Source organism: Amphiura filiformis, chromosome 19, assembly GCF_039555335.1.
Source record: "Amphiura filiformis chromosome 19, Afil_fr2py, whole genome shotgun sequence".
Taxonomy (NCBI): Eukaryota; Metazoa; Echinodermata; class Ophiuroidea; order Amphilepidida; family Amphiuridae; genus Amphiura; species Amphiura filiformis.
In genome coordinates this window covers 32,917,184-33,039,079 of record NC_092646.1, presented here as the reverse complement: position 1 = coordinate 33,039,079, position 121,896 = coordinate 32,917,184, and the positions used below count along the sequence as shown (strand labels likewise).

General features: G+C 38.2%; 5 protein-coding genes across 7 annotated transcripts; 4 read left to right on the top strand and 1 right to left on the bottom strand.

Moving 5' to 3' along the window:
• The first annotated feature begins 3,341 nt into the window (after window positions 1-3,341).
• LOC140141193 (uncharacterized) lies at window positions 3,342-69,859 on the top strand. 3 transcript variants are annotated; one of them, XM_072162991.1, is made up of 3 exons: window positions 3,342-3,412; window positions 61,454-61,605; window positions 63,038-69,859. In XM_072162991.1, the coding sequence occupies exons 2-3, from the start codon at window positions 61,568-61,570 to the stop codon at window positions 66,618-66,620; spliced, it is 3,621 nt and encodes a 1,206-aa protein (XP_072019092.1). In that variant the 5' UTR covers window positions 3,342-3,412; window positions 61,454-61,567; the 3' UTR covers window positions 66,621-69,859. The 3 variants fall into 3 exon arrangements, with proteins under 3 accessions (XP_072019092.1, XP_072019094.1, XP_072019091.1); XM_072162993.1 differs by lacking the exon at window positions 3,342-3,412 and adding an exon at window positions 53,934-54,042 and having other exon boundaries at window positions 61,502-61,605; XM_072162990.1 differs by lacking the exon at window positions 3,342-3,412 and adding an exon at window positions 53,936-54,042.
• Window positions 31,766-47,031, bottom strand: LOC140140508 (uncharacterized). The gene is made up of 3 exons (XM_072162267.1): window positions 46,969-47,031; window positions 34,284-34,403; window positions 31,766-33,113 (listed from the first exon to the last, which is right to left on the bottom strand). Exons 2-3 carry the CDS (start codon window positions 34,319-34,321, stop codon window positions 31,766-31,768), a joined length of 1,386 nt encoding a protein of 461 aa, XP_072018368.1. The 5' UTR covers window positions 34,322-34,403; window positions 46,969-47,031.
• On the top strand, window positions 35,085-36,773 carry LOC140140507 (uncharacterized). Its single transcript, XM_072162266.1, has one exon. The coding sequence runs from the start codon at window positions 35,085-35,087 to the stop codon at window positions 36,663-36,665; it is 1,581 nt and encodes a 526-aa protein (XP_072018367.1). The 3' UTR covers window positions 36,666-36,773.
• Window positions 69,860-77,301: 7,442 nt separating the features above from the next.
• Window positions 77,302-86,245, top strand: LOC140141194 (arginine-binding periplasmic protein-like). The gene is made up of 8 exons (XM_072162994.1): window positions 77,302-77,653; window positions 79,698-79,767; window positions 80,640-80,692; window positions 80,847-80,975; window positions 82,331-82,527; window positions 83,417-83,494; window positions 84,087-84,300; window positions 85,104-86,245. The coding sequence occupies exons 1-8, from the start codon at window positions 77,416-77,418 to the stop codon at window positions 85,148-85,150; spliced, it is 1,026 nt and encodes a 341-aa protein (XP_072019095.1). The 5' UTR covers window positions 77,302-77,415; the 3' UTR covers window positions 85,151-86,245.
• A 14,966-nt stretch (window positions 86,246-101,211) lies between these two features.
• On the top strand, window positions 101,212-107,693 carry LOC140140506 (uncharacterized). Its single transcript, XM_072162264.1, has 8 exons — window positions 101,212-101,441; window positions 102,120-102,189; window positions 103,271-103,323; window positions 104,145-104,273; window positions 104,580-104,776; window positions 105,364-105,441; window positions 106,878-107,103; window positions 107,610-107,693. Exons 1-8 carry the CDS (start codon window positions 101,258-101,260, stop codon window positions 107,654-107,656), a joined length of 984 nt encoding a protein of 327 aa, XP_072018365.1. The 5' UTR covers window positions 101,212-101,257; the 3' UTR covers window positions 107,657-107,693.
• The last annotated feature ends 14,203 nt before the right edge of the window (window positions 107,694-121,896 follow it).

The window sequence follows — 121,896 nt, the reverse complement described above, 5'->3', positions numbered from 1 at the left end:
CAAAGGCGAAAATGACGTAAGTGCTGATAAAGGAGTCGTTAAAAGGCCCCGACAGCTCCTTGTCCATGGGCCCCTGAGGATCTTGGTGCGCCCTGTCATCCTTGCTTATATTTCTAACACACATTTGCTCATGTCTGGTGCACTCTTTTTTGCTCACAAAACACTTGCCACACTTGCCACAAATAATGCTTGGGTGAGCTATTTTTGTATGTATAGTAAGACCCATTTGGCTCGAAAATGATGCACTGCACTGATGGCATGGAAAATGACTGTGCGGTTGGATGAGTGGAACAAATTTGTTGTTTTTTTCCAGGTTGTCCTTTGTGGCAAAACCCATTGCATCTATAGTTCTTTCTAAATTTGGTTTCGTTCCAAAATGGCTGTTGCAGTGCTCGCATTGAGGGTGCGAATTCCTCTTCCTGGGTATGCTGGTGGCAAGATGTATGGCCACACCGTTTCTAGTATCTGAGATGCATTTGTGGCTGTTAAACCTCACAAGGGAAGGAAATTGCTGCCAACATTTATCACACTCAATGGCTACCAAACTGCTAGCTACTTTATTTCTGTACTCCGTTTCATCTTCACGTGGCTGACTAGTGTCGCTAGCTTCATCTGCATGTATTGTTTTGTGTTCATTTAGGTCATCATTTGTGGCAAACCCCATTCCACATTTCCTGCACATCCATTGGAGAAGTGAATGTTGCCTTTTCTCATGTCTGGCCACATCTGATTTTGCTGCAAGACTCATGTTGCAATGATTACACTTTGGCTGGATACCAGATGCTTGATGAGTTGAACCACTTTGACTGTCAGAGATGCATTTGTGGTCATCAAACACTGAAAGCGTTAAGAAACGCCTTGAACATTTGTCACACTCATATGCTACCGAAATTTGGGAAACGTTCCTTGTTTGTTGCCAATTGTCCTCAGTGGCAAAATCCACAGAATCATGCATCTTTAAATGTCTTTTTAAAGACAAGTTTTCCAAATCCCTTTTACAGTGGTCACATGTAGAATGTGAATTATGAATAAATGTATTTGAATAACTGTGTTCTTTCAGGGGGTCATGTGTGGCAAACCCCTTTGCACATTTGCATTTTGGTTGGACATGAATCGCTTGATGAGTTGAACCACTGTCTGAGATGCATTTGTGGTCATGAAATGCTGAAAGCTTTAAGAAATGTTTCTTGCATTTGTCACATTCAATTGTGCTTTTTGTTTGTTGAAATCCATTTCCTGGAACAACAGAAACAAGGGCTACTTGCTCTGTGTTTTGATTTTGGCACAGTCTGACACCCTTCTGCACTTCAGAGATTCTACTTCTCCATTTCCGATGACTTCTTGTGTGCTTCCTGTACCTCTCAAAATTTGACCACCATCGTAAACAGTGTCTGCATTGGAAGGGTTGAAGTAGCAGAGTATTTTTTGTGATTCTTGATGGAGGTGCTTGTACTCTGTAAAGAAACAGAAAATTAATATTTTAAGTTGGAATTTAGAAAAAAGATTAGGGCGAAAAGAGAGGGATACAACCTAGATGCATGAAGACCACTAAAAGGGTTAAAAGGTAAATTACAACGTTCATTTTTGATTTCAGTCCCAGTAAACTGGACATGGTTATATAAGCATGGTAAGCAGAAACTTCCTCCCGTTGATGAATTGCGGCCTGATCCTAAAAAATACAAGTTGCCCGGTTTGAATTCCTGGTAGGTTACCAGAAGGTCATACGTTTACAAGCCTTGCCGTGGCTTACTTTCCAGACCAACTGTGTATTAAAAGTCCAATGGCACTGGAAATGAATTGATAAATTCAGTCCCTAGCCACAAAATCCAAATACAAGAGGCCACAGTTCAATTACTGGTATGCTAGACCATAAATTCAAAGAGCCCACCATGTCAAACAGCTGTTACATTAAATATTTTGTATAATATTTCACTAGATACCATTGCTACTCACACACAAATGTTTCGAGACCATAAAATTTTCAAAGTGCAAATTTAACACTCCACTTTGACTTGATCCCTAATGACACGGTATCCAGGTTCATTCCTGTAAATTACATAATTTTAGTACCCGGGCACAAAATAACCAGAAAATCCCAGCCTTAACAGTAACCTACCTATTTTGGATACCCTGCATTCTGTATTTGGCTTTCATGTTTGGGTTATTGAATGTTGAATCTACTACGCTACGGGGACTAGCATACCTATTCTTGGTACGTTAGTCAGGCTCACATCACACACTATAGGTGGCGCTATTCGTCCATAGGGAAGTGGAATGTGCCTGTACGGTCCAAAAATGGCTTTACTGTGGGGCTCAATGCCAATGGAAAAAATTACTAAAAATTAATTTTGACAACCAAAACCTAAGTGATGTTGACTTATGTTGGTACTGGCATAATAATGGATTCATACAATGTAAGCTATCACAGTCATAGTGCAATCTATGTTCCACCAAGTGGACGCTCGTTAAAGCGCAAAAGCAATTTGTGTGTAAATCAAAACCATCCAAAACAGCTTTCTTACAGTAAAGAATAGGAGGTCATATCATCTGGGGTCACATACAGTAGTGTACATTGTACATGTACCTGCTGTCACAATTTCACACACACAATTTTGGACAACTTGCACTATTTTTGTCTGTAACTTCAAAAGTATATGCACTAGAAACATGATTGACCCCTTATTGTTTAGGTAATTTGATTCTCTTTCAAAGTGAAGAACTTTCAGCTAAAAATATTGAACTTCAAAATTTTATGAACATACTTCTTGGTGTGACGTGTGTGCAGCCCCCCTCCCCATGCATTGGCATTGCCACACTAGTGCACCCCCCGGTTTGTGAACGGTCCCTTACCCCTGACTCATATTTATTGCCTATTAATATTATTATTAAATATTTTAAATGTAAACTTACTGGTTTAGTTCATAAATCATTGTCTCTTCGTCTCCCGAGTTTGTCGCACTTCGTGCTCTATTATTCTTCTTCCATGAGTTTGTGTTTACACGCAAACAGCTGATAAAAACTAGCCCTGGTAGTGTAAATTGTAACGTGCCTTCCTTGTGCTATTACTTTTTAATATTCAATAAAATATTTCAATTGAACATTATTTTATGGTTAAAATCGCATAACATTAGTGTTCGGATGGATAAATTGTTGATTTACTAGTTTAAAAACAACAAATCTATTCCTTTTGTTTAAAAAAATTAAGTTACCTATTAAAAGAATAAATGTCCACACCGTATTTTTTTTAAATATTAAACTTGGTTGAGCTGGATCTGTGCGTTACTTCATGAGGTAAATCAACCGCAAGCTTGATGACCTTGCCGATATAAAATTTTATATGTGCTGATGTGGTGTTTTTTATATAAGCTTACTTGCTTGGGTCTTGGATAAGAAAACCTGCTGACGTAAAAAGGTTTGAATATGAATTGTTTGATAATTGATCGGTTTTTTTTCTGGAAAAGGAACCAGTTATTGCTTTATAAATATATTTATTTATTATTTATATTCATCTGAATGCTACGTCGCGCCGATCATCCGGGCGATCATCATCATCATCAGACCGCGTCCATTAGACTGCAGAACTCAGTCCTCAGAGTGTGATCGGAAATTAGGTAACATTTGGCCAAAAATTAAAATTGTTATAAATTTGTGCACATTGTGCATAATAATTATCTCAAAACATCATATTTTACTAATCCAAAAGAAAAAGTAAAATTTTGCCGTATGTTCTGCGTAAACGGAGTCTTTAAAGTTAGGTCAACAAAATTACACTGTGACTGTGAGGGACGGACATCACAGTACATATTTAAAATAAAGCTTTAAATAACAAGAAAAGTTCCTGTTGCTTATTTTGTTTTGCAAATTAACAACAATACACTTACTATCAATAATACAATTTAAATGAATAAAAATGTGTCCCTGTTAAGGAAGAAGGTCGTTGAAGTTGGGCGCTATCAAATTTTGTCCGTCCCTCACAAAATTAATCGTAAAAAGTTTTTTCTCGTAAAAGTTCTTGAATAAATTACAATAACACATACCCCATCTATTGACATTGATGCCCAGGTATCCTGATATAAAGTTACACAAATTAGAAACATTTCATTCCAGAGTTACGCAAGCTTAATTACAAAAAGTGTGAGGGACGGACATGCTTTTTTACTAAATTGAAAGAAAACAAGCATGTCCGTCCCTCACACCCAACTTGTCCGTCCCTCACAATCACTTGCTATGGCAATTTACACACACTAAAAATAATCAAAGCAACATTATATTAGTAAACTAATACTGTAAGAGGCCAAGGGACAGATTTTGAGGCAATTTGAAAAAATTCAAGTAATTTCAAAATGGCGTCACATTTTGTCCGTCCCTCACGCAGAAAATGTCCGTCCCTAACGTAAAGTTTATGTTCCGTTTAAAGAACCACTCAAAGTAAATTTCAGCTGTTTCTTGTATTGATATGATAGAGGCAACATTCAAATTACATATTATATGTTACAAGTGTAATTTTGACCAAAAGTTTCAATAGAAAAAAGAAAGATGTAACTATTGCCATGGTTCACCAAATCTATTGATTTCCGTCCCTCACAAGCCAAAATGCGACATTACGACAAAAGTACATGCAACACCTTTAATTCATTTGGCATAGATATTCACCTTATTAAGAGTCAAATATCCATTCAAGTTTAATTGAATGAAAATACTCCTTAACTTCTCAGTGTATCTATTTATCTATTGATTTCCGTCCCTCACGTGAGGGACGGATTCCGATCACACTCCTCAACAGGTCCTCAATGATAGTCAGTCATTTATCTTGTGGTCATTATATGACCGTCCATGCCCATCGCATCGGCTATGGAACGTGGGAAGTAATACTACAACATGATCAGACAAAGGGATAAATTATAACATATAAAATTAATATTTTGTAGGCCTATAAGCATAAGTAGGCATTATTAATATTATAGGATGACAGCCTGAAAAAAAAGGGTGATGTTTCAGAAAGCTTAGACTTAGTAGACTCGCTTGCCAGTCCTATACGCCGTAGGCCTACCTATGTGTATGTATATTAAGGACTGGCTTACGCCATTTTGGATGTCAATGGGAAATACACACTTAACGATTTGCGCCGGTTAGAAACTTGAAAAAAATCTTTAAAATTTCATCAATGTATATAAAAGTGCATGGTACTTGTGCTTGCTAATTTAAGACTCGGTTGAAACAAAATTAAGGATCAAATGCATTTTAGTGTCCAAAAAGGCAAAATTATCGTCAAAGTTCTGCCAAAATCGGCACCCTTGCAAAGGGTTCAGAATTCGAATCGGGAACGAAAATATCCGATCTTTGCGATCAAAAATACAAAATTACAACTTTAAACATACTATTGGCAAAAGACATTATTACTAAACAATATAGAAAATTTGACATCATTGTCTCAAAATATTGAAGAAATTTGCTCACTATAGACATCAAAAAAGTATGCAATCCAATTCCCGTTCACTTCAAACGCGTGGGAAACTGAAAGTGCATAATCCCCACTAGCCTTAGGCATGTAGGGGAGTTTAAGCTGGCATAAAAATTTTTTTAACAATTTTTTTTAACATTTTAACAATTTAATTTTAAAAAAATCGGTTGAAAAATGAGATGGTGTGGGCCAAAAAATGTACATGTAGCCCCACATCATGGCCCTACTAACTTGTTCCTTCCTCAGCTCACCATAGGGCCATGAACGCGGTACCATGTTTTAAAGTTTTTAAAGCATCTCATGTTGCGATGATGACGTCACACTGACGTCATTAAGAATTCAAAACACAGCGACACCAGGCCCGTAGGTAGGTATGTCGGTATGTCCACATTGTTTATTATAGAGGGCGACGTTCAACTCAAAAAGTTTCTACCACAGTAAATGGCTTAACTGTGTAATTCCTATAGGAAAATACAAAATTGTCAAATTTGGACACCAGAAACTTGGAGACGTACGGTAGTCTAAAAAGTGCTGGTACTTTATCCTTGATACAGAAGTCATCATGCATTATTTGCTTTTTTGTACAGTAAGGCATTGTCAATGATGGCCGCAGAAAAATGAAAAATGTTAAAAACAGACATTCGCCCATAACTTTGTTGATATTTGTGCTACAGACATGGTTGACCCCTCATTTTTTAAGATATAAATAATCATCTTTTTAAACAAATTAATTTCCATGTGAAAAAACCTACGGTGCTTGAAAATTTTGTGAGCATGCCTACCGTAGGCGTAGCCAGGATTTATTTTGGGGGTTCAAATTTGGACCTTTTTTGGACTGGGGCGGATTTGGACATTTTGGACCAAAAAGGCATAAAAAACCTCACACCCCCCTGGCTACGGGCCTGACGGCGACGATAATGGTCATCAAGTCTGGTCTTTTACCTCCTCAAATTCAAATCACAAATGTGTTAAAAATTTACAAATTATGAACATGCACCAAATATGTTTTGTTTTTAGTCTCATCTCACATGAGACTTGAAGTGAGTATAAATGTTAAAAAGTAGTATTTTTGTGTACCCTGAAAGGTCTAAGGGAGTGATCGTTATTTACGACAGGGGGGTGGCAATTTTTGGGGGTTTGGAGGGGGCGTGAAATGTTTTGTTGAACCAGGAGGGGGATTGTTAAGTTTAAAATAGAGAAATTTGTGAAAACAAGGGGGGAATATTTGATTTTGTAAACCGCGTCTTTCAGTGTAGATTGCCATGCTCGATTTCTCTCCTCGTGAATATAGGTATTAAACTTCAAACCAAATAATTTTCTTCTTCACACCACATATAAGAAACCCGAATCTGCATGATACAAATGTTAAGTTTTTAACAAAAGGTAGAAACAAAGAATTCAATATCTTGTGAGTCAAGTGGTTAGGCAGGATAATAGTAAACCACATGACCAAAACCAAAACTCAACAGTTGAAATGACCGATTGCCAATGTCAGCAAATACATTTGTTGTTGTCAATTTATACCATGAAAAATGGATCGGATCCATCTCCTATCGACATGTACACTGTATATAAAAATGCGACTTGTAGCTTTTGTCCCACGCATGTTGTCTTTTAAAGGGGTGTGACCTAATCAGAGCCTCGATCCCCCCCCCCCCCCCCATTTATTGAGATTTTGATATCGGAAGAAAGCTCACGTGGGTCATTACTCCAGTATAATTTATTGCCCAAGATATGTTTTGTTTTTAAAAATGGTGTGAACAAACATTGTGATAAATTGTGGTAACCACACTGCCACTGGAAGTGTACATCCTGTGGGCTAGTATGGGCCATTGTTATATATTTTTACTTTTCATATCAAAACGGCCCGGCAAAACGGCTGGAGCAGTATAGCACTTGTTCAGTGTGTATGGGAACATGACAAGCTTTCTCTGATGTTACAAAATCCACCAGTCTTACACTTCGTGCCCGAAGGTTGTTTCGCGGCCGAGCGCACAACTTCCCAGGAACTGGAACCAGTTTTAGAGCAATGCAACTGGTCATGTGTCATGAATTGGGGGCCAAATGCATTACATGCTCAAAATTAGAAAAATAATCACGCTTTTACACAAAAATGATTGTAATTTATCTCATGTTTGTCAGAAACCTACAATTTTTATATCATCATCAAGCTGAAAGTGTAAGGAAGACAATTGTTCAACTTTTAAGTTGATATACAGGGTGCTACAAATATTATATAGGGTGGAAAAGTTACATTTTCGTTCAAAAAGTAAAAAAATTGGTTCCTCTCTTACTCACTAACATAAACACCTGTTCTGCTAAAACCTCTTTAGATGTGCTAATAACATTGTAGGCTCTCAAAAAAAGCAAACTTGTAATGATTAGTTATGTAGTCTAACTGAGATACAGGGTGTTCAAAAGTCGTACATAAATTTTTATGATTTTTATGACATTATCAATCAAAACGTTTTTCCTTCATGTCCTACACAAAAACTAATGGCATATTTGAATTCCTAGAATTTCCTTCTAAAAATATTAACTTTTACAGAAGTAGGGTAACTTCTTCAAGAAATATGACATGCAGAACATTTCGGAGCACAAATGCATGCTTAGTACAGTAACGTATAGGAAAAGCCTAGAACCCATGACACAGAATGCAGTACATTAACAACAGCTTGGAGTAAAATTGGTCAAGTTACTACCTACTAGACATAAATACCAAAACAATGGTACATAATCCATCCTAATACCTTGCTGGGTTATGAAGTTACAGTAAAAATAAATTTGAGAGGCACTGAAAATCATTATTCCCTATACTTTAACACACGCCTCAACCGTAGGCACCTCAACCGTAACCACCCCTGACTTTGCATCGTTTGAATTGCAATATCTCAAAAAGTAAATACAGTGTGAAGTTTTTACTTTCCACAGTTTTAGGTAGATCACAAAATGAGACCATTTCTAGTTCAGTAGCCCTCTACATTCTTGAGATCTGGGCCAAAACGTCCTGAATTTTTTTTTTAAATGTAACACCACCACCTTTTCCTATACCCTAATTCATGACGCACGACCAACGGAAATTTTGAAACATAAATTGCCTGTAAATGTAAATAAAAAACAGAACATGAAACGATTGGACCATGCCCCTTGAAATATTACTTATTGATTTTGATCTTCAATTTTGTATTTCAGCATTTGTTTTGCAGGAACAACAGCATTTAATTTGTTCTGCAGGGAGCAATCTGGCTGGGGGAACAACACTAGTCAACTCCAGACCATGTGAAGTCCCCATACCCAATCATGAAAGCCAAATACAGAATGCAGAGTAGCCAAAATAGGTAGGTTACTGTTAAGGGCTCGGATAGCAATGATTTCATTGTGATATATTCAACTGTTTGAGCATTACAATTATATAAAGGAACATGTGTATAGAATATTAAATCACAAGTCTATACAATGTACATATCGACACACTAAGCCACTTTCTTTATCTCGTCAATAATAGAATATTGATTACAATCAAATTGAATATACTCTCCATTTTGAGTTTGTACTTCACCACTGAGCGATCTAGCGATCGATTTCTAGCCAATCAGATAGGACTCCTTTTCTTGCGTTCGGTGAAATAACAATCACCCGTCGCTCACCAACGGAGTATTAAGTTTATGTTTATACACTGTGTGTATGTAGCTGGGATGAAAAGCGATGATCTATTGAAAATTTTGACCTTTCATATTAATGATATGTGACCGTACAGCTCGGTTGAGCCGTAAATTCCCTAAATTGTATTCCGAGTTACGTTGTAAAATGTGCATGCAGGTCGTATCGTATTCATCGGCATCTCTAGCTGGCGCGACATCTATCAGATTTTGATTGTCGAACACCAATCAATAATCCTATTTTGGAAGAGGATAATGAGCTTCTACCTAAAGATGGCAATAGAATTTTTAATAGCTCTGGTCTTTGTTTGCTTTGGCTAAATCCTGTTCAAGTGGTGGGTTACCAGGCATTGTATTTTGTATAGGTATGTATAACCAACAATTAACAATGAACCTCGTTGACTTGGGGATGATTTGATATGACCGCCAATTATGACTGTTTAATATTTTTTGCCAGCAATGTGGAAAAAGAGACACACGTAGAAACGAAAAAAAGCTACCATTTTGTTGAAGGAGCAAAGTTCAACAAACCATAACCGCTACTGGATATCGTGTGAAGTCAAATAATATACCATTTTAAAGCTTATGATGTAAATTTTCTAAACACAAAATAAAACAATTTTGACGGGGAGGAATTGATTTGGCTCATTCGCCGTGACAGGTCACATATATAGATTTTTTTCCAAAAGACCTAATTTTTTAAAAAGATTTTGTTGTTGATATCAGAAGGACATTCCTGGCTTGAAAAGTGCAATTCGATGTCTGTGGTGCTCTCAGGTCCCACAAAAATATGTGAAAACATCGCTAACTTGAGCCCTTAAGGCTGTGATTTCCTGGTAATTTTGTGCCCAGGTATTTTACGTAATTAATAGGAATGTACCTGGGTAACCTGAGTACAAGTGTCACTAGGGATCAAGTCAGAGTTTATTGCGAAATTTGCACTTTGAAACTTTTATGGTCTCCAAACATTTGTGTGTGAGTAGCAATGATATGATATTTCGTGAAAATATATCTACAAAATATTTAATGTAAATGACAGCTTTATTTGCCATGGTTTGGCTTTTGTACTTATTGTCTAGTTAGTATTTGAACTGTGGTCTCTTGTAATTGGATGTTGCGGCTAATGGGACTCAATCAAAAATTGACTTTGTAGTTTACCTTAGCTTACGTAAAACCAACATCATATTGTTTGTAATATTATAAACGCCCCCAGGGTGTTGCATTTTTCCAAAAGGGGGCGTTTATTGAAGGTGAATTGTCAGTGAAGTGTAAAATCGGGTTAAATTTCCTGATAGTGCTCCTGTAGAAATTACACCTGTAAATGCATCATCAAGCAAGAATCTGGTGAAATTCTACCATAATTAGGCAATGGAATGGATGGAAGTGTGTTTCATAATAGCTTTTGTCCATGCAATTTAGCGATCATCACTGACAAGATTGATATGACTGATCCAAGTTTTCAAGCTTCCTCACACGATATAGCATGGAAATGTTTGCATTTTTGTCAACATAGGTGCTCCTCACGCTCTCTCTCTCTCTCTCTCTCTCTCTCTCTCTCTCTCTCTCTCTCTCTCTCTCTCTCTCTCTCCTCTTGAACTTTCTTCTAAATATTTATTTCCTGTTTCCTTACAGAGTGCAAGCACCTCCATCAAGAATCACCAAAAGTACTCTGCCACTTCAACCCTTCAGATGCAGATACTGTCTACGATGGTGGTCAAATTTTGGGAGGTATAGGAGGCATATAACTAGAAGTCATCACAAACGGAGAAGTAGGATCTCCAAGGTGAGGAGGAGTGTCAGACTGTACCAAAGTCAAAACACAAAGCAAGTAACCCACATACTAGGACTCCCTGTTATTCCAGGAAATGGAATTCAACAAACAAAAAAGAAATATGGGTGTGCCAAATGCAAGAAACGTTTTTTAAAACGTTTAGCATTTGAACTTCACAAATGCATCTCAGACACTCAAAGTGGCTCATCTCATCAAAAGACTCATATCCAGCCAAAATGCAATAATGATACAACATCAGATGTCATCAGACTCAAGAAGAGGCAACATTCTTTCCACAGATGGATGTGCTGTAAATGTACATTGGGTTTTGCCACACATGACATCCTGAAAGCACATGAAATAATTGTGCATAATTCACATTGTACATGCGACCACTGCAAAATGCAATTGGGAAGAAACTCGTGTTTAAAAAGAGATAGTAAGATGGTGCATTCAGTGGATATTGCTACTAAGGGCAATCGGCAGCAAACAACAGAAAAAGTTCCTAAAATTTCTGTAGCATATGAGTGTGACAAATGCAAAAAACGTTTCTTAATGCTTACAGAGTTTGATCAACACAAATGCATCTCAGACACTCAAAATGGTTCAACTCATCAAGGACCTGGTATCCAGTCAAAGTGCAATCATTGCAACATGCGTCTTGCAGCAACATCAGATGTGGCCAGACATGAGAAAAGGCAACTTTCACTTCTCCAATGGATGTGCAGGAAATGTGGAATGGGTTTTGCCACAAATGATGACCTAAATGAACACAAAACAATACATGCAGATGAAGCTAGCGACACTAGTCAGCCACATGAAGATAAAATGGCATACAGAGGTAAAGTGGCTGGCAGTTTGGTAGCCATTGAGTGTGATAAGTGTAAGCTGCAATTCCCTTCACTAGCGAGATTTAGCAGCCACAAATGCATCTCGGATGCCAGAAATGGCGTGGCCATACTCTGTGCCACCAGTACACCCAGGAAAAGGAATTCACACCCTCAATGCGAGCATTGCAACAGACATTTTGGAACTAAACCAAATTTAGAAAGATCTGTAGTTGTAATGGGTTTGACCAGTAAGGACAACCGAGAGAAGAACAAGAAATTTGTTACTCCCATCCAACCACACGGTCATATTTCATGCCACCTGTGCGGTGCATCATTTTGGAGCAAGAGGGGTCTTAATATTCATATAAGTGTAGCTCACCCAGAATGTCCATGCACTATTTGTGGCAAATGTGGCGAGCATTTTATGACCAAAAAACAGTTGGCCAGACATGATCAAATGTGTGGGAGAAATAGAGGGGACAATGAGGATAGTCCAAAATTTCTGTGCAATTTGTGTAACAGGAATTTTGCAAGCAAACAAGAGCTGGATGAACATAACAAGACTCACTTTCAGTGTGGTTCTTGTGGACAGCAATTTATAAGCAGAGAAGCGTGTCTCCTGCATGCTGTAAGTCATAGTATGGTAAAAACAAATTCTAGTCAAGAAGATCTGGATAAATATAGTGGAACTCAACATCACAAAGACACCGAGATGGTGTGCACATACTGTGATAGAAAGTTTGAAGGGAAAATAGCTTTTTCGTTGCACATGAGACGTCATGAGCATGACACTCGGTTTGAATGTATGCAATGCTTAGAGAAGTTCTTGTGTAAAGAAGAGCTGACTCAACATCAGACAAGCCACGTTGATAAGGAAGCGCTGAGTTGTCATCAGTGCAATAAAGCATTTAAATCTCGGCAAGCCTTACAAAAGCATGTAAATGATCATGAACTTGATAAGCAAGAAACCGAAATAATGTGCATGTACTGCGACATGAAGTTCACACGGGAATTTTCTCTTGCACTGCATATGAAACACCATGGTGGTGCGACTCCGTTTGAATGTATGCAGTGCTTAGAGAAGTTCTCGTGTAGAGAAGAACTGACTCAACATCGAACAAGCCATGTTGATAAGAAAGCGCTGAGTTGTTATAAGTGCAATAAAGCATTTCAATCTCGAAAGTACTTACAAACGCATGTAAATAATCATGAACGTAAGAAGCAATGTCACAGGTCAAAGTATAATGATCAGAAAAGAGAAAATAAGACCAAGAAACCGAGAAGGCAAGTACATAAAAATATATTATGTGAGTTGGTGTGCATGTACTGTGACAGACAGATTAAAGGGAATGCTGCTCTTGCTGTTCATACGAAAAGTCATGTTGGTGAGACTCCATATGAATGTTTGCAGTGCAGGGATAAGTTTGCATCTAGAGAAGAGCTGACTCAACATCGGACATGCCATGTTGATGATGAGAACGCTCTGAAATGTCGCCAATGTGATAAAACATTTGAAACTCAGTATGAGGTAACAAAGCACCTGTGTGAGTTGGTGTGCATGTACTGTGACAGAAAGTTCAAAGGGAAAGCCGGCCTTTGTTCTCATATTAGAATTCATGTCGGTGAGACTCCATTTGAATGTATGCAGTGCGGGGATAAGTTTGCATCTAGAGAAGAGATGACTCAACATCGGACAAACCATGTTGATGATAAGATAGCTCTGAAATGTCACCATTGTGTTACAACATTTCCAACTCTGGCTAAGTTACAAAAACATTTGAGCAAATTTACGAAGGGGTATAAACGTAAGACGTATAAATGCGAAAAATGTGAAACAAAACATGATTCAATTTATGAAAGGGATATTCACATGCGAGAAGCTCATACCGGTGAAGAAATATTTAAGTGTACAAACTGTGGAAAGAAGTTCCTACAAGAGAGTGAGCTAAGCCAGCATGTGGAAACAGGGTGTGAAAGTTTGAGATGCGAGGAATGTGATAAGCTTTTCACAAGGAAAAGCTTCTTGAAAAACCACATGATAAGTATACACTCAAAAGAAATGCCTCCCCACCTTCAGTGCAAGTATTGCTTAAAAAGTGCATCAAGTGAAAAACAGTTACAAACGCATATCAAGAGAGTTCATGAGATTTGAGATTCAGAACTTTCAAAATGTGAATTTTGCGGGAAAATTTTTCCCTTGGAGGCTTATTTGACATCCTGATACCCTACAGTACGAATGTACCCAATGTGGGCATAAATCAGCGTCCAGTAGATACCTAGCGTCTCAAGTAACACGGTACCACAGTGGTGGTGAAACAAGTGTGACGCATATGAAGCCCCTGTGTACATACTGTGGCAAGAATGTATTATCTAAAACGACATCTGAAAGTTCATACAGGAGACAAGCCCCATTTATGTCCTTCATGTGGCAAACGTTTTTCCACAGGTTTTGGACTCAAATCGCACATGAAAACCCATGACGGGAAGAAAGAGTATCTGTGTAATTTGTGCGGCAAAGGATTTGTACATCCGTATTCATTGACGTCTCACATGAAGCATAACCACAAAGATGAAAAAAGACTGGATGAGAATAATTAATATGATGTGTATGACTTAAATAACACCCATTTGTGTAAAAGCAGGCACTACAAGAGAGTGAGCTAAGCCAGCATGTGGAAACGGGGTGTGAAAGTTTGAAATGCCAGGAATGTGATAAGCTTTTCAAGAGGAAAATCTTCTTGAAAAACCACATGATAAGTATGCACTCAGAAGAAATGCCTCCTCACCTTCAGTGCAAGTATTGCTTAAAAAGTCTGTCAAGTGAAAGACAGTTACAAAAGTATATCAAGGGAGTTCATGAGATTGGAGATATAAAACTTTCAAAATTTGAATTTTGCGAGAAAATTTTTACCTCAGAGGATTATTTGAGGAAACACATAAGAAACGGGCATCCTGAATCCCTATAGTACAAATGTACCCAATGTTGGTATAAATCAGCTTCCAGTAGACACCTAGCGGCTCACATAACACTCAACCACAGTGGTGGTGAAACAAGTGGGACAAGTGAGAAGCACCTGTGTTCATACTGTGGCAAGTGCTTCCCAAGAATGTATCAGCTAAAAAGGCATCAGAAGCTACATACGGTAAACAAGCCCCATTTATGTCCTTTATGTGGCAGACGTTTTTCCACAGGTTCTGGACTCAAATCGCACATGAAAACCCACGACGGGAAGAAAGAGTATCTGTGTAATTTGTGTGGCAAAGGCTTTGTACATAGGTATTCATTAATGTCACATATGAAAAATAACCACAAAGATGATGAAAACTAGATGAGGCTAATTTCATGTGTATGACCTCTAAATAGCGTCCAATGGAGTTTTCCCGTTGAAATTCACACACAGGGGTGTCGATTTCAAATGGAGTCACCTATTCAGGTAATCCCATTTGAAATTCACACTTGGGAAGATTACAGTTTCACGCTAGGGAAGATTACAGTTTCTGCCAGAGAAGAACGGCAGTTGTTTACATTTTGAGAGCTTACGCCATCACTCTCTTCAATCAGTGGTGTTCTGATTGGCTGATTAAATCGTCTATCATAACAACAGACATGATAATCTGATTGGCCGATTATGCATCAAAACATTGGTTGGTGCAAACAGAACTCCGTATATGTTGATCAATAACAGGGTGCTCGCGTCAATCTGAGCAAGGGACTGCTGTTTCTTCTCTGAAACTGAGTGTAAATAGTCATGTCTTCCATTGTGAATTTACAATCACAATACAGATAAAATCATCATAATCTAAGCCAGAATTTTAGATGGAAATTTTATTTGACATTTTACAAGATTTAATGCACAGGTGCATTGAAAAGGGGCTCTTTGCCAGTTGTCACTTGACAAATTTTATTGGGGGCAATTATTATGGGAGGGTGTTAATTAGAATATGACCCTGGTCAGACAGGTTTTTACGAAGTAAAGATGTTCAGAATATAGTCAGACCATGGTACAGGGAGCGTGTGACCGCAAGCGACTATGGTCAGACTAGCGTCCGATCATCTTCCACCAACAATGCTAGTAATTAGCATCGTTAGCGCCCAAGTTACTATGGTCATATTCATAACCTCATTAATATATGCAGCAAGTGCGATCCAATCACAGATAATAACTTTTGAATACGCGGACGCAAATGTTGGTCATTGAAAAAGTATAATGACAGCGTCTCGTGACGTAACTAAAATATGCTCTACAATGACCGCGATATGTGATGTATTACGCGTTCGAACAATTTACGCATACGCTGCCGCCGTATTTGGACATCGCATGATTGTGTGCTAGTGTGATTGGTCGCTAGTGGTATTTCCTTAATGGGCTATTCGATTTTTTACAGGGAAAACGACAGATTAAGTTAAAATTGTGTTCTGTTTTCAAATTAAAAGAAGAAAATGTGACGTAAATTGAATTAATAAAAGTGAAAAGTGACGGTAATGAATGAGGTTAATGACTTTGCATCAGTTATTTTTCGGGTATTGTGAAATATCTAAACATTGTGCTTTGGACCTCGGAATATCAGTCGGTTCCAAAGCACAATGTTTAGATATTTCACGATACCCTTAAAACAACTGATGCGCAGTCATAAATAGTGAGTACAAACAACCAACCGTGTGACCCACCCAATGCATCATCCGATCATGCATTTCATCGTGAACACTAGCTCTCAGTAACCATTATTCCACTATAGTTTTAGTGAACTATAGTCGTACCATGGTAAAGAAAACGATGGTCGGATGACACAATTATGTACGTCTGACCAGGGTCTATGTTAACATTACGATTTACAGAAACATGTGTATGCCGTTCTTTGTGATACAGTGCTCTCAACACTATGCATGGATCACATGATTGTCCAAAATTGGACCCTCTCTTTAGTGAACTATAGTCGTACCATGGTAAAGAAAACGATGGTCGGATGACACAATTATGTACGTCTGACCAGGGTCTATGTTAACATTACGATTTACAGAAACATGTGTATGCCGTTCTTTGTGATACAGTGCTCTCAACACTATGCATGGATCACATGATTGTCCAAAATTGGACCCTCTCTATATAATTTTGTGCATGTATTATATGACACGATCTGCTCCATGAAAAGTTATTATAATTTTACCTACAAACATCATAATACTGCATACAAGCATACTGATTGGTTCTGAAGTTTTGTGATGTTTATTTTTTTATTTTATTGTTTTTTCCTCCATATTTTTGCCTGTATCTCAATTTCAACTTCGCCTCCTTTGGCCCTCATGGACCAGATCGTGTTACATATAAATTTGTGTTAGTAGCAGAAAGGTTGGTGCAACATTCAGAATTCAAGTTTCCAGATGGACATGTCCACATAGAAATCGAGTTGCCCAACTGATATTGAGTGATAGTAAAACAGCTGTAATACTAAAACCAATGGAAGGTACAAATTCCGGCAACATTATGCAACCCTAATTGGTTTCATGGTTTGTGCAAATCCATGCATGGCGTGAGTTTTCACTTTCCGTCAACATGGTCAACGTCTCCGCGGCACTTGCAATGATTGAACATGTTGAATAAAGTTATTGTAATGTGCCGAAACCAATAGGGATGAAACTTTTGTGCCTTCTATTGGTGTTTGTTTCATATTATTTCTGCATCATTTGCCATCACTGATATCTCAAATTAAAGAAAATATCCTTGTGGTCATGCTTACCGTGATTTTTGAACTTTGGCTATAAGGTGCGGATGATTCATGAACTGCTATTATTAATTGTGCTGACTGCACATATTAATTTGTTTTGATTTTTTACTTTTCTTCATTTGGCTATTTAGACTCAGGCTGGGAAATAAGTGGGGGCCAGGTTCATTGAAAATAGCCCCTGGTTCCCTGTAAAATCCCATGAACCAGGGGCTATATTTTTACAAAGTAGCCCCTGGTCCAACGCTTCTTATTTCCCAGGCTGATTGAGTGAATTATCAAAATGTACACAATAAATTTTCCCATATTAAATAGCCCCTGGTTCATTGAAAATAGCCCCTGGTTCTCTGTAAAACCTCGTGAACCAGGGGCTATTTTAGTAACCCCTGGTCCCAGCCTGTGTTAAATCGTTTTTGAGATATGAATGTTTTATATAGTTTATGACATTATTTGTACCAGTGTATGAAGTAATTTGAGCCCTTGTGCTTAATAATAGCCCATGAAAATTACTGTGTGACTGCCGATATACTATTCGGACCTGCAGGGCCCTTGAAATTTTATTATCAAAGTAAGCAAGATGGACTCAATGCTCAATTTATCAATCCATACATGATTTTGGGCTTTTCTTCATACACCTATAAAGGTGATCTCATTTGAAATTCACACTCCCAGTGTGGAAGCTTAAGGTCATGTCTTCCATAAGGGGTGTATGGATTCCTACTGGAATAGCACGTTAGCACCATTACCTGTTAAGTTGGTCGTTAAAAGTGTCACAAAATGTGGACCAGAGTAACATGATTCCTATTTTGCATTTTGATGTGGTAGTCTTGTCCATAATCACTTGAATCATTTTTATACAGCCTATTTATAGTGTGTGAGAGGGGTCTTAATTACCGTAATACCTCCATATAAATAAGCCTGTTTTCAATATTGATTGCTTTGTGCATTCCGGTATACCATATTTCCTTTAAGGGTGCGGTCACTTACTTTGCACAGTATTTTTTGTGGGGCCTGAGAGCACATCAGACACACCAAATTGCATTTTGGATACGAGGAAATGTCCTGATGATATCAAATAATTTTTAAAAATTAACATTTTTGACATTTAACAGTCCTCAAGTAAATAAAATTTAATGTATGAAGCTGGGAGGAAAAGCCAAGCAGCATAAATGAAACTTTGACCCTTCGTATTGAATAATATGTTGTACACGGGACATCAAAAAAGACCTAAAATCTTAGTTTTTCTTGCAATTTGGTGTCGGGTGTGCTCTCAGGTCCCACAAAAATACTCTGTGCAAAGGTGGGTAACTGAGCCCTTAAAAATGTTTCCGAAATATGATTTTTACTGTCTTATTATAATTGTATATAAAACATTTGTACTTTTGTATACATTTTTCTCTTTAAATATGTATATTTTGTGCTATGACCAGTGCCAAATGTATAATAAATTCATTTATTAAAAACATAAAGCATTTTTGCAATGTTGAATTATTATATATCTCAATTAGTTTGATTTTATAAATCCTGGAATACCGGTAGCTGTTACCAGTGGCATAGCCAAGGGGTGGCATAGCCAAGGGGGTGGGGGCAGTTGCCTCCTCTGTGAAAAGGACAGACATCAAGATATGCTTTCCTGCCATTGGACGTACTCGTAAAATGAATTAGCAGTCTGGAAGCAACTATCAGGACCGTATGCAGGGGGTGCGATGCAATTTGGAAAAGTATACAAAAAGTCTCAGAATTTGCGAGCGGGTTTTTACGCTTTTTTTTTGACAAAAAAGGTCCAAATGTCACTTTTCACAAAAGTGCTGGAAAAGTAGTCTCTTGCGCTCGAATAAAAGGGGTCCCACAGTTAAGCAATGGGAGAACATTGACTTTTTTCACTTTCAACTTCAATTATTATAAAGGGAAAGTCCTATCTTTTTTGGCTCACTCTTAATTGTCTTATGTATATTAAACTTTACTTTCCCCGATTTTCAAGGAAATCTGACGAAGCACCCCGTGTCATTAAAGTAGCGTGTTATAGACGGCCCTCACTTGATAATAGAAAGTCCGATTGACTTAGCTCAAACGGCATTTCCTAGAAATACTTTGCCAGATTCTACTCTCTAAAAAGGAATCTGATTGGTTACAAAATGCTGTCGTACCGTAGGAAGAACCATACCCTCTTCCGTACAGCCATGCTTAGTGTGTTGTGTGGTAATGTAAATGAATGCATTGTGCATTGACCTTGAACGCCTCTTTACACACAGCGTGCACACACTGGAGTCGAGTATAATTTATTTGAAGAGACTTTCATAGGAAAACTTTTCCATATGCGGGAGAAAAGTCCACTTTTTCAAAATCAGCACCCCCCCCCCATGAAATCCTGCGTACTGGGCCCTTACTATAGCCAACATTTGTGAAATTGCCCAACAATTTGGAGGAAAATTTGTAAATTAGGGTTAAATTTGGCCAAAAATGTTAAAATTTGGTGTATCGATGGGTTTAATTTCTATAAAAATTGGTATATTCTCTGCGGCGCACCCACACCCAAACTTGAGTAACCCCCGGGTAGGCTTTCCCATCATTGAATGCACTTGTAAAATGAATTGGCATCCATGTTGCAAGCAACTTTATTGCTTGCAAAATTGGTATATTCTCTGCGGCGCACCCACACCCAAACCAAACTTGAGTACCCCCCGGGTAGGCTTTCCCACCATTGAATGCACTTGTAAAATGAATTGGCATCCATGTTGCAAGCAATTGCAATGAATATGTCTGCGAAGACAGCACCAATGTAGGGTTTTATGTCACTGGATGAACTCGTTTAACTAAATTGGCATCATCTCTTAAAGCAACTAGTGCAATAAATGTTCAGCAAAAGCAGTATTCAAAAAATGAATCAGCATTTCAAGCAACTATACTTCAATAAATATGTCAGCAAAGACAGCATGCATAAAGCAAAATCTATGCATAAAGATACACTCATGATAGAAATGAATTGTTCGCCTTGTTGGCGCAATTCAAAAGGAGTAAGTTAGTGTAAAAGTTTCCAAAACAAAATTCATTTTAGTAATCCGAACTTAAAAAATGCTGAAAAGCTCAAAAAGTTCCGTCAACATTACTAATCAACTTTGTTGGCATGACTTAAAGTTGATGTAAGCCGTTGCGTCAACTTTTTAAGTAAGGCCAAAAAAAAAAAAAGGTTTGTCTCAAAGCTTGCGCGCGCGTATGGCAAGCCAAGGGGTCCAAAAGCGTGGTACTGCTACGCGTAGCTTCTTTCTCGTTACGTGCAGCTTATTAACCAATCAGATTCGCGGTTTTAAACACGTGGAGCTGATGTAAACATCCTCTCTCACAAATATTACATTGTTAATTTTTGTAAATGAAAATATCTGTAGTATATCAGCAAAAATATCTGAACAGAATGATGACTGATTTCAATACAATTTTAGCCTGTCTTGGGGGTAAGGTGTATCGGTGGTGGGAGTCGGGGGTCATAACATTTTTGATGCCGAAATAGTGAGGGCCGCAATTTTATTCAGCGACGCCAACTTTTTGTAAATTTAGGACCCCCCGGTTTTACTCTCTCCATATACACAGTGGCATGTGATATCGCTTTCCCTGCAATATCTTTACACAGCGCTTTACATCAGTAGTACTTGTTGTTGTTTGACCTTCATATCCCCTGCACCGCTAATACAGCCCGAGTATAAAGTTACTTGCTATTAAACACGGTGTAAACTTGGAAACACTAAATAAATATGCTTTGTGTCATTTTACATAGGGCCTTCACTTTGTCTCGTTTTTTGCAGGTTTACATGGTCCAATAATCACAAGATGACTGACATGTGGTAACAAAGGAAGCAGTCACTGCAATTTGATTATGTCCCATATATAATATGATTGGCCATTCAAGACACCCCTGTGAATATACAATAGCGGCCTTTTCAAAATATAATACCTGTTTGCTTGACTGCATTGACAATACCCGGGAACAATACACACAGTATATGGTCAATTCCAGCCAAAGCGGGACAAAATTCTCTCTGGGGGCCATTTTGAAAATGTTTTCCTTTTCAATTCTAGACTTATCAAATGAGACGATCATATCAAGTGAATCATCGGGTGGAAGTGCCATCGGATTGAAAAATGACTTTTCTTGCTAGACCAAATAAAGTGTTAAAAGCGCATATTCATGTTACCCACGAATTCAAGCCTTTTTCACCTGTTGTACGCCATAAAATTTCACTTTCTCTAATATCTTTCAATATTTTATGTGTGACTCATATACACTAGAAATCGATGAAGACTTTGAACGTAAAATAGAATTTTATTACATATATATCTACAAAGAAATATTTTGGTTATTGCAAATTTTAAGAAAGAACCAGGTGTACAGTTAAGATTGTGTCAATTCTTCGAACTCTTTCCAAAGTGGCTGTCATTTAACATTACTGTATTATTTCGAAAGATTAGAATAAATGCTTCATATAAATATAAAGTTAGATTTTGTATCTCGTCGCAGGATGAGGATCTCGGATGGATTCGTGGGTAACAGCGTCTGGATAATAGCAATTCCTATTAAATTTTTTTAATAAAAACTTTTCCGTATGTCAATAATTTAGGCTGCAATGGCACTAAAATGAATTTTAATCAAAATACAAACTACATGGAATATTTAGAATGGATCATTATGGCATTTTGGGTATAAAATTTTTGAGAATAATGAAGTTGCCAAATTCAAATAGACAGAGCAAACAGTTTTATATTATTATTTTAGTAAAATCATTCCATATTTTCATGCAGCAATATTCTATTAAATCGTGTTTGACAGTTGCTATGTACAAAAACACTATCAATACATTGTTAACTGTAATTTAAGTAGGGATTCGTGGGTAACCAAAATGTTCGTGGGTAACACATATTTGAAGGTATGTATTGGTAAGCGGCAAAATAGAAAATATTACAGAAGGTTGGAAACCATCATGCGGTTATTCCTCCATTGTGTTTCAATGATTCCCGTTTCTCTAACCAATTGCATTTACCCAAAAAATGGTAATTTAGGATAATCAATCAAAACTTCATGATACAGCTTCAGTATATCTTCAAGAGGACGCTATTAAACAGGACTGTTTTGGAACCTATTTCGCATGTTTTCAAAATGTTAAGATGCATAAGAAACATATAATTTACGAGTAAATCCTTGGATTCGTGGGTAACGCCGAATTCGTGGGTAAAGCTATAAGTACTATAGTACCGTTTGGGGTTTGCGTTTCTTAGGTGCATAAACTGTAAGTACTGTAAAAATTATAGCATACCCATGGCTTGAATATGTGCTGATTTATACTTAAAATAAACAATCTCCTTGTTTTTCAAGGTTAGCATCTATTCGGGATTCGTGGGTAACAAAAGTTTAAACCGTCGTAGATTCCTTTTTAAAGCGGTGAACGTATTTTTACGATTTACAATTTTAAGCGCTTGTCAAACTAAATTCAGTGTCCAAAGTCATTAAATGTTAATTTAAGTTATGGCAAATATATTTGCTGGACTCGTGGGTAACAGTTGATACGTGGGTAACGGCAAATTTGATTTTGTGGAATTTTATGGGTAAAACGTATTTGCATAAAATAATCACTTGGACCTCAGAATTATAGAACGAAACTTCGTTTCATGATATAGTCATTTATGGCATATTCACTTAACATTTTTCAGAACGATCATTTTATTTTTGATACGCGGGTAACAAAATTATTAGCCAAATTGACTTAATGGCCTCTAGCCTCGAGTCCACAAACTTTGGTGGAATTCAATCGTTTTACATATGATGAGAGATCATGCAAACGTCTTTCTAACGGTAATAATTTCATTTTGATTAAAGGACATTCAATGACATATATGGTGCTTAATCTTTGGATTCGTGGGTAACGCCAATTCATTTAAGCTATAATAACTTGTCCCCTGGTATGACTTGCTAGTAAAGGCCTATATGCACAAAGAGAGCACATTGGACGTGACATGATATGCTCCATCAATAACGTGATTTCCTTTATTAATGACATTTTAAAGTGTAAAGTTAACATAGAGAGAATTTTGTCCCGCTTTCGCTGGAATTGACCATATGCATTGGACAAACTTTTTAACATAAGCATAAGTGATGATGTGACCTCCAGATTTATACATCGTTCGTCTCGCACACTGACAACATTTGATTGAATGGATTGTAGGCTACTGCGCCGTGATTACGGTGAAGGTATATATAACAGGCTCCCTGCCTAACTATGCTAATTTTTTTAATTTTATTTTCTAATTCTATTATGTAATTTATCTAGTTGCTTGTTTTGGGTTAAAAACTCACAAAAATAATTGTTACTTCTTGATTCGATAATACTAGTAATTTGTTTGCATGAAAATAACTTTCTTATCTCAGGAATAGATGTTTATTGATTTTATTGCCAAAGAACTGAATCATTCTTTTCCCAGTGCAGACAGACACAATAGAAATGGGGTGATAATGGTTGTGTTTTCTTCTAATAATGCGGGTCAAACAGTGAATTTCTGTTCACACTACAAATGACCCGGGTCATACCCGGGTTTGACCCGGGTTTTAACCTACTCTTTCCTAGGTTGAAAAAAATTGACCCGGGTCGATTTTTTGAGGTTTTTCCTGTTCACACTTATAACCAACCCGGGTCTAACCCTGGTTGTACCCGGGACCCAGGGCAAAACAGACATAGTGTGAACACGACCTTAGGGAACTGTGTATTTCTCATCTTCTGTGATTTCGCATATGGTCATTTTCACGGTAAAGGGTGTAACTTTGGATTTTTAACACTTTAATCCATAGTGGTCTTATTAAGCTACAGAATTCCACGATTTTTAGCCACATAAGTCATCTAGTTAGCAGCTACCTTGGGTAGCATAATCATCTTTGGGAGTTCCTACGTTCAGTTTTGACAGGCTATAATGTCCATAAGTATGGCCTTTTTGAGGTACGGTAATAAAAATATAACTTAACATTTTTATAAAGTTCTGTGTTTTCTTCAGTTAGTTCATGGATAATTTTTCTTATGCTGAAAGTGTAGTCATATGCTCAGTAAAAACTGCCACATTAGTTTTAATTGTGAACAGCCTGTATTTTTGAGAACCAGACTTCGATATTTGTCGTTTCGGAGGCTTCATTTTCCGTTATCAATTGTTAACAAACTTTGTGGGTATAGCTTTGGTTCATAATTCTTTGTTATTTCTTCATTTCTTCTTGATTCATAACAGTTGATTACTTAACTTGAAATAGGTAACAAAAATTAGCCGATTTGCAAGCTTTTAAATTTTATATAAAATCTTGACTTCATAGAGGCGATTTTCCGTTAACTCTTTTGAAGCCTCCGAAACAAACTGTTCAGCTAGCTTGTGCAAATATAAATAAAAGAGCTCATCCAATCTCTTTATCAAAATGTAGCAAAGTAGATCCTCAAGTCACTTGTTTTTAAACAGTGCAGAACTGCAGATATACATCACCGTTTGATAATGGGACCCAAAACAAACTTTCCGTTAAAACACCTGAAGCCTCCGAAACAAATCGAGCCTCCGAAACAACAATACGATTAATTATCATCTTTACACATCTAAATTGGTGTTTTTTATACTGATATCTGCATTGTAATTGTTACTTGATATGTGCAGAATGTCATAAATTTAAAAAAGTGTTGATATTATGGTTAATGTTTGAAAAATCTACTGATACCCAAGAAAGCCTGTTTCGGAGGCGTCACATGCAAGTTAACACCATACTTAACAAATGGGTGAAAAAATGAAAGTGTGATAAATTTTATATAAAATCTTGACTTCATAGAGGCGATTTTCCGTTAACTCTTTTGAAGCCTCCGAAACAAACTGTTCAGCTATAGCTTGTGCAAATATAAATAAAAGAGCTCATCCAATCTCTTTATCAAAATGTAGCAAAGTAGATCCTCAGGTCACTTGTTTTTAAACAGTGCAGAACTGCAGATATACATCACCGTTTGATAATGGGACCCAAAACAAACTTTCCGTTAAAACACTTGAAGCCTCCGAAACAAATCGAGCCTCCGAAACAACAATACGATTAATTATCATCTTTACACATCTAAATTGGTGTTTTTTATACTGATATCTGCATTGTAATTGTTACTTGATCCGCTGAGTGCACCAAATCCGCGTAACTTACTAGTTTAGTAGCTTACTTCTTTAGTAGTTACACCGCAACTGCCGAGTATCTTACTAAACTAGTATTTTTGGGACTTGCTCTGAAGCGTAACTGGCGAGTAACTACTTCTTTAGTATCTTAGTTAATGGAGCAGAAAATCCAAATCAGCACCTTTAATATCACGTTTTTAACCACGCGGTCTTACGTCGTCAATTGTTATTCAATACTAACAATAGGCTGTGTTACCCCGGTACAAACAAAATACCCGATCAGTGTATTTTTTTTGCGTGCCTTGTGATTTTGTAGTAGGCCTATAGGTTTATTTATTCTGTCACAGAGGGGCATAACCTGCTGGGGGTGGGGACTCAGCCGTGTAGTTTTAGTAAAATTCCTTTCGGGTTCTAAGTAGTTTACATGTTCAGCCGCGTATCAGGGTCAGTTGTAGGAGGGTCAAAGACAAAAAAATCTGGTGGACATCATTTTGGTCATGTGTTCTTGTGATAATTGCTCAAGAAACGCGAAAATCATATTCAATTGTTCACCATTTTACCCCAAAATTAAGGTGATATTTTTTGTTTACTATGCCGATATTCAAGTTTAAATTATTTTTGCCCGAATAAGGGATAAAACTGTGTATTTACCGGGCAATTTTTAATTTTACGCTGGGGGGTGAGATTTTTAGGGGATTGGTTTTAGGGTGTTGACATTTTCTTTTGTGAGGTCGTTTTTGGGGTTTGTTTGTTTGTTTGTGGTTTTTTTTTGGGGGGGTGAGTTAGCAAACCAACTCATTAAAAGGGGTACCGGTACCCCGCAAAGACTAACTTAGTACTCAGTTCAAATGACCATACGTCATAATCAGCCGCAAATATGGGTCTCATTTTGGGACGTTTTGTATAATAATGGCTCCCCATTTATATACAATAAAGGTTTACATTTTTCAAAAACATCACAAATTTCACCAAAATGAAGCGATTGATTTTTTTAATGATAGGCCTATTTGGTAACAATGTCGCGAAATTGTTTTCAATTTGGCCAACATATCTGACAATCTTGCACAGTATTAGGCCTACTATGCCCACGGTTGTCAGATATTTTATTAGTAGGCCTATTCTATGCAAGTATCAACCGGATGGTGTGCACCAGGAGTGGGATAGTGGGGCATGTAATTCCTCAAAATCTATTTGGCACGTGGAGAGATCCTGAAATAAGAGAATTTATGTTAGAGATAAAAGATCATCTTGAGTTTTGCAAACATGTTTCCCCAGACATGAAAATATTTGTATAGATTTGAATTATTACTTAGTATAGCAGAATACAATTGTCATAAAATGTAAGGTACAAAATAAACGCATAAAATAACGGGACTTTATAATAATAATGACTCTATAGTGAAATTTGAATGGTAGGCCTACTATAATTCTGCTATCTACTGAAGATACAAATGGAATCCAACATGCATTTGATAATCACTATGTGACACGTCACAGGGAATGAACATTAATTGACTGATAACTGTTTCTTTGATTGATTGATTGATTGATCGATTAATGCGCGCTTATACGGTACTAATTAACGATGATAAGTTCCAACTGCCTAGTTCCTCCTTTCAAAAATAGATGATATCACCAACATTTCGCGTGATAATATTTTTTCTTAGTGGCAACCTGTATCTCATCGATTTTGATATACCCTTTCCTCCGGTTTTTGCCATTCTAAATATTTGTACTTTTATATAGGCCTACAATTTAGCAGTTATAAGGTGTCCATAGTTCCAGGGTTAAGACCAACCTTACCTTTAAACGTTCCGTCAGTAGCCCTATCGGGTGACCTATACGAAAGGGTTGTGGCGTCGCATACGATACGCTCCACGCGCAGAATACGCTCTATTAAGAAATATCTTATTATTTACTTCCAAAATCTCATCAATATCAATGATTTTCTCCTCAAATCTATGAGTCGATTTGCTTACTCGCCAACTTACTCCTCGAAGGATGAAGAGTACGTTGCCGAGTAAATAACAATAGCTGCGGCTTAACTTTACTAGTCTAGTAACTTACGCACATTTGGAAGTCACGAAACTCGGAGATACTCGCCAACTTACTCCGCAAAAGATGAAGAGTAAGTTGCCGAGTTTATAACAATAGAACTTACTAGTCTAGTAACTTACGCCGATTTGGAAGTCTCAAAATGCGAGATACTCGCCAACTTACTGAACTAGTAGCTTACTCCGAAGTTACGCGGATTTGGTGCACTCAGCGGGATATGTGCAGAATGTCATAAATTTAAAAAAGTGTTGATATTATGGTTAATGTTTGAAAAATCTACTGATACCCAAGAAAGCCTGTTTCGGAGGCGTCACATGCAAGTTAACACCATACTTAACAAATGGGTGAAAAAATGAAAGTGTGATAAATCTACAATATCTGCCGCATAGAATTATTGTTTCAATACACACAAGTAAATAACAGCTTAAATGATCCCAACAGTGTTCTTTAAAAAAAACCTGCTTCTGCAATATTTAGCCATTGTTAACATGAAGCCTCCGAAACAAGCGCAAGCCTCATTTCATGACTTGCTGTGATAATTTACTTTTTGTCACAACTGAAATTCAATACTTATATAAGCAAAGCATGAAAATTGGTAATTGTGATGTTCAAGTTCTGGGCCCAAACTCAAATGTAAATTGTTTATGTTATACTGGTCCACATTTTGTGACACTTTGTAAGACTTCAGGTTCGCAAATGAACAGCAAGCAACAGGCTACTAGTATTCCAGTTGAAATCCTCACACCCCCTATGGAAGATGGGACTTAATCTTCCACACAGGGAGTGTGAATCTCAAATGGGATGGAAATCTACACTCCCTGTGTGTGAGAGCAGCACCCCCCCGAAATTCACTTTGCCTTCCCAATGCCCCCTGCTTCATTCGCTGGTACATTCATATCTCAAAAATGATTTAACGCTAATTAGCCAAATGAAGAAAAGTAGAAATGGATATGTACAATCAGCACAATAAATAAGGTAGCCATAATGATAGCCAAAGTGAAGGTTGATTTCAAAAACCAAGGTGAGCATAAAGTAGGGGGGGCATTTTTCTGGCGGGTAATTTTTTTATTTTTTCAGTTTTGTAGTGTCCCTGGACCTACAATCCCGGTCATAATTGTTCGAACACTTTAACATGGGTACCTCAAATATGCCCCCATTCCCCCTGATCAATGTTGTTGGGTTTTTTTGTTGTCATAAACCCCTACAAACATCCAACATTGATTGGTGGGGCAGGGGGAGGGTTGTAGTAGTAGGAAATGGTTCAGACTTCACGTTAAAGAAAGCTCAATTTTAATATGTCAAGTATATCAGAAATACTGTCTCAAACAGTCCTACTTTGACATAAGTATTCGAACGACTTATGGCCGGGATTGTAGACCTAAAGTAGGGGTGTCATTTTTGGGTAATGTAATCTCGAGCGGGTACCCGCTAGCCTGTCCGAAAATGCCAGCCTTAGCATAAAGACAGCAAGGATATTTTCTTTAATTTGAGAAATTGAGATATCAGTGATGGCAAATGATACAGAAATAACCAAGTTATGAAACAAAAACTGATAGAAGGCACAGAAGTTTCACCTCAATTGGTTTATAGTTTCAACATGTTCAATCATTGCAAGTGCTGCGGAGGCATTCACCATGTTGATGGAAAATGAAAACTCACGACGTACATGATTTGCACAAACCAATAGGATTGCATATTTTGAATTTATATTTTCCATCGGTTTTAGTATTAGTATCAGTCGGACAACTCGATTTCTATGTGGACATGCCCGTCGGGAAACCTGAATTCTGAATATTGAACCAACCTTTCTGCTATCTGGACCGTGAGGGCCAAAGGAGGAAAGTTGAAATTGAGATACAGGCAAAAATATCACAGAACTTCAGAACCAAGTATGTAGTATATGATAGCCCAATGTTTGTATAACATGTATAAGGTAATAATTATAATAACTTTTCATGGAGCACATCGTGTCACATACATGCATGTACAAAATTATATAGAAAGGGTCCAATTTGGACAATCGTATGATTCATTGAGAGCACTGTATCACAAATAAAGGTATTATGTGTACACACATGTTTCTGTTAAGCATATTAAATGTTAACATATTCTACCTAATAAACACCCTGAGAGCCACCTCAAGTGACAACTGGCTAAGAGCCCCATTTTCACTGCACCTGTGCATTACTAGTCATGTAAAATGTCAAATAAAATTACATAAATTCTGGCTTATGATGATTTTGCCTTATAGATATAATGTGTAAATTCACAATGGGTTTTTCCAGTTGAAATCAATACATCTTATTTGGTAGACATGACTTAACCTTCCTCAAATTCAAATGGAATTACCTGAATGGGCAACTTCCTTTGAAATCTACACCCCTGTGTGGGAGATATATTTTTACCTTCCATGGATTTCAACTGGAAAAACCCATTGGATGCTATTTAGAGGAATAGAGGACATGCACATGAAATTAGCCTCATCTAGGACTTATCATCTTTGTGGTTATTTTTCATATGCGACGTTAATGAATACCTATGTACAAATCCTTTGCCACACAAATTACACTGATACTCTTTCTTCCCGTCGTGGGTTTTCAAATGCGATTTGAGTCCAGAACCTGTGTTAAAACGTCTGCCACATAAAGGACATAAATAAGGCTTGTTTACCGTATGTAGCTTCTGATGCCTTTTTAGCTTATACATTCTTGGGAAGCACTTGCCACAGTATGAACACAGGTGCTTCTCATTGGCCCCGCTTGTTTCATCACCACTGTGGTTCCGTGTTATGTGAGCCGCTAGGTGTCTGACGGTAGAAAATGCATGCCCACAATGCCTGCATTTATACTGCAGGGTATCAGGATGCCTGTTTTTTATGTGTTTCCTCAAATAAACCTCTAAGGTAAAATTCTTCCCGCAAAATTCACATTTTGAATGTTCCGAAGCATCAATTTCATGAATGCTCTTGATATGCCTTTGTAAGTCTCTTTCACTTGATAAACTTTTGAAGCAATACTTGCACTGAAAATGGGGAGGCATTTCTTTTGTGTGCACAATTAGCATGTGGTCTTTCAAGAAACTTTTCCTCTTGAAAAACTTATCACATTCCTGGCATTTCAAACTTTCGCACCCTGTTTCCACATGCTGGCTTAGCTCACTCTCTTGTAGGAACTTCTTCCCACAGTTTGTACACTGAAAAATTTCTTCACCGGTATGAGCTTCTCGCATGTGAATATCCCTTTGATACTTTGAATCGACTCTTTTCCCACATTTATCACATTTATTCCTGATCCTCTTACGTTTATACCCCGTCGCAACTTCGCCCAAATGTTTCTGTAACTTAAGCAGAGTAGGAAATGTTTTAACACAATGGCGACATTTCAGATCGTTTTTATCATCACCATGACTTGTCCAATGTTGAGTCAACTCTTCTCTAGATGCAAACTTATCCCTGCACTGCAAACATTCAAATGGAGCCTCACCGACATGAGTTTTCATATGAGTAATAAGACCGGCTTTCCCTTTTATCTTTCTGTCACAGTACATGCACGCCATCTCGTCTTGCTTAATACATTCACAATTATTCTTTATGTGATTTAGTAAGTAAGTTCGAGATTTAAATGCTTTATTGCACTGATGACAACTCAGTGCTTTCTTATCAACATGGCTTGTCCGATGTTGAGTCAGCTCTTCTCTGCTCGAGAACTTCTCTAAGCACTGCATACATTCAAATGGAGTCTCACCACCATGGCGTTTCATATGCACTGCAAGAGACAGTTTCCTTTGCACTTCATGTCGCAGTACATGCACACAATCTCAGTTCCTATTTCCTGACCACATTCATGAATCATTATGTGCTTTTCTAAGGAAGTTTGATATTTATACGTTTTATTGCACTGATGGCAACTCATAATTTTTGGACCACCATCATTGTTCAGGGGCGTAGCAAGCGGATGGACAGGTTGAACGAAGTAGATGGGCTCCAAGGGTTCAGGGGCCCTGAGCAAAGGCGAAAATGACGTAAGTGCTGATAAAGGAGTCGTTAAAGGGCCCCGCACAGCTCCTTGTCCATGGGCCCCTGAGGATCTTGGTACGCCCCTGTCATCCTTGCTTATATTTCTAACACACATTTGCTCATGTCTGGTGCACTCTTTTTGCTCAAAAACACTTGCCACACTTGCCACAAATAATGCTTGGGTGAGCTATTTTGTATGTATAGTAAGACCCATTTGGCTCGAAAATGATGCACTGCACTGATGGCATGGAAAATGACTGTGCGGTTGGATGAGTGGAACAAATTTGTTGTTTTTTCCAGGTTGTCCTTTGTGGCAAAACCCATTGCATCTATAGTTCTTTCTAAATTTGGTTTCGTTCCAAAATGGCTGTTGCAGTGCTCGCATTGAGGGTGCGAATTCCTCTTCCTGGGTATGCTGGTGGCAAGATGTATGGCCACACCGTTTCTAGTATCTGAGATGCATTTGTGGCTGTTAAACCTCACAAGGGAAGGAAATTGCTGCCAACATTTATCACACTCAATGGCTACCAAACTGCTAGCTACTTTATTTCTGTACTCCGTTTCATCTTCACGTGGCTGACTAGTGTCGCTAGCTTCATCTGCATGTATTGTTTTGTGTTCATTTAGGTCATCATTTGTGGCAAACCCCATTCCACATTTCCTGCACATCCATTGGAGAAGTGAATGTTGCCTTTTCTCATGTCTGGCCACATCTGATTTTGCTGCAAGACTCATGTTGCAATGATTACACTTTGGCTGGATACCAGATGCTTGATGAGTTGAACCACTTTGACTGTCAGAGATGCATTTGTGGTCATCAAACACTGAAAGCGTTAAGAAACGCCTTGAGCATTTGTCACACTCATATGCTACCGAAATTTGGGAAACGTTCCTTGTTTGTTGCCAATTGTCCTCAGTGGCAAAATCCACAGAATCATGCATCTTTAAATGTCTTTTTAAAGACAAGTTTTTTCCAAATCCCCTTTTACAGTGGTCACATGTAGAATGTGAATTATGAATAAATGTATTTGAATAACTGTGTTCTTTCAGGGGGTCATGTGTGGCAAACCCCTTTGCACATTTGCATTTTGGTTGGACATGAATCGCTTGATGAGTTGAACCACTGTCTGAGATGCATTTGTGGTCATGAAATGCTGAAAGCTTTAAGAAATGTTTCTTGCATTTGTCACATTCAATTGTGCTTTTTGTTTGTTGAAATCCATTTCCTGGAACAACAGAAACAAGGGCTACTTGCTCTGTGTTTTGATTTTGGCACAGTCTGACACCCTTCTGCACTTCAGAGATTCTACTTCTCCATTTCCGATGACTTCTTGTGTGCTTCCTGTACCTCTCAAAATTTGACCACCATCGTAAACAGTATCTGCATTGGAAGGGTTGAAGTAGCAGAGTATTTTTTGTGATTCTTGATGGAGGTGCTTGTACTCTGTAAGGAAACAGAAAATTAATATTTTAAGTTGGAATTTAGAAAAAAGATTAGGGCGAAAAGAGAGAGATACAACCTAGATGCATGAAGACCACTAAAAGGGTTAAAAGGTAAATTACAACGTTCATTTTTGATTTCAGTCCCAGTAAACTGGACATGGTTATATAAGCATGGTAAGCAGAAACTTCCTCCCGTTGATGAATTGCGGCCTGATCCTAAAAAATACAAGTTGCCCGGTTTGAATTCCTGGTAGGTTACCAGAAGGTCATATGTTTAGGGGTGGTGCAATAATTATGTGTACCCCCGGGGGGGGGTGAATTCTCAAAATGGTCTGCCAAAAATCGTTTGCCCCCCTCTGGCCGTGCTAAAAATCTTTGCCCCCCCTTTCGACGTGCCAAAAACCTTTGCCCCCCCCTTTGATGTGCCAAAAATCTTTGCCCCCCCTTACACATGCAAGATTTTGGGGAACCCAATTTAAAACCTTAAATTGTCTTATCATATAGTGCTGAAAGTAGCTTAGCAGGAAATTTTGCATATTTGAACGTGTTCCTAACGTTTTCCTACGCCTTTTTAGGGCGTAATATAGAAACGGTGCCCAAAATATCTGTGCCAAAAATTGCTTGCCCCCCCCTTTCGACCTGCCAAAAATCGCTTGACCCCCCCCCTTTGACCTGCCAAAAATGCTTGCCCCCCTTTTGGCCTGCCAAAAATCTTTGCCCCCCCTATAATTCACCCCGGGGGTACACATAATTATTGCACCACCCCTTACAAGCCTTGCCCTGGCTTACTTTCCAGACCAACTGTGTATTAAAAATGGAAATGAATTGATAAATTAAGTCCCTAGCCACAAAATCCAAATACAAGAGGCCACAGTTCAATTACTGGTATGCTAGACCATAAATTCAAAGAGCCCACCATGTCAAACAGCTGTTACATTAAATATTTTGTAAGTACCGGTATGTAATATTTCACTAGATACCATTGCTACTCACACACAAATGTTTGGAGACCATAAAAGTTTCAAAGTGCAAATTTCGCACTCCACTCTGACTTGATCACTAGTGACACTGGTATCCAGGTTCATTCCTGTAAAGTACCGTACATAATTTTAGTACCCAGGCACAAAATAACCAGAAAATCCCAGCCTTAAACAATAGTACCGTAACCTACCTATTTTGAATACCCTGCATTCTGTATTTGGCTTTCATGTTTGGGTTATTGAATGTTGAGTCTACAGGGATTTCTCATGGGCTGGTGTTGACTATAGTATTGTTCCCTGCAGAACAAATGCTGAAATACAAAAAATACAGCAAAATTAAAGTCATAATGTACGATCTTTTTTCAGAATTTATCTTTATTTTTTTCTAAACCAATTTTTTGGCATCTTTGTAATACTTACGTGCATGTTCTAACTTAAATCTATGAGCAAAGTTCTAGGCCTGGCATTTTCGGGTAATTTTGTACCCGGGTACCCGCCGCAATTTTCGGGCGGGTAACCGGGTACCCGAAATTGCCAAAAAAAAAAAAAAAAAAAAAAATAAGTTTTTATTTTTTTCGGTTTTAGTGTCTCTGGACCTAGACCTAAATACCAGGATCATTCATGGTTGACCTAAAAAAAAAAAAAAAAAAAAAAAAATTTCAAGATATTTTGTTATTTTTATATGAAAATTGATAATTTGTATTCATGTCATAGTCTATTAATGATTTCAAAATGTATTGAATTTGAATGCATTTTGAAATCATTAATAGACTATGACATGAATACAAATTATCAATTTTCATATTAAAAATAACAAAATATCTTGAATTTTTTTTTTTTTTTTTTTTTTTAGATCAACCATGAATGATCCTAGCATTTAGGTCTAGGTCCAGGGACACTAAAAACAAAAAAAAAAAAAACCTGGGAGGGTATTTCCTACCCGGGTAATGTAATCTCGGGCGGGTACCTCCTGTCATCTCTACATAGCAACAATGGCTGTGAACTTCCTATTGAATTCTCTTCATCAAACTTTCAGTGGATTTACCAATAGTGTCATCTATGAAAATGCCATGTGGAAAATTATACCCAAACTGAAATCAACAACCATTGCCATCAACCCTGAGGTATATGACCAGCTCATGTACGAACTATATGCAAGATATGGAAGTCCAGATGACAGAGGCACTAAAGGACACATATACAGATGTAACATGCCAAATGACAGTAACTTCTCTACGATAACCATTACTTGTTATGCTAACACTCATAATATCTCAGTACAAGGACACCTTCATGAACAGTGGGTAGAGAATGTTCTTCCTGAGATCCAGCTATCACTTGCCACAGAACATGCAGAGGACAGTTTCATCCACAACTCATCTGTATGTGTACAACCTACCACATCAACTCCACACTCTCAATGTACTGCAGCTACTAGTAGCATGCCATGCTTTGAATTAACTTTTGATCAAGTAATCAACACAACAAGGGACATAGCAACACAAACTGATCAAATCTGTGAACAAGTTCAAACTGATCATATACCGACTTGTGTCAGTGTTGGAACTCAAACTCAAACTCCAAGACCAGCTCCAAGGACAGCACCTACGCCAGCTCCCAGGACAGCACCTAAGCCAGCTCCAAGGTTGGCCCCAAAGCCAGCTTCTATGTCAGCACCTGAACCAGCTCCAAGACCTGCTCAAGGATTGAACTTATCTTACCCATCTGAAATGGGCTTACCCAAGGATCCAGTTGTTCCTGATCAAGTCCCTGAATCAGACTCTTCTACTACTGTGACACACATCCCTATGATTCCAACTAGCAACTATTTTAGTGTACTTGATGTTGAGGAAACATCAACAGTGCATGATACAACAGATGAAGAATTTCCACCTATACCTTTGCCATGGAAAGCTGCACCTAAACCATCGCCCAAACCAGTTACATGTACATCTTCTTCTGCAACAAAGGCTTCACCAACGTTAACTGCACCCAAACCTGCAAGAAACGGATTCTCCACCCCCAAACGAACTGTTATCATAATTGGAGATTCAATTCCCAAGTTTATTCAAGGAAGACGTATGTCACGGACTGAACGCGTTATAAATCGCTGCATGCCAGGTTCGGACTTGGCCTACTGGAATAAATTTGGACCTTTATACATTGAACATGACTCTCCAGACATAATAATCATGCATCTAGGAACAAATGACACGAAACAGCTCTCTCCCATTCAATGTGTGAATCGCATTCGCCAACTTGCAAAGACTATGGTAAATGTAAGTGCCAAACCACTTCAGGTTGTCATCTCTGGCATCACAACACAGAGACATCCAGACCAACAAAGATGGATCAAAGAATACAATACAAGGATGAGCGAAATATGTGAACAACTAGGCTGGCAGTTTATCAAAAATGACAATATTCTTTCTTTTCACCTCGGTGATGATGGACTCCACCTTAACAGGATTGGTACTACAATTCTTGCAAAGAACTTCATTTCCATGATTCAAAGTTTGCGTTATATTGTTCTTGAGGATTTTCAAATGGAGACAAACAAAACTGTGAAATAATTTTGACTGTGAACTCAAATAAGAATACTAAAAATTGTGAAAACAAGTGTATCAAAACTGCTACATGTTTAACTAGTATTGAGCACTGTACTGATAATAATTGTTTTGAAGGGTCTAAGCAGGTAGTTATTTGTACTGATGATGAACAAACAAATGTTGTGCATAATGTTCCAAATAATCATTCTCATGTACCAAATATCATTCATAATATTAATTTGTCTAAAGAAACTGATGCCAATTGTATATTTATGCAAAGTAATATTAATAATGTTTCAACAAGTGTTTATGATAATAATAGACACTTGAACTCAAGTGGGTTTGGAAAAAATAAACCCAATCAATACATGTATGGGTCTGCATGTACAGGTAATAAGTCATCTTGTGGTACATGTCATCGTAAAATTGTTAAGAAAAAGAAGATTAATTTTGTAACATGTAGTAATTGCACACTTGACTTTCACATTCTTTGTATTGATAGATCCCAGGTAGATTCATGTAATAACTGGGTCTGTGCTTGCTGTTTCTTTAAAAATTGCAATAATGAAATCTCTTTTGGTGAATGTTTTATTAGGAATTCAAAAAATTTAAATGTGTGTGGCAAATGTGTTTGTAAAATTAAAGACTGTGATTATAAAGTATGTAAAAACTGCGAACTTCACTTTCATGTGAAATGTATTGGAAACAATTCTGATAATACAAGTAACTGGTTTTGTGACAATTGCTTTTTCAGAATAGCCAATGATGAGCTTCCCTTCAAGGATAGATTTATTAATTTTAATTGTTCTTTATCAAAAGGTTTTAAAATAGGTCATGTTAATATTCAAAGTCTTCGCTACAAAGTTGACCATATAAGAATTTTACTTAATGACAACAATTTTGATGTGTTATGTCTTACTGAAACGTGGTTGGATAATAATATTAGTGATAATGAGATTCAAATTGATGGTTATAACATAAGTAGGCTTGACAGAACCCATATGCAACATGGTGGTATGTTATGTTATGTTAAAGATGGTATTATTGTTAAAGAAAATTCCAATTTGCATAATTGTTCATATGAAGTTGAAGCTTTATGGATAGAGCTCAATTTGCCTCATACCAAGCCTATCCTTCTTGGTACTGTTTATAGACCACCAGATTCTAAAGCTGAATACTTGGACAAGTTGGATTCAATCTTTCAAAATATTACCTCCCTTTATGATGATGTTGTTGTAGTAGGAGATTTTAATTTAGACATAAGTAAGAAAAGTAACTCACGTAAAATTAATAATCTTTCTTCACATTGTAATATGCTTCAGCTTATCAATGATTATACTAGGATAACTGAGACAACTAAATCAAAACTAGACTTAATTTTTGTGTCAAAACCTGATAAGGTATATTCATCTGGTGTTCACAGCCTAGGACTTTCTGATCACTCTCTTACATACTTAATTCGTAAAAATAAAAAAGTAAACGTTCCTCCTAAGATCATAAAATCTAGATGTTTTAAGAACTTCAATGAACACAAATTTATTGACACAGTTAAGAAAACTAATTGGGACAAGATACTTATGTGTAATGATGTGGACAATGCCTATAAAAGTTTTCAAGACATGTTTGACCAAGTTTGCAATTTGCATTGTCCTGTGAAAGAAAAAGGATAAAGGGATCACTTCCTGAGTGGATTACAAGTGATTATATAAAGCTTTCTAAAGATAGGGATCATTACTATTCAAAAGCACATAAATCCAATAATCCTGATGATTGGGCAATGGCTAGAAAATTAAGAAATGATGTAAATAAACTTAATAAAACATTGAAGAAGAAATATTGCAATGATGCTATCAATAATAATATTAATGATTCAAAGAAATTATGGGGTACTATAAGGAAATTAATTCCAAAAAATATGTCTTCTGCTACTAATGTTCAAACTAAGGATGGTTTTACTTGTAATGATGCTGAAACAGCCAATCAGTTTAATACTTATTTTACTTCTATTGGTAATACCTTGGCTGATAAGTTTAATAATGATGATTGTAATAATGTTTTGTCTAATACTGGGGATTACATGTATGAAGATTTTCAATTTGATATCATTACTCCAGATTTCGTCTTTGATCAAATTTGTAACTTTGCAAACAATAAGTCTTCAGGTATTGACAACTTCAGCATTAAACTCTTGAAGATAGCTGCACCAGTAATTTGTCACCCCCTTGCTTATATTTGTAACCTATCCATGTTCACATCTACCTTCCCAAGTGAATGGAAGAAAGCAAAGGTTACTCCTATATTCAAGAGTGGCGACAAAAGTGATGTCAGCAACTTTAGGCCCATTTCAGTTCTTCCCTGTATTTCAAAGATTTTGGAACGTGCTGTACATGATCAATTGTATAATTATCTCACATGTAACAATATTTTGAATCCATGTCAATCAGGTTTCAGGAAAAATCACAGTACTAACACTGCTCTTTTAGATGTAACAGATCATATTCTCAATAACATAAACAATGGTAAAGTTACAGGTTCAATTTTCTTAGATTTAAAGAAGGCATTTGACACGGTGAACCATGACCTTCTTATTTCTAAACTTAAATCATATGGTATCAAAGGTAATGCAATTAATTGGTTTCACTCCTATCTTAGTGGTAGATCTCAGGCAGTAAATATAAACTCTACCCTTTCAGATTTTAAGGAAAATGGTATCGGTGTCCCTCAAGGATCAATCTTGGGACCGTTATTATTCAATGTATTTGTTAACTCTCTGCCTGAGCCTGTAAATTCTAACTGTAAGTGTGTAATGTATGCTGATGATACAACTCTTTTACTTAGTTCATCTGATCCCAATATTCTGCAAAATGATCTTAATGCCAACCTGAATAACATTGCTGATTGGTTCCAGGCTAACAATTTAACTCTAAACATAAAGAAAACTAAACTGATGTTATTTGGAACAAGACAGGCTCTTCACAAGTTTAACAATGTTTCTCTTGTCTATGGAAATGAACAAATTGAAAGAGTGGAAAAGTATAAATATTTAGGAGTTACCTTTGATTCACATCTATCATGGAATGAACATGTAAATTATTTATCTTCTAACATATCTAAGCGTATAGGAGTTATTCGTGAGAGTAAAGCAATACCTTCCTTTGAAAACTGTCAAAATGCTTTCATAAGCCCTTGTCTTTCCTCATTTTGACTACTGCAGTTCTGTTTGGTCCAATTTCAGTGCCTGTCACAAAAATGAGCTCCAAATTTTGCATAATAGGCTAGCCCGTGTTTTGCTCTCCGAGACATCAGAACTTCAGTAGACAATATGATGAGGGACCTGGACTGGGTTAAACTTAGCTGTAGATGGGAGCATCAATTACTTATTTTAACTTTTAAATGTCTCACACAAATTGCTCCTGAGTATCTTTCTTCTAATTTTACCTTCACTCATTCTACACATTCTAAATGTACAAGAGGTCAATCTCAAAACAGCTTGGTTGTTCCATTATGGAAAACCTCTTCTGGAAAGAAAACTTTCCTTTACAGATCTTCAGTTGCTTGGAACAAACTTCCTCCCAATGTTCGTATAAATTTTAATTCAATGAGTTTGGGTGAATTCAAAAATGCAATTGGTCTGTAAGTTTTGTATAATAATTTGAGCTCAACATTGCTGCATTTTGTTTTGTATCATGTTTGGTTCTTTCATTCTGTATAATATATATTTCTATCTTGTTATTATCATGTTCATGTATATAGAATTATAATCAGGTCTTCCAGGGAGACCAGTACATTTGTATTGATGGAATTTCCTGAATAAATAACGAATAAATAATACCCGTTTACCCGACCGAAAATGCCAGCCTTAGAGCAAACTGTCAAATTCGTCCTATTTGTAGTAAAACGGGACGATTTTCTGTTAATCGGTCCGACATAAAGTCATTATTTTTTAGATTATGACTTTATGTCGGCCACGATCGCAAACCGTAGTCTCCTACAAAACTAAGCTTAGTTACGCTCCTCCACATGTGGAGGGAGCGTAACCAAACTGGCCGCCAGAGGAGACTAACTCTGAGGCCGCTTTTCGCTGTCCTAATCCAAATAGTGCGTAGATGTTTGAGTGATAGGTGAAGTTTATGATGTTGTTTCTTTGCAAATTCCCAATGTTTTTCGTGTCCAAATGTATTGGGAACTTTCATAATGATTGCATATTATCATTTTAGAAGAAAAAAAGAAAAATCTAAAAATTTAAAAAGATCGTACATTAAGGCTTTAACAAGTAGTAAAGAAATTTAAGAGGCATATGATCCAAACTTTTCATTTTCAGTTTTTTATCTCACATTTTGGCAAAATCCTGCTCAGTGCCATGCCAGATGTGGCTGACATGCGTAGATGAGTATAATATACTGTGTGTAAATTGCCAAATGTTCACAGGGCAGCTATTCCACTTACCTACTTCTGGTCTAATCTTTTCATTTTCTGTTTTCTATAGATATCACATAAATTAGGCAATATCAACTGCTGTGCCAGAAGTGGGTATTAGCCAAGCAAGCTGGATCCAGGGGGGTGCTTTGGTGGCTGCAGCACCCGGGTATGAATCGTAAAAAAAAAAAAAAAAAAAAAAAAAAAAAAAAAGAAAGAAAGAGAGAAAGAAAGGAAGGAAGGAAAAGTGGGAAAAAGTATGCACCAAATCGCACGCAATTGAGTTCAGAAATGCCAAATGTCCCTAGGCAAGGGGACGCTGCCCCCTTCCAACACCCTAGACCCCTAACTTTACAGCAGGCGCAGTTTAGGGGGAGCGGGCCCTCCTCCCACAAAAAGAGGAAATGAGAGAAGAAAAGAGAAAGGGTAAAAGAGGTAAAAAAAAGGAGAAAAAGAGAAGAGAAAAGGGCGAAAAGGAGGAGAGGAAAAAGTTAATTGCACGTATTGAGTATAGGTCCTGGTCCATGCCTAAGACCGTACAGTCGGTTCGATCGGAAGTAGGCCCTATATAGGCCTGCAATTATTTTAGGCATTGCTTGAAGGCGGGTCCTGGTGCCAAAAGCTTGTGAAAATTACTGCAGGTCCGCCGATATTCCGGGGCTATTACATTTTGTCACCAAAGTCACTAGACAACAATATTTGTCCAGGAATGGCTTCATGGACGAGCCGTCATTTCACAAATTTTTTTTTTTCAAAATAAAATTGTACACACTAATAGTGACAAAATGGTCCACCAAATTGCTTCAATTAGGTCTTAATTTTCAGACACCCCCTGCGTAGTGCATAAACAAAGTAGCCATAATAGCTTCTGCTTTCAACATTTGCCCATTTAGGCCCATGAAAGTCAATTCGAGTTTATCGCCCCTTTTTTTTTCCCAGGTTGGTGAGGTGACTTTTTCATTTTTCATTATCTCATCAGATTTCATTATTGACCTAAAATGCGTGTTGATTTAAAGCCACACTCATACATGTTATTTATAAACATGTTTTATATGGGTAGGGACTAGAAAAGTTAGAAAAGAGTCTGGTTTTGCTTCCAAGTTATGAATTTATTTGTTTTACAAACAAAAATATATGTTTCCAATTGCTAAAACTGGTGAAAACACTGATACTTTAAAAATAATGAATCATTTTGGTATTTTTGAAAATTGATGCGGTGTTTTTGGTTTCCAAAAAGTGACGCTGGCGGGGACGACAAACTCGGAATCGACTTTCACACACCTTATGTTTAAAACAATTTATAGGCCTACAACAATTACAGGAAAACTTGTCCACGAAAAGGATTCATGGCCCGTCATTTCACAAATTTTCGGCTTTTTCAAACTAAAATTTTACACACTAATAGTGACAAAATGGTCCACCAAATCGCTTCAAGTAGATCTTCATTTTGTTAAAGTTTCTTACTTCTGAGGGGGGCACATCCCCCTCAGACACCCCCCTGCGGCGCTAGCAAGCGCAACGCGATCCCCGCTTCGCGCACAGTTTTTACATATAAGATTTTTTAGAGCACCCCGGGGGAAGCAGTCCTGGATCCGCCCTTGGTATTAGCTATACACAGTCGACAGTGTCGACATAAAAAAATTCTAAAAAAAACAACAAAAAAACATTTTAATTTTCAAAAAATATTTTTGGCCAGAAAAGCAAGTTATACAAAATGTAGGCCCAAAATGACTTCTTATTCAAGAGCTTTCAAGGTTGGAAACCAGAGAAAAACTGCTACGGTACACTAAAAAAAAAGCCAATTTCAAAGCTGGATAAAGTTGTACATTTTAATTTATACTTTTGTTTCTATTGAACATGCATACATGGATCGAATCCATGGGTTCCTAATCCTACAGTCACCTGAGGGCCGATCTGAGGGCTGATGACACACATTTGATGGGTGTAAGCAATGCATAATAATTCAATGTCATTATGTTTATGATAAAGACTGAAGTCTTGCAGCTGGCAGGAATGATATGGACGCACCCTGATACTAGACTGCGGAACTCAGTCCTCAATGATAGTCAGTCATTTATCTTTTGGTCGTTATATGACTATCATTTGAGGGACTGAGTTGTTATAATATATCTTCCGAGGTGCAATTTCAGACAATAGCTGGGGATTAGTGGGGCAGAGCTAGGTTATCTATTGAATCCTTTCATGACCACTGAAGCATAGTCAAGTCTGCCAAGGACACTCGGCACAAATTGAAAGACCATGTCAACTCTCGACAAAAGAATGCATGCATGTCAGGTCATACGACACCAATTTGATGTTTGTTATGCTCCTCGAAATTAGTACCTTTTACAGTCTATGTCTGCCCTGATACCCCGTCCCCATTAGACTCGCTTGCCAGTCCTATATACGCCGTACCTATGTATATTGAGGACTGGCTTACGCCATTTTGGATGTCAATGGGAAACACACACTTAACGATTTGCGCCGGTTAGAAACTTGAAAAAAAATCTTTTAAATTTCATCAATGTATAAAAAAGTGGTACCAACCGTATTGTGCTTGCTAATTTAAGACTCGGTTGAAACAAAATTAAGGATCGAAAGCATTTTAGTGTCCAAAAGGCAAAATTATCGTCAAAGTTCTGCGAAATCGGCACCCTTGGCATCTGAAGGGTTCAGAATTGAATCGAAGCGAAAATATCCGATCTTTGCGATCAAAAACACAAAATTACAACTTTAAACATACTATTGGCAAAAGACATTATTACCAAACAATACAGAATAGACTAGAGTCAACAGACGCTGAATACAAGCCGCAATTTGACCCCTATAACTTGACCCCTGGGTTACGGATGGGGTCAACTGCTCTTGCACTGTGCTTAGGATGTCATAAGAAATATTCCTGGTGAATTTCAGCTTAATCGGAACTTATACATGGATTTTGATTTTTGAAAATTTTGATTGACCTTTTGACCCCTTTAATGACCTTTGACCTCAATGTAAAAAAAACCTTATGTACACCGACAAAATGCGTTGTTCCAATTTTAATTAAAAAATTCTAACATGTTCAGTTCTTGAGATAAAAATTCTTGAAGTTATTCAGCTAAAAACAGGAAGTGACCCCTTAATGACCTTTTGACCCCCAAAATAAAAAATACCATGCATACATCAGGGAACACTAATTCATGTATGTTGGTTATATTATTCTGGTCTGTTTACATTTTGAGATAAAAATTTTTTGAACATTTTTGGTTTTTGACCGGAAGTAACCCCTTAATGACCTTTTGACCCCAAACCTGTAGGCATCCTAAAGACCCTGGCTAGTAGCAATGCATGTGTGCTAATGGCGACTCTCTGCTATATATTTTGTAAAGACAGTGATTTTTTGAATATTTTTAGCTTTCAGACCGGAAATGACCCCTTAATGACCTTTGACCTCAATTCTTTTTAGGAAGTTTTAAGCACTGCCACATGTTGATTCATATGCATGAGTCACATGATCATTGCATGAAATTTGTGGAAGGAGTAGCATTTTTGTGAAATCACATTTTTGACCATTATAGCTAGGTCAAAGGTCACAGCGAGGTCAAAGTCAAATGGAAGGTTTGGCCTAGCCCAGTGGTCATTTGGGTCAACTTTGGTTGAAATCTGTCAATCCTTTGCGAAGCTAGATGCAGTTGATTGGTTGCCAGAAGAAAGAAGAAACTAGAGTCAACAGACGCTGAATACAAGCCATAATTTGACCCCTATAACTTGACACCTGGGTTACGGATGGGGTCAACTGCTCTTGCACTGTGCTTAGGATGTCATAAGAAATATTCCTGGTGAATTTCAGCTTAATCGGAACTTATACATGGATTTTGATTTTTGAAAATTTTTGATTGACCTTTTGACCCTTTTAATGACCTTTGACCTCAATGTAAAAAAACCCTTATGTACACCGACAAAATGCATTGTTTCAATTTTAATTTAAAAATTCTAACATGTTCAGTTCTTGAGATAAAAATTCTTAAAGTTATTCAGCTAAAAACAGGAAGTGACCCCTTAATGACCTTTGACCCCCAAAATAAAAATACCATGCATACATCAGGTAACACTGATTCATGTATGTTGGTTATATTATTCTGGTCTGTTTACATTTTGAGATAAAAATTTTTGAACACTTTTGGTTTTTGACCGGAAGTAACCCCTTAATGACCTTTGACCCCAAACCTGTAGGCATCCTAAAGACCCTGGCTAGTAGCAATGCATGTGTGCTAATGGCGACTCTCTGCTATATATTTTGTAAAGACAGTGATTTTTTGAATATTTTTAGCTTTCAGACCGGAAATGACCCCTTAATGACCTTTGACCTCAATTCTTTTTAGGAAGTTTTAAGCACTGCCACATGTTGATTCATATGCATGAGTCACATGATCATTGCATGAAATTTGTGGAAGGAGTAGCATTTTTTGTGAAATCACATTTTTGACCATTATAGCTAGGTCAAAGGTCACAGCGAGGTCAAAGTCAAATGGAAGGTTTGGCCTAGCCCAGTGGTCATTTGGGTCAACTTTGGTTGAAATCTGTCAATCCTTTGCGAAGCTAGATGCAGTTGATTGGTTGCCAGAAGAAAGAAAGAAGAACTAGACTTAGCTGTGGTCTAAGACCACGAACACAGCCGTGTTGTGACCCCTTATTGACCTTTGACCCCAAAATATATGAAAGTCCCATAGACATTGGCTAGTGTCAATGTACATTTGCATGTGGCATCACTATGCCATGTTACTTGTGGCAGAAGGGGCATTTTGAAGGTTTTTCGTCTCAGGCCGGAAGTGACCCCTTGATGACCTTTTGACCCAAAATAAAAAAAATACCACATATACACTGGGTAACCACAATTCATATATGAACATACTGTTACTGTCCTTTGTTTTTCTTAGCTAATAAAAAATTTTTGAAGGTATTTCGTTTTATACCGGAAGTGACCCTTAATGACCTTTGACCCCAAATCTGTGAGGACCCCATAGACACTGGGTAATAACTATTCATGTGTGCAAGTGGTGTCACTGTCCTACGTAATTTGTGGGAGAAGAAGCATTTTAAATTTATTTCGTTTTATACCGGAAGTGGCCCTTAATGACCTTTGACACTAAATAAAAAATACCACATATACACAGGGTAACAACAATTTATGTGTGAACATATCTTTACTGTCCTATGTTTTTCTTAGCAAATAAAATTTTTGAAGTTTTTTCGTTTTATACCGGAAGTGACCCCTTAATGACCTTTGACCCCAAATCTGTGAGGACCCCATAGACACTGGATAATAACAATGCATGTGTGCAAGTGGTGTAACTCTCCTACGTAATCTGTGAGAGAAGAAGCATTTTGAGTTGAAATCACGTTTTGACCCCTATGACCCCTGCGTGACCTTTGACCCCACGAGTTTCATATGACATGTAGGGGCATGGTCAATGATGGTTGTGACCAAGTTAGGTCAAAATCAGTGTAAGCATGTAAGTGCTAGAGCAAATGTAGTGGTCGGCAGAAAGAAGAAGAAGAAGAAGAAAGAAGAAGAAAGAACCTGTAAGAAAAAAGACACAGCCGTGACTAACGTCACGGCTGTGTAAAGAAGAAAGAATTGAGAAGAGACAGAACAAGCCGACATCCGTCGTCGGCTTGTAAAAATTTGACATCATTTTCTCAAAACTGAAAGTGCGATAATCGTGACTAGTCCCCATTGCCACTAGTCCGAATAATCAGACCCAGAACAAAATATTAATTTCTGACATGATCTTGTACTGCCACTAAAAGTACGGTGCCCCCCTCCCCCGGGGTTTGTGAACGGTCCCTTAATCCTGACTCATATTTATTGCCTGAGTGCTTTTGAAATAATATTAATTATTATTAAATATTTTAAATGTAAACTTACAGGTTTAGTTCATCATTGTCTCGTCTCCTCTCCCGAGTTTGTTTACACGTACGCAAACAGCTGTCAGATAAAAACCAGCGCTGGTAGTGTAAATTGTAACGTGCCTTCCTTGTGCTACTGCTTTTTAATATTCAATAAAATATTTCAATTGAACAATTTTTATGGTTAAAATCGCATAATATTAGTGTTCGGATAGATCAATTGTTTATTTACTACTTTAAAAACAACAAATCTATTCCTTTTGTTTAAAAAAATTAAGTTACCTATTAAAAGAATAAATGTCCACACCGTAATTTTTAACAATATGAAAGTTGGTTGAGCTGGATCTGTGCGTTTTACTTCATGAGGTAAATCAACCGCAAGCTTGATTAGACTAAATCCGTCAGTCTCCTAACCTATGCGCACGGCCGCTTCTCTGTGCCGGTTCGGAGACTGACAAAAATATAGCGCATAGAGTGTAGCAGTAGAATTTGACCCTACGTCATGAAACGTCACCTCATGAATATGGATTTTTCAAGCATATAAGACCGAAATTCACGTCGGCGATGCACTGGCTCAGTTTATTTTATCTGTCGCTTAGATGTAAATTTCGAATGTAATTTCCCTAAAAAAATAACTTTTACTAATATTTCTTGACTTTCAATGAAGCATGTAGAAACTTTGAGTAAGTGGGCACACCTGGACTCCACTTGGGCATATACAGTGCTCAATTTTACGTATATTTGATAAGGACAAATATCGTAACCGGGGATCAGTACCACTGGCACTCAGCACTATGCATGCATGCTATGCACATAATTAATGTGTATTGAAAACTGCATGATGCCAGGCCTCCTATGCTGAAGTGCACTCGTGCCACTCGAGCTCCTGAAAATGTGAAATGAATGAGCCTGATCGTCACAACATCCACCGCCCTGCACATTCATGGCATCTGCAACCTAACATCATCACATAGAGATCCGCTAGAATCATGGGTGAATACCCGGGACCGGGTGAATACTGAGATTTGTGCCGTTTGTGGTAAGTTTACTCGGTCAGAAGTGTACTTAATTTTGTGTACTGTGTTGAGTGTTGTACTGCTGGTAACTGGCAAGACATGACTGGAGCATGGGAGTGTGCATCGTTCAAAAGCAAATCACTAAAATATCACAATACAATGGCATGCATTGTTGTCTGTCTAGCTAGGCATTCACAATTCAGACTTCAACTGTCAGCTCTTGACAGTCAAACATGCCATGCAACATGCATGCTCAGTGAATTAAAAGACCGGCCTAGGTTAAATGGTAAAAACTAACACCAACATCAACACTAAAGTTTGTTCGGCGTATAAAGGTGGAAATTATTCGGGTTTTGTTACTGCGTGTGTCAATAGAGTCCCAACTCACGCAACTTGCGTAAATTCACATAAGCGTTCGCCAGTCACGCATTACATTCTAGCGTAAGCACTGTGCCCAACAAGCGTGCTTGATGAGTCTTATTTTTCTGCCTTATGCTGGTTTCATACTTTCTGCCACTAGCCGCTGAGCGGAGTGGCATGACGCGTCATCATGCCGTTTGTAATTGTCTGCAAGCCGAGCGGCACACCGCGGAGAGGCAGTGACATGACTCTGAATGGCACTCTTTCCGCGTAGCACCACTCCAACAATTGTATTTTGTTCTGCAGCCGCAGAGCGTACACATACAATGGTGGTCTGTTGGAGGTGGCACACTGAAAGTAGGCCCAACTGATGTGAAACTATCAAACTTGAAGCAAGTAAAAAAAATACTGAGAATTAGGCAAAAGGTTGCCACTGAAATTGTAAAGTACCGTAAAAAATTAATTGTTCTCTAGTCTTGAGTAACAATTCCAAGCCTAATCACAGAACTAACCTCCAAATTGTGTTACGCCAATCAAGCAATTTTTTATGCATATTTCAACAACTTTTGAAATTGGAATGTGTTACGATTTTGAAAGCCAACATGCTGTAATACTGTACATGATTGCATATCAATATTCTTTACTGTTATTGATTTAGCGTTCCTTTTTGTTGTTAAATTTACAGATCAAGAAGATGGATTTCAACTATAACAAGTTTTGCCTGAGACAGCAACAATAGATGAATGATTAGCAAGCAATGGGTGCTGGCATTTTGCTGAACTGAAAATATGAAAAAGACCAATTGTAACATTCACAATCATTGTTTAAGAGAGCGATTTTGTAACTCTTCACATTCCTCCAAGAGTGAAATTCATATCGTATTTTTCCTTACTGATGTTAAAGTGGAAGCCCCACTTTTGGTTCAAGTTCCTTAGGGAATTAGTCAAGGTTAAAATTTATCCATGTAAATTCTGTTCTGTCTGTCATTAAAGTAACAGGTGTAAGTCAGTTCTTCTGTGGTGAACTGACCAAGTGGGGCTTCCTGTTTAACAGTATCGTGCAGGGTTCATCAGTGGCGGCGCCAGGAAATTTTTTTCGGGGGCATTAGGGGGCAAAGTGAATTTCAGGGGGCAAAATCAACAAAGTTTATGCGCATAAAATTACTGTAAAAAGTGGAAATTTTCGTAATTTTGGGTTTTTCTGGGGGGCAACAGGGGGCAAGAGTTCTGACTGGGGGCATTTGCCCCCCCGTGGCACCACCACTGGGGTTCATCAAAAATAAATGAAATAAAAGATTGGGTCAGATTTTTATCCAAGTCCACTTCATCTCAGTCATCTGAGTCAGAGTGATTCCATTTGTATCCAGGTCAGTCAGCCACTTCCGAATTCATTTGTGTCTGAGTCTAGACTCGAATCCAAGTCCAACAAGACTATGGCAGATTTCATGTTCATAATCGGAAGTTAAAGATTTTATATCAAAGATTCCAAAAAAATTGCCACCAATCCCATTGTAGATGTTCAGTCACAAAAACAGGTGTTATATTTCTTGTAACTCTACATCCATACATTGTGAATCACAATACATGTAGAGTCACAAGAATTAAAACACCTTGGGCGGGTGTTGTTTTCTTATGAATATTGATTCCTCTTCATGATTTTGTTGTTTATTATGTAGGGTGTCATTTTGGGTAATTCACTGCCCGGTACCCGGCACATTTTTCGGCGGGTAACGAAATTGCAAAAAAAGTTATTTATTTTTTCAGTTTTGTAGTGTCCCTGGACCTAGACTTAAATGCTAGGATCATTCAAAGATTTTTTGCATGATGTTTTGTGTTTTTAATATGAAAATTGATACTTTGTTTTCATGTCATACTCTATTAATGATATCAAAATGCATTGAATTTGAAAAATGCACAAAACATTGTGCAAAATTTTTTTTGGTCAACCTTGAATGATCCTAGCATTTAGGTCTAGGTCCAGGGACACTACAAAACCAAAAAAAAAAAAAAAAATTCGGGAACCCGGGCAGTGTAATCTCAGGCGGGTACCCATGAGCCTGCCCAAAAATGCCAGCCTTATTATTATGTCAATGCAACTATTGGGTTGATCTGTGTTTGTCATTTCCCAGCTTTTTGGCTGTCCGTGCTTCTTGCCATGTGCATTCTTGTGCATTCACTTTCTTCTGGACACAGATCATTTCCATGTACCGGTATTTAATTTTAAAATAACTTTCATAATGTGTGATTTGATTGTATGAGCAGTAGTTGATTAAGAGCAGGGGCTGGTGGTTATTCTCTTTGTACCAGAGATGTAAGTTTTCGGGAAATTTCCTGGGTTTGTTTTGGTTTGGTTCTTCGGGGCATTTTCATGCCTTTCACAGGAGTTTTTTTGTGGCTTACATCTCTGTCATGTGTCTTTTCCCCCACCAGTCTCAAGTACAGGAAATAAAAAAACAAACAAGAATTAAAACCCCTGTTTTTATCTTTTTCTAAGTTTTTATGATTAAGAAATAAACAATAAAAAGTGTACACTTCACAACCGGATCAAACTGCACCACTAATGATAACAAAGAAAAAGTAGCATTTATTATTAAAAACATGCAAGAAATCATTAATGTTGTGACCAGATTGACTCTTCTCTAATTCTCTTACAATTATCACCACTTCCCTGATCATACAAAGTGACAAAAACAACAACACTCCAACCCCTTCAGATGCTCCTCTTTCAGGGCAACGCTTTAGTAACTCGGGCCCGCCTTAGTCACTCGGGCACAACTTAGTAACTCGGGGCCTTGACTCTGTAACTCGGGGTCCGAGATAGTAAGTCAGGGCCCTGAGTTACTATCTCGGACCCCAGGTTACTAAGTCGGGCCCCGACTTAGTAACTCGGGTTCGCGATAGTAACTCAGGGCTCCGACTCAGTAACTCGGGGCCCGTTTTAGTAACCCAGGGTCCGAGATAGTAACTCGGGCCCCAACTTACTAACTCGGGTCTGAGATTTTCTTTCATGTCACTTCGGGGGCTCCGTAGATATATGACCATCCATCAGGCACGTAAAAAGGATAGAAGACGGAACCTAAGCCACTATGGGTGGAATTGCACCACCACCAACTTGTGCAAGTTGACCACTAGTGCATAGTGAAGTGCTAGAAGTTCCATTTTAAACCCTTAAAACACATACCGTATCTTGTGCAATTGACATATTAAAGGTCTATGACCCGATTGACAGCCTCATCCCCAAGTTGAGATTTGTATACCATCAGAAACCTGAATTACCTGATACTCCATCACATGATTGCGTGCTCTTCAGCTTTCTTGCAGATTTGTTTGACAAGCTCACGATATTGTCCAATTTTGCATTTTCGCAGTACGTAGCTTATTGGTACTGTAATTTACTACGTAAACTCACATGTCAATTTCAGCTGAAATTTTGGAAATAAGCTTTATAATTCGTGGATATTTATTGAACTATGTACGCCTGTTACTCTAGAATTAAGGTTCGTTCATACTACCACCGCATTTGCGATGCGTTGCTTTGCGATATCGATATATCGATTACTTTTTTGCGGCAACTCGTCGCATTTCCAAGTTAAAATGTATTTAACTTCATTGCGATATCGCAATGCAGTAGTTTGCAGTATGATGTGCAGTGCGGCACCGCACCGTACCGCATCGCAAAGCAATGCATCGCAAATGCGGTGGTAGTATGAACGGACCTTCATGATAAAGGTCTGCTCACATTGACCGCATTTGCGACGCGTTATGCGGTGCGTTGTCGCACTGCATCGCACTGCAAACTACTGCATTGCGGTATCGCAATGAAGTTAAATACATTTTAACTTGGAAATGTGACGAGTTGCGGCAAAAAATAATCGATGTATCGGCATCGCAAAGCAACGCATCGCAAATGCGGTGGTAGATGTACCGTACCATAAAAAGGTGTGACATAGGCCTAGCCCTAGCTGAGGCTAGCTCTAGTATTAGACTTAGAGCGCTCACTTTTTGGGTATTAGTTCCAAGGGAAACGAGAAAGTTCTTGTGACCAGATCCACAGTACCCACACCTTAAGGTTCGTTCATACTACCACCGCATTTGTGATGCGTTGCTTTGCGATGCGGTGCGTTGCCGCAATGCAGTAGTTTGCAGTACGATGCAGTGCGGCACCACACCGCATCGCAAAGCAACGCATCGCAAATGCGGTGGAAGTATGAACGGACCTTTTAAAGTATGTTATGAACACTCGGCTAGCCTGCTGCCTAGGGGCTACAAATTTAATTGTTTGAGCATTGATCGATGATCGTGACACAAGTTTCACTTTCATATTAGTGCATACATGTGAACTACAAGAACTCCAAAAATCATTTGAATTTCAGTAGCCTTCAGCCGCAGGCCTACATGTCGGGCCTAGCTGTGCAGTTGTACATCACATATCATAGACAGTTTTAACAATATCAATAAATCATGTATATAGGCCTACTAGGCCTAGGCCATTAGTAGTCACAGACACTATAGTATAAAGAGTCCTGTCCTAGGCTATATTTTTCACCCATGTGTCAGTGATGTCAACGCATTGAGAAGGCTATTTTAACTTACACATCAGCAATCTATGTGGTGTCCTTACTCGTGTGCCAGCAATTTCATGGTACGCTAGCTATTTGAACTTGAAGCTGCGCCCAAATGCAATGAAATGCGCAGTCAATCATGTCACTGACATCTACTCACTGCCACATCACAAATTGAATGGTAGAACTATGGACACCAATAATATATTTGTTGAAAACAAGTCGGTCTAGACAAACACATAACATCCGGGATGACATCATATTCATAGGCCCTAAATCCTTCCCCGTTTTAAAGTAATTTATTATAAGCTGAAGCTTATACTCAGTTTTGTGAGTAAAGATTTTTACACCCTGCGGCCTCGGCATGATCAGTCTCAGCAGTCAGCATGCTCAGGGCCAGGCATCAGAAACCCGATAATATTGCATGCTTGTGCATAAGCTTTCTTGAAGATCAGGCATGCTTAACTATGCAGGTCGTTTGACAAAGATATCATCCATAATTAATACCTGATTATAAAGTTGACGGTAGATGAAAACTTGCATTCGGCCTACAATCATGACAATACATGCCCGGGCCTACATGATCATGTCCGAGTCTGAAAACACAAGCCCTTACCCGGCCGGTTCTGCATGCCTTTTACTGATGATGAAGTTATTCTGAACAAATAAATGTCACGATTCCTCCAAGATAATGCATGAAATACATGATTAAATTGTTAAATTACGATGACCAATGACACAGTTTATGTAAACAACTTCACGCGTGTGTCAGTGTGTGATGACCCGATCCCGGCACAATAAACCTGTACCGCTGATATTTATGACAAAACAGGACACTACTGCGCACGCTCAAATGGCAGGAATCCTGCCAGAAAGTGCTACACTTTTAACACACAAGTTTTGTCAGGCCCTATTCGCGGCCGAACAGGATTATGGGTAAAAACGAACAGGATTGTGGGTAAAGTAGGACGCCGCCGCGATAGGGCCTGACGGAGGTAGGCTAAAGCTTGATGACCAGTGTCAGTGTGCAGTGTGCTTGATGACCTTGCCGATATGTGCTGACATGATGTGGTGATTTTTATGAATGATTTTTATAAGCTTACTAACTTACTTGCATGCTTGGGTCTTGGATAAGAAAACCTGCTGACGTAAAAAGGTTTGAATATGAATTGTTTGATAATTGATGAGTTTAATTTGCTTTATAAATATTTATTTATTATTTATATTCATCTGAATGCTACGTCGCGCCGATCATTCATGATGATCATCAGACCATCCCATAATCCCATGCCAATCGCCTCGGCTATGGAACTTATACTTGGCCTTGGGAAGTACTATCCCCCAGCATGATCAGACAAAGGGCTATTTTATAACATATAAAATTAATATTTTGTATTTAAGCATGATAAGTAGGTGTAGGAATCCACCAGTCGTGGGGAAGTACGTTTATTAGAAAGCTTTAGAAATACCACATCCTGCGTGTATGACTCCACCAGGAGTGTATGGTTGGCTAAGCAGTTCATAACGTGTACTAATACGTGTATTCGAAATTTCGAATACGCGTAATGGAATAAACCAATCAGCGTTTAGATTCGAGAACGTGGGTTACAATTTCGACCTCGTGAGACTGCCCGCATGTGATATCAACGCAATTGGCACTTGTCCTCGTGCACTAATAACAAACTTGACTTAATAATCAAAAGGCTTATAATTATTAATAAGAATAAGAAGCGGGAGAAGAATGTAAATGAAGATTATTTTGAAACGGACCCGATATAGCATTCATTTCTACATACTTACAAAGTATGATGTTTTGCATAACTTTTATTTTGCATAAAGAAACACCGCGCGATGTGTGTTGTAAGGGTGCATACTACCAAATTACTGCCCGTCATCATTTATTAGACATTAGGATAATCATCCCTAAAAACAGAAACATACAGTCATGCAGCGTACACTTAACATGTGTTTGAACCTGAGGTAGGTGTCAGGTTTGAACATGAACACTAACTTATGCAGGATACACCCCATGCATGCAGCCTATACGGTAGGTCTGACCAGCATGCAAATCCCTCAGAATTTGGACAACCGCAGGTCAAGGCTGTGTATATGTGTTGTTGTTCGGTATCGGCCGATTTAGGGGCAGGATACGGTCACTGTTCTAATATCCTCTACTTTCAAAGAATAATTCATATTATATGTAGCCTAGCCTAATACTTTAGGATTCAGTGTGGAGACAGATACATATATTGCTAATTCATTTGTTACATACACTATCCGCTGTTTAAAATGTTTTTATTCCAGGACGGAATAAATGTATTCCACATAGAATAAAGTTGGTATTAGAAGTGGAGTGTACCCTATCTATTTTTTGCTACATCAGAAAATATTTCAAAACTTATAAATGCATTCTTGAATTCCCCCAAAGGAATTTTTGAAAAAGCATTTTATATAAAGGAAGCCGATAGGCCTACCTTTAACCCTTATCCCCTAAAAAGGTATGAAAATACCAAAAACGACTTTATTCTCTGATCTTTTAGCATGTTCTGTTCATTCCCGTCATTTCTTACAAAAAACGGCGTGATGTAGCACGGTGAGGATTAAAATCAGTAAAATTATCTCCGAATTTTTATCTGCAGTGAACGAGGTTGTTTACGTGCCTCGATTTAAATACACGGGCTTTAAAATTTCCCTCCCACGTTCTCGAAACTCAACGCTGATTGGTCTGTTCCATTGCGCGTATTCGAAATTTCGAATACACGTATTAATGAACGTTATGAACTGTTTGGCCAACCATAGGAGTGTTATGCAGATTCAGATACGCGAAATACTACATCCCTTTTTTTTCGACATGAAAATTATCGGTCAACCCATAGGGCGCCAGAGGAGCCAAAAATGGTCATCACTCAACCTAAAAATTTAGAAATTGTTACAGGAGTGAATTTCTCCTCTGGTTTTAAATAATAGACCACTTAATTACTTACCAAAGATTATGAAAAAAAAGTAAAATTTGCCCATCAATTTTGGAAGCAATAAAACACACACATAGTCGTAGCGCCCTCTCGGGGGGCGGGACAGAATTGTTAAATTTGATGTTACTTCATATTTAAAAAAGATTATGGTATTATAAAGGTCATCTGTATGTACAGTATATAGACAATTTCAGCACTAAAAAAATTTCAGTGGACTAGTCTTTGCAAAAATAAAGAAATAAATTAAAATATGTGTAAAATTCCGTCCCAACATTTTGAGGTTGTTTTTTTACGTTCTGGAAGGGACAAAAAAAAAAAATTGGTCAAAACTTTCCAAAATATCAACTATTATGGTAATAAACATTCCTGAGTACATAAAAATTGAATTCATCGATAGGCTTAAAACCATTTTAACTTCTTCTGTTTCAGGCCTTTTGTGGTATGATGCCAGCAATAATTCTATTTTCAGGGTCTTTGGTGTAAAACATGGTGCCGCCACATTTTGAGATGATTTTTTTAAGTTAAGGAATCTATGAAAAATTTCTTTCTCAGTCAATATTTTGCAATAAAGTGAAAGAAAAAACAATTTTGTCAGTTTTAAAGTGAATCAATTGCTTTTTTTCTTGATTTTGACATGGTGGACAAAATTCCGTCCCGCCACATTGACTTGATTAAAAAAAAAAATGAATTAGGGGTTCATTCATAGGATTGAGGGTATGATCGCTGTTTATGCCCGATGCGTGAGTCGAGGGCATAAACAGCGATCATCAGGTGCGGATCCAGGGGGTGGCGGAGGCGCGCCCCGTAAAAAATATAGCAAAAGTAGGAAAGATGGTAGCGCGCCCGTCAAAACAGGGGAAAGGGAAAGGAGAGAAAAGAAAAAAAAGGAGAAAAAGAAGAGAAAAGCAAGAAAAAGAGAAGAGAAAGGTTACATTGCGCGAAATCGAGTAGGCCCGTGCCTAAAAACTGCACAGTCGGGTCGATCGAAGGCCTAATAGGCGTAGGTTATAGGCCTACGCCTGTGATTATTTTTAAAAGCATTGCCGGAGTCAATGACTTCAATCCATGCATGGTTTAGTAGGCCTAATTGTGTGTCTCAAGTCTAATGTACGTGGCTCAGCATGGTCAGTGGACCAGTGTAACATTAAAAATTTTGCAAATTGTGTTCGGGCCCTTTTTCTGTTTAAAGCAATGATATAAATAGTGTAAAAATGGTGCACCAAATAGCTTCAAGTGGGCCATCATTTTGCAAACCCCCCCCCTCAGACGCCCCTATGTATATAATGCGTAAACAACTGCCCGTTTTCGCTTTTGTTTTGGACACCCGTACACTTTAGGCCTATATTGTTTGAAGTAATGACTTAATGATTAGGCCTACAGTGAATAATGGTCCACGAATGGCTTCGATTGGGCCTTCATTTTCACACATTTCCGAACTTTATCTAACTAAATTTTACACAATTATTGTGTTAAAATTGTCCACCAAATGGCTTCATTTTGCAAAATTTTCCAACTTCTAGGGGGAACATCCCCCCACAGACACCCCTGCGTATTTATAAATAAGTTGCCTGTTTCTTTATACTTTGGACCCGTAACTTTATGTTTAAAGCAATTGAATTTATACAATATAGGCCTATAACTTGTCCACAAATTTTAAATGAGCCGTCATGGTCATTTCACAAATTTTCTGCTCTTCCAAACTCAAATTTTACACAATAATTGTGTCAAAATGGTCCACCAAATGCCTACAATTAGGTCTTCATTCTGCAAAAGTTGCTCACTTCTGCTCAGACACCCCCCTGCGTCAGGCAAGCAATTGAATTTATGAATATTGTAAACTTGTTCACGAATGGGAAATGATCCGTCATGGTCATTTCACAAATTTTCAGCTCTTTCAAACTCAAATTTTACACAATAATAGTGTCAAAATGGTCCACTAAATGGCTTCAATTAGGTCTTCATTTTGCAAAAGTTGCTCACTTCTGAGGGGGGAACATCCCCCCTCAGACATCCCCTGCGTCAAGTAAGCAATTGAATTTATACAATAATATTGTAAATTTGTTCACGAATGGGAAATGAGCCGTCGTTGCCATTTTACCAATTTTCCGCTCTTTCAAATTTTACTCATATTTTGCACAATAATAGTGTCAAAATGGTCCACCAAATGTCTTCAATTAGGTCTTCATTTTGCAAAAGTTTCTCTCGCGGCCATGGTTCGTGGCCCTCTATCTCATGTATTTTGCGCCCCCCGTATTTTTTGTTCTCTGGATCCGCGGCTGATCATGCCCGAAATCCTATGAATGAACCCCGTTCATACATACCCAACATTCTTAGCAATTCAATACAGATGAAAATAATAAGGGTTTACAAGTTTAAATAACATTTCCATACCGTTTTCCTTCATAAATTGGAAGAAAATCAGTAGGCCTACTTGCAGGAAGCAGCTCGGCTCATGAGGTCAACGACCAGGAGTCAACGTGTGATACGCGTCATCTTTTGCGCTCCGCGTGAGATGGGCGCGGTGACATCTTGGCGATGCACGCATAACACTAGCAAATCGTGGATCGTGTTAATTGGGTTCCAACGCTGCGTGGCGCAGCTTGTTTATGCCCTGCGTGCTGGTCATAAGCGGTATTTATGACCAGCAAAAAAGGGCGCAAATCCAATCAGAAACGTCGTTATATCGTGAGTATGTATGAACGTGGTCGTAGGCCTACTATAAAGATGGGGGTAAATTTTATCATTCCTCCCATAACAAAAGAAGGATAGTTGAAGTTTGAAATACCAATGTTAGAAACAAATGTTGGATCCCAGTACTTTTGATAAAAATTCAACAAATGTACTGTGTTCACAAATACATGAAGTTTATCATTCCGTCCCGCCACATCAATGAATTTGTGTTACCGTGGCAACGTGTTGATTCTTAGGACTATTTTTCTTGTGTGTGAATGTAATCTGTAACTTACTTGTTTATATTAAGAACATAAAGAATCCATAAAATAAACAGGCACAGAGCTACAATTTAAAAGGCCTATCAAAATTCCGTCCCACCACAAACAGGAATTTTGGCTCTGGCCCCATAGAAAAGCATATAAACTCAATTTTCCCAGGAAAAATTGTAGTAATTTTTTTCAGGGCCCCTGCTTAGGTGGGCCAAAAATTTTCAGGGCCCCCCTTTTTGCATCAGGCCCCCCCCTTACAAGTGTTTGTGAACGGTCCCTTATACATAGGTTGACAGCCTGAAAAAAGGGGTGATGTTTCAGAAACCTTAGAGATGGTGCGGGCCAAAAAACGTAGCCCCAAACATCATGGCCCTGTAGGTACATGTAGGTATGTCCACATTGCTTATTATAGAGGGTGACGTTCAACTCAAAAAGCTCAAAAAGTTGCTACCACAGTAAATGGCTTAATGTGTGTAATTCCTATAGGAAAATACAAAATTTTGAAATTTGGACACCAGAAACTTGGAGACGTAGTCTAAAAAGTGCTGGTACTTTATCCTTGATACAGAAGTCATCATGCAGTGATAGTTAGATTTTATAAAATAAAATCGCCTTTGTGTAAAACGGATCGCCGTGGTGAAAAAAGATGCATTACTTGCTTTTTTGTACAGTAAGGCATTGTCAATGATGGCCGCAGAAAAATGAAAAATGTTAAAAACAAACATTTGCCCATAACTTTTTTGATATTTGAGCTACAGACATAATCATCTTTTTAAAACAAAGAACACACTGGTAACAAAAGTTATTATAGGGTCAGGTACCTTATTTCTTTTAAAACATATGTAATGAACCACTTGTCTTGTCTTTGTGTAAAACGGATCGCCGTGGTGAAAAAAGATGCATTACTTGCTTTTTTGTACAGTAAGGCATTGTCAATGATGGCCGCAGAAAAATGAAAAATGTTAAAAACAAACATTTGCCCATAACTTTTTTGATATTTGAGCTACAGACATAATCATCTTTTTAAAACAAAGAACACACTGGTAACAAAAGTTATTATAGGGTCAGGTACCTTATTTCTTTTAAAACATATGTAATGAACCACTTGTCTTGAATCACTGAAATTTCAGTGAAGTAGTTGGATTCCTTATAGGCTATAATATAACCAGTGTAATAATGTTACCAGTGTGTAGTAATTTTTGAGAAAAATGCAAAATTAGTCACAATATTATCAGGGGGTGTAGTACCACCTTAATGACATCAATAATAATAATTAGAAAACAGTCCCTTGTTTCATCTGTTCAGAAACCAAAAATCAAGGGATTAAAAAGTAGAGCAGATCTGGTCTGCAATCATAACACTATTATGCGGGGAGGTCACAGTAATCAGTATAGGGTATATAACCAGAAGTATACAATAGCCTAGAACATAATTATTATCATGATTGATATCGGAAATCTATCCCCGCAGACGACAGTTGATGCTCTCTGTCGAAGGTGGCGGCATATTACTCTTCGAGTTCTAGGCCTAGAAATCATATACATGTGCTTATATTGAAGGATGGGGTAGGTGGGGTGGGGGCTTTGTTTGTTTGTTTGTTTGTATGAAACATAAACGATGCATGGAGATGATTTGATTAAGAATTAAACACAACCCATACTTCTTACCTAGGCTCGGGGGCGTAACCAGACCTGACCTTCCGGGGGGCAAGATTGAAAATTTTCCCAATTTGTGATCAAAAGTTGTAGTATTTATGTGCGAACGAGCTGCTTGCCTCAAAGCGTTAAACAGGTGGGGTCCAGGGGCCCGCCTTAGGGCCCCTGGTGGGGTGCTGGGGTAAAGCCCCGGTGGGGGTCAAGTGGGCGGAGCCCCTGAAGCTCCTGGTTTTTGGCATGGATCGCATCCATCTCCTATTGACATGTACACTGTATATAAAAATGCGACTTGTAGCTTTTGTCCCAAGCATGTTGTCTTTTAAAGGGGTGTGACCTAATCAGAGCCCCCCCCCACCCCCCCCCCATTTATTGAGATTTTGATATCGGAAGAAAGCTCATGTTGGTCATTACTCCAGTATAATTTATTGCCCACGACATGTTTCGTTTTTAAAAATGGTGTGAACAAACATTGTGATAAAGGCAGGATAATAGGAAACCACATGACCAAAACCAAAACTCAACAACTCAAACATTTTGATAAATTGTGGTAACCACACTGTATGTTATGTAAATGTTGTATTGATCCCTGGGCCTCAAGGAAGAACAGATGATTAATTGTGTTTTCAACTGATTGAGTGTCCCAGCTTAAAGAGGAAATAAAACAAACAAACAAAGTGTACATCCTGTGGGCTAGTATGGGGCATTATTGTTATATATTTTTACTTCTCATATCAAAACTCCTGGAGCACTATAGCACTTGTTCAGTGTGTATGGAAACATGACAAGCCGGCTCTGACATTACAAAATCCACCAGTCTTACACTTCGTTCTCAAAGGTTGTTTCGCGGCCGATTGCACAACCCCTTAGGAACTGAAACCAGTTTTAGAGCAATGCAACTCAAAATGTGGACACATAAATTGCCTAAATGTAAATAAAAAACATACCCCTTTAAATTGTATTACTACTTATTGATTTTGCTCTTCAATTCTGTATTTCAGCATTTGTTTTGCAGGGAACAACAGCATTTACCGTAATTTGTTCTGCAGGGAACAATCTGGCTGGGGGAACAACACTAGTCAACTCCAGACCATGTGAAGTCCCCATACCCAAACATGAAAGCCAAATACAGAATGCAGGGTAGCCAAAATAGGTAGGTTACTGTAGGGCTCGGATAGCAATGTTTTCACATATCTATTGTAGGACCTGAGAGCACATCAGGCATATTGAGTTGCAATTTTAAAACGAGGAATGTCCTTCTGATATCAAATAATTTTGATTTTTTTTTTAAATTCACGATGTACATGTAATACATATTTTATGACAAATGATTAAAAATTAATATTTTTGAAATTTAACAGTCGTCGGAAGTAAATTGTTAATTGTATAGGCCTAAATCTAATGAATGATATGTACTGTAAGTGTGTGTGAGTGGGATGAAAAGGCAATGATTAATTGAAAGTTTTTTTCCAAAAGACCTAAATTTTTTCAGATTTTTTTGTTGATATCAGAAGGACATTCCTGTTTTGAAAAATGCAATTCGATACGTCTGTGGTGCTTTCAGGTCCCACGAAAAATATGTGAAAACATCGCTAACCGAGCCCTTAAGGCTGTGATTTCCTGGTAATTTTGTGCCCAGGTACTTTACGCAATTAATAGGAATGTACCTGGGTAACCTGAGAACAAGTGTCACTAGGGATCAAGTCAAAGTGCGAAATTTGCACTTTGAAACTTTTATGGTCTCCAAACATTTGTGTGTGAGTAGCAATGATATGATATTTAGTGAAAATATATCTACAAAATATTTAATGTAAATGACAGCTTTGTTTGCATGCTTTGGCTTTCGAATTTATGATCTAGTTAGCATTTGAATTGAACTGTCTACTGTGGTCTCTTGTAATTGGATGTTGTGGCTAATGGACTCAAATTGACTTTGTAATTTACCTAGCTAACATAAACCAATAAGCTTTAAATTGAGGCCTTCCTAGATAAAAGTGTTTGTCATGCACAGGTGGTAAACAGCCATGCTCCTTCTCCTTGGATGTTGCGGCTAATGGGACTCAATCAAAAATTGACTTTGAAGTTTACCTTAGCTTACGTAAAATCAGCATCATATTGTTTGTAATATTATAAACGGCCCTGGGGCTTTGCATTTTTCCAAAGGGGGCATTTATTGAAGGTGAATTGTCAGTGAAGTGTAAAATCGGGTTAAATTTCCTGATAGTGCTCCTGTAGAAAGGAGGGATTTACGGCTAAACGAATACTAGTATTATTATTGCGATGCTCATGGACAATATCATTTTCATGGTAAATACATCAAAATTACACCTGTAAATGCATCGTCAAGCAAGAATCTGGTGAAATTCTACCATAATTAGGCAATGGAATGGATGGAAGTGTGAGTCATAATAGGTCATCACTGACAAGATTAATATGACTGATGCAAGTTTTCAAGCTTACTCACACGATATAGCATGGAAATGTTTGCATTTTTGTCAACATAGGTGCTCCTCTCTCTCTCTCTCTCTCTCTCTTCCTCTTGAACTTTCTTCTAACTTAAATATTTATTTCCTGTTTTCTTCCAGAGTGCAAGCACCTCCATCAAGAATCACCAAAAGTACTCTGCTACTTCAACCCTTCAGATGCAGATACTGTCTACGATGGTGGTCAAATTTTGGGAGGTATAGGAGGCATATAACTAGAAGTCATCACAAACGGAGAAGTAGGATCTCCAAGGTGAGGAGGGGTGTCAGACTGTACCAAAGTCAAAACACAAAGCAAGTAACCCACATACTAGGACTCCCTGTTATTCCAGGAAATGGAATTCAACAAACAAAAAAGAAATATGGGTGTGCCAAATGCAAGAAACGTTTTTTAAAACGTTTAGCATTTGAACTTCACAAATGCATCTCAGACACTCAAAGTGACTCATCTCATCAAAAGACTCATATCCAGCCAAAATGCAATAATGATACAACATCAGATGTCATCAGACTCAAGAAGAGGCAACATCCATTTCACAGATGGATGTGCTGTAAATGTACATTGGGTTTTGCCACATATGACATCCTGAAAGCACATGAAATAATTGTGCATAATTCACTTTGTACATGCGACCACTGCAAAATGCAATTGGGAAGAAACTCATGTTTAAAAAGAGATAGTAAGATGGTGCATTCAGTGGACAATCGGCAGCAAACAACAGAAAAAGTTCCTAAAATTTCTGTAGCATATGAGTGTGACAAATGCAAAAAACGTTTCTTAACGCTTACGGAGTTTGATCAACACAAATGCATCTCTGACAGTCAAAGTGGTTCAACTCATCAAGGACCTGGTATCCAGTCAAAGTGCAATCATTGCAACATGCATCTTGCAGCAACATCAGATGTGGCCAGACATGAGAAAAGGCAACATTCACTCCTCCGATGGATGTGCAGGAAATGTGGAATGGGTTTTGGCACAAATGATGACCTAAATGAACACAAAACAATACATGAAGTTAGCGACACTAGCACTAGACAGCCACATGAAGATGAAATGGCATACAGAAGTAAAGTGGCTGGCAGTTTGGTAGCCATTGAGTGTGATAATTGTAAGCTGCAATTCCCTTCACTTGCGAGATTTAGCAGCCACAAATGCATCTCGGATACCAGAAATGGTGTGGCCATACTCTGTGCCACCAGTACACCCAGGAAAAGGAATTCACACCCTCAATGCGAGCATTGCAACAGACATTTTGGAACTAAACCAAATTTAGAAAGATCTGTAGTTGTAATGGGTTTGACCAGTAAGGACAACCGAGAGAAGAACAAGAAATTTGAAACACACATCCAATCACACAGTCATATTTCATGCCACCTGTGCGGTGCATCATTTTGGAGCAAGAGGGGTCTTAATATACATATAAGTGTAGCTCACCCAGAATGTCCCTGCACTATTTGTGGCAAATGTGGCGAGCATTTTATGACCAAAAAACAGTTGGCCAGACATGATCAAATGTGTGTGAGAAACATAGGTGACAATGAGGATAGTCCAAAATTTCTGTGCAATTTGTGTAACAGGAATTTTGCAAGCAAACAAGAGCTGGATGAACATAACAAGACTCACTTTCAGTGTGGTTCTTGTGGACAGCAATTTATAAGCAGAGAAGCATGTCTCTTGCACGCTGTAAGTCATAGTATGGTAAAAGCAAATTCTAGTCAAGAAGATCTGGATAAATACAGGGAAACTCAACATCACAAAGACACCGAGATGGTGTGCACATACTGTGATAGAAAGTTTGAAGGGAAAATAGCTTTTTCGTTGCATATGAGACGTCATGAGCATGACACTCGGTTTGAATGTATGCAATGCTTAGAGAAGTTCTTGTGTAGAGAAGAGCTGACTCAACATCGGACGAGTCACATTGATACGGAAGCGCTGAGTTGTCATCAGTGCAATAAAGCATTTAAATCTCGGCAAGCCTTACAAAAGCATGTAAATGATCATGAACTTGATAAGCAAGAAACTGAAATAGTGTGCATGTACTGCGACATGAAGTTCACACGGGAATTTTCTCTTGCACTGCATATGAAACACCATGGTGGTGCGACTCCGTTTGAATGTATGCAGTGCTTAGAGAAGTTCTCGTGTAGAGAAGAACTGACTCAACATCGAACAAGCCATGTTGATAAGAAAGCGCTGAGTTGTTATAAGTGCAATAAAGCATTTCAATCTCGAAAGTACTTACAAACGCATGTAAATAATCATGAACGTAAGAAGCAATGTCACAGGTCAAAGTATAATGATCAGAAAAGAGAAAATAAGACCAAGAAACCGAGAAGGCACGTACATAAAAATATATTATGTGAGTTGGTGTGCATGTACTGTGACAGAAAGATTAAAGGGAATGCCGCTCTTGCTGTTCATACGAAAAGTCATGTTGGTGAGACTCCATATGAATGTTTGCAGTGCAGGGATAAGTTTGCATCTAGAGAAGAGCTGACTCAACATCGGACATGCCATGTTGATGATGAGAACGCTCTGAAATGTCGCCAATGTGATAAAACATTTGAAACTCGGTATGAGGCAACAAAGCACCTGTGTGAGTTGGTGTGCATGTACTGTGACAGAAAGTTCAAAGGGAAAGCCGGTCTTGGTGCTCATATTAGAATTCATGTCGGTGAGACTCCATTTGAATGTAAACAGTGCGGGGATAAGTTTGCATCTAGAGAAGAGATGACTCAACATCGGACAAACCATGTTGATGATAAAATAGCTCTGAAATGTCACCATTGTGTTACAACATTTCCAACTCTGCTTAAGTTACAGAAACATTTGAGCAAATTTACGACAGGGTATAAACGTAAGAGGCTTATATGCGCTAAATGTGGGAAAAGCCTTGATTCAAATTATCAAAGGGATATTCACATGCGAGAAGCTCATACCGGTGAAGAAATATTTCATTGTACAAACTGTGGAAAGAAGTTCCTACAAGAGAGTGAGCTAAGCCAGCATGTGGAAACAGGGTGTGAAAGTTTGAGATGCGAGGAATGTGATAAGCTTTTCGCAAGGAAAAGCTTTTTGAAACACCACATGATAAGTATGCACTCAAAAGAAATGCCTCCTCACCTTCAGTGCAAGTATTGCTTCAAAAGTCTATCAAGTGAAAAACAATTACAAAAGCATATCAAGAGAGTTCATGAGATTGGAGATTCAGAACTTTCAAAATGTGAATTTTGCGGGAAAATTTTTACCTTGGAGCTTTATTTGAGGAAACACATACAAAATAGACATCCTGATACCTTACAGTACGAATGTACCCAATGTGGGCATAAATCAGCGTCCAGTAGATACCTAGCGTCTCACATAACACGGTACCACAGTGGTGGTGAAACAAGTGTGACGCATATGAAGCCCCTGTGTACATACTGTGGCAAGACCTTCCCTAGAATGTATTATCTGAAACGACATATGAAAGTTCATACAGGAGACAAGCCCCATTTATGTCCATCATGTGGCAAATGTTTTTCCACAGGTTTTGGACTCAAATCGCACATGAAAACCCATGACGGGAAGAAAGAGTATCTGTGTAATTTGTGCGGTAAAGGCTTTGTGCATCCGTATTCATTGACGTCTCACATGAAGCATAACCACAAAGATGAAAAAAGACTAGATGAGGATAATTAATTTAATATGTATGACTTAATTAACATCCATTTGTGTAAAAGCAGGCACTACAAGAGAGTGAGCTAAGCCAGCATGTGGAAACAGGGTGCGAAAGTTTGAAATGCCAGGAATGTGATAAGCTTTTCAAGACGATAAAGTATGCACTCAAAAGAAATGCCTCCCCACCTTCAGTGCAAGTATTGCTTCAAAAGTCTATCAAGTGAAAGACAGTTACAAAAGCATATCAAGAGCATTCATGAAATTGAGGTTTCAAAATGTGAAAACGATGGTCAGATGACACAATTATGTTCGTCTGACCAGGGTCTATGTTAATATTACGATTTACAGAAGTGTCATTATTTCGTCGGTCGCAACACATAGTGGCGTAGAGTGATTTTCAAAATTTTCGTTTCACATAGTGGCGTATAGGTTAAGAGCTAGCTACAATGTATTATCCTATAATAATTATTCCTTGTTCACTATCAAAGATACAGTTTAATAGTTTGAACCTTAAACTTCATTTACAAATGGAATCAGGCCACTGAGAGGTAATAGTGGAGGAGTATTGACTCCGATACTAGTAGGGTATCCTTAAAAAACGTTTTGAACGGACACATATTTTGTATTTTGTGTTGCGACCGATGATGTGTAATACAGTGCTCTCAACACTGGATCACATTATTGTCCAAAGTTGGATCCTTTCTATATAATTTTGTGCATGTATTATATGACACGATAGGCTCCATGAAAAGTTACTATAATTTTACCTACAAACATAATAATACTGCATACAAGCATACTGATTGGTTCTGAAGTTTTGTGATGTGTATTTTCTTATTTATTGTTTTTTTCCTCCATATTTTTGTCAGTATCTCAATTTCAACTTTGCCTCCTTTGGCCCTCATGGACCAGATCGTGTTACATAGAAAGTTGTGTTAGTAGCAGAAAGGTTGGTGCAACATTCAGAATTCAAGTTTCCAGATGGACATGTCCACATAGAAATTTATCGAGTTGCCCAACTGATACTGAGTGATAGTAAAACAGCTGCAATACTAAAACCAGTGGAAGGTACAAATTCCGGCAACATTATGCAACCCTAATTGGTTTCATGGTTTGTGCTAATCATGCATGGCTTGAGTTTTCACTTTCCGTCAACATGGTCAGTCAACATTAATAGGTAAATTTTCAGGGGAAAATTTTCTGGACATGTGACCAATGCGTATCAATGTGAGTGTCTGACCGCGAGCCTGATCTCTGACCCCCGGCGGTGACCTCGCTATTCAAGTCTTAGTAATTTTGAATTGGAATAGCATTTTTGACCGCAATTTTGATAGAAATTTATTTATTGAATATTATGTTATCTTAATTTCTTCTCAATATCATCAAAACGTAATTTAAAAAATATCTATCTCAGTACGGAAAAAAATATTTATCTATGGAAACTCTTACCATAATATTATTAACCTGCGACAAGTAACTTATTTTGCATCAAAGGAGGAATTTTCCCTATTCAAATACATTGGAAGAACACCCGCTGTGCTCGGGGTCACATTCCAATATGCTAATATGTCTGCGCCCATGGGTGTCACGTGTCCAGACAATTTTCCCGTGAAAATTTACCTATTAATTCTGACTGATGGTCAACGTCTCCGCGGCACTTGCCATGATTGAACATGTTGAATAAGGTTATTGTAATGTGCCGAAACCAATAGGGATGAAACTTTTGTGCCTTCTATTTGTGTTTGTTTCATTTGTTTCTGCATCATTTGCCATCACTGATATCTCAAATTAAAGAAAATATCCTTGTGGTCATGCTTACCGTGATTTTTGAAATTTACACCAACTTTGGCTATAAGGTGCGGATCATGAACTGCTATTATTAATTGTGCTGACTGTACATATTAATTTGTTTTGATTTTTTTACTTTTCTTCATTTTGCTATTTAGACTCAGGCTGGGAAATATGTGGGGCACAGGTTCATTGAAAATAGCCCCTGGTTCCCTGTAAAATCCCATGAACCAGGGGCTATTTTTTTTACAAAGTAGCCCCTGGTCCAACGCTTCTTATTTCCCAGGCTGATTGAGTGAATTATCAAAATGTACACAGTAAATTTCCCCATATTAAATAGCCCCTTGTTCATTCAAAATAGCCCCTGGTTCCCTGTAAAACCTCGTGAACCAGGGGCTATTTTAGTAACCCCTGGTCCCAGCCTGTGTTAAATCGTTTTTGAGATATGAATGTTTTATATAGTTTATGACATTATTTGTACCAGTGTATGAAGTAATTTGAGTCAATGTGCTTAATAATAGCCCATGAAAGTTACTGTGTGACTGCCGATATACTATTCGGACCTGCAGGGCCCTTGAAATGTTATTATCAAAGTAAGCAAGATGGACTCAATGCTCAATTTATCAATCCATACATGATTTTGAGCCCTCCTATGGAAGACATGACCTTCTCCCACAAAGGGAGTGTAGATTTCAAATGGAGTCACCTATAAAGGTGATCCCATTTGAAATTCACACTCCCAGTGTGGAAGATTAAGGTCATGTCTTCCATAAGGGGTGTATGGATTCCTACTGGAATAGCACCATTACCTGTTAAGTTGGTTGTTAATAGTGTTACAAAATGTGGACCAGAGTAACATGATTCCTATTTTGCATTTTGATGTGGCAGTCTTGTCCATAATCACTTGAAACTGATGTTTACCCAATCATTTTGATACAGCCTATTTATAGTGTGTGAGGGGGAACTTAATTACCGTAATACCTCCATACAAATAAGCCTGTTTTCAATATAGATTGCTTGGTGTATTCCGGTATACCATATTTCCTTTAAGGGTGTGGTCACTTACTTTGCACAGTATTTTTTGTGGGGCCTGAGAGCACATCAGACACACCAAATTGCATTTTGGATACGAGGAAATGTCCTGATGATATCAAATAATTTTTAAAAATTAACACTTTTGACATAAAATTTAATGTAAGAAGCTGGGAGGAAAAGCCAAGCAGCATAAATGAAACTTTGACCTTTCGTATTGAATAATATGTACACGGGACATCAAAAAAGACCTAATAATAGTAATATCTTAGTTTTTCTTGCAATTTGGTGTGTTGGGTGTGCTCTCAGGTCCCAGAAAATTACTCTGTGCGAAGGTGGGTGACTGAGCCCTTAAAAATGTTTACTGACTTATTATAATTGTATATATAAAAACATTTGTACTTTTGTATTCATTTTCCTCTTTAAATATGGATATTTTGTGCTATGACCAGTGCCAAATGTATAATAAATTCATTTATTAAAAACGTAAAGCATTTTTGCAATGTTGAATTATTATATATCTCAATTAGTTTGATTTTATAAATCCTGGAATACCGGTAGCTGTTACCAGTGGCATAGCCACCAGGGGGTGGGGGCAGTTGCCTCCTCTGTGAAAAGGACATACATCAAGATATGCTTTTCTGCCATTGGACGTACTCGTAAAATGAATTAGCAGTCTGGAAGCAACTATCAGGACCGTATGCAGGGGGTGCGATGCAATTTGGAAAAGTATACAAAAAGTCCCAAAATGTCAGAATTTGCGAGCGTAGATCAGGTTTTGTACCCCTTTTTTTTGACAAAAGTGCTGGAAAAGTAGTCTCTTGCGCTCGAATAAAAGGGGTCCCACAGTTGAGCAAAGTGGAAGACCTAGTCGTACAGGAGCACTAAACACCGCAAGGTATTCCCAAAATCTCCTCGATTTACGGCGAAATACACTCACATGCACCCCGTGTCATTAAAGTAGCGTGTTATAGACGGCCCTCACTTGATAATAGAAAGTCCGATTGACTTGGCTCAAACGGTATTTCCTAGAAATACTTTGCCAGATTCTACTCTCTGATTGGTTACAAAATGCTGTCGTACCGTAGGAAGAACCATACCCTCTTCCGTACAGCCCTGCTTAATGTGTTGTGTGGTAATGTATGCATTGTGCATTGACTTTGAACGCCTCTGTACACACTGGAGTCGAGTATAATTTATTTGAAGAGACTTTCATAGGAAAACTATTCCATATGCGGGAGAAAAGTCCACTTTTTCAAAATCAGCCCCCCCATGAAATCCTGCATACTGGGCCGTTACTATAGCCAACATTTGTGAAATTGCCCAACAATTTGGAGGAAAATTTGTAAATTAGGATTAAATTTGGCCAAAATTTGGTGTATCGATGGGTTTAATTTCTATAAAAATTGGTATATTCTCTGCGACGTACCCACACCCAAACCAAACTTGAGTACCCCCGGGTAGGCTTTCCCACCATTGAATGCACTTGTAAAATGAATTGGCATCCATGTTGCAAGCAACTATATTGCTTGCAAAATTGGTATATTCTCTGCGGCGCACCCACACCCAAACCAAACTTGAGTATCCCCCGGGTAGGCTTGCCCACCATTGAATGCACTTGTAAAATGAATTGGCATCCAGCTGCAAGCAATTGCAATTAATATAATCATGATAATTATGTCTGCAAAGACAGCACCAATGCAGGGTTTCATGGTACTGGATGAACTCGTTTAACTAAATTGGCATACATCTCTTAAAGCAACTAGTGCAATAAATGTTCAGCAAAAGCAGTATTCAAAAAATGAATCAGCATTTCAAGACTATACTTCAATAAATATGTCAGCAAATACAGCATAAAGCAAAACCTATGCATAAAGATACACTCATGATAGAAATGACTTGTTCGCCTTGTTGGCGCAATTCAGAAGGAGTAAGTTTGGACAACTCAAAAATAGTGTAAAAGTTGCCAAAACAAAATTCATTTTAGTTATCCGAACTTAAAAAATGCTGAAAAAGCTCAAAAAGTTCTGTCAACTAATCAACTTTGTTGGCATTAAAGTTGATGTAAGTCGTTGCGTCAACTTTTTAAGTAATGCCAACTTATTCAAGTTCAGGGAACTTAGAAAAATAAACAAGGTTCGAAGAACCAATTAGTTGAGTTATTGTAACTCAACATGTAAGTTGATGTAACTCGTTCATATTAAGTTACTGGTACTTATTGTTTTGAGTTATTCCAATTTGGTACTTTGTTACTTAATTCACGTAATTTGATCATTTTCTGCACAATTAGCAGTATTCAAATATTTATTTTTGTAATCAGTGCAAAATTTTGTATGCTATAGCACACCTCATGATGCAGTCATGTCTACAGTAGAATTCATCTCGACCTTTGCAGGACTTAACCCCATTAAAAGCTATTAAACCAAGATAACACTCATTGAAACAGCTCAACTGATTAAATCGGATCTTCTCTGGTTGTGCACAAGTGACTGTTTTCATGTGCGATATCGCAATAAAGCTGGTATTCATAGCTTCAGTTGGGTAACCGATTATAAAGGAAACGAAAGGAAACAATGTTATGTGTGGCTTTGTTCACGAAATCAGACAATGGCGTGCTTTTTGTAAACCAGCATTCTTGAAAATGAGCAACATAATGATTTTTGACTTAACACGGTTTGGAAATAATTTCTTCATATTTTTGGTGTTATCTGTCGTTTACATGTCCTTCCTAAAACACAAAAGTACGACCCTCTCCAAACACCTAAATTAGCTAAAAATTTAGGACATGTTACAAAACTATATTGTCTAGAATTTTAGAAGAGTACTTTTAATATTGGCCGGTTATTTTTCACACAGCGACGTTAACTAGGCAATGTACTATTACCTATAACATTAACTAAAACACCAAAGTACGAATATTTCCAAACATCTAAATTAGCTAAAATTTAGGACATGTTAAAAACTATATTTTCTAGAACTTTAGAAGAGTACTTTTAATATTGGCCGGTTATTTTTCACACAGCGACGTTAACTAGTCATATCCCCATACTGTTAACGTAGGGCTATTTGTAAAGGTCACGCGTCAATGGGAAAGAGCACTGTGTATTGTGTATAGGAAAACGGACAGTAACTGCAGTATGTCTAGAAAATAATTATAATGCTAACCTAGTTTCATTTTCTGAGTTGTAAGAACTCAATAAAGTAAGTCAGTGCAAATGAGTGCGACCAACATAATGATATCGAGTCAGCGTTACTCAAAATTGTACGCGTTGGCATTACTCGGAAAGTTGACTCAACGACTTACATCAACTTATACTGAGTAATGCCAACGAACAATTTCAAAATAGGTCTTTTCTGTCACTGGATTCCCTCGTAAAATAAATTGGCATCCGTAGGTCTAAGCTCTCAACTAGTGTAGGCCTACATGCCACTAAAGAACTCACTGAATGCACACATAAAATAAAACCTGCATCCACAATTTCCGGGGAGGCACTCGAATTTGAAAGTGACGTACCTGTGCCCACCAGCGTACAAAACTAGGGGTCTATCGGTGTAGAAATTTTCAGAAGAAAGTGGATCATTCGGTGTTGGCAATGTCAAAAATAGGGTGATTCTGTATGGGAGCGCCCAAAATTTCACATCATTGACAATCAAAAATAGCTTTTTACCCAATTTTACAGTACAAAATAAACAAAACTCATTTATTTTGTACAAAATGCCCGGAATTTTTGAATATGTTTGGGTCATAGAAATAACGGGTTTTTTTTTCATGGGCGCATGACGTATGTCAATATATGGGAGTGCCCCCCAGGCCACAAGTGCAAAATATGTCAGCAAGGACCGTTTCAATGAATATGTCTGCAAAGACAGCACCAATACAGGTTTCATGTCAGTGGAAGAACTCGTTTAACTAAATTGGCATACATCTCTTAAAGCAACTAGTGCAATAAATGTGCAGCACTAAGCAGTATCAAGGTACGTTTTCCTGTCACTGGGTTCACAACAAGATGAATCGGCATTTCAAGCAACTATAGGCCTATTTCAACAAATATGTCAGCAAAGACAGCATTTTTCTCACTGGATTCCCTCATAAAATAAATTGGCATCTGCAAGCAGTCAACTAGTGCAATAAATATGTCAGCAAGGACAGTATTAAGGGAGTACGTTTCCTGTCCTTTTTGATGCACACAAAATGACTCTGCATTTTCAAGTAACTAGGTTATAATAATGCAATATGTCTCTGTCACCGGACGTGCTATTTTATTAACCAGCCCGTCCAACGGATGCTCTGAAATGTTGCAGTAGTGGTGTAGGCCTACCGACCGCCGAAATACCGGTATTTGATGTGCGACCCTCTAAGTATAGCATAATGATTGAAAATGTGTTGGTACCTAATCCCCATTCAGGAAAAATACAGCACTGATATTTTTTGGATTAAAAATATATTATCCTGTTTTGGGAAATGAGCTAAATTCTAATCCTTTAGTTTAGTTCTAACTGGCAATGAAAGTCACATTTTAATTTTTGGTCAATTTTATAAAATAATGGCAAAAATCATGCGTTTTTAGGATGTTTTTCGTATGCTGTGACAATCAAGCCCAAGACTTGTGCAAAGACTGATTTTGGAAAACACATTTTCTAAACTTTACAACCAATTATCAAAAAATACCCATAAAATATTAACATTATGAGCTAACTCTTTAGCCTATACATCAAAACGGAAGTAGGCCTATATGGACAGGTTACTTTCAGGCAGGACAGGTTCCTTTCAGCAGCAGTCTGTCCTCACGGTTGTCTGATGGCATGTAAAGTGTAGTCATTTTTAAGTAAAGGTGAACAATGATGGCGCTATTTATCTTAAATCTTGTTTGTATCTTGAAAAGGGCTAGACACTTGTAAAGTGGTATTAGAAAATCAGAAAAAAACTAACAAATGACATGGAAATTTTCAAAAAAATCTTTTTATCATGAAATGTAAGGCATAAGTCTTATTATTTGGTTAATCTAAATTCAAAATGTATGTAAATAGCGCCCTCAATTTGTACACAAATTTAAAGTTTATAGAATAAAAATTACCACAAAAATGCAGTACTAAAATCATAGCTTTTATACTTTTTGATATATAACACTAACAACACATCGCTATCAGTAGGGGTCAATTGCCTATTGTGAGTGCCCGTGTGCTGTGTGCATACACGTAGTTAACAATAAACTGCATGATGGTTGGCATGTAAAGTGTGGTCACTTTTAAGTAAAGGTGAACAATGATGGCGCTATTTATCTTAAATCTTGTTTGCATCTTGAAAACGGGCTAGACACTTGTATAGTGGTATTAGAAAATTAAAAATGGCATGGAAATTTGCAAAAACATCATGAAATGTAAGGAATAAGTCTTATTATTTGGTTAATCAAAATTCAAAATATATGTAAATAGCGCCCTCACTTTGTACACAATTTTATAGTTTATAGAATAAAAATTACCACAAATATGCAGAAAAAGTTGAATAATTTGATAAAGAATCGAAAATGTAAAAAAAAAACGTAAAATTAATGTGTATTAGTGTGATATCTGTTGGTATTGTTTATGTCTAAAATTTAACATTATGTAATGTTTTGTTAGAAAAAATAATAAATGACCTCATCGGACTAGTTGCTTTTTTGCTACACACTGCAGATAGGAATGCAGTTTCTAGCCACTAAAAATAAAACCTGCAGAAAGGAAAAAGAAGCAAGGTTGCCAGTCTGATGAAGTGCTACGTAGCAGCATGAAACTGTAACAAGTTCAAACATTATAAACCTCTAGGCCTATATATTGGTAGCTTATCTTGTTTTATCACCTGGTCCAATCTACTATATCACATAATGTTACACGTTAGGTTCAGTCACAATGACCCATTTCCACTTTAAAAAAAAGTCTTATATATCAGTTCGGGGGCACTGCTAATTCAAAGACGTCTCTGATATCAAATACTCTTGAAGCGTCATGTCACCTTACAGTATCATATTTCAGAGACGTCTCATAAATCACATACTCCCTAGTTTCAAAACCCAGTCGCAAACGATATAAGTAATTTTGATGAACGTCCCAGCGCAGTGGCAATAGTTTTGTGTATAGGCCTTATCAGGGTTGTGGCTAACCCAAGTTGAGCATGTTGATTGCCTGCTAATTGTACTATCCAATTCATGAATTGGATAGTAAAATTGGGATTTTTTTTTACCTCAAAACATTTGATTTTAGCCATTGCAATCTAAGTGTGTTCTGGGACCATTTATCAGAATTTGCACAGATAGATATAATTTTTGCACAGGTAGATATTTGCTAAACATAGGAAAGCTTATTGTAATACACTCAGCTTCGTTCCGATGTGCTGCATCTAGTGCCGAACTGTCAACAAAGCTCGACGTATGTGATATCACAGACTCCCGTATGTGAAATCACTGACCCGTCTTTGAAATCAGAGACGTCCGGTTATTACGAGTGCCCCCGAACTGATATAGCATGTATAGACATGATAGAGGAAACTTGGACCTTGTGAAACCTTGATGAGTATCCTGTCGTCGACAATTAAACATTCTCAGCCACTAAAAAAGTAGGCCTATTCGGAAACCATTAGATACCAATGAAAATATCAATGAACTTCAGTTTCCGCTGTCCATGCTCCACCACGGTATTATTCCTATTACAAAAAAGTCCGGGTTGACATTGTTTGACAACCTCTCGGCGTGCCCAAAATGCCCTCCCCCACCTCTAGATATACCAAAAAATCTTTGCCACCATTGCGCACGCAAAATATTGCAAACCTCTCAATGGTCTGAGCGTAGCGAGGTGAAAACTTCGCATCTGTACTGTTTTCTTAAAGCTGTGCAAAAATTACGCTTGCCCTCCCCCCTCGGCCCGCCAAAACATCTTTTTGCACAAGATTTGCAATATTACAAGGAACGATTTAGGTTTTGACTTTTAAAATTTTTTAGATTTTACTTTTTTTCTTCCTAAATGATAATATGCAATCATTATGAAAGTTCCCAATACATTTGGACGCGAAAAACATTGGGAATTTGCAAAGAAACAATATCATAAACTTCACCTCTATCACTCGAAATATCTCGCATTATTTGGATTAGGACAGCGAGTGCGGCCTCAGAGTTAGTCTCCTACGCGGCCAGTTTGGTTACGCTCCTCGGTAACCAAACTAGTTTCGTAGGAGACCACGGTTTGCGATTCGTGGCCGACATAAAATCATAATCTAAAAAATTATTATTTTATGTCGGACCAACAGAAAATCATCCCGTTTTACTACAAATAGAGTGAATTTGACAGTTTGCTCATAGATTTAAGTTAGAACATGTGTAAGTATTACAAATATGCCAAAAACTCGGTTTTGAAAGAAATAAAGGTATTCTGAAAAAAGATCGTACATTAAGGCTTTAAGGTCAAAATTTGAGCTGGGATAGGTCGTTTTCAACAGATTTACCACATTCGCCTTCCTACAAACACTGAATTTCGTTATCTGTTGACCTAATGAGAAAAGGTGTTTTTAGGGGGAAGTGTTAGCTTTCATTCAATATAAAAAATTTCTGATTGGATGAAGGGAGCACTTAAGGTTTTGACAAAAACCAATCACAGAGGCATATTTTCCATCTAGAAGATCACACAGCTCTTACGATGCTATGCACTCATGCTGTTACGATGCTACCGTGCAGTGTAATCATAAGTGTAATCATAAGACATAGAGACAATATTCACTGTTTGCTTATCGAGGTGCATATGTGGTTTATAAGAGAATCGTTTTAGTATAGAAACCTTTATGTCCTATAATACCCAAGCAAAATTCTACAGGAAAGCCTTGAACGGAACCAATGATAAAAATCTTTTCCTATCGCTTCCACAATCATTGCTATTGAACTTTTATTGTAAGGCCGTAGTATTACTGACTTTAGTAGCGTTTTATACGCACTATAAAAAGCCTCAACGCGACGTCTTGCACACTTTACAAATAATGTCAAACGCAGCAGAACAGCAAAAAGAAGAACCCAACGAAGAATACTTCAGGATGAGAGAAGAACTACAAATGAATATGGCTCAGGCCAATACTTCTGCAAATAATAAGTTGTACCTCGTTCTAATGATGGTGACTGGTCTAGCTGCCATTGTAGCTCTTATCATATCACTGGTTGTGTTTTCAAGTCGAAGTGGGAATACTTGCGTGATAGGTGGGACAAGCAATGGCATGACAGGTGAGAGATAGCAGGGTTTACGTAGATTACATAAATTAGCATATTCCGTACGTTACCGCTGCCTTAAATACAGTTTTCATTTTCACATCAAAATTTAAGTTTCCCCGAGTTCTTCTATTGTATGGAGGTGACCACGTGTAGATGGCAATAGCCAGAGGTAAATAGAGCTCAATGAGTTGCAGTATACAGCTTCTCTCAAAAATGAGTCCAAACGAAAACGCCGATTCAAAGTTGTAATTATTTTGTAATAATGTTACACTATAGCTAATATATTCAGCTTTTCAATAATTGTTTTCAAATCCAATTCGATGTTGTCGTTGTTATGTCATTCCTTCTAAAATCCATTCTGGGTAACTTTTACTGTACTACAACAATCAGCATTTTTCTATTGTACGTACGGTATAATAAAGAATCATTCCGGGTAGAGATTATACCTGAATATTCCTGCTCACCGTGATTTTCTACTGCGCTAAATATCGGGTAAATACCCGATGCCGCTGATGTCATTTGCATATGTGCCGGTTGTCACAACCCCCCCCCCCTCGCGATTAAACCTCTCAAAGCCTCCGTACTCCACTGTGGCGAACAAGGATACGGAGGCTGTGGTTTTCTATTGACGAAAACCGGCTCTTCTCACCGGAAAAAAATCCTAGTTTTAGAAGGATAAATGCCGACGAAATAGCGGAGAAACTTTAGCCGGCATTCGCGGCCAAATACCGGAGAACGTCATTTTCTACTGGTAATTGTTAACCCCCAAACCGGATATCATTAAATAAAAGAGCACACTTATATTGGCCATATACTAGCTTCATTAGAATGAGCAATGGCCAATTCTCTATAAATTGCAAAACTTGTGCAAAATGTTAGTTTTCGCCTGTTTTGTCATACGGTTGTAAATTCAATGAACTATGACTTTGCTAAAGAGCGCTTACAAATTGATATGACCCTGAAAGTATCTTGGACGGATTTATTTATTATTTCTTTAACAACTTATTTTGGATATCTGCAGTATTTCACACTAGAATTCACCTTCGTGGTACGGACCTTGATCTAACGGGAAATAGATACAGTAGACGTCTAGACGATAGGCCCAGTTGAGTACAGCAGGTACTTTCCTTTACAGCTCTGCGCTTTGCAAATCTGAAAATAAACACTTATTTTGTAAACAGATAATAATCTATGGTTATTTATGGATGGAAACTTGGGAAATTGCTATTAATGAAACAATTAATATATTAAACATACATTTTGTTTTATCAACGATGAAAATCCGTTCACAAATAAGGTTTTTAGGAAGCATTTGACATTAAACATTTTGAACAATTGCTCTATGAAAAATGATACAATTGCACCCCTGTTGATCCAGGCTACGGATAAGCTGTCAACAAGTGAGCAACTGGACAGTTAATAGTAACAATATAATCAACACATTCAGAAAATAAAGATTGGATTAAGCCCGAGAATGCCTGGGATTGAGTAATCAGTCACAAGTATAAATTAAATGTAGACCTATTTAGCACACATTTTCAATTTAGCATTCAACATAAAAATTCTTGAGAATTTCCTATAGTATGTCATTGGTGGTGGTAACAATATTTCCCACCCGGTTAGTTGTGCATGTGCGCATGCTACAAACAAAAAATACTACATTGTAGCATTTCAAATACTTGTCAATGTAAAATTATGAAACATGAATTTCATTCATGGCGTTGTCTTTTTAAAGACGTTTCTTGTTTAAATTAAATTTAGAATGAACTGACACATAGGGCCTAGATTAAAAGACCAGACCCGTAACCAGGATTTATTGGGCGTGCGGGGAAGTAAAAAGTGGGACCTTTGTGAATATAGGACTGATTTCAACTCTTATTCCGAAAAAAAGTGGACTTTTGTGGTTTTGTATCGTTGACATTGATTGCCTTTAGAGCGTTGATGTCGGTTTACATGGGTTGGGTAGGCTGGTAGGTATTTGTATGTGGAGAGCCGTGAATCTGTCTCTGTATAAGAGCTTATAGTTTATACTTTCCCTCTCTGTCTTCAATTTCAGGTACTGGAGCGGTTGACACTAAAATATGGAACTTGGCTATTGGTCACCTGGACAACAACGAAGCATATATGTAAATGTTAATTTGATCTCTTTACGATATGACAATTTCTTTAAGGAACATATACCGTAATGAAAAACTGGGCTAATTGTCGTAAAAATGTAAGTTATGAAATTGGGTTACAAGGGAGCACGGTGAACGAGCGGAACGGGCTCTGACTCATAATCGGAATGTTGCAGGTTCGAGCCCCAGTTGTGCCCTTGAGTAAGGCATTTTATCTCGATTACTCCTCTCCACCCAGATGTATAAATGGGTACCGGTATTCTTTAATGCTGGGAAGGTAACATGCTCGGTGTGGCGATCTCCCACAACAACATTTCACAGTAGAGTCTAGCCTAATCGCTAACGAAAGAGAGATGGGCACTCCGTCCTGTAAAAATTGCAGGTTCGACTCTTTATAAAGTTGCAGTGAACCACTTATTATAGCCGATGTAATTAAAAAAAAAACCAATATGCTGTCATTTTTAATCACATGGTTTTAGTTGATACATGTGTCTCTCAGGGGCCGTGCAATAATTATGTAGCCGCGGGAGGAAGTAAAAAGGGTGGGACTTTCTGATAAAACAAAATGCGATGGAAGGCAATTTTTGGTGCACCGTATTAATGTTATGCAGTATACGCACTAAAAGGGCGTAGAAAGCACAATGAAAATGTTGAAATAAGTGACATGCTTATAACGCTCCTCCCATCATGAAATTGGTTCCCCGAATTTGGTACTTTGCTAAAATGGGGAGTAATTTTGGCGCGAATGCCGTTCGGAATTTTTACCATTTCACGGCGCACATAAATATTGCACAGACACTTATAGGCATCACGTCTAATTGGTGCTCGGTTAGGTACCGATGACTCCCAAAGTGACAAAGACTTTCCTGATTCAATTTCAGCGATGATTTAACAGGACAGGTCAAAGGATTCCACGTAGACATTGCATTTGAAGGTAAGTAATGTAAATTCCCATGGGATTTAAATTTTAAAAACGGCAAATTCATTTTACCCAACTTTAGGAGAGCGAGTGACATGACCATGGTAATGAATCAAATGTGAAAAGGCTGCAAAATTTTATACTCATATTTTATCTTTACATTTCATAGTTTGCAAGCGAGCGAACAAGAATTGCCGCCTGATATGGGATTTATACAACCGCTGTTGGGATTCGCAGGCTGGAGAGGTAACAAGAGGAGGCGTGGGGTTAATGGGTGGATGGTACGATGGCTGCGTAGGTAAGTGAAAGAGAACATATAAGAACTATTTTCATTGGTTAGATAATACTATATAATTCGTATTGAGCCAATCAGAGATATGTTAAGAATAGTCAGTAGGGGATTAGACCAGTAAATTGCTAAGAGATCTAAAGGGTATTTTGATTGGTTACTTAGAAGATTATATCATGAAATAACCAATCAGAGGCACATTAAGAGAGACAGTAGTACCCTTGTGGTTTATAATTATTTAACCATACATTGATAAATAATTCTGATTAGAGAAGACAATCGGACAGATTCTATAGGTTAATTTGAACACTATCCATTTTTTTTCTGGAATATTCTAGTCTTGAAGAAATCCATTAGGTTTGTGTGATACAATTATAGGAATGTACATCTTGTCAAATCCAAATATATTTGGTCGAAGGCCATCATTGGAGTGATGGTACGTGAACTTCATTCTGGTAGTGATCACCAACAGAGGACGCATAAGCTCCAAAAAGTGGATTATACAAATACGTGACTTTGAAAATGTGCCCCTCTTCTCTGTTTATGGTGTCCCCGGTTGTTGTCACAAGCAATTGCACACAGCCCCGTTAGACTGTAAATTGCAGCTATGGAAACGGTATGTTGATGACATTGCTACTCGTATTTTTAGAAAGCATGTCATTGCCACCACTGTGCGTCATCATACCATCCTGTGGAAATTGTTGGGGCCCACCCCAAGGACAAAAGAGACCCCTTTGTGGGACCGATTATGTGTATATAACCTTGCACCAATTGTGACCGTAGGCCTACTTAATATCATGCTTATGTGGGTGAAACCGGTCTGGTCGTCATTTAGAAACTAGGCGAAATATCAAAGTTGGCAATCGCAGACCACACAGTTGGTGATCAATCAACCAGAAGCAAGGACCAATTCCAAATCACCATCATAACGATGATGGCCTTCGCTGGACCGACCGTAGTCCAAAACTTGTATCTGAGTCCACCTTATCCGAGTCCGAGACGAGCCGAGTCCACTTTACATCCAAGTCAGAACACAGTCCGGGTCCTTTTGTGTCCGATTCCGGACTCGAACCCAAGTCGCGGGTGTCGAGTCTGAGTCCGACAAAACTATTGCACTCTTCCAAAACATGATCGCATAATTCAATGTAATTGCACCCAATATAATACGAAGAGTGCGTCTCTGGATTCGTCCTAATTTATTGGCATGAGCAACGTTAAACCGGGCGTTAATCCAGCATTAGCGTACCATAAATAACGGTTGGATGATAATAAACATAGCTCCAAACTTTGGACCAACTTTGCTACAGGGTAGACTCAAATTAACCAAATGATCAATGATAGTGCATACTATTCTCTTGTTATAGGATGGGCACAAAGCTACGACAGGTCACGCACGTTCCAATTCTCCAAACCATTTACTAAGTCCGCCAGTACCTATCTATTAGTGAAGAGTAACAATCCTAGAGGAGTTGACCCAACGGATGTGACCGGTAAAATCATAGGTTTCATTGACGGATATGTAAGCGACGAGTTCTGTCTAAAACGACAACAAGGTGTAACGGTGAGTCTTACTAGCATAAAGCTGAATTTATACTACATTGTTGAGCGAAGAGCGATTGTATTTGACCAATGATGTAGCGTACTTTACCCAACGCAACACAAAGCACGCTACAACATTGGCTAGAAACCAATTGTCGCTCAGCGATGGAGTATAAATACAGCTTAACGTTGCCTCTGCCTCGTTCATTTTCACTTCATAAATTGACTTATCCCGAGGTTTTTCCTATGTGTTCTTGCGTTCTTCGCCTGAGGCATTTGGCGGTCAAAATCTAACGCCCTCAACTGGCTGTAATTTATCATATTCTGTAATTCCTACTTTGACTAGCAACAGGTTATTAAAAAACAAGTTCTGATTTTACAGTGTTTTACAATACAAGTCTATGAGATGTAGCATATCAGATCTCAAATTGCCTTCGCGATAGATCAATGTTTGGATATATTGTTTACATCGAGGAGGCTGTCAAATGGAGCAACTTCATCTCACTGAGTGATAGAGTCGATGCAGAAACAAGAGACTGGCTGTTCAGAAAGCATCCTGAGATCTAAATATCCAAATATCGGTTATTAGGTTCAAACGTATGAAGCAGATCGATGAGTGAGATTGGACTATTCCAGTTGAAATACACACTACCTCTGTTAAAGAGTTTGGAAATATTTACCAATTGTGTTTTACAAATGTAATTGGTCAGGGTTAATCATTTTGAAACCCATAATCCCTTTGTATTAAGGCTTTACCTATATTTTCCACAACTGGAGTGAGTATTTCAATCCCATGATCCCTCTGTGGAACACTTCAGCTAAATCTTCCGCAGGGGTAGAGTAAGTGGATTTGGGATTTAAAATGGAAATGCCCATTGATTTTATTTATTTATTTTTTTGCATTTGCACAGGGTAACGATCTGCCTTCGACTCAAATTCGACATTTTGATTCACTTCAGGATTTAATAGACGCTATCGTTAATGGACAGGTACAGTTGAAATTAGATCTTGTTTTTAATTCTTTAAAAAGAAATATATTTTTTAAGGGCCAGGTCTCGGATAGGCCTATAGACCCTTTTCCGTTCGGGGTATGATTTAGTATAGCTACTAATTGTCCCGGTGTAAGGGCCAGGTCAGGTATATAGACCTTTTCCCCTTCATCCCATCATGCACTATTCCAGGGGGTATAACGTAGTACATCAACCTCATGGATAGGCACCAGAAAAAACTCGCTAGTTAGCTAGCTACTAATTGTCGATGTAAAGGACAGGTACTGACTTTTCCCTTCTTCCCAACATGCACTATTCCAGGAGGTATTTCGTAGTACATCAACCTCGTGGACATAGGCACCGGATTAAGCTCGCTAGAATTGTCCCGGTGTAACCTATACGAAACTCGGAAAGCTGATCCTTGCTGCAAGTCTCGAAATTGTTGAAAGGGTTTATGCAGTTTGTGGTACACTTCACAGAGTTCAGCGACATTGACAGAGGCCTCGTTGGGTTGGGATGCCTCGTATGTTTAGCTTAGACCAACTCTTAAAGATCAGTAACTTGTGGATTTTTAAATTGTCTTAATCTTTAGGTTGATGCTGGTTTCTCGACATTTCGTGGCGATGTACCAGATACTATTACGCTATTATCAGACAATCCATTTTCGTGCTATTTACCCAATGGTGGCGTTAGCATAATGACGAGGCTGGACAATGGACTGGCTGACTGGTGGAACCCAGCACAAGATAGCCTTATACAGAGTTCAACTTACAGACAGATCTGCAGCGATCTCAAAGAAGCACATGGTAAGTTGTATGTATCATCTCTCCGATCGCGAAATTGCGGCTGCATAAACTATTTGGCCTGGACACAAAATATCTGCGCAGCTACATGAAAGACGCCCATCAAGCATGGTGTCTTGTGTATAAGAGATTGATGTTTATGTGTCAGTAATAGGTCAAAACTTAGATTATTAATACACAGATTGGAATTTTCCATGCCTGTGCCCTCTAAGCGTACTAGAATTCAGCTGACGCCGGTACAGCGTACAGACCTGGCGACATCGCTTATCTTACGTGCGAAGTTTCTTTTGTGTACGCTCGCGCTGTTTGCGCTATTTTTGAGTACCTGACGCATGACGATCCCCTGAGGCAACATGCCATGTTTCCGAGGTATGGATCAAAATCTTAAGTGCCGAGAAATGACGAACATTTGCTGTTCCATATCTGTTATATTGTGAAGTGCCAAGTACCGGCGGAGGCTTTATTAGTTCAATTATTATGTTAGGAAAATATATATCTGATCATCCAATGTTGATATTGGCTAAATAACCTGTATTTTCGCTCAAAAGGGTACTGATTCATGACATTTGTTATTGTCCGTCATTTTGACCCTTTGCTTACAGAATAAATACCGCTCACTGCACCTGGTTTTTCGAACTTTTTCGATCTTGATTTGAAATGGCCTACAAGTAGGGAGAGGGAGGGGAGAAAAGGCGGGGAAGGGATAAAGGCAGGATATTCTCATGTATTCCTACACGTGCGGCACATGCTTAATGCTGACTTCTGTCGCTTTAGTGATCACATGGTTGTTATTTTTAAATCTTCAGGTGACCAACGTGGAAATGATCCATCCGATGTATGTCTTGGGATGTAGTTTGCGCCTGACGTCAGGGCAAAGGCGCGTCGTGATTGGTTGCTGACCTGTGCAGTACGGCATTTTTGGTCTGGTTGACAGGACGTCATACGCAAACTAGTCTTTTTAATTCGGTCTTCAATTATATATAAGGAGGAATTGTCAGACTTTGGTCATGTTTGATAGCCTAAAACCTAATCGTGTGCCTTGTTTTTACAATCGAAACCAGTTATAGGGAATGCTGAGACTACAATCATGATAATACAACGATATTAAATTCAATATGATGAGGTTGTTTTGTTTTTGTTTTAATTCCGAGAGAGTTTGTTGTGTAACCGCCTATTAAAGACAATGCCTCTATGTACGATAAAATTGATATGTACATGGAAAAGGTTGTTTGCAATATCCTTGGTGTGCAGAATATTAAAATAAATATACACAATAGTGCTGTCAACTCTTGAGTGTATTTAAAAAAAAAAAAATACAATGAACACTTCATACCTTGTGTGTGAGGGACATTTGGTTTAAAAAAGGGAAATATAACAAAAATTTGCATCTATAATTGGCGACCATCTAGTTGATTCTTTTTTGTCGGGATTCAAAAGAGCGAAGGTACGCAACTGTAAATATGCATTTTCTTTATTTTGCACTTTGTTCTCAAAGCAAGTGTCCCTCACAGCCAAATCTGGCATGTGTTCAGGGAGAAAACGGTTTTTTTTGGCAGACCATTTTGTAAACCCATCCCGACAAATAATTATTGCACAGCCCTGTAAGTGTACATAAAACGTTATATGTTTACCTAATGTATACCGTCTTGTGGTTATAATTTGTATAAAATCTTATTCTTATAATTTTTTATTATTATTAAAACTCATTTATCAGACGCCCTTTCAATTAAAAGCACCATTACACAATAGATAATATAATAACAAATATAACAAGTATACATTAAACATGTTGAATGCGAAATAATAGAATACATAAAATACACCATACCGTATCTATTTCAAAAAAGAGCTTAAAGATAAAAATTAAACAAATAGATATCTATGAATATTCTCAATCATCCAGGTAGTTGAATAAAGTTAGATTAGGTTATAAATCTTTGCAACTGGACTTACTGTTTTTGTTGTTTTGTTGACTGCAGTATCACGTCATATCTTTGATGCTTCATCAGTCCTAGTAATGTAAAATTGGCTCTGTGTTATTGACCTGTGACGTCACGGTGGTAGGAGTGACGTCACACTGGAGTCGCCGAGGAATTTTACTGAAGTTGTGGCGTAGACCCCCTCCGCGATTCAAAGTTGGTTCCTCCCTGCGAACATATATTGCTTCATTTACCCCTCTTTCGAACCACCTATGTTCTTTGTCGAGCACAATAACGTCTTTTATCCTCAAAAGTATACTTGGCTGCTTATAAACAGACGAATCGGTTAACCCCGTTGATTCTCCAATCGTCGCAAACTTGTACATGGAACGCTTCGAACAATCTGCACTAGCCTCGTACAGTGGTACGGTACCGTCGTAATGGTTCTGTTACGTCGATGACACCTCGTGAAGATCAAAAAGTGCGAACAAATATCAAGTTCACCCAAGAGGGCACGGACGACAACAAGTTGCCTTTTTTGGACTGTTTGGTCAAAATTCAGGGTGACGGCACACTTTCAACATCAGTATACCGTAAAGCCACACATACACCAGTATCTACTGTTTGACTCCCATCATCCGCTTATCCATAAACTCGGTGTGATTAAAACACTCTATCATCGTGCTGAAACTATCCCTTCGACAGAGGAAACTAAATCGGTTGAACGCGAATACCTCAAGTCAGCCCTAGGTACCTGCGGATACAAGGATTGGACTTTTCAAAAAGCCTTGAAACCGCGAAAGGACCCAGCAAACACAAAACGTTTTTGACATCATTCGCAAAAGGTTGTCAGAAAACGTTTAAATGTCGGGTTATATTAAGGGTACATTAATGGTATAAAACATTTTTATAACATTAAATAACATTTGTTGGTAATTTACTGCACAGCAAACACAAATGTTTTACAGAAAACATTTAAATGTCGGGTTATATAAAGGGTATAAAAACGTTTTAATAACATTTCAAAAACATTTTAAAAAACTTGATACAAAACATTCTAAACAGAATGTTATTTTTGGGGTTGAAAAATATTTTGCAAAAAATGTTTGCCCAAAATATTTACAATAACGTTTTTAAAATGTTTTCACGACCTTAATATAACCCGACATTTAAATGTTATTAAAACGAATTGTATGCAACATTTTAAGAATATTTCTGTGTTTGCTGGGTGCAAATATTTTAACATAATGTTATTTAAGTGTTGACAAAATATTTGGCCAAAAATGTTTGAAAAAAATAGTTTACAATGACATTTCGAAGACATTTTAAAAATATTGTTGTAGTGTGTTTTCATACAAAACGTTTTAAAACGATTTCATGACCTTTATATAACCCGACATTTTAATGTTATGAAAACGTTTTTACCTAAACCAAAACCCAAAATATAACTTATTTAAAACGTTTTAAAAACGTTTTTGTGTTTGCTGGGGATCCATCTCCACCAACACAAGCTTCCACTACCTCTTCGAGCACACGTAATTTTGGCATCACATTGTCTCAGATGTCTCTGAGAAATTAAAGAGGATTTTTGGACAACATCAGATCCCTGTCTCACTAAAACCATGTAACACACTGAGACAGAAGTTAGTCCACCCTAAGGACAAGATTCCTCAGCGCAAACAGAGTAATATCGTGTATGCCATCAATTGCCAGGATACGGACTGTGATGACTATTAAATAGGGGATACTAAACAACCGCTCCATAAACGGATGTACCAACATCGTCGCCCCAGCTCAACGGGGTTAAACGATTCGTCTGTTTATACGCACCTCAAAGCAGCCAAGCATACTTTTGAGGATAAAGACGTTATTGTGCTCGACAAAGAACATACTAGAACTAAAATTTGCAACTCACTTTGCTACGTTGCGTCCGAAAGCATCGGACTTCGTCAGGCATCTGGTTGAAGATGTTGTCATGTTGTGGTGACATCAGATGTTGTGACGTCAGACGGCGAGGAATGTCTTGTAACGCCGGGTCCCATCCGTGTGACAACAGGAAGCGGAGTCCCCCTTTTCTGTTAATGGCGGGCTCCTCCACTCTCTCCCATATGGATTCTCTGACTCCTCGCTCAAACCACTTCTCCCGGCTCCATATCTAGGATAACAGCTTCCTCAGGGTTAAGAAATGTTCAGTTTTCTTATTTCAGTGGTTGTAAACAGCAGAGTTTTGGGCTTCGCTGGAGCTAGGGCGCCTGTGTTGGTTCAGTCGCGCTCGTAGAGATTTTTTGTCTCCCCTACATAGGAGTCACCACAGTCCGGAGCAGCACAGGTAATGCCATAAACTAAATTGCACTGTTTATCTCGGGGGGGGTTGTCCTTGACATGCACGAGCTTCCCCCGTAGGATGTTAGTAGGTTTGAAGCACGTAGTGATGCCGAAGGACTTGAAAGAGTTCTTAAGCCTTTCAGATAATCCAGCGATGTATGGGATGGTTACATGTGTGCGATTGCCGTAGTTTACCTCTCCTGTGGTGGATTTAGCGGAGTCTTTCTTTTCCAAGGGCTTTCTGTATGTGAGCTTTTCCCTCCGGAATGTCCTCAGAATTGCTTATGACAGTGTCCGCACGGTATTGGAGGGTTCTGATCACGCCTAATTTGTGGATCAGCGGATGGTTGAGTCAAATTGTAAATAGTGATCGGTATGCGTGAGTTGAGGGTACCGTCACTGTTCAAATGAACCAAGCAGTCCAGAAAAGCTAACTTATTGTCCACACATTCCTCCTGAGTGAATTTGATGTTCGGGTCAACTTGATTAATGAAATTAAAGAAGGACTCCGACTCGCTTTTGTCTATGATAATGAATTCCTCGCCGTCTGACGTCACAACATCTGACGTCATCACAACATCTTCAATCAGATGCCTGACGAAGTCCGATGCTTTCGGACGCAACGTAGCAAAGTGAGTTGCAAATTTTAGTTCCAGTATTTGATTTAATTTACAAAATAATGTTTTTTGAACTACTGGATGAATAATCTACACCAAGATATAAAGAACATAGGTGGTTCGAAAGAGGGGTAAAGGAAGCAATGTATGTTCGCAAATAGATATTCTCATGCAACACACGGTAATTCTATTACAATCTGCCCACCACACCCCCTTGCACATGCAAAATATTGCAAACCTCTCAATGGTCTGGATATGCGAACGTAGCGAGGAGGAAAGTTTACATAATGTGTTCTCCTAAAGCCTTTTTAGAGCATTTTATTCCAAGGTGTTCCATAAATGTGCGCGAAAGTCGCTTCGTGAAGTTCGTCTTGCCCACAATTGCTCCCTGTTTTTGGAATTCTTTCCCCAAAATTGACCGCAGTAATAACGGCAGTATAGATCCCATATATTACCAAAACAAAATATATCCACAGGAAAGCCTTTGACCTTGTACTGAACCAATGGTCAAATCATTTCCTATCGTTTCCAAAATCCTTGCTATTGAACTTTTATTGTAAGGCCGTAGTATTACTGACTTTAGTAGCGTTTTATACGCACTGCAAAAAGCCTCGACACCACGTCTTGCACACTTTGCAAAAACATGTCCAACGCAGCAGAACAGCAAAAAGAAGAACCCAACGAAGAATACTTTAGGATGAGGGAAGAACTACAAATGAATATGGCTCAGGCCAACAATTCTGTAAATAATAAGCTGTACATCGTTCTCATGATGGTGACAGGTCTAGCTGCCATTGTAGCTCTTATCATATCACTGGTTGTGTTTTCAAGTCAAAGTGGGAATACTTGCGTGACAGGTGGGACAAGCAATGGCGTGACAGGTGAGAGATAGCAGGGCTTAGGTAGATATTTGCATAAATTAAACGTACGTTACCGCTGCCTTCAATAAACTACTCATTTTCACTTCTAAATTTGAGTTTTCCCTGAGCTCTTCTATTGTATGAAGGCGACCACGTGTAGCAGGCAATAGCCAGAGGTAAGTAGAGTTCTATGAGTTGCAGTATACAGCCTCTCTCCCCAAAATAAGTCCAAACGAAAACGCTGATTCAAAGTTATAATTATTTTGTCCTAATTCGTAATAATTTTACGCTATATAGCTAACAGATTCAGCTTTAAATTTCAATAATTATTTTCAAATCCAATATGATATTGTCGTTGGTATATGTCAACAGACAGATGTTGGAGTCCCAGTTGGAGCTCATAGAAAATAATCAAAATATGCGAGGGCAAATTGACAAGAAAAAAGCCCTTCATTTTCATCCTTTTTTTTATTTTGTCTTTTACTGACGATAATCTTTAATATCTACTACTCTCTGTCCACATTTGGTCAGTATTTGAACACATATAAAAGCCATAATTATTGTAATATCTCCATTACATATGAAAAAGTTTGGCTAAAAGGCGATTCTCTTATCTATGCACAGTTTCCACATCGATACACCCGAGTACACATACATTTCCAAGTACAACGAGTTTAGCATCTACGCAGTCGGTGTTTATACTACACGGTTGAGTGCATAGCATCATAAGAGATCAGGTTGGACAAATGTCCTTTCAGGAGTTCCACAAGGGTCCGTGCTGGGCCCACTGTTATTTAATGATCTCCACTTACACCTGAATTCATCAATTTACCAGTATGCTGACGACACCTTCCTCTTTAGAGAAATAAAAAATGCCACAGATATTGTTCTTCTCCAGTCAGATCTTGATAAACTGAACTGGTGGTCTAATAATAATGCGCTTCAACTTAACCCGTCCAAGTGCCAAGTTATGTGTGTCACCCGGCGTAAATCAAAGCCAACCCTGTCTTACTATGTTAATGGCACCCAGCTTGAAACAACGGATACATTGCGTCTTCTGGGTGTGTCTATTACCAGTGACTTACGTTGGAATTGTCATGTTAATAATGTAGTTAAACATGCAAATAACTTCTGGGGTTTATTAGGGTTGTTGCAGGCAAAAACAACTCAAAAGTTCTTCTTAAGCTATATCGTACACTTATATTACCTGTCACCTGTCATTGATTATTGTGCACCCGTTTGGAACGTATATCGCAAATGTAACATTGAAAAACTGGAGCAAATTCAACATAGGGCCACAAGACTCATTTTATGTCAAAGGAGGGGGAAGGGAGCAGTCAGACGAGGAAAGACTCTGTACTTAAGAACTCATCAAACTCAATCACAGAAGGACTTATATATCAATATGTTTTGCATGTTCATGTCTAATTAGTACTCATGTCTTTTATTTTTTGTAGGTGGAGTGTAAATGAACGGCATGGAAGTCGTTTTTAAACAGGAAATCACAGCCAAAACAGATGCATTTAAAAACACATTGCTTGTTTCTTTTGCAGCCATATGGTCAAATATAAATAATGACATCAGGAATTCACTTGTCACATGCACATTTACCACATTTAAAAAACAACTCAGGGCTTTTCTAAACATCATCTCATAGCTTCAACTTTTCCATCACTGTAGCCATTTTTTTTTTTCTTGTCTCTTGTGTTAAAGGAGTATTTCGTGATCCTAGCATCCTCTTTTTATGACATTTTCAGTAGATATCCACGAAAAAGCATATTCCCAAAATTTCAGTTGATTCCGATTTTGCGTTTGCGAGTTATGCATGATTATGTGTATTACACTGCTCCATAGACAATGTGTTGTAATTTCGTTCTGGTGCACCAGAACGAAATTCAAATTTGGCGATATTTTTGCTAAACGAATTAATCTGCAAGAAATATTTGGTACATAAACATTATGTAGCTAGAGTATTCCAGTGATATAAAAATCTCAACTTTTTTTGAGAAAAGTGGGGGGATGAGGCTGTGGATCACGAAATGCCCCTTTAAATTGTATATAACTTTTGTGTAAAATTATGTTGAGGTTTGCTGAGTTGGGGGCACTGCGCCTTCTGGCGACAGTGCATTCCTGTGCTTTTCAGTGCTCCCTGGCAGCTCAGGAGGCCTCCTTTATGTTATTTTATATTTTTCGATGTTTGTTGCCAAATGAATAAAATAAAATAAAAAAATAAATAAGAGCTGTGTGAGATCTAGTGGAAAATAGGCATCTGTGATTGGTTTTTGGCAAAACCTCAAATGTTCCCTTCATGCAATCAGAATTTTTTATATCGAACGAAAGCCAATACTTCCCCCTAAAACACTTTTTTCATTACGTCAATAGATAATACAATTCAATGTTTATAGCAAGGTGAATGTGGTAAATATGTTGAAAACGACCAATCCAAGCACAATTTTTTACCAACATGTAGTTTTAAAAGTCAAAACCTTTAGTGTTCCTTATAATATGTTTCAATTTTTATGTCATTAAATGCAAGAGCACACTTACATTGTCCATATACTAGCTTCATTAGAATGAGAAATGGCCAATTCTCTTTAAATTGCAAATCTTGTGCAAAGGATTACTGTTTTCGCCTGTTTTGTCATACGGGTGTAAATTCAATGCACTATGACTTTGCTAAAGAGCGCTTACACATTTTACCCCTGAAAGTATCTTGGACGGATTTATTTATTAATTCTTTAACAACTTAACTTTTGGATATCTGCAGTATTTCACACAAGAATTCACCTTCGTGGTGTGGACCTTGATATAACGGGAAATAGATGCAGTAGACGATAGGTCCTGTTGAGTACAGCATGTTTCCTTTATAGCTCTGCACTTTAAAAAAATTAAATTTAGAACGAACTGACATGAAGGGCCTAGATTAAACGACCAGACCCGTAGCCAGGATTTATTGGGCGTGCGGGGAATTAAAAAGTGGACCTTTGTGAGGTTTTCCTTCAAAAGAGGCTGATTTCAACTTTTCCCCCGAAAATGGACTTTTGTGGTTTTGTATCGTTAACATTGATAGCCTTTAAAGCTTTTATGTCTATTTACATGGGTTGGGTATGCTGGTAGGTATTGTATGTGGAGAGTCTGGAGAGTCCGTGAATCTGTCTAAGAGCTTATAGGTTATACTTTCCCTCTGTCTTCAATTTCAGGTACTGGAGCGGTTGATACTAAAATATGGAACTTGGCTATTGGTCACCTGGACAACAACGAAGCATATATGTAAATTTTAATTTGATCTCTTTGCGATATGACAATTTCTTTAAGGAACTTATACCGTAATGAAAAACTGGGCTAATTATCGTAAACCTGTAACTTATGAAGTTGGGTTACAGGAGAGCATTGTGAACGAGTGGAACGGGCTCGGAAGGTTGCAGGTTCGAGCCCAGGTTATATGCCATCGTGACGGTGCCCTTGTGTATAAATGGGTACCGGTATTCACAGCAACATTTCACGGTGGAGTCTAGCCTAATCCCTAACAAAAGAGAGATGGGCACTCCGTCCTGTAAAAATTGCAGGTTCGACTCTTTATAAAGTTGCAGTGAACCACTTATAGGCCTAGCCGATGTAATTAATTAACAATATGTTGCCATTTTTAATCTCATATTTTTAGTTAATACACGTGTCTCTCAGGGGCCGTGCATTAATTATGTAATCGGGGAGGGAGTAAAATGGGGTGGGTAGGATTTATGATGGAATAAAATGCGATGAAAAACAATTTTTGGCGCAGCGTATTAATGTTATGCAGTGTACGCACTAAAATGACGTAGAAAGCACAATGAAAAAGTTGAAAGTGACATGCTTATTACGCTCCTCCCATTATGGAAATTAGTTCCCCGAATGTGGTATTTTGCTAAAATTGGGAGTAATTTTCCACGGCGCACGTAAATATTGCACAGACACTTTTAGGCATCACATCTAATTTGGTCCTATAGCACTATCGGTACCCGGTTAGGGGTGGTGCAATGATTATATGTACCAGGGGGGGTGAATTTTCAAAATGGTCTGCCAAAATCGCTTGCCCCCCCCCCCTTTGGCCGTGCCAAACAACCTTTGCCCCCCCTTTCGACGTGCCAAAAAACCTTTGCCCCCCCTTTTGACGTGCCAAAAAATCTTTGCCCCCCCCCCCTTACACATGCAAGATTTTGAGGAACCCGAATTTAAAACCTTAAATTGTCTTAACATATAATGCGAGCGCAGCGAGCAGGACATTTTGCATATTTGAACGTGTTCGTAACGTTTTCCTACGCCTTTTAGGGCGTAATATAGAAACGGTGCCCAAAATATCTGTGCCAAAATTGCTTGCCCCCCTTTCGACCTGCCAAAAATCGCTTGACCCCCCTTTCGACCTGCCAAAAATACTTGCCCCCCCCTTTTGGCCTGCCAAAAATCTTTGCCCCCCCTATAATTCACCTCCGGGGGTACACATAATTATTGCACCCTTAGGTACCGATGACTCTTTCTTTCATAAAGCCAAAGTGACAAAGACTGTCCTGATTATTTAATTTCAGCGATGATTTAACAGGACAGGTCAAAGGATTCCACGTAGACATTGCATTTGAAGGTAAGTAGTGTGAATTCCCATGGGATTTAAATTTTAAAAAACTGCAAATTCATTTGGGTTTAGGAGGGCGAGTATGGCCATGGTAATGAATCAAATGTGAAAAGGCTGCACAATTTTATACTCATATTCTATCTTTACATTTCATAGTTTGTAAGCGAGCGAACAAGAATTGCCGCTTGATATGGGATTTATACAACCGCTGTTGGGATTCGCAGGCTGGAGAGGTAACAAGAGGAGGCGTGGGGTTAATGGGTGGATGGTACGATGGCTGCGTAGGTAAGTGAAAGTGAACATAATTATAAGAACTATTTTCATTGGTTAGATTTTACTATATAATTCACATTGAGCCAATCAGAGATATGTTAAGAATAGTCAGTAGGGGATTAGACCAGTAAATTACTAAGAGATCTAAAGGTTATATTTCGATTGGTTACTAAGAATATCATGTAATTAACGAATCAGGGGCACTTTAAGAGAGAGACAGTGGTACCCATGACGGTGGTTTATATTCAACCGTACATTGATAAATAATTCTGATTAGAGAAGACAATCGGACATATTCTGTAGGTTAATTTGAACACTATCGATTTTTTTCTGGAATATTCTAGTCCTGAAGAAATCCATTAGGTTTGTGTGATACAATTCTAGGAATGTTCATCTTGTCAAAACCAAATATACTGACCTAACAGTTTCGGCCATCTTGTTCAAAGGCCTTCTTCGGAGTGATGGTACTTGATCCTTCCTTCTGGTAGTGATCACCAACAGAGGGCGTACTAGCGCCCAGAAGTGGATCATAATAGACATATAGTGCAAATGTGCCCCTCATCTCTAGCTATCTCTGTTCATGGTGTCCCCGTTGTGAATTTGTATATTGAGTTTTTAGAACAACAACAAATTGCTACAGCCCCGTTAGACTGTAAACTGCGGCTCTGGTATGTCGGTGGCATTTTTAGAAATTACCAATAAACTGCGGCTCTGGTATGTCGGTGGCATTTTTAGAAATTACCAACGAAAACCAAGTTGACAATTACTTATCACTCATCTAGAAAGAGCATGATGGGTCAATGTCGTATCGATACCCTCATCATTCGCAAATCCGATGCTCTGTTAAGCTGATGGTCTACAAGAAACTCACGCACACAGACCAATACCTCACACACCGACATCGCCTGGCTAATAATTACTTTCTCTGCAGAGATACTAAAATCAATACCCGGGATCGATACACGTGAATGTCCTATGCACGAGTTTGATATGAGACGAAAATCTTTGGATACCGGGGTAGAAAATTATGAATATCTCCCGTAAATGATTTCGTATAAAGAAACCAGATATGGTTCCTTGCACTTGAATATATATTTTGAACAGATATGATAGTCGTTAGCTTGCGTCTTGAGATAGAAGCTTGCGTCTGAAACTTGTCAGAAACTGACAATAATTCTGATTTATATGTGCCGAATTATATAGCGCAATCGTGAAGGTAGTCTAAAAGTATATGACCATGCTCGACTCGGCGAGGTCAGTCACCGGCCTAATCGGGGCTATTGTCAGTAGCCTTAGTCAGATGTCCTTCGGCCCATTATGCGACTCAAAACTATTAAACAGGTCGATACAAATGGCCATGCGTGGCGGTGGATTCAACCTACCATGGCGATTTCTGCCATGAAGATATCGGGGCGATGACACTGTGCCTCATCCCATTCGAGCCAAGTCCACTTTGCATCCAAGTCCCAATATAGTCCGGGTCCTTTTGTGTCCGAGTCCGGACTCGAGCCGAAGTCGAGAGTGTCGAATCCGAGTCCGACAAAACTATTGCACTCTTCCAAGATATGATCGTATAATTCAGCGTAATGACACCCAATATAATACGAAGAACGCGTCTCTGGATTCGTCCTAATTTGTTGGCATGGGCAACGTTAACCAAGCATTCCAAACAGCAACAGCATACTTTGACAAACTTTGCTACTGCAGAGGCTCAAATGAACCAAATGATCAATGTCCTTACCTTCTTCACACCCTTGTAACTTAACACAACAAATAGTGCGAACTATTCTTTTGTTATAGGATGGGCACAAAGCTACGACAGGTCACGCACGTTCAAATTCTCTAAACCATTTACTAAGTCCGCCAGTACCTATCTATTAGTGAAGAGTAACAATCCTAGAGGAGTTGACCCAACTGATTTGACTGGTAAAATCATAGGTTTCATTGACGGATACGTAAGCGACGAGTTCTGTCTAAAACGCCAACAAGGTGTAACGGTGAGTCTATCTGGCATAAAGCTGAATTTATACTACATTGCTGAGCAAAGAGCGATTGTATTTGACCAATGATGTAGCGCACTTTACCCAACGCAACAAAAAGCACGCAACAACATTGGCTAGAAACCAATTGTCGCTTAGCGATGGAGTATAAATTCAGCTCAACGTTGCCTCTGCCTTGTTCATTTTCACTTCATAAATGAACTCAACCCGAGGTTTTTCCTGTGTTCTTGCGTTCTTCGCCTGCGACATTTGGCTGTCAAAAACTAACGCCCTCAACTGGCCGCAATTTGTCATATTCAGTATTTCCTACTTTGACTGACAACAGTTTATTGAAAAACAAGATGAGATGCAGCATCTCAGATCCCAAATTGTCTTCGCGTTATGTTTGGATATATTGTTTATATCGATGGGACTGACAAATAGAGCAACTGTTATCACTGATGTAGTCGATGCAGAAACAAGGGACTGGATGTTCAGAAAGCATCCCGAGATCTAAATATCTCCAGGTTATTCGGTTTCACACATATCATATCAATTTGTATGCGCTCTTTAGCAAAGTCATAGTTCATTGAATTTATAACCGTATGACAAAACAGGCAAAATAGTAACTTTTTTGCACAGGATTTGCAATTTAAAGAGAATTGGCCATTGCTCATTGAAATGAAGCTAGTATATGAACAATATGAGTGTGCTCTTTCATTTAATGACATAAAATTGGAAAAATATTGTAAGGAACACTTGAGGTTTTGACTTTTAAAACCTACATTTTGGTAAAAAATTGTGCTTGGAGGTCGTTTTCAACAGATTAACCACATTTGCCTTACTATAAACATTGAATTGTGTTATCTGTTGACGAAATGAAAAAAAAGGACTTTTATTTCGATCGATATAAAAGAAATTTCTGATTGGATTGATTTTTTTGCATTTGCACAGGGAAACAATCTGCCTTCGACTCAAATTCGACATTTTGCCTCACTCCAGGTTTTAATAGACGCTATCGTTAATGGACAGGTAGAGTTGACTTTTTTTTACTAGATCTTATATTTCTCAAGGGCCAGGTCTCGGATATAGACCCTTTTCCGTTCTTTCCACCATGCACTATTCCAGGGTCCGAGATATAGACCCTTTCTCTTCTGCCCATCATGCACTATTCCAGGGGGTATGACGTAGTATAACTACTGATGGTCCCGGTGTAAGGGTCAGGTCCGTGATATAGACCTTTTTCCTTCTTCCCATCATGCACTATTCCAGGGGGTATGACGTAGTATAGCTACTGATGGTCCCGGTGTAAGGGCCAGGTCCGTGATATAGACCTTTTTCCCTTCTTCCCATCATGCACTATTCTAGGGGGTATGACGTAGTACATCAACCCCATGGACAGGCACCGGAATAATCTCGCTAAAAAGTTAGCTCGCCACTAATTGTCCCGATGTAACCTATACGAAACTCGAAAAATCTGATCCTTGCTGCAAAGGTTTATCATGTTTATAGTGTGATATGCGTTTCTCAGCTGCAACTCTCGAAATTGTTGTTAAAGGGTTTATGCAGTTTGTGGTAGGGTCGACCGGTCACAGAGTTCAGCGACACCCGGCAGCGACATCGACAGAGGCCTCATCGAGAGGCCTCGTAGGTTTAGCTTATGCATAATCTTATAGATCAGTAACTTGTGGATTTTTAAATTGTCTTAATATCCAGGTTGATGCTGGTTTCTCGTCATTTCGTGGCGATGTACCATCGACTATTACGAAATTATTAGACAATCCGTTTTCGTGCTATTTACCCAATGCTGGCGTTACCATAATGACGAGGCAGAATAATGGACTGCCTGACTGGTGGAACCCAGCACAAGATAGCCTTATACAGAGTTCAACTTACAGACAGATCTGCAACGATCTTAAAGACGCACATGGTAAGTTGCATGTATCATCTCTCCGATCTCGAAATTGCGGCTGCATAAACTATTTAGCCTGGACACAATATATCTGCGCAGCTAAATGAAAGACGATCATCAAGCATGGTGTCTTGTGTATAAGAGATTGATGTTTATTTGTCAGTAATTGGTCAAAATCTAAAGTGCCGAGAAATGACGAACATTTGCTGTTCCATATCTGTTATATTGTGAAGTGCCAAGTACCGGCCGCGGAGGCTTTATTAGTTCAATATGTTAGGAAAATATATATCTGGTCGTCCCATGTTGACATTGTCTAAATAAGCTGCATTTTCGCTCAAAAGGGTACTGATTCATGACATTTTTGCTTGTCCGTCATTTTGACCCTTTGCTTACATAATAAATACCGCTCACTGCACCTGGTTTTTCGAACTTTTTCGATCTTGATTTGAAATGGCCTACAAGTAGGGAGAGGGAGGGGAGAAAAGGTGGGGAAGGGATAAAGGCAGGAGATTCTCATGTATTCCTACACATGCGGCACATGCTTAATGCTGACTTCTGTCGGTTTAGTGATCACATGGTTGTTATTTTTAAATCTTCAGGTGATCAACGTGGAAATGATCCATCCGATGTATGTCTTGGTATGTAGTTTGCGCCTGACGTCATGGAAAAAAGGCGCGTCGTGATTGGTTGCTGACCAGTGAAGTACGGCATTTTTGGTCTGGTTGACAGGACGTCATACGTAAACTAGTCTTTTTAACTCGGTCTTCAATTATAAGGAGGAATTATTAGACTTTGGTCATGTTTCATGTTTACTACATAGCTTAAAACACAATTTGGTTTTACAATCGATGATTGATACTACGATATTCAATTCAATATGATGAGGTTGTTTTGTTTTTGTTTTAATTCCGAGGAGTTTGTTGTGTAACCGCCTATTAAAGACAATGCCTCTATGTACGATAAAATTGATACGTACATGGAAAAGGTTGTTTCCCAGCAAACACGAAACGTTTTCGACATCATTCGCAAAAGGTTATACTATGTTGTCAGAAAACGTTTAAATGTCGGGTTATATAAGGGTATATTAAGGGTATAAAACGTTTTCATAACATTAAAAAACATTTTTTGATAATCTACTGCCCAGCAAACAAACAATGTTTTACATCATTCGCAAAAGGTTATAATATGTTGTCAGAAAACGTTTAAATGTCGGGTTATATAAGGGTATATTAAGGGTATAAAACGTTTTCATAACATTCCAAAAACATTTTTGAAAACCTGATACAAAACATTCTAAACAGAATGTTATTTTTGGGTTGAAAAAATATTTTGCGAAAAATATTTGCCCAAAATATTTGCAATACCGTTTTAAATACGTTTTTATGACCTTTATATAACCCGACATTTAAATGTTATTAAAACTTTTTGAAGAAAACATTTTAAAAACAAAACGTTTTTACCTAAACCAAAAGCCAAAATATAACTTATTTAAAACGTTTTAAAACGATTTTGTGTTTGCTGGGTTGCACTCTCCTTGGTGTGGAGAATATTAAAATAAATATACAATAAATTTATAATAAACACTTCATACCTTGTGTGTGAGGGACATTTGGTTTAAAAAAGGGAAATATAACAAAATACCAAATTTGCATCTAAAATTGGCGGCCATCTAGCATGTCTAGTTGATTCTTTTTTGTCGGGATTCAAAAGAGCGAAGGTACGCAACCGTAAATATGCATTTTCTTTACTTTTTACTTAGTTCTCAAAGCAAGTGTCCCTCACAGCTAAATCTGGCATGTGTTAAGGGGTAAAATTGTATTTTTTGCAGACCATTTTGTAAACCCATCCCGACAAATAATTATTTCACAACCCTGCCCGAGGGGCACATAAAACGTGATATGCTTACCTAATGTATACCGTGGTTCTAATGTTGCATACAATCTTATTCTTATACATTTTATTCAATCAAAATGTTCTTATTTCTGATCCAATAAATTACACTTACTGTGTACGTTTCGATAACTAACCCTTTTGATTTCTTGGTGATTGACTGGTGTTGCCAGTTTTTTCCCTGTTGGATGTTTTGATGGATTTTTTGACACAGGAAGTAGCAGTTCATCAACTTTCTCACATTTTTGAAGTGACGAAAGAATATATGTATAATATATACACTATTAGAAAATTATGCTTCCTTTTATCACAAAATAACGGCAGTATAGATCCTATATTACCAAAACAAAATGTATCCACAGGAAAGCCCAAGTTGACCTTGTACTGAACCAATGGTCAAATCATTTCCTATTTTTTCCAAAATCCTTGATATTGAACTTTTATCGTACGGCCGTAGTGTTGCTGAGTTTAGTGGTTATATGCGCACTACAACAAACCCCATCGAAGTCCCGGCACACTTTACAAAAGGTGTCAAACGCAGCAGAACAGCAAAAAGAAGAACCCAACGAAGAATACTTCAGGATGAGAGAAGAACTACAAATGAATATGGCTCAGGCCAACACTTCTGTAAATAATAAGTTGTACCTCGTTCGAATGATGGTGACTGGTCTAGCTGCGATTGTAGCTCTTATCATATCGTTGGTTGTGTTTTCAAGTCAAAGTGGGAATACTTGCGTGACAGGTGGGACAAGCGGTGGCATGACAGGTGAGAGATAGCAGGCCTACATAGATATTAGTATAAATTAGTATAAATTAGCATAAGTTAGCATATTACCTACGTTACCTCTGCCTTTAATAGAGTTTCATTTTCACTTCAAATTTGTTATTCACCTTTTCGGTAAATCCCATAAGCCTTTGTGAGTACACCTGACGTCCACGCCGACTTGCAATGTTAAGTAACGATGTTCGATAAATGCATTGGCGTGACGTCACATGACGAGTTCTCAGGTGTACTCGCAAAGGCTTATGGGATTTACAGAAAAAGTGAATTGCATGAAGGTGACCACAGTTATTGCAGGTTGTCAGAGCCAGAGGCACGTAGGGATCAATAAGTTGCAGTATACAGCCTTCTCTCCCAAAAGAAGTGCAAACAAAAACGCTGATTCAAAGTTGTAATTATTTGACACAATTCATATTAAAACTACGCTTAAATATCAGCCTTTTCGATACTTGTTATTCCATGCAATTTGTATTTTTAATGGTGACAGATATCGGAGTTTTATTTTGTGTTTTCGTGTCGTTGAGATTGATTGATTTTAAAGCGTTTATGTCGGTGAACATGCATGGGTGGGATAGGCTGGGTGGGTATGTGTGTGTAGAAAGCCTTTAATCTGTTTTTGTATAATGTTATACTTTCCCTCTTTTTTTTAAATTTTAATTTTAGGTACTGGAGCGGTTGACACTAAAATATGGAACTTGGCTATTGGTCACATGGCCAACAACGAAGCATACATGTAATTATATCACTCATACATAAATTCTAGACAGTTCATTGGTTGATTGCCATTTATTTATTTAATTTTTTTATAACATTTGGCACAAGGCCAGGCAGATCCAATATTGATTACACAATAAATTGAAGGATTGCCCTTACATTAAAATCAGAAACATTACTAGAAAATACATATAATCAATACAGAATCAAATAAAACAAAACATAAATTATGTGAACTGGTTAGAGGAGGTGGGATGTTGATGGTGTTACGTTGATGAAAAAATGTATTTCCTACCTTAAATAGTATTTTAGTAATAGAATTTATGTATGAGTGATATAAAACAAATATTAACTGTCTTAAATTCGTGTAATGGTCGAATATAATCATTCGGTGAAAGATGTATTGTTCCATTCCACTAGCCGTTCCGGCTCGTGGAATGGAACAATCCATCTTTCACCTCGTGATTATATTTTGACCATCACACTCATAGACAGTTAATATTTGTATACTATCAATCTGCAATTTATATACGACTTTATCTCTTTCCTATATGACAACTTTTTCGCGTCGGGCAAGACTGTTTTAGGGTTCGATCACCCGCCTTTGCACAGTATTTTTATGGGATCTGAGAGCACACCAGACACACTAAATCTGAATACGAGGAATGTCCGTCTGAATACCGCGAATTTTGAAATTCGCGATATAACAGATACAATTATTTTGGCAAATTACTAAAAATTGACATTTTTGACATTTAACAGTACTCATTCCGCAGGAAATTTTACTCTTCCTTGACGCACATAAATAGTGCACAGACCGTTAGGCATCACGTCTTATTTGGTCCTATGGCACTATCGGTGCCCGGTTAGGTACCGATGACTCTTTCTATCATACCCTGGTGTTTTAAATTGTATCAAGCATAATAGTCCCTAATTAACATTTGCATGGTGATATCGTTTTTCAATTGAATAAAAAGGAAAGTACCAAATGTTCAGGGTACGATAGAAGGAACCATCGGTACCTATTGGCACGTACATGGATAGCGCTTTATTCACACAAAGACAAAGTGACAAAGACTTTCCTGATTATGTAATTTCAGCGATGATTTAACAGGACAGGTCAAAGGATTCCAAGTAGACATAGCATTTGAAGGTAAGTACAGTAGTGAGCCTATACGCTGGCGAAGTTACGTAATTAATCGGATTAATTACCATAGCAATAGGTGAAAACAATTTAGAACATATCGCGCTGCACTACAAGCAGATTACACTCATCACCTGTTTATGTCTGCAATCATAGATTGAATACAATACTGGTCTTTTTAAAGATACTAATCTTACAGGTGCAAGTAATCAGCATGATATGGTTCAATGAAAAAGTACCGCGTGAACGTATCAGTGCAGCGCGGTATATTCAAAAAATGTTTTCACCTATTGCTATGGTAGTTAATCCGATTATTACGTAACTTCGCCAGCGTATTTATCCTGGGAAGAAAGATGAACAATGTCGCAGTAAAGAAAAATAAAAGGGAGCGAATAGTGTACGTGTGGTGATTTATACTCACCTCAATATACAGTGCTCAAAAGAATTAAGGTACCAGTTATGTTCACCCCTGTATGTCGTAAACACCGAGTACTTTTTAGCTCTGATTTAAAATCACATTTGTTAATATTGGCTAAGAAAACGGATAAACTCTTAATCCTAGCTAAAAGGTGCAGCTATTGGCTGCTGGTTCCAATTACGACATATTTGTCAAACGAATCATGATAGTGTTGCTTCCTTTGCATTAACTGTATAACTATATAACCTGCTTCGTAGAGGGCACATGTGTGCAAGTTCCCATGGGATCAACCCGAATTGAAAAAACTGCAAATTCATTTTACCCAACTTTAGGAGCGAGTATGTCCATGGTAATGAATCAAATGTGAAAAGGCTGCACAATTTTATACTAATTTTATCGTTACATTTCATAGTTTGTAAGCGAGCGAACAAGAATTGCCACCTGATATGGGATTTATACAACCGCTGTTGGGATTCGCAGGCTGGAGAGGTAACAAGAGGAGGCGTGGGGTTACTGGGTGGATGGTACGATGGCTGCGTAGGTAAGTGACAGTGAACAAATAAAAAAAATCTCTATCGGCCGAATTATCAGTCTTAAAGAACTATTTTCATATATCGTCTTTGGATGCAATCGAGTGTGTCAACATAAACAAAGTTAAACCAGCGTTCCGAACAGGAACATAATAATAAACATAGTTTTAAACCTTTTTACAGAAAAGACTTATGTCTTATTAATGCAGCTTTAAAAACATTCTAAGGTCAATAGAATCAAAGGATCATTGCCCTTATCTTCAACATGCCCTGGTAACTTTACATTACAAATAGTGCAAACTATTCTTTTGTTATAGGATGGGCACAAAGCTACGACAGGTCACGCACGTTCAAATTCTCCAAACCATTTTCGAAGCTCTTCAGTACATATCTTTTAGTGAAGCGCAACAATCCTAGAAGAGTTGACCCAACGGATTTGACCGGTCAAATCATAGGTTTCATTGATGGATACGTCAGCGACGAGTTCTGTCTAAAACGCCAACAAGGTGTAACGGTGAGTCACGTTGCCTCCGCCTTGAACAAAGCGTCATTTTCACTTCATAACTTGACTTCTAATGAGGTTTTTCCTGTGTTTTGCACCTGTGGCATTTGGCTGTCAAAATTTTACACCCTAAACGTGCCGTACAAGCACTATTTATTTCACAATGACGCACAATGGCGACGTACTAATTCGAATCTGTCACTCCGTAATCCAACATGGCGTTACTCTCAAGTTGAGACGAAACAGTATTGAAAAGCAAGTTCTGATTTTACCGTGTGTTTTACAAGAATTAATTGTGCTGCGCACATTTTAAGAAAGGTAATAGAGAGATTGCGATTTCCAAACGTACGTATCGAATGCCTGTGCAATCCATTCAAAATCACTCTCCTGTGATGGCATTTTGAATAGATTGCACGGGCATTCGATACGTACGTTTGGAAATCGCAATCTCTCTATTGATCGGAGATGCTGCATCTCAGATTGTAGTAACTCCTAATTACATGAAGGATCACCAAATTGTCTTCCACAACGGTAGAACAATGTTAGAATATTGTTTACATCGATCAGCGAGATTTTTATTGTCTGTCTTATTTGCACAGGGTAACAATCTGCCTGCGAGCCAAATTCAACATTTTGCCGGACCACAAGATTTGATGGACGCTATCGTCAGTGGACAGGTAGATTTGAAGTTAAATAGATTTCTACTAGATCATGTTTTTCCCGAACGGGTCATAATTCTCAAGGCCAGGTCTGGAATATTACCCCCTCAGAACGGCCGGATTGGTTAATAGTGGTCGCATATTTCTTAATAGCATGATTATAATGATAGGGCATGTTGGGAGCCTTTCTGGGCCTTTCGAAAAAATTTGATAAGTTCTTCATCAGGGGGTTTTCAATTGGGGGCACGGTGGCGCGGCGAAACGGGCTCTGTCTCACAATATTCTAACGACAACAAAATAAATGTAAAGCATTTGATACACGTGAAAGTCTATGTATAAATGACATGGCGCATACGAAGACAACTGTCCAACAGTACTGATCGAGTACGTTAAAAGTCGCATTATATATTAAGCCCATGCAAAAGTTAATGTTGGTAATAGCTCAGTGGTATGAAGAGTGTCCGCTCAATAAATGGGAGGTCCCGGGTTCAATTCCCGGAATGTGTAATTCTGGGAGAGTTAGTTATTGCGCATCCCACTACCCAGAGTAAAAAGTAGTTTCTTTAAGTTTTTATCAAGTTAAAGCTCTCTTTCACTATTATCAAATAAACTCATCAGTACCCATCAGTTTTGTTATTGATTGAAAGGTCTGCTCTACGAAATGTAACATTGGATTCTAGAAATGACCACAAAGTACCATTTTAGGACTCTACAAATGAGATGGAGCTAGCTGCATTTTGATGTGGTAGTCTTCTCAATCATTTTGATACATCGTGTATTCTGGTGCTTTACGCTGCGAAAACGGTACGAGTTTGAGCCTACGTAGTTTCTTTGTTTATTCTCGTAATCAAGAATAAGCTTCTAATTTCCCGGTGTACAAAACTCGGAAAGCTGATACTTGCTGCAAAGGTTTATAGTAGGATGTGCGCTTCTTCGCTGCAAGTCTCTGAGTTGTTGTTAAAGGGTTTGTGCCGCTTTTGTGGTAGGCCTACTGGCCACAGAGTTCAGCGACATTGACTGAGGCCTCGTTGGATTAGCTCAGTAGGATTAGCTTATGCTGGTTTCATACTTTCTGCCGCTTGCCTCTGAGCGGCGTGACGCTTCATCAGCTGTTCATCATGTCGCTTGCTGAGCGGCAGCGGCATGACTTTGAAAGCCACTGTTGCCGCTCTGCACCGCTCGAAAATCGTATTTTGTTCTCATACGTCAGAGCGGCACCGATCGGAGTTGACTTGAATTCTCCCAGCGATGCTGCCGCTTGAGGAAAGCGAGTGGAGTGATCGATATATCGGGTTGCCGCTGGTCACCGCTAGCGTTTCTGGTGCGACTGCGCAGTGAAGCAGAATCATCTTCAAAGCGGCAAAGCGCCAAGCGGCATGAAAGTATCAAACCAGTGTTAGGCATACTCTTATAGATCAGTAACTTGTGGATTATTAAATTTTCTTAATATCTAGGTAGATGCTGGTTTCACGTCATTTCGCGTCGATGTAGCCCCGGATATAGCAGATGCTATTACGAAATTGTCAGACAATCCATTTTCGTGCATTTTACCTAATGGTGGCGTGGGCATAATGACGAGGCTGGACAATGAACTGCCTGACTGGTGGAACCCAGCACAAGATAGCCTTATACAGAGTTCAACTTACAGACAGATCTGCAACGATCTCAAAGACGCACATGGTAAGTTGCATGTATCATCTCTCCCGGAATTAAACCTAAGGGTACGGTTGGCCCGTGTTTCAAAATCCCCTCCCATTGTTGCGTAATTTGCACAAACCTTTACGCGTGGTTTAATGAAGTTGCTGTTGGTAACATAACTTTTCACTAGAAGTATATTTGGTAACTATAGTCACACATTCAGTTCTAGTGAAAATTCAACCAACAATTTGTCTCACAGCCGCGCCTCTGATAGCTAACCTGTATTTTCGTTTTAAAGGGTACCGTGAAAAATGACAATTCTTGTCCGCCATTTTGACCCCCAAGTTTACTGAATAAATACCGCTCATTGCACCTGGTTTTCCGAACTTTTCCAATCTTTATTTGAAATGGTGAAGATGGAAGATAAAGAAAGAGAGGAGGGGAGAGAAGATGGGGGAAACGAGAAAGGAAGAAGATGAGAAAGCAAAATTTTACACATGTGGCCGCAGATGTTAAATTTTGACTGGTTGTTATTTTTCTATCTTCAGGTGATCAACGTGGAGATGATCCATCGGATGTATGTTTTGGGATGTAGCTGACTAAGGAGGAGTCACATATCGTCACTGGGCGGGAAAACCTCGTATGTACTTTTGGCCCTTGAACATGGATGAAGCAAACCATTCAATATAGTAAGTAAAGTAAAGGAGACGATCCTGTATAAACAGTGAACGGAGTGCCCATCTCTCTTTCATTGGCGATTGGGCCAGACTCCTCTATGTAATGTTGCTATAGGGGGATCGCTACACCTCCTCTACAGCGAGTCTGTTACCTTCCCAGCATTTAAGAATGCCGGTACCCATTTAAACACCTGGGTGGTGAGGAGTAATCGAGATAAAGTGCCTTACTCAAGGGCACAACACGATGACGTCGCCGGGGCTCGAACCCGCAACCTTTCGATCATGAGTCAGTGCCCGTTCCGCTAGGCCACCGTGCTCCCTATTCAATATAGAGTCTGCACCTACAAGGCTTTATCCATGTTCAAGGGCCAAAAGTAAATATGATTTTTTTACCTGCATGTACTTTGGCCCTTGAACATGGATAAAGCAAACTCTTCGATATAAAGTCTACACCTACAAGGCTTTATCCATGTTCAAGGGCCAAAAGTACATACGAGGTGTTTCCCGCCCAGTGACGATATATTTTGATCATTTTGGTCATAAAGCCTAAAACCTAACCACTTGGGGGATATACTGAGAGTATCATATACGGTAATTGCGTAGCAGTCTCGCCTGTCGCATTTCATGGAACAATCGGCCCTCATTATCGGGTGATGCGGAAACTTTGACTGGTGGTACGCTTTCTGTAGTACTCTGTGTATAGACTATTAAAGTAGATATTTGTCACTTACAAGATATGAGGGGGGAGTCATACCAAAATCAGAAAATCAGTCCTTGTCAATTCTCGGGGGACAGTGTGGGAACGTTTCCACTAAAACATTGTTATTTACGATAAATGTGGTAGACACTTCACAACTGGTATGAAGGACACTTAAATAAAAAAAAAGTGAAAAATAAGAAAATACCAAATTTGTTTATCTATAATTGGCGACCATCTAGTTGATTCTTGGGTATCGGGTTTCAAAAGAATGAAGGTATGCAACCGTCAATATTTTTTTTTAATTTTCACTTAGTTCTGAAAGCAAGTGTTTGCAGACAATTAATTATCCCGATAAATAATTATTGCACAGCCTAGTATAAGTGGACATAAAACGTAATAATCCAACGCTTATTTGAGCTACTTGTTGCGGCTTTATTTTATGTAAACGTACGAGGGGGTATCAAAAAGTTTTTGAAATTGCCCAGAAGTGAAAGAGCTATATCAATGAAATGTTGTCAGTGTAATCACTGGTCCTGATGTACACTATGGTGCAAAAAATTAATGGTCTCATAGGTATGTTTACTTTTTTTTTCAGGCGCTAGATGTCAGTACCTGCCTATGTAACCGCATAACCAGCAAAATGGAGAAAATTGAGGCATGTAGCATGATTAAGTTCCATTTTAAGGGTTACAGTGCCCAGAAAATCTGTGATGAAATAAAAATTCCTTGTCCAAAAAGCGACAGTGATAAATCACAATCACCACCGAAGATAACTTTCATTTCATCATCGACTTTCTAGGCACTGCAACCCTGCAAATGCAGAATCTTAATAACGCTGCTTGCTTCAATTTTCTCAATCTTGCAGTTTATGTGCAGTAACTGGGGCAGCAGGTTATTGGCATCTAGCGCCACCTGTAAAAAAAGTAAACATACTTTTTGAACCATAGTGTACATAAGGTCCAGTGATTGCAATGACAAAATTTCATTGATATAGCTAGTTTATGAGATAAAGGAATGGAAAGGCTCATTAATATGTAATTTTTGCCAATATTTTGCTAAAAATCCATGCATAAATGTTCAGGGTACTTTTATTTTGCATATTTTTGCCCTGAAACTTGGTCAAAGTGTTTCTAATATGTTCTAATGTATTATATTGTGAAGCCGCCCTCTAATTTGCATATTTGCATAATTAATGAGCTAATTTGCATAAATGCTAATTAATTATGCAAATTAGGGCGGCTTCACTATATAATACATTAGCACATATTAGAAACACTTTGACCAAGTTTCAGGGCAAAATATGCAAAATAAAAGTACCCTGAACATTTATGCATGGATTTTAGCAAAATATTGGTAAAATTATATGTTAATGAGCTTCTCCAGTCATTTTAGCTCATTAACTTGATTGATTATAGATAAAACAATAAGATACAAAGAAAATATAAATTGATATATTTTGAAAACCGTATGTCCGATTTACTCCAAACAAAATGCATATTGATCAGTGTACTTTGCTCTACTCACTTAATCTGTTTAAAACATGCTTAGAGCACTTTTATAATGCCTCCATAACCACCTTAACTACTAAACTCCGTCTGATTATATGTTTCAAGAGCTAAGCTGGTCACGGCTATCAGATCGAAATGATTATTTCAAAGCTGTCATGATTTATAAATGTCTAAATGGTCTTGCTTCACAATATTAAAATAATATGTCCAATTATGTACGTCAGAAACACGATCGTGTTACGAGGCAAGATGCAGCCGGTTTGCTAGCTCTTCCACCCATTGTTCATGGTACTGACATTGAGTCTTTTAAATTTTCGTTTAGCTATAGCGGCGTTAAGTTGTGGAATAATATTGACCCGCCTATTACAAATGCTATTAATGTTCAGTCGTTTAAGAAAATGTACAAAAGTAGTCATCTGAAGTAGATTGGATATTCACATGATTTGATGTTTTTAAAAGTTTTCATGTATAATTACTATATTTTATAGTGTCTTTTAATATTGTTGTAATTTTGTATATTGCAGGGCCCCGGTTAGAACAGCTTTTTAAAAGCTGATTCGGCAATACCCTGGGTAAAGATAATAAATAATAATAATAAAAAAATCATACCCAACATTACATTCCAAGAATCAACAATCCAGATACAATGTCCGCACGTTATAGTCATGCGAGAGCCAAGACCTTTTCCTGGCACATCATTTTGGTTACTACGAAGCTGGCTATTCTTGTCCACTCACAACCTGTACAGTTGAAGGAGGCCAACCCTGCAACCGGCGTAGAATGGGCGATTACTCTGGCTGATGTACATGTTGCATACACCTCCCGGCATGGACATTTTGTAGAAGGGGCTGGATTAGGGAGTCAAAATGTTTTCCCGGCGCATTTCAGCTAAACTTTAATTAAGAGATTATGATTCAGAATCCAACAAACCCCTACCATAAAAACATCTTTGAGTATTCAATCAGTGACATCTGTGATTCTTGTTATTCCCCAGCAAACACAAAAACGTTTTAAAAACGTTTTAAATAAGTTACATTTTTGCTTTTGGTTTAGGTAAAAACGTTTTAATAACATTAATATGTCGGGTTATATAAAGGTCATGATAACGTTTTAAAACGTTTTGTATGAAAACACACTACAGCAATATTTTTAAATGTTTTCAAAAAATGTTATTGTAAACTATTTTGGCAAACATTTTTGATAACATTATGTTAAAATGTTTGAATCCAGCAAACACAGAAATGTTCTTAAAATGTTTTTTCAAAACCTTTTAATAACATTTAAATGTCGGGTTATATAAAGGTCATGAAAACGTTTTTAAAACGTTATTGAAAATATTTTGGGCAAACATTTTCGCAAAATATTTTTCAACCCCAAAATAACATTCTGTTTAGAATGTTTTGTATCAAGTTTTCAAGAATGTTTTTGGAATGTTATTAAAACGATTTTATAACCTTTATATACCCCGACATTTAAACGTTTTCTGACAACCTTTTATAACCTTTTGCGAATGATGTCGAAAACGTTTTGTGTTTGCTGGGTCATTAGTCTGAGAGCACTGAAAACAGTTATCATAGGTTAAATCACATTGTACGGTTTGTATTGTTCTAAATAATATGGAACGCGGTTCAACCGCCACTAACTGCCGGTCAACCGGCGGTTGAGTTTTGAAACCACCCATAAACTTTAGAAGCCATATCCACTGGGTAAAATGCCAAAATTAAACTCACACAAATTCACTACAATGATTTCCACAAGTATTTTAAAATTTTGGTTCGAGATCCCCCCTACTCATGTGTATAATCCTGTCAGTGGACAAATTGCATCCACTGATGTGAATGTAGCAGATTCTCTCACAATTGGAGAACAGATGGAAGCGGAATTCATTGCTAGTGAGTCTTCCAGGTGGATTCTACAATGCTACCAGTAGCTCGATCAAACCCATGTGCAAACTCAAAAAGAAAACAAGAGGAAACAAGATCAAGCCCATGAACTTAGAGACAATTTTCCTCCGGTTGATAATGGTTAGTGAACGGCGTCAGGTGGATCTTAGGTCTATGTTCAACTATGAGCTCTGTGCTGTGCCTTTATCCCTAATTGATGAATTCAGTTGCCTTCGCAAAAAACCAAAGTCAGATATTGCCAAACGTCTTGGTGTGATCGAGAGCACTGAAAACAGTTATCATAGGTTAAAACACATTGTACGGTTTGTATTGTTCTAAATAATATGGAACGCGGTTCAACCGCCACTAACTGCCGGTCAACCGGCGGTTGAGTTTTGAAACCACCCATAAACTTTAGAAGCCATGTCCACTGGGTAAAATGCCAAAATTATACTCACACAAATTCACTACAATGATTTCCACAAGTATTTTAAAACTTTGGTTCGAGATCCCCCTACTCATGTGTATAATCCTGTCAGTGGACAAATTGCATCCACTGATGTGAATGTAGCAGATTCTCTCACAATTGGAGAACAGATGGAAGCGGAATTCATTGCTAGTGAGTCTTCCAGGTGGATTCTACAATGCTACCAGTAGCTCGATCAAACCCATGTGCAAACTCAAAAGAAAACAAGAGGAAACAAGATCAAGCCCATGAACTTAGAGACAATTTTCCTCCGGTTGATAATGGTTAGTGAACGGCGTCAGGTGGATCTTAGGTCTATGTTCAACTATGAGCTCTGTGCTGTGCCTTTATCCCTAATTGATGAATTCAGTTGCCTTCGCAAAAAACCAAAGTCAGATATTGCCAAACGTCTTGGTGTGATCGAGAGCACTGAAAACAGTTATCATAGGTTAAATCACATTGTACGGTTTGTATTGTTCTAAATAATATGGAACGTACGCGGTTCAACCGCCACTAACAGCAGATTCTCTCACAATTGGAGAACAGATGGAAGCGGAATTCATTGCTAGTGAGTCTTCCAGGTGGATTCTACAATGCTACCAGTAGCTCGATCAAACCCATGTGCAAACTCAAAAGAAAACAAGAGGAAACAAGATCAAGCCCATGAACTTAGAGACAATTTTCCTCCGGTTGATAATGGTTAGTGAACGGCGTCAGGTGGATCTTAGGTCTATGTTCAACTATGAGCTCTGTGCTGTGCCTTTATCCCTAATTGATGAATTCAGTTGCCTTCGCAAAAAACCAAGGTCAGATATTGCCAAACGTCTTGGTGTGATCGAGATCTCGCCTTCTTATGGTGGAAGTACATCAGATCTGATTGCCTCCATGCAAGCTCGCATAGATCGCTATCCAGACAGAGCAAAGAAAACCATTGTCTTCGACAAATACCAGGGCATCTCTGCCAAAGATCATGAGAGGTTGCGTAGGGCTGACGAGGCTCTCATAGAGTATGCAATCGCTATTACTAGTAACCCAGCAAACACAAAAACGTTTTTAAAACGTTTTAAAGAAGTTATATTTTGGGTTTTGGTTGAGGTAAATACGTTTTAATAACATTAAAATGTCGGGTTATATAAAGGTCTTGAAATCGTTTTAAAACATTTTGTATGAAAACACACTACAACAATATTTAAAAAATGTTTTCGAAATGTCATTGTAAACTATTTTTGCAAACATTTTTGGCCAAATATTTCGTCAACACTTAAATAACATTATGTTAAAATATTTGCATCCAGCAAACACAGAAATGTTCTTAAAATGTTTTCTACAAAACATTTTAATAACATTTAAATGTCGGGTTATATAAAGGTCGTGAAAACATTTTAAAAACGTTATTATAAATATTTTGGGCAAACATTTTTTGCAAAATATTTTTACAACCCCAAAATAACATTCTGTTTAGAATGATTTGTACCAAGTTTTCAAAAATGTTTTTGGAATGTTATTAAAACGTTTTTATACCCTTTATATAACCCGACATTTAAATGTTTTCTATAAAACATTTGTGTTTGCTGTGCAGTAAATTACCAACAAATGTTACTTAATGTTATGAAAACGTTTTATACCTTTAATGTACCCTTTATATAACCCGATATTTAAACGTTTTCTGGCATCCTTTTATAACCTTTTGCGAATGATGTCGAAAACGTTTTGTGTTTGCTGGGAATCTACCAAAGAGAGAAGCTGTAATGAAGAGCACAAACAACAGCAAGAAGTTGGAAAGTGTGTTGAGTACCTTCAACTTCGGAGAAAATGTGATAATGGAGAGTCACAATGATGGAGAATATGATCATGACGAGGCAGACATTATCATTGTGTCCTATGTTCTTGATGCTGGCAACTCTAGACAGAAGCCAATAAGGATCCTCTGCGATGATACATATGTATAAAATTGTCCTACTGGTCTACTGGATTTATTGGGCAAAGCTACAATGCAAGGTGCAAATGGAACGATGGGATGGAACAATCCTGAATATCAATGCCACATGTGCCACCCTGGGACCAAAGTCTCTCCAGCTGCTTGGAATGCATGCTCTTAGTGGTTGTGACACAACTTCATACCCATTCTACAAAGGCAAGACAAGTGTGCTGAATACTTTACTTGCCGGGGATTCTCAGGTTTGGCGAATGCGCTTGGTGAAGTTAGCTCCACCACATAAGATGTCATAGAGGCCACCAAACCATACTACTTGTCATGGTATGGTCAACCAAAAGGGACATCCATGGAACATGTTCGCTTCACGCTCTTTACCAAGAAGAAGACAGCACCCACAATTATGGCATTACCGCCAATATCTGCAAATTTTGTACTTTATGTTCTTTATGCTCATCTGCAGGTGATGCTGTGGAAATCTGCAACTCAGCAAGCCCCTCCTGAGGAGTCAGAAGATATCACAAAGTTTGGCTGCCAGATCAAGGACGACACCCCTGTGCCTGTCATTGCTCAAGTGGATCCAGCACCACCTGAGCTGATGGACGTCATCCGTTGTCACTGTAATGCACAAGAGAGAAAGTGCGGGACCGAGGGGTGCAGCTATCAAAAGTAGCATCTCACATGTACCTCATTTTGCAACTGTGATGAAGACGTGTGCTGCAATCCTTATACCAAATGAGTGACTGAAGACGCTACGAATGATGGAAATGATGAGGACGAGACTGAAGAGGAGAATGATGAGGCAGACATTATTAATTTTCGATCAAGATGACGATGACGATGGCATGGACTTGGATGATGAGTGGGAGTGGCAAATGGTAGTAATGTACAGTAAACACCATGGTATACATGTATAACACAAACATATATCAAAACAAAAATGAAAAATGGAAAATGTATTTCATACTATGGTTATTTACGAGAAATTTTGAATGACATCTGGCAGCCATCTTGGATTTGAGCTGATCTCGCCATCTTGGAAATGAGTTAATCCCATCCTTTGATGAAATGGATTGCTCATAGAAAACCCTCTAAATGGTTTATTGCACATTACTTTTGACCAAGGGGTTCAAAAGTTATATTTCCAAGATGCAGGATCCACGCGGCCATCTTGGATTTGAGCTGATCCCGACCTTTTAAGAGAATTGTATTTCCAGAAATGGATTCCTCGCACCAAAAAAAAAACTTGAAATGATATATTGCACATTAATTTTGGACAAGGGGCCCAAAAGTTGTATTTTCAAGATGGCCGATGGCGGCCATATTGGATTTATGCAAATTACGAGAGTTGCCCAAAGTTGCCAATTTGGCAACTAAGCTAAATTCTTAGTCAGTGGGAGTGGTCTATTACGTAGACACATAAATCTGATTGGACAATCGCATGATTTTGGGTGTCGTCTATCAGGCTGTAGACGACCCCAGGTCATCATGAGTGTTGATAACGCGTAACACGCCCATAGAGGTGCGAGTATATATCGCGTTGTATACGTAGACGCGGTGCGGAATACTCGCACGCGCTAGCAGTATGCGCAACAAAGAAAAAAAGGAGTTTTTGAATTTTTGCTTTAAAAATAGTTTACAGTTATTAAAATAATATTTAACTGACTAAGAATGAGAATAAACGATAGGAAATTTTATTTTGAGTATCCCCTACCTATGATAGACGACAGGCAGGTCCAATATTTTTTATCGTAGTGGATACCGGCCGCGCCGGCATATATATTGGAATAAAAATTCCTATCGTTTATTCTCTAATTTGCTCAGGGACCCCTTGGGCGAATTTCTCGACGGGTGGCTTAGCAGTTGGCTAGTCTAGCCGCAAGGCTTAAGAGGTCGTAAGACCAGGCTTAACTGAAAACACGTTCCCCGAAGCACGGCTACCATAGCCTCGAGGCTTCGTTAGCCTGTGGGCCAGGCTTGTAGGATTAGCCCCAGGCTTCGGTAAAATTTGCATTTCTCGAAATCAGTCTTCTGTAGCCGTAGTCTACGCAAGCCTGTTAGGCCAGGCTTAAAGCGGCTTTTATTGGCCCTGCCTCAGAGCAGGTCTTAGGTCGTAAGCCGCGGACTATTTGAATTGACAAATTGCTTAAATTGTAATGCAAAGTTTTTCTTCCATATTTGTGAGAAATCGAAACAGATGCTGTCTTTCATTCAACATAGAGTAGGCCTAAGTAATAATTATTGTTCGATTTAGTTATACTTTTCACCATTTTATTTTAATGTTCATTCGAGTCAGTAAAACCTGCTGTTAGTTGAACATTTCACCATTTTATTTTAGTGTTCATTCCGAGTCTGTTAAACCTGCTGTTGCTCTAAGGCCTACTCATTTGGAATGATGAACTTTCTTTTGGAGCAACGGTGCCAAAGGGGTGCAATTAAAGCGAGACGCAATCTTCGGCGACAACTTGCTGTCGTGAGCGTCTTCAGGAGAGGAAGGATCCTTTTCTGAAGTATTCGGATACCAAATTTAAATCGCGCTGCCGATTCAGTAAAGGCAATGTTTTAAGGCTTACTGATCTGCTTGAACCTAACTTCTAACGGTCAACAACGGTCAAGGAGCAACCCTCTCCTTCCTGCCCCCCCCATTAACTTGCTACCATGCTTTCCTCTTTTTGCCTGAGATTTATTATCGGACGCCTTGCTTTCAAATTTGGCTGCAAAATATGCAGTAATTCAATTCAGTATACATTTGTATACATCTGTATATACATCATCATCATCATCATCAACATCATCATCATCATCATCATCATCCAACATCATCATCATCATCTTCATGCACTCATGCTAAATTCGCAAATAGAAAATGAAAATATCAGCAGTAGATAGCACGCACGATGGTTGTCAAATGGTTGGTTATGTTTTTGTTTTTATCCCCTACCTATGATAGACGACAGGCAGGTCCAATATTTTTTATCGTAGTGGATACCGGCCGCGCCGGCATATATATTGGAATAAAAATTCCTATCGTTTATTCTCTAATTTGCTCAGGGACCCCTTGGGCGAATTTCTCGACGGGTGGCTTAGCAGTTGGCTAGTCTAGCCGCAAGGCTTAAGAGGTCGTAAGACCAGGCTTAACTGAAAACACGTTCCCCGAAGCACGGCTACCATAGCCTCGAGGCTTCGTTAGCCTGTGGGCCAGGCTTGTAGGATTAGCCCCAGGCTTCGGTAAAATTTGCATTTCTCGAAATCAGTCTTCTGTAGCCGTAGTCTACGCAAGCCTGTTAGGCCAGGCTTAAAGCGGCTTTTCTTGGCCCTGCCTCAGAGCAGGTCTTAGGTCGTAAGCCGCGGACTATTTGAATTGACAAATTGCTTAAATTGTAATGCAAAGTTTTTCTTCCATATTTGTGAGAAATCGAAACAGATGCTGTCTTTCATTCAACATAGAGTAGGCCTAAGTAATAATTATTGTTCGATTTAGTTATACTTTTCACCATTTTATTTTAATGTTCATTCGAGTCAGTAAAACCTGCTGTTGCTCTAAGGCCTACTCATTTTGAATGATGAACTTTCTTTTGGAGCAACGGTGCCAAAGGGGTGCAATTAAAGCGAGACGCAATCTTCGGCGACAACTTGCTGTCGTGAGCGTCTTCAGGAGAGGAAGGATCCTTTTCTGAAGTATTCGGATACCAAATTTAAATCGCGCTGCCGATTCAGTAAAGGCAATGTTTTAAGGCTTACTGATCTGCTTGAACCTAACTTCTAACGGTCAACAACGGTCAAGGAGCAACCCTCTCCTTCCTGCCCCCCCCCCATTAACTTGCTACCATGCTTTCCTCTTTTTTGCCTGAGATTTATTATCGGACGCCTTGCTTTCAAATTTGGCTGCAAAATATGCAGTAATTCAATTCAGTATACATTTGTATACATCTGTATATACATCATCATCATCATCATCAACATCATCATCATCATCATCATCATCATCCAACATCATCATCATCATCTTCATGCACTCATGCTAAATTCGCAAATAGAAAATGAAAATATCAGCAGTAGATAGCACGCACGATGGTTGTCAAATGGTTGGTTATGTTTTTGTTTTTATCCCCTACCTATGATAGACGACAGGCAGGTCCAATATTTTTTATCGTAGTGGATACCGGCCGCGCCGGCATATATATTGGAATAAAAATTCCTATCGTTTATTCTCTAATTTGCTCAGGGACCCCTTGGGCGAATTTCTCGACGGGTGGCTTAGCAGTTGGCTAGTCTAGCCGCAAGGCTTAAGAGGTCGTAAGACCAGGCTTAACTGAAAACACGTTCCCCGAAGCACGGCTACCATAGCCTCGAGATGCTGTCTTTCATTCAACATAGAGTAGGCCTAAGTAATAATTATTGTTCGATTTAGTTATACTTTTCACCATTTTATTTTAATGTTCATTCGAGTCAGTAAAACCTGCTGTTAGTTGAACATTTCACCATTTTATTTTAGTGTTCATTCCGAGTCTGTTAAACCTGCTGTTGCTCTAAGGCCTACTCATTTTGAATGATGAACTTTCTTTTGGAGCAACGGTGCCAAAGGGGTGCAATTAAAGCGAGACGCAATCTTCGGCGACAACTTGCTGTCGTGAGCGTCTTCAGGAGAGGAAGGATCCTTTTCTGAAGTATTCGGATACCAAATTTAAATCGCGCTGCCGATTCAGTAAAGGCAATGTTTTAAGGCTTACTGATCTGCTTGAACCTAACTTCTAACGGTCAACAACGGTCAAGGAGCAACCCTCTCCTTCCTGCCCCCCCCATTAACTTGCTACCATGCTTTCCTCTTTTTTGCCTGAGATTTATTATCGGACGCCTTGCTTTCAAATTTGGAATCAAAGTTTCCTTTTCTGTAGGCTTGCAGTTTGACCCTTTTTGAAATGCAACAAAAACATTACTGTGTCGAGTAAAAAGTATAGAAGTATCATTCATGCAAGCAGGACTCATAATAAAGTAAAGTGGAAATAAAATAATATATAAAAGACACAAAAACAGAAAAAATACTAGTCTTGCATCAAGTTGTGTACGGTGTAAGCCCAAGCACAAGACCGCCGGTCTTGGCTAGTCTTTGCGCTGGTAACCTTGTTAGTACGGTAAACCGTGAAGGACAACAGCTTATGCACATCTACCTCCAACTGCATATACAATTAAGACGCTGGTAGAAAGGGACGAGGTTGTCAAGCGTTAAGCCTGCAAGGCCACTAAGACCAGCTTGAATTTGCGTTCAAGAAATCCGGCTACAGTTAAGACTCGGGCTTCGAGAGCGGGCTAGGCTTAGTAGCCTCAAGGCCACCTTAAGCCTAAGGCTTACTAAGACTTCTATCGAGAAATTCGCCCCTTGAGACCACAAATCAAGAAAAAAACTTCATAGTAACAACTATTGCGCAAGGTTGGTGTACAGGGCCTATGGGGGTATCAACGGGACTACTTCAAAATACATCATCATCATCATCATCATCATCATCGTCGTCGTCGTCGTCATCGTCATCATTATCATCATCATCATCGTCGTCGTCGTCGTCGTCGTCGTCATCATCATCATAAATTATCATCATCATTACCTGACTACTAGCCACAAACCCATACCAAGGAAAATAAAATATCAATTTTGCTGCAAGCCCTCAGAGAAAAGTAATATACAAATGTTTAAAATCATGTTTTATTACAACGTATCTAATAGTAATAGGAATTTGCACACAACCATGACAACTGCTAAATTAAGCTGAAATGAAGAAAATATAGACTATAAAAAGTCTAAAATGAAAATAAATGTTGTTTTCACTTACCTATCTTGTATAAGTATTGCTCAAAATGACATTTAGTTGTTTTTACCTGAATTAACCAGTTTGTTAAAGCCGTGTTATTATTTATTGATGATATTATTTAATGATTGTGATACTAATTTTGTCATGATAACTTATTACTAAGGATTTCTTAATACTTAAGGATGCACACAGGATCACTGAAGTGTTAAATGGCCAAAATTGAGTTTTCATCACTAATGTCATCTTCAAACCGTATTTTACCTTGTCATTAATAGATTTTAAAGAAATCTTAAAATTTGAACCATAAGAAAAGCTATTTTAAAGACCCTTTTTCATTAAAAATTCGCCAAAATGCAAAAGCAAATAAATCATTGTTTTCCCGCAATAGATCGCGTTCTCGTAACGCGTACTGCGGCGTAGCCTACAGCTAGCAAAGACACGCACACATGGTAAACTGGATGGGCGAGGTGATTACTGATTGAGGGGCTGGAGTTGCTAATCGCGATCACTACCGTATTTTATCGTATTGATCTCTTCCAAGGTAGGTAAAGCTTGCACCATTGCATTGCGAAACTGCGGGCCGACAGACCACCACCGTCCCCGTCCCAGAATCAGTAGGCCTACTCGATAAATTTCGCCAAAAAAGTGCTGATATAGTGGTATAAATTATAGGTTTTTTTTATATGAACATAATAGTGAATTTTTTGTTTGTTTTTGTTTTGTTTTTCAAGTTTCATTCTGAACTTGAAAAGATGAAATTTATCTGTAAGAAGTAGTTAGCCGTAAGAAGCCCTGTAATGATGACGCAATCTGGTAGATCAGTAGAAAACATTAAATTTGTTTTATTTCATTCATTCATTCATTCATTCATTTCATTGTTATTATTTGATTTACCAAGTTGGTGTAGTTGGACAAGAATATAGGCCTATTATATTAGCTTGGTTCGGGAGCCTCTGCGGTCGTTCAGTCTCGTCTTAATTTTAAAGACCATAAATAATAGGCAAGCAGTTACTACCGATAGGCCTATATTAGATACCTAAGGCCCTGAATAATGTTTCAAAGTGTTATTAAAACACGGATTTAAGATTCATTTTCAAACGTTCTCTACTCCTGATTGACCATTAACGCAATGTCAAAAACGTTGACATTTCAATACATCATATCGACCATCTAGGCATAGGCCTACAACTCTACGATGTTAAAAATGTCGATATTTGAAATCGGCATAGCGAGCACGCGTTTATGAAAGCATTTTCATGAATGTTTTAATGCTAAATAATAATTTCAAACGAGAAATATAATCGAAAACGCAAATTTGTGCTTTTTTCATAACCCATTTTAACTACATTTCCATTAGTAGGCCTATTAGGTCTACCATATACCATGATTGCGATAAAAGCTTTTGGTTTTACAACACTTTTTGCGAATGTTTTGGCTGAATTCCTTTTTATTTGCAATGTTTGTCTGGCTTTCAACTTTCACGTTTATAATCTTTTCTGCATACTTTAAAAGGTAAAATGCTTTAAAGCATGTTCCGTGAATGTTTTCATGCAGTGCTTTAAAACGCTCTTTATAGCATGATGCCTATATACGGTAGGCCTACTGCATAAACCACAATCTAATTTAAAGCCATAAGTGTTCCGTTTTCTACTTTTGAAATTCGGTTTTGTTAGGCTATGTAAATTTCCGTGTTTTTCAGTTTTCTTGTGACCTCTCCGTGTTTTGGCTGTTTAACATATATAGGCCTATGGCCTACTTTTTGTCCGTTTTACAAGAAGTTTATTCAAGACATATTACAACTTTTATCCCACTTTTTACACGTTTATTTGATTGAAAACAACAACAGACACACTTTTTTAAATAT

What these genes read in the sequence shown, in the direction of transcription:
- LOC140141194 (XM_072162994.1), top strand. Translation starts at nt 77,416, where the DNA reads ATGTCAAACGCAGCAGAACAGCAAAAAGAAGAACCCAACGAAGAATAC. An exon ending in AACGACAACAAGGTGTAACG is followed by an intron (nt 82,528 to 83,416) that starts GTGAGTCTTACT and finishes GCATTTGCACAG; the next exon opens with GGTAACGATCTGCCTTCGAC. An exon ending in ACGCTATCGTTAATGGACAG is followed by an intron (nt 83,495 to 84,086) that starts GTACAGTTGAAA and finishes CTTAATCTTTAG; the next exon opens with GTTGATGCTGGTTTCTCGAC.
- LOC140141193 (XM_072162991.1), top strand. Translation starts at nt 61,568, where the DNA reads ATGAAAGCCAAATACAGAATGCAGGGTAGCCAAAATAG. An exon ending in ATGCAGGGTAGCCAAAATAG is followed by an intron (nt 61,606 to 63,037) that starts GTAGGTTACTGT and finishes GTTTTCTTCCAG; the next exon opens with AGTGCAAGCACCTCCATCAA.
- LOC140140508 (XM_072162267.1), bottom strand. Translation starts at nt 34,321, where the DNA reads ATGAAAGCCAAATACAGAATGCAGGGTATTCAAAATAG. An exon ending in ATGCAGGGTATTCAAAATAG is followed by an intron (nt 33,114 to 34,283) that starts GTAGGTTACGGT and finishes GTTTCCTTACAG; the next exon opens with AGTACAAGCACCTCCATCAA.
- LOC140140507 (XM_072162266.1), top strand. Translation starts at nt 35,085, where the DNA reads ATGGCTGTGAACTTCCTATTGAATTCTCTTCATCAAACTTTCAGTGGA.
- LOC140140506 (XM_072162264.1), top strand. Translation starts at nt 101,258, where the DNA reads ATGAGAGAAGAACTACAAATGAATATGGCTCAGGCCAACACTTCTGTA. An exon ending in GACAAGCGGTGGCATGACAG is followed by an intron (nt 101,442 to 102,119) that starts GTGAGAGATAGC and finishes TTTTAATTTTAG; the next exon opens with GTACTGGAGCGGTTGACACT. An exon ending in AGTAGACATAGCATTTGAAG is followed by an intron (nt 103,324 to 104,144) that starts GTAAGTACAGTA and finishes TACATTTCATAG; the next exon opens with TTTGTAAGCGAGCGAACAAG.